The sequence below is a fragment of the Microcaecilia unicolor genome, chromosome 8 (assembly GCF_901765095.1).
Source record: "Microcaecilia unicolor chromosome 8, aMicUni1.1, whole genome shotgun sequence".
Lineage (NCBI taxonomy): Eukaryota > Metazoa > Chordata > Amphibia > Gymnophiona > Siphonopidae > Microcaecilia > Microcaecilia unicolor.
Window position 1 is genome coordinate 165373064 of NC_044038.1, and position 144179 is coordinate 165517242.

Here is a 144179-nt window from a genome sequence, read left to right on the forward strand (position 1 = left end):
TTAAGTGCACTTCAGGCAGGCGGACCCAGGCCCACCCCCGTTTGTGGTGGTAAATGTGAGCCCTCCAAAACCCACCAGAAACCCACTGTACCCACATGTGGGTGCCCTCTTCTCTCATAAGGGCTATGGTAGTGGTGTACAGGTTTGGGGGGGGGGCCTCAGCACACAAGGTAAGGGAGCTATGTAACTGGGAGCATTTTATGAAGTCCACTGTAGTGCCCCCTAGGGTGCCCGGTTGGTGTCCTGGCATGTGAGGGGGATCAGTGAACTATGAATACCGGCTCCTCCCACGACCAAAGGGCTTGGATTTGGTCATTTCTGAGATGGGCGCCCTTGGTTTCCATTATCGCCAAAAATCAGAAACGACCAAGTCTAAGGACAACCATGTCCAAGGATGACCTAAATTTCAAGATTTGGGCGTCCCCGACCATATTATCAAAACAAAAGATGGACGTCCATCTTCTTTCAATAATACAGGTTTCCCCGCCCCTCCAGTGGGACACTTTGTGAGGACATCCTCAGCAAAACCTGGGCGTTCCTTTTGATTATGCCCCTCTTAGTCTTCTAAACAGTAAGAAACATGTCATTAGACATAGGGTTAACATTGTGTAGCACAGCATAGTTACTATTAATGCACTGTGAGCAAAATAATTGGTTTTTTTTTCCTAGTGCACCATGGCAAAATCTTTGATAACTTTTTTTTATAAAATTAGGATTAAAAGCTCTGCCCTCTTTTCTTCCCCTCATTGGTTAAATTCCTAAAAGTAACAAAGAATTCTTCCATTTCTTGCTGAAGCATTTCATTTCTTCTCTCTGCATCCTCCTTTGCTCTTTCAGCATTCCTCATTTTAATCTCCACAATGCCATGCCACTTCTTTTGATGCTCCAAATTGGAGTGCAGGTCTTGAATCTCCAATTCAAGATTATCATTCTGTTGCTCCAAACTGTGGAAAGATTTAGAGATGAACAAAAATCGATATCCCAATCATTCATTTATTTTTCTATCTATATCCCACTGAGGGCAAATATACCAAAAGTGAGGTTACAAATAACAGATATAAAGGCTATAAAAGTTTGGGACAGGTAAATCAGGGCAACTTTTATTTTTGAAAGTTTAGTGTACTATAGGGTCAATAGAATGGGATATGCAATTTTTTCACAGCTTTGATGTTTTTCATGTTCTACAGCCTAAAAACTGCCAGCACCTAGAGTGGAGTATATGATTTTCTGGGGTTAAGTACTTTTTTTTTTATAAACGTTTTTCATTTTTTAAAGACACAAGTAATCCATGGTTCAGGCTGAGATTTTGCAGTTGCTATCCCTCTATCATGTCTTTATAAATAAGTTGCATACCCCATTTTTGGTACTTATTCCTTAGTGGGTCTTGCACATATGATCTAGTATTGCTCCATGCATAAATGTCTGCTGCATCATAATCCTGTTACTGTAATTATTTATTTATTAGGATGTATGCTTTCCTCACACTATGCTACTATTAAACATAATACTTATGGTATTGAGATTAGGGGTTCTCAACTCTGGCCTTAGGACACACCTAGCCAGTCTGGTATTCAGGATACCTGTAATGAATATGCAAGATTTGCATGCAAATCTGTGGTTGGGTGCTTCCAGAGGATTGGGTTAAGAACCCCTGGTATTTATTGTGAAAATCATGAAAACCTGTGTCCCAAGGACTGGGTTGAGAACCCTTGCTTTGAGGTGTCGCTCCTGATCAGTACACATCAGTATCTTGCTCTCTTGCACATAAACCCATGAAGAGGAAACTGCAAATCTGTATCTAGCCCACTAGAGGAAGTTGCAGGGAAGTAAAGAGTTGTGGAATAGAGTTTGGTAGTGTTTTTAGAGAGGGCATAGTAGATTTGGTGATGATATGCTTGGCTTAATTTGGGGGGAAACTGCCTAGAATGCAGCTCAGCTATTACTTTTTAGACTCCTGCAGCAGGGGTGTTCTGTTTCAGTCTCTCCCTTAGCTGTAAATAGTACTAACATCTGCACACTGAAGAATTTCACTAAACTGTTTTATTCCAGCATTTATAAAATAATAGCCTCTATTGTGCTTTTAGAAAGGCTAGTAGTGCAGGATAGAAAGTTGCCTTTGCTAAGGGCCATGTAAAGAAAATAAGTTTTGCAGTCCCACACTCCTACAGGAGTGACTTATTTTGGCATTTGTATAGCATCTTAAACATTACAGCACACTATGCACCTATAATGGGTTCCTGTCCTAAAGAATTCACCATAAGATGCGGGTACCTGAGCCAATTTAAATCAGTAAATAATTATTTAAAGGTTAGTACTATGAACAAGGCTGCGCAAATCAGAACGTCTGCCAGGTGTGGATTTGCAATATTGGTGAATGATTTTTGTCACGTCTTAGCGTCTTCGAAATGTGTATTCATGCATGCAAAAATAAGGAACCTCTTTCATGAGGCCACAACATTTTTAACATGTTTCAAAATGAAGACGCATTAAGAGCTTTTCTAACTTTGTGGGATAAAGCGATGTTGGTCTATTTGGATTTGTAGAAATGTTTATTGAACTAATGCAGCATCCACATTATTACCTCCCCTAAATAAGTCATCAAGTTATGGTGGTTCTCCTCTGCCTATAATTACATTATGTAAATTAGATACATGTGCATTGTATAATATTTTTGTTATATAGTTTTAAAAAAATCACATGACACGAAAGAGAAGTGCTGAATATCAATTACACAATTACCTTTTGATTTTAGCCTCGTAATCTGCCTTTTGCTTTGATATCTGCTGTTTTAGGCCAACAAGGAGAGACTGTGGCGAACGTATGTTGGCAGGAAAGTCAGTGGCGGAGGAAAAAACTTCACTGTTGCTGTTTTTAATGAGGGCACTGTGTCCCAAGTTGTTTTGGATCCCCGTAGTACCATCCAGATCCTCTTCATGGCAGCTGGCCCTAGAGGACTGATGAGATCTTAAGTCGTCTTCCAGCATGGTTTCACAGGAGCAGCTGGACCACGAGATACTATCAACACTGTTCATGTCCTCTGAGATTAGCACTGGGTCAATCTCAGCATTGTCATACATGGGAAGTCTATTCTCACGCGTATATGCTACTGTATTTTCTCCTGGAGTGCTGATCCTCTGTTTCTCGTCACAGCTGCTTGAAGCTTTGGAAATAGTTGGAAAGAGTCCATTTTGTTGAAGAGTAGATCTTATTTCAGCCTTGGATTCTTCTAGATTGAAATGGGGTGACGCCTCAAGCTTGTATGCCAATTCACTGCAATAGTTGTCAGACAGACACTGCCTCACATCCTCTGAGGGCACAGCCTTTCTGTTGGCCTCCTCCTCAGTCCTTTTCTTGCAGTCTGATTCACATCTCGGAACTGGTACGCTTTTATCCAAGTAGGAGTTGTGAGCTGCATTCTTTTCTGAGCCTGTCTGTGCTGCGTTGGTTGTGACTGTCAGTGGCAGGGAGAGAGAGCTGATGTGTGTTTTGCTAAACTGATGCTTCTTGTGTTTCTCTTTGGTCACATTCTGAAAGGAGTATGTTTGAAATTCATTGTGCCCAGCCAGGCTAGAGTGAGAAACACTTGGAAGGGGAAACAGCTTGCCATGCTCACTTATCATTACTGACATCAGCTGCTGCACCCAGATTTCCCCTGAGGAAAGCAGAAGAGAGCAGTTCAAGTGAGCTATCTAATTTCATTTGCTGTATTTGGATAATGGACGCGAAGAAGTCAAAAATACATGATTGCCCGTTTGTAGGTTTCCCAGAGTTTAGGTTGAAAATAAGTCATATGCCAGGGCAAATGAAAATTATATATTCAATCAGATTCAGAGGTCATTGTTCTTTAAAAATTACAGTGCCTGTATATTTTTTTTCAGCACCCTACACAATTTGGGTTTGCTTTGCTCTAAGTAAAGATGTTTGGATGACTGAGTATATTGGTTTAAGCTTTAAGACCTTTCTCTTGCAGTCACTCTGTTGCAGGTCTTGTTGATTTATTTATTGGGATTTATTAACCACCTTTATGAAGAAATTCACCCAAGGCAGTGTACAGTAAGTACAGTTTAGCATAAAACTTTACAATTTTGCTAACAGCATAACAATAGTAAGATAAACAAATACAATAAATGAGGTAAACTTGAAAATAGTAAATTGAAACCTAATAATAGAGCTACCATGAAACACTATCAAAACTATACACATTTAACTGCACTGGAATTCAAATACCAGAGTTATAATACAATGTTAGCATAATACTAATGATACACCTAATATCATGCATTAGATGATTCAACTAATATATGATGCTAATGATTTTATAGAATACAACTTACCATATAGCTAGCTGAGGAACCCGGTGCAGATATATGATGGGTACAGGTTGCGTGGTATAGACTCAGTTGTGATAATTAGGTGATTAGCTAAACTCAAGGCAAGTTCGTTATCTAGTTAAACAAGAGATAAGGAACTGATCTAAAAGTTTGTGTAGCAAGCTAGTCCAGGTGCAGAATGAGTGTATAGTCAGTCACCCTATGTATTAAAGGCTTGGGAGAAGAGCCAGGCTTTTACCTGTTTCCTGAAGTAGAGGTATGATCATAGATAATGATTTTTAGAAAGAAAAGTAAGACTGACAACTGGGTATACCTGGAATTATTATAGTTGTGGGGTGGTTATTGTCGCCAATGAATGTTACATAGGAATAACTGAGTAAAAGCAATGCCATTTCTATGTTACTTGACATTGGTCCCCAAAAAGACAATAGTGATGAAAGAAACAGAGAAGGACAGAGCCACTGGCAATCACTGCAGAGGTAACCAATTGCAGAGACCTGTTGTGAAACTGAGGTTACACTCAAGTAGTATGGATTGTGGCCCTTAGCACTGGTAAACATTACACGCGGGAGGTTAATATAATTTTGTGGTAGAGCCATACACTAAAGCTCAGCACAAAGAAAACATTTTGCTCCCCAAAGCTATAACCATAGTATGCCAATAGTTTGTGCACACTTGAAGCATGCATACAGGAGCCTGTGATGTATTATGATAGAGAAGTTGAATAAGTTAGTTTTCACTTGACAGAAGTTCTTAGGGATAGATGAATATTCTTAACCTTGTTCATGTTCAAATTATTGAAACTTTTTGCTGTTATGTAAATATGTAAGTCCAGTTCAGATCTGGTTATAATTCATCCTCAAGCTCTTCTGTCCAGTTTGGACTACAGTGATCCCTTGGATAAGACAAGTGGGGTACAAGATGGGTAGTTGCCATGAGAAAGCCTGGATTGGAGGGGTTCATTATTAACAGGACCCAGTAGAACAGAAGTGACTAGGGATCGCTTTGACCTCATTTGGGCCAGGATGACCACACACATACAGTTACTGGGTCAGAGATGGGGACCCAAAGGAAGAGGGATTCAATTTCTAAAGTTTTGGATACTTTTTTTGTTTCTGAAATGAAAAGAAAATAAACCTTGCTAAAAAAAACACACACACATTTTTTCATCTCATTTTCTAATTAAACAGACTGGAAGGTTGTGTGTGTTTCATTTTGTTAGAAAATAATGTTCATCCCTACAGTTTTGAGGTCAGGATCCTCTGCATTACAAAAGACTGGCAAAAGTACTTGAGTGCTGGCCCTGGTGCCCAGAACAAGGAAATTAGGAGGAGCTGGTCTGGCTCCTTTTATTACCTGTCATGTTATGCCACATCATGTTGCCTCCTGCACCCAAACTTGAAGCTGCCTAACTTAGAAGGATTTGGGGGGGGGGGGGTCCTTGGGGTTGCACTGGTTGCTGGTCAAGCAGGGACGGTTTACAGTGATTTGGGGAGGCAATTGTACAAAATAAAGGGGTGCAGGAGTCAAATTCTTTCTCTATGTGCATGAAACTCCTGCCTCCCAGTTGCTGTGTTTATACTGTGGTGCCCAGAAGAGAGGGAGGGCAAGAACTTGTCCAAGACTTGTGGGTGCAGGTGTGATAAATGCTGCTGCTACAATTGGAGAGAAGAAGGCTGCTGGTATTCAAGGTGTGGGAAAGAACTGGGAGTTCTAAGGCTTGGGGGAATAGAAAAAGCACATGAGGCTGAGGGAGGAAAGAGAGCGTGAGAATCGCCAAGCATTAGGGGTGGAGGGCAGGAGGATGCTCAAGAGTTGCTGCTTGTAGGTACCGTGTTTCCCCGAAAGTAAGACATCCCCCGAAAATAAGACCTAGTAGAGGTTTTCCTAAATTGGTAGCTATAAGGCCTCCCCCGAAAGTAAGACCTAGCAAATTTTTGTTTGAAAGCAGGGCCACCGAGAGCCGGACAAGGCCACCCCCGGGCCGCCCCCCCCCCCTCCCGAGGTCACTCCCGGAACTAACCTTAAACGCCTCCTTTCACCTTCGCAGCAAGCTGCAGCAGGGCAGACCTCTCCTTCCTTCCGTTCCCCGCCCTCGCGGACGTTACATCAGGCGAGGGCGGGACACGGAAGGAAGGAGTGGCCTGCCCTGCTGCTGCTTGCTGCGAAGGTGAAAGGAGGCATTTAAGGTTAGTTCCGGGAGCGGCGGGGGGGGGGGCAACCCCGATGTTTCCCCGAAAAATAAGACAGCCCCTGAAAATAAGACCTAGCGCATTTTGGGGGGCAAAAATTAATATAAGACAGTGTCTTATTTTTGGGGAAACACGGTAGGTGTACAATGGAGGAAGTGAGACACAAGACTGAAGATTCACCTAGAACAGTGGTTCTCAACCCAGTCCTCAGGACATGCCCAACCAGTTGCATTTTCAGGATATCCATGATTTTGTGTGAGATAGATATGCATACCTAAAAATCCACCTGGCTGTGTGTGCCCTGAGAACTGGGTTGAGAAGCCCTGACTTAGAATGTATCACGTCCTTGCAGTTGCCCTAAGATTGTTTTTGTATACAACATGGCATGTGCATGCAGCCTCATTCCAGCCTGATTCTGTTTCCTACATTTTTCTAAATATAATCAATCACACAAATTGCAATGCCAATTATGGTTAAAACATGCTTCATTGTTTTGACCCCGAGGTTGTTCCTTTACACAGGTCTTCAGTTCTTCAGGGTATGTGTATTGTTCTTTTCTCTTCTAGGCCATCTAATCAGAGACTTCAAAGGCTGACAACTGTGTTGGTAATCATTGGCTTTAGTGCAAGAAAGTGCTATAATAACTCACAGACAGATTATCAAAACCCCACGCTGTTCCAAACAGTGCTCCAAAAATAGCGCTGGAACAGCACGGGGCATTATTAGACCTATGATCAGAGATAATTGCATGCAAATTTAAGCATGCAATTATCTCTGATCATGGGGGAGAATTGTGTCCAAACCTGTCAAACCCAGAGGCTGGAGGTCCATGGGACCACCAGGCCACAACTACCCCTGCCATGAGCAATGGGGGCTGGAGGTCCGGTGGGCCTCCGGTCCCCCCGATGATCCCCCCTCCCAAGTTCAGGGAGGACTGGAGATCCGGTGGGTCTCCAGCCCCCCCTTAACTCCCCCAGCAAAGGGTCCCTGGTGACCAACTAACCCCCCCCCCCCCCAGCGACAGGGGATCTGGAGGTCTGCTGGACCTACAATCCCCCCCAGGTTCAGGGAGGGCTGGAGATCTGGTGGGTCTCCAGCCCCCCCTAGTCCCCCAGCAAGGGGTCCCTGGTGGTCTAGGTGCCTAACCTTGTGTGTTGGAGCAGGGAGGGTAGCCTGCCTCCCTCCTCTTCCTGCAAAATGGCGGTGCCCTGCCCAGTTTATCCTGGGATGCGCTGGGTGGGGCTATATACCGTGTAAGGGAGTTTCTGTCACTGGGAGGGGGGGGGGGTTGGTTGGTCGGTCGGTCACCCACTAGGCCACCAGGGACCTTTTGCTAGGGGAGTTAGGGGGGGAATGGAGGACGGCCGGACCTCCAGCCCCCTGTCGCTGGCAGGTTTGCTGTTGGGGGGAATGGGGGCCTGCCAGCATGCAAATGCATACTGGACAGGGCTCACCATTCCTCCCCAATGATCTGCAAACCCTAATGCCAGCTCGGAGCTGGCGTAGGGTTTGCCGCAGCCAGCGACCCAATCCCTGGTGGACTGGCAGCTGATCATTGGGGATGAATATGTTTAGTCCTGTTTAGCATGCATTTACATGATAGTTGTATTCAGAGCCCTTGAGCGCATTGTTTCACGCGCTCGAGGGCTCTGATCATGGGGCATTAGCAAATGCCGGTGCTAGTATGGCGCTAACAGCCTCAAGCGCCGGCGCTTGCTTCTGATCATCCCCCTGTGAGTGCAGACAGACCATAGATATAGCAATGGCTCCCTCTGCTGTGAGCAACTTCCACAGGAAAATACATGTTCATTCTTTTACACATGTTTACAGAGAAATCGCATATTATAATCATATGACTTTCTAACAATGGCACTCTTTGTGACCTTAGATTAGATTTGAAGGCTGGCTTCCCTGATTCTCAAATCAAAAACCATAGACTGTAGACACTCTCTCCTGATTATTTCAGAGCTGAGAAGAGCCGAAAGGAACTAAGAGGAGGAAAAGACCTCAAACCGACCAGATGCTAGGGCTTACTTCACGCCTAATGTCTTCAAAGCACTCACCGGACCTTTGCTCATCAATGGCCAAAAACCTCCTCGGTACCTTCACTGTTTTTATTAAAGCAATTGCTAATTCAAACCATCTTCAAACAATCCACTTGTACATTTTATAAATGATAATTAAGGTTACTTAACTTCTGGAACTTGTCAGTTTGTTTGTTCAACAGGTATTCAACAGTGGTAAAAAGAACTACACATCTGTTGTCTTCAACCAGTTGTTCACAGGCTTTTCTACCTTTTCATTCATGTTGAACATATGGCCCCAAACGTATTCCTTCAATTTGGAAAAAGATGGAAATCACATTGTGCTAAGTCTGGGTTGTATGGTGGATGGGGTAAGACAGTGTGGCCCATCTTCACAACTGCCTTTGTGGTGGTCTGTGCTTTGTGAGGCCTAGCATTGTCAGGTTGCAACAAAATTTCCTTGTGTTTCCAAGCTCATCTCAACTATTCTTTCAAAGTTTTCAGGGTTGCAATGTAGCTCTTTGAGTGATCCTCTAATTGTCCTTTACAAGTTTGTTAACTTTTCTCATGGGAAGCTTATTCATTGCTGTCAAGGGTCATCCACTTTTGTTCTTGATCACACAAATAAGCTCTTTCCAGTCTACCATCTTTACATTTTTTGGCCCAGCGACACCGAGTACTCACATCAACACAATCATCAGTACAAATAAACTGCATGTGGTAATGAATTTCAATTAGAGGGACACCTTCAACAGTCAGAAGATCATGGCAAGTTGCTTAAATTTCACCGAGTGCTCACTACATGCCTCCATTTCACAAACAATAGCAAAACAGTCTTTTCAATGGTATGGCAGCCATTTTACCACTGCGCTAAAAGTGGCTGCAGCATGCAGAAAACTCACACACTGCCACCAGCATCGGCCATCTTTTAGTGCGGCTTGGTAAAAGGACCCCTTATTGTATTTTGCTCACACCTTTTTTTAGTAGTAGGTCAAGATGTGTTACATTCAGGTACAGTGGGTAGTTTCCTCTCTCTGGTGGGCTCACAGTCTAAGTTTGTACCTAGGGCAATGGAGGGTTAAGTGACTTGCTCAAGATCACGAGAAGCATCAGTGGGATTTGAACCTCACTGCTGCTCTGGATGTCGAGACCAGTGCTCTAACCACTAGGTCACTCCTCCACTCCATGTTTATATTTGGTCATTTTACAATTAATAAGCAGTTAACAAAATTGTAAGTTTTAATATCAAGCTGTACCTGTTATACACTGCCTTGGGTGAATATCTTAATAATGACACTTAATAAATCTCAATAAAGAACAGCAATTTTAGAAAAGGTGCCACTTAAATATGCCACTGTGCACATTGAGCCAGATATTCAAAACTAACCGTCCAGGAACAGTTCCTGGATGGTTAAATAGGGTTTTACCTCTGGATTCTCTATATTGCACCTAGAGATCGGTGCCAAAATCAGCATGGATTCTGTAACAATAAATGCAACTTAATTGGCTTAACAAGCTAATGAGTGCTGGTAACAGCACTTAATAATGAGCACTAATTGGCACTAATTTCACAACTTGCCAAGCATATTCGGTAATGAAATGCGCCAAACTTCTAATGTATCTAGGCAAAAAGGGGTGGGGAAATGGGCATTTCATGGGCATTCTGAAATTTACTAGTATAGAATAAGGCCCAGTGCGTATAAATCTATGCACTAGAATTTACGCCACATTTTCGTTGGTGTAAATGGATGGGCATAGATTTAGGCACATAGATATCAACTAAGCATATTCTGTAATCGGTACCTAAATCTAGTTGCTGATTATAGAATTCACTTAGCAAAGGTATATTTAGTGGTCAGAATAGGCCGCATAAATAGCAAGCTTACCTTTAACCGCTAAGCACTTAACTGGATAGTGCTTAATATTGGCATAATCGGTTACAATGCTGTGATGAAAATGAAGCTGGATATTCAATGCCTGTCGCTGGAAATGGCCTGGCATTGAATGTCTGGATTTAACGCCGGCAATGGACAGCAAAAGTGCTGCCAGCTGAATATCAGGGGGATTGATTTTAAGGAGCCTGGTTTGGTCAGTCCTTCAAAGAATGTGTGCAGAATGACAGTGTGCAAATATCCAGGAAAATTGCTCCGTGGGCAGTTACACCTGCTTCAAGTCACACACTACCAGTGACTAACATCTCATTTCAACCTGGGCTTTGGAGGAGAACTGGAGGAGGAAGTTGTGCTTTATCTCTCAAGTGTTTAGAACCATCTCAGAATGCCAAAAGGTTTGAATTTCAGAGTGCGGCTCCTTAATTAGTTCCTACCGAATTGCAGGTTTACAGAATCTGCCACTTACATGTAACAAAATGAATAGTTATATATGTAGGTGACTCTTCTTTACACATACAAAGCTTTAAGTGATTTTATTTGAACACATTCTTGTGTAAAATGGGCAACTTCTGATGCGTGTCCTGCTAAATATTCCTGCTTGTGCAAAACGTCCAAAGTCGGACTTAGACATCATATCAAAAATGCCTATCCACGTATTTTATAAAATGCTCCACATTCATGAAGAATTTTTTTAAAACACACTGTCCTAAATATCCATTTTATTACCTAAATGTCCCTATAGAAAGTTACCCTTAAAGTAGCTAATACAGGTACCACACATCATCAGCGGCAGAGGGATTTGAGCTTGAGTCCTAGGAGTCACCTAAGTTTTAGATCAGATCTTTGATCACTTTTGTTATCAAAGCCACCTCATGCTTTTTCTTTTAAACTTAGAGGTTTTGCTTCTTACCATTGGTGCTTTTATCATGGTCTTCCACTTTGGGACGTAATATGTTCGGTCCAAAAACTGTCACTAAGTTCTGCACGCCCATTTTATTCAGATTCGAATAAAACTGAACTTCATCTAGAAATCTAAAGGACAAAAATATTTTAAAAGGTTTCAAAGATCGATAAATGAAAAAAAATATTATATTGATACTATTCACTTTTTCTACTTTAGGGAACAGCTTGTATATTTTATTATACTTCATTCTTATCCATGCCTAGGTCATACTGGGCCAGTGTTAGACATGCAGGGGTTCAGGGCAGAAAATGAAGAGGAGGCCCCAAAGCTTACGTTCAAGCTATTTCTCCTTTAGACTGAGGCAGGCTAGGAGCCCACCTGCAGCATCGGTGCCTGGGGCAGTTGCCCTTGTCACCCCCTAAACACCAGCCCTGAGGTCATATCATTGTACCTACAATCTGGCATTTAGTTTCATGAGTACTTGGTCATGCACAATTATATAAACAAAAATGCTTATAACCAGCAGTAAAAATCATTGAATGAGCCGAGGAGTAAAGGAAAATAATCTTGGCTTATGAAAATAAGATGAAGAAGGCTAATGTTCTCTGTCAGGTGGTATTTATTTATTTTTTTATTTGCTACGTTTGTATCCCACATTTTCCCACCTATTTGTAGGCTCAATGTGGCTTACATAGTACCGGAGAGGCCTTTGCAGACTCCGGTGTGAACAAATACAGGGTGATGTTGTGGTAAGATCAAGTTCATGTGGCACAGCCACATTAGGGGATCGGAGAATGGAAGAGTTGTGTTATGTCCATTACGTGCTTTAGTTTGGTTATGTTGCAGAGATTAGGCATTTAAGTTGGATCAGTAGGGTATGCCTTTTTAAACAGGTTGGTTTTTAGTGATTTCCGGAAGTTTAGGTGGTCGTATGTCGTTTTCAAGGCTTTTGGTAATGCGTTCTACTAATCAAGGGTGTTAAGATTTAACATGGGTTTTAGTACATGTTAAGTGCAAATCTAACGTTCTTATGTTTTTGAGGGTATTTTGTGTGCCGGTCATGTGCTAATGCCGTCATTGGGGCCCTTTTATATCGCAGATAGCACACAGGAAAACAGCACTACCACCAGTCACACCCAGGTGCCCTGCAGCAGTTCTGTTTTTGGCTTGCGCCATTTCTCACTCTTGAAAATACATTTTATTTTCCAGTGCAGGGGGTGGGATTAAGCATTCCTGGTGGTAATCAAGCAGCACATAGCCATTGCTGCCTGCTGCTCGATTACTGCAGATGTAGCATGTGAGCCTTTACTGACTCCTAAATAGGTTGTGGTAAGGGCTCAGGCAGTAAGTGGCCATGCACCAAATGGAAGATTAGTGTACAGCCGTTAAGGACCTCAGTTTTAAAATAGGGGTTTTCCCACCATGGTAAAGAGTGGTCTCCGTGCACGATAATCCCACGTGTCCACACTACAGTAGGCTGCTTTTTACCGTAGCTTGGTAAAACGGCTCCATTACCTGCTAGGGATTAACGTGGCTTCACTTAGTGTATCCTAAGTAGGAGGTGCTAAGCAATGATATATTAACTCAGCATTATCCAGTTTTTGCAAGTTACCGCGCTAGCTGGATAAAATTTCCATGCCCCGCCCATGTCACACCTCCCAGAACAATTCCCTAACATGCCAATTACTGTGCTCTAACAGGTATATATACTGGATCTCCTGCCCACCTCTCTTGTTTGGTAATCCCTTAAACACTTTCTTGAACATTATGCTCTCTAAACGATAACAGACTGATTCTCCGTCATCCCTCTCAGGCAAGATGGAAATCAACAAGATCAAATACATTTTATTTCTTGTCCCCAGCACTTTGGAACTCCCTACCCCATCACCTCTGCCTTGAAACTTCCTACATCTCTTTCCGCACCCTTCTAAAAGCATATCTTTTTCAACAGGCTTTTTTAGTATAACTATGGCTGAGCCTGCAATGAGAGATTCAAGAATTGCTAGAATGCTAGATGTAATTATTTGACTGTTTGTCTTCCTAACATCACTTATGTATTTAACTTTGTTAAATCTTTCACGTAGCTAGTGAAGTGAAAGTTTTTTTCAGCCAACTGAAACCGTTGTTGGATTCTCTTCAATGGATTAACTGATGATTAATATACAGACGAGAGATATAATCTCTTGTTGGATGTACAAGATGGCTGGATTGAAGTGACAATATCAACTGGATAGTAGATGATCTTTTAGAGTGGAATAATAAGATAATTTTTGTGTTTCATCAAGATCGGAGTCTTTTCATGAACAGACTAAGAAGTACTGATTACCTGATTTGGACTTTTCAGGTCATCTGAATCAACACAAAGTGTGGTACAAGTTCACTAATTTATATTCAGTTGTTGTAAGATATATGAATTGTCTATGCTGATCTCCTTCTGGAAGTATGGATGTTTAAGTTTGATATCGGCCTGCTTATCTGACATTGCTGCCTGGATGTCCAACCGCCACCTGAAACTGAACATGGCCAAGACCGAGCTTATTGTCTTCCCACCCAAACCCACTTCTCCTCTCTCTCCACTCTCTATCTCAGTGGATAACACCCTCATCGTCCCAGGGGCGTAGCTACCGGTGGGCGTGGGTGGGCCCAGGCCCACCCAATTTCAGCTCTGGCCTGCCTACCCACTTTTCCTTCAGGCCTGCGCCAGCCCCAGCTCCCATTGCCAGCCACTACTGCTTTCCCTGATGAGCAGCAGGGCCGGCGCTACAAAAAGAAGAAGCGCTCAGCTGACTGAGCTGAGCGCCAACGCAAACAATGACTCGACGAGAAAAAATGTTTTTAAAAAAACGCGTCACCGCAGGCAGCCTCGAAGCATTGGCTGCTGGCTCTGCAGGCTCCGCCCATCTCTTACGTCACTGCCCCTGGAGCGAAGCAGGGGCAGTGATGTAAGAGACGGGTGGAGCCTGCAGAGCTAGCAGCCAATGCTTCAAGGCTGCCTGCGGTGCCACGTTTATTTTTAAACATTTTTTCTCATCGAGTCGTCATTTGCATTGGCGCTCAGCTCAGTCAGCTGAGCGCTTCTTCTTTTTGTAGCGCCGGCCCTGCTGCTCATCAGGAAAAGCAGCAGTGGCCGGCAATGGGAGCTGGGGCTGGTGGGCCTGAATTGGGAGAGGGAAAATGGATGGCAGGATGGGGAGAAAGAGGGAAAATGGAAGGATGGGGAGAGAAAGAGGGAAAACAGATGGGAGGATGGCAGAGAAAGAGGGAAAACGGAAGGATGGGGAGAGAAAGAGGGAAAACAGATGAAAGGATGGCAGAGAAAGAGGGAAAATGGAAGGATGGGGAGAGAAAGAGGGAAAACAGATGGAAGGATGGCAGAGAAAGAGGGGAGATGGATGAAAGGATGCAGAGAAAAAGGGGAGAGACTGGAAGGATGTGGAGAGAGAAGGGACACTGAACAGAAAAGGGTAGAGAGATAGACACTGGTTAGAAGGAAGGAGAGAGACAATAGATGGAAGGATCAGGAGAGAGGGTAGATGGGTAGAAGGATGGGGAGAGAAAGAGGGAAGACGCTGGATGGAAGGGTAGGGAGAAAGGTGACACGATGGAAGGATGCAGAAAGAAAGAGGGGAGACTATTGGAAGGATGGGGAGAGAGAGGGGAGACACTGGAAGGATGGGGAGAGAAAGAGGAGAGCTGCTGCATGGAAAGGGGGAGTAGTGAAAGATTGGAGAATAAGAGGAAGGGGCATGGGGAGAACAAGGGTGAGAAAAAGATGAAAAGCCATAAGTAGATGAAGGAAATTAAAGAATGGATAGTAAGAATGAATTAAATCTGGACACAGAGAGAGGCAGAAAAATATTGAAGAAAGGAAAGAAAAAGGAGAGAAAAATGACAAATGGCCAGGAAACCCTGGCAGAAGAGTTAAGCGAAAACGAAGGAAAGCAGAATCTAGAGACTGGGAGCAACACAATGAGAAAAAGTAAATGGCCATACAACAAAGGTAAAGAAAATAATTTTATTTTTAATTTAGGATAAAGTAATATGGTGTTAATAAAGTTTCAGAGACCAATACTTCCTTCCTTAGGTCAGGAAAGGATACCGTAACAGCATTATACTGACCTGAGGCAGGAGGTTTTGGCCTCTGAAAGCTCACTGAAAAGGATTAGGCTATTAAATAAATTGTCTGAAATCGGATGCACTGAAAAGCAGCACTTTACCCTGTGTGACAAATGCATCTGAGTGTGACTAAATTTTGCTGGGGGGGGGGGGGGGGGGAAATTTTGTGCCCACCCACTTTGGGTTCAGGCCCACCCAAAATTGGCAGTCTGGCTACGCCACTGCATCGTCCCCGTCTCATCTGCCCACAACCTCGGAGTCATCTTCGACTCCTCCCTCTCCTTCTCTGCGCATATCCAGCAGATAGCCAAGACCTGTTGCTTCTTCCTCTACAACATCAGCAAAATTCGCCCTTTCCTCTCTGAGCACACCACCCAAACTGTCATCCACTCTCTCATTACCTCTCGCCTTGACTACTGCAACCTACTCCTCACTGGCCTCCCACTCTGCCATCTATCCCCCCTTCAGTCTGTTCAGAACTCGGCTGCACGTCTTATCTTCCGCCTGGACCGATATACTCACACCACCCCTCTCCTCAAATCACTTCACTGGCTTCTGATCAGGTACCGCATACAGTTCAAGCTTCTCCTATAAATGTACTCGATCTGCAACCCCTCCCTACCTCTCTACCCTCATCTCCCCTTACGTTCCTACCCATAATCTCCACTCTCAAGACAAATCCCTCCTTGCAGTACCCTTCTCCACCACCGCCAACTCCAGGCTTCGCCCTTTCTGCCTCGCCTCACCCCATGCTTGGAATAAACTCCCTGAGCCCATATGCCAGGCCCCTGCCCATCTTCAAATCCTTGCTCAAAGCCCACCTTTTCAATGTTGCCTTTGGCACCTAACCACTATACCCCTATTCAAGAATTCTAGACTGCCCCAACTTGACATTTCGTCCTTTAGATTGTAAGCTCCTTTGAGCAGGGACTGTCCTTTTTTGTTTAAACTGTACAGCGCTGCGTAACCCTAGTAGCACTCTAGAAATGTTAAGTAGTAGTAGTATATATAATAAATAGAGCTAAGAGTTCTAAAGTTCACATTGTTTTGTGTATCATATAAGAAGAGAGTAAAAGTTTCAATTTATTGAAGGTCTTATATGTTATTGGTTAATGAATATGCATGAGAGAGATTTGCATATAGTAGAAACAGTAGATATGCAAGAAGGGATATACTGAAAACCTGACCTGTTAGCGGCCTTCGAGGAATGGAAATTGATATTAAAGCCTAAAGTACTTACCATGCATGCTCCTCTCCCCTCTATAAATGCCTTTTATGTGTAATGTAGTATTAAACTGCCCTTTATTCCAAATCTCATGCTTTGCTTTTGAGGAACTTCTGAAATCTTACCTGCACATGTACTGCAGTAGATTGATGTTTGCTGAAGGAAGCTCTGAAAGCTGCTTCTTTAGTTCTTGCATACCCTATTTAGTAGCATGCAGAAGTTGAAATAGTTAAGTGAAACTGTCGTACTTAATTCAGTTATGCGATCTGAGCAGATTACAAATTAACATCCAAAATAATGATTATACATAAAAATAAGACTAAAACAAAACTTAACAAGCTATAATGCTAAAGTAAGAGTAGCCTAATGGTTAGAGCAGTGGGCTGAAAACATGGGAAGCTAGAGTTCAAATCCCATTAACACTCCTTGTGATCTTGGGCAGTCCCTCCATTGCCTCAGGTACAAGCTTAAATTGTAAGCCCTTCAGAGACAGAAATATACATACTGCATGTAATTTACCTAGAAGTTTTGAGAAAGACATGAGCAAAATCTAACTCCTTATTACTAAAGTGTCAAATTGTTTCATGGGTGCACATTTATAGGCTCATAAGATAGGTTTTTTTTTCCCCATAGAACCCCCCCCCCCCCCCCCCCCCCGCTATTCAAAAGCATTTAACTGGCTATACCAACCAACTACTAAGTTCTGCAATCCCTTCCTGTTCCTTAGAGATCCTATGTGCCTATCCCCTACTTTCTTGAATTCATATACAGTCTTCATTTCTACCATCTCCACCAGGAGGTCATTCCATGAATCCACCATCCTTTCTGTAAATAAGTATTTCCTTACATTACTCCTGAGTCTATCACCTTTATCCTATGCCCCCTCATTCCAGATCTTCCTTTCAGGTAAACGAGGCCTGCCTCCTGTGTATTTATGCCATAGAGGTATTTAAACATCTCTATCATATCTGCCCTCTTCCACCTTTCTTCTCAAATATACATATTGAGATATTTGTCTGTCCCCAAATGCCTTATGGTGAAGACCACTGATAACTTTAGTAGCTGCCCTCTGACCTTACTCCATCCCGTTGAAGGTGTGGTCTCCAGAATTGTCACATAGTACTCTAAATGAGGTCTTACCAGAGATTATACAGAGGCATTATTACCTCCTTTTTCCTGTTGGCCATTCTTCTGCCTTTGCACCCATGAATCCTTTCAGCTTTGCTGTTGGCTTTTTTTTACCTGTCTGGCCACCTTAAGATCATCGGGTATGATCACACCAGGTCCCTGTCTGTAGTGCACAGAAGGGTTTTCGCATACCTCCATTTTTGGCATTAAATTTGCCAAATTCTACACCATTCTTTAAGTTTCAGTAAGTCTTTCCTCATATTGTTTGTACCTTCCAGGGTGTCTACCCTACTGCAGATTTTGGTGTCATCCACAAAGAGGCAAACATTATCTGATAGCCCTTCCACAGTATCACTCACCAAAAATCTTAAAAAGAAACAGACCAAGGACTGAACAAAGGACTATTAAAAATTTAGGTTACTAGACAACCTTTTATTCATTCCAAGCTGCCTGCTTGATAAAGATGTTCAGACATTTTTTTGCTTTCTGTTACATTGTAAAACATTTCCAAAACCAAATTAAAACTTATTTGTTTAGGAAATATGTTATTAATTTTAATAATTAGTTTTGGGACATCATATTTATACTTCCTGGTTTTTAAGGGCCCTGTTTACTAAGGCGTGTTAGTTTTTTTAGCGCGTACACAAATAACGCACGTACATGGTTAATACGTGTTAAAAATGCGAATGCGCCTATAACGCGGCTTAGTAAACAGGGCCCTAATTTGTAACTATGTATTAATGAGATGGCTACTTGTTGTATTTCCTGGAAATATCCAGCCTCTTTTAAGATGTGATCCGCATTGAACCAGAAGTTATATGACAGAATATAAATTATATTATTAATGTTAATGTTAACCCTATGGCACACCACAAGTTAGCACTCTTATTCCCTGAATAACATGGAGGAGGTCTCTCTGCAGATACTGTGGGATAGTTTGAAGACAGTTACAAAGAGGATGGAAGCTAATTATGAAGGCCAGAAGGCAGGAAGCCCGAATATGAGAGATTGTTTTTGTGTTTTGTTTTGTTTTTTGATCCTTTAAGCCCTCTACAGGAAAGTTAAGTGCTTTTCTTGTGGGGAGATTTTCACATTTTTCTGCATAAATTAAATACAAACTGGACTTTACAGAATATATGAATATACTATAAAGCTTTCATGAAAAACACCTTGTTTTTGGACAATGTTTTTTGTCAGTTTCCATTAAGTAATTTTATTAGGCCAAGCATGAGTATTTCTCTAGTGTTAAGCCCCACATAAAAGAGAATTTATGTGCTTAAAAAGATAAGGAGAAATATTAACTCATACTGTATAATATTTCATCTCTTATATGACTATTAAATATACCTTTTCTTTATCTTCAGTCAGCATTTTACCACATAGCAGGAACTCTGAATATTTAGAGAAAGGCACAACAGGTTCTGGAAGTTTCCATAAGTAGAGTTTCAGAAGAGAAGCGACTGTATGCACATCTATAGTACTGAAAATAAAGAAAACTATAATAGTTTGTGTGATAATGATTTTTCTAAGTCATTTTGTAATCATCACTTTACTTCTTATAGATTACAGAACATTGCTGTACGATAGACTTTTTAAAAATATATTTATTTTAGATATTTATTCATTTATTTGACAAAATTTATAACCCACACATCATAACATCTGAGCGGGTTACAATTAAACAAACATAATCATGATCACAAACATAGTTAAAACAAATTCTAAAATAATAAAAAGATAACAATTAAAATGTAAGCTAGTTGTACAAATGAAAAATGCAGTCATTGCTGTAACTGCCTTCATGCAGAGGGTAGAATAGGAATACAAAACCTTCCCTGTCTAGGCTGCTGGTTCAAATGTGGCACAGATGGGTAGTACCTAGGTTTGATTACCGTATGAAAGTCATTTGGTAAACAATGTGAAACACACTTATTACCTGACATAAGGAAGGTAAAGTCAATTTTGCCAAAGGACTTTGCATAGTAAACAGAGCCATCTTGCTGTATACTGCAGAGTTTAGCAGTTTCAGTTTTCCATAGAGTTGATTTTGCACAGACTCACATAAACTATCCTCTACTGAGTGAGCGACCCTGAGGCAGACTGGTGGTTCCTGTGGAAACATGGCCCTGTGTCGGGTCTTGTGAATGAGTGGTGCCTAATATAGACTTCCATATACATCTTTGGCTGGAAGTGTCTAATTGGTTCAAATGCAAAGCGGAGATAAGGAGGGCAAAAAAGGACTTTGAGAAGAAATTAGCGTTGGAAGCAAAAATACATAGTAAAAATTTTTTTAGATACATTAAAAGCAGGAAACCGGCCAAAGAGTCGGTTGGGCCGCTGGACGAAAATGGTGTTAAAGGGGCGATCAAGGAGGACAAAGCCGTAGCGGAGAAATTAAATGAATTCTTTGCTTCGGTCTTCACCGAGGAGGATTTGGGGGGGACACCGGTGCCGGAAAGAATATTTGAAGCGGGGGAGTCGGAGAAACTAAACAAATTCTCTGTAACCTTGGAGGATGTAATGGGTCAGTTCAGCAAGCTGAAGAGTAGTAAATCACCGGGACCTGATGGTATTCATCCCAGAGTATTAATAGAACTAAAAAATGAACTTGCGGAGCTACTGTTAGAAATATGCAATCTGTCCCTAAAATCGAGTGTAGTACCGGAAGACTGGAGGGTAGCCAATGTTACTCCGATTTTTAAGAAGGGTTCCAGAGGAGATCCGGGAAATTATAGACCGGTGAGTCTGACGTCGGTGCCGGGCAAGATGGTGGAGGCTATTATTAAGAATAAAATTGCAGAGCATATACAAAAACATGGACTGATGAGACAAAGTCAGCACGGATTTAGTGAAGGGAAGTCTTGCCTCACCAATCTAATGCATTTTTTTGAGGGGGTAAGCAAACATGTGGACAATGGGGAGCCGGTTGATATTGTATATCTGGATTTTCAGAAGGCGTTTGACAAAGTGCCGCACGAAAGACTCCTGAAGAAATTGCAGAGTCATGGAATCGGAGGTAGGGTATTATTATGGATTAAGAACTGGTTGAAAGATAGGAAGCAGAGAGTAGGATTGCGTGGCCAGTATTCTCAGTGGAGGAGGGTAGTTAGTGGGGTCCCGCAGGGGTCTGTGCTGGGTCCGTTGCTTTTTAATGTATTTATAAATGACCTAGAGATGGGAATAACTAGTGAGGTAATTAAATTCGCCGATGACACAAAATTATTCAGGGTCGTCAAGTCGCAGGAGGAATGTGAACGATTACAGGAGGACCTTGCGAGACTGGGAGAATGGGCGTGCAAGTGGCAGATGAAGTTCAATGTTGACAAGTGCAAAGTGATGCATGTGGGTAAGAGGAACCCGAATTATAGCTACGTCTTGCAAGGTTCCGCGTTAGGAGTTACGGATCAAGAAAGGGATCTGGGTGTCGTCGTCGATGATACGCTGAAACCTTCTGCTCAGTGTGCTGCTGCGGCTAGGAAAGCGAATAGAATGTTGGGTGTTATTAGGAAGGGTATGGAGTCCAGGTGTGCGGATGTTATAATGCCGTTGTATCGCTCCATGGTGCGACCGCACCTGGAGTATTGTGTTCAGTACTGGTCTCCGTATCTCAAAAAAGATATAGTAGAATTGGAAAAGGTACAGCGAAGGGCGACGAAAATGATAGTGGGGATGGGACGACTTTCCTACGAAGAGAGGCTGAGAAGGCTAGGGCTTTTCAGCTTGGAGAAGAGACGGCTGAGGGGAGATATGATAGAAGTGTATAAAATAATGAGTGGAATGGATCGGGTGGATGTGAAGCGACTGTTCACGCTATCCAAAAATACTAGGACTAGAGGGCATGAGTTGAAGCTACAGTGTGGTAAATTTAAAACGAATCGGAGAAAATTTTTCTTCACCCAACGTGTAATTAGACTCTGGAATTCGTTGCCGGAGAACGTGGTACGGGCAGTTAGCTTGACGGAGTTTAAAAAGGGGTTAGATAGATTCCTAAAGGACAAGTCCATAGACCGCTATTAAATGGACTTGGAAAAATTCCGCATTTTTAGGTATAACTTGTATGGAATGTTTTTACGTTTGGGGAGCGTGCCAGGTGCCCTTGACCTGGATTGGCCACTGTCGGTGACAGGATGCTGGGCTAGATGGACCTTTGGTCTTTCCCAGTATGGCACTACTTATGTACTTATGTACTTATCCCTACTCCTAGGCTTGTCTGTTTTATACGTAGGGCTTCCTTTTCTATTTTTTTGTTGGCTACATAGATGTCATGTGGTACATCTAGTACCACTGTTCTAGGTTATCCTACAGCAGCAGTATTAGATCTTTTGACATATTGCTTGTTTCTATTGCTTCCCCTTCAGTCCTATACATAAGTCATTTTCCTTTGAGCCTTAATTTATTCATCTTTTTATTATTTAATTCTTTTGTGGAGGGGGCGGGGAGAAGGAGAGAAGATAGATTTTTTAAATTAACTTTCAAATCTGCCAACAGAATAGATGATGAAGTCAAGTATTATTTATCTGATGTAGAAACAAGAAGCAGACATTATTATACCTGTCAAATGAAGGCTTTTCACCAGCATCAAAAGCTTCCTGTAGATCTTTGACCATTCTGGCCTGACCGGGAAGTCTGAAAAGTCCCACCTCTTGTAGACCTTGGTTTCGAATGTAATTCACACACTGTTCCACTATCATGGGAGTTGGTCTTTCACCATAGCGCTTTTCATATTGCAGTGTACTCTCCAGTGTTTGTCCAAAGACCCCTAAAACCAAAGAGATATAAGTAATGATCCCACTCAGTGGTGTCATGATGGTCTGCCATTTTACCTTGTAGCTTTGGTTTAGAAACAAGGATTAAAGTTTTAGAACTCAACATGTTCTGTGTATCTATATTTTGAAATGTTCTTATTGATGAACTCATAATACTATAACGTAAAAAAAATGAAAGGATTTTAGAAAGTCAATTATTTCTAGCCCCTTCTTTTCAAAAGATTCTTTACTGGAAGTGAACCTGTTCTTAATTGAGGATGACCGGACACTAAGTAGTTGGTTCATCATTTCCATGTGGTCTGTGCTAATGATGGGGAACATTTTATTCTTCAGGACCCACAGAGTATCTGATATGTAAATGTATCTGACTAGTGGATCCCAATGTCAGTAAACAATTGTATGTGGAAAGGAAATGATTTTCTGCTAAGCCTCTTGAGTACCAGTAGGATTGAATACCTACTCATATGTTCACCATCATTAATCTACAGAAGCAGCAAATCACACTTGAATTTCATCCTAAATCTAGCACCAAGTGTTAAAGCCCCTAGTATATAAAGAAACCAGTCAGCTATGCAAAGGGGAGAGGCATAGCCATGCTAAGAAAAAAAGTCTGCAGCTTTTTGTCTAGCTCATTATAGATCAGTGGTTCACAAATCTGGTCCTGGAGCCATCCCAGCCAGTCAGGTTTACAGGATACCCATAATGAATACTCATGAGAAAGATTTGCATGCACTACCTCCACGGCATGCAAATCTCTCTTGTGAATATTCATTTTGGGTATCCTGAAAACCTGACTGGCTGGGGTGCCTCCAGGACCAGGTTTGGGAACCACTGTTATAGAAAGGGGTCCTTTTACTAAAACAGATTAAAATCTGCTTAGTTTTTTTCTGACTTGAGCCCCCTGGAATAACAGTCAAGTTGGAACAACAGTGCTAGACAGTTTCGATTAACACAATTTACTTGTACTTTTGTTCTATGAAAATAGAGAGGTGTGGTAGCAGTGTTAGTCCACTCTTAAAGGTTATCAATAGAAATCAAACAAAAAGTTCTATGAAAAGAAAGGCAAGAGAAAAATGGCTTCAAATCAGAAGAGAGCTAAGCAGATTCAGTTTGAAAGATTTATCCTGCTTATGATTTTATGTCCTTTGGAATAGATGTTTGTATGTTTGAACTTCGTGGGTGTGGCTTGGATCTCTTTCAGGGAGAGAAAACTAACAACTTATAGCAGCAGCTTCAGAGAGCATTTTCCATCTCACAGATAAGCTGCAGAGAATACCTTCTCCTGCTTCCACCCACCCTACCCCTCTACCCACCCACCCCTAGAGTGACATGTCTTATATAACCTCCCTATCAACCCACTCATTACTTTACCTCACCCATTTCTATTCTTCTATCACCTTCTCCCACTACTCCAACCAGAGTTACACCTAATCACACTGACCACCCTTCAACATCTTCTGTCCTTCTGTGACTGTTCTCTTGTGCTTGACTGCTTAAATATTTTAAATTTAAATGCTTTACTTTTTGTCTATTAGATTGTAAGCTCTTTGAGCAGGGACTGTCTTTCTTCTGTGTTTGTACAGCGCTGCGTACACTTTGTAGCGCTCTAGAAATGTTAAATAGTAGTAAATAGTAGTAGTAGTATGTGAATCATTGATCTCTTCTGCCCCTGACCACAGCCCTTTGGCTAGAGCAAAACGTGGTCCATGTCTGGCAATTCTTTGTGAGATCACTGTTGCTGAATATAAACTTTAGAATACTGATATGTGTATCTGCTCTTTCGACTGCTCTCTATGCTGTTTGCAGACTACAGACGCCTCTCTTGTGCTCCTTTATCATATCAAGGAAGGTAGTAGTGGTGATGTCTGGAGTTTCAATGTGTAGGGTAATGTGGTAGCCGTGTTAGTCCACTTGTAAAGGTAATCAATAGAAATAAAATAAAACAGAAAAAAGAAAATAAGATGATACCTTCTGTATTGGACTAACAATACATTTTTTGATTAGCTTTCGAAGGTAGCCCTTCTTCGTCAGATCGGAAATAAGCAACTGTTGGATCGGAAATAAGCAACTGTTGGTAGATGACAGTATATATAAGTGAAACATCAAAGCACTTCAGTGACAGTCTAACAGGATGAGGGTGGGTTAGGTGAGAGACAGGGAGAGCCGGGTGGATGAGGGACAGGGAGATATGCATGGAGATAAGAGGGTGACAAAGCAGTAGAATTTTATGGTTTATAATGGACTAGAAAACCCAGATCTTTGTTAAGTCCTGTCTGGTGGGTGTCAAAATAATTAATCATTCTGACTTCAAAGGTCTTACGTTCCTGGATTGTCTTAAAATTTCCTTTTAGTATTCTCACCATAAAGTTGTTGATACAGTGTTCTGGTTTTGTAAAGTGCTGCCCCACAGAGGTGACATCCTGGTTGGCACTGGCATTTTTCATATGATATCTATGTAAATTAAATCTCTTCTTTAGCATCTGACTTGTTTCTCAAATATAGCACCCTTCGTCACACTTTTTACATTGAATGATATATACTACATTGGAAGATAAACATGTGAAAGATTCCTTTATGTTGAATATTTTTCCTTTGTGAATGACTGTGGGATCCTGTGAAATGTTTTGGCATAGTTTGCAGCTGGATATATTGCAAAGATGTGTGCCACTCTCTTCTTGAGTTGTGTGAATTTAAAATCTCCCATAATCAGTAATCTATGGCAGCTCAGGGTTACCTCAGTCATCAAACTCAGCAGTTCTTGCACAGATGATGTGTTGTTGCGAGTTGCATAGTTCAGTCAATAAGACTCCTCTGCTTTCATCCAGCCAAGTCTCAGTTATTCCCAGGATGTCTAGGTGGTACTCACTGATGACATCATAGATCATAGAAAATTATTTGTTGGCTGATCTGGCATTTAATAGGCTCAAGTTTCCAAGTAGTGGTCTGTTAGTTGTAGGGGTTACTTGATGGTAGGGAGGTATTCATGTGGGTATAGTTAGATAGGTGTTTGCCTCTTGAGGTTGAGTCTATTGTTTCTTCTACCCCAAATTACTGAAATGTATGAAGATCTTTGGTTTACTAGTCCAAAACATATTCTTGTTTAAAGATAAAAAATAGATCTGATTCACTGTTAATCTGGTTATGCAACCCAAACACACTGTGAATCTCTCTTTTTTTTGAGATGAGAGGAAAATTCTCACACTACTGCGGCTTAACACGGTTCTCTTGACTGGAAAAAACAAAACGTTTCAAGCCCACAGTGAAAAAGTAATCATTGGCACAAAAACCTCTCATAAACTTCTTCCCTCAATAAGTCAATCAACAACACTTACCTGTTCAATGCTCTGCTGCTCCGTTTGAGTCCTCCGCACAGTGAGGTCCCGACGGACCCGTTTCACTTCAGCTTTTTCAAGGGTCCTCACCATCTGACCTAGAACAGCAACAGAACACGCATAATGAATGCGAGAAGAAGTCCCCACCAAAACACACCACAAAGGGCAAGTGTGCTGAATCCTCCTGTACCCAAAGAGCTACTATCACGTAGCATGCGAAGCCAGCAAGCAGACGCACCCAATGATGCCACAAAATTTATAGCAACGCTGCCAGAAGGGAACACAGGCACAGAACAATGTGTCAAGGCGTCCTCACGTCATGACGCCATGACATCAACAATACTCTGAGCGCTGTCAAAAAACAACAAAAAAATCTTTAAAACAAAATCTTCAAAACGTGGAAAACTCCAAACTCAAGCAAAAAAAAAAAAAAAATTCAGGCAAAAACTCCAACTTCCAAAAGAACATGCTGAAAACAGTCCACAAGTTTTAGCCTATGCCAAAGGATCACGAAATGAAAGCCATCAAGTGAATCAAAGAATTTAACCCCTTAGGCTCCAGGGTATCAAGTCTGAAAATCCAACATTGTTCACATTGCAATAAAGCCTTGCTGCGATCCCCCCCCATTTGTTTGGGGGGGGACGCTATCAATTATCCACCCCTTGAAAGAATCAAAAGAGTGGCCATATTTTTTACAGTGGGCTACCAGCGGTGCTCCAAACCTGTTTTTAGAACACACGATCTGTGTTCACTCAGTCGTACAGAGAATTTTCGCTGGGTTTTCCCCACATACCATTTCAAACAAGGACATTGCAATACATAAACCACATACTCAGACATACAGGATGTCTTGAATCACAACTTGTAAATACTCCAATCCGTTGGGTTGATAAATTCAATGCATTCAATGGACGCGCCACAATACTGGCAGGAACCGCATTTGGAATGGTCTACCGTCTCATCCACTTTATGCTCCACCAGGTCGGCTGGACTGAAGATCTCTTTTAGAGTGCGATCTCATGAAAAGGCTATGCGTAGTCTATGATGCTGAAACAACTTATGTAATTGTATAATGTCCCAGTTCCTACAAATGATATTAGCCACCTCTTCCCCTCCCATCCTTTACAGTCCTATAAAGGTCTCACATAGATCCCCTTGATAAGATGACAGAGCTCTCTAACTATTTAGTACAACAAAAAGCCAGTTTCTCTGTGGCAACAATTAACAGTGGAGTGTTAATTATGCAGACAGTGATTGATGAGAGTCTGACTCCTGTCCCTTTGAATAGTCTGCTTCCTAGGAATTGAGATTCTCCAGGAGATATGTAGTCAGTCAGCCCTGTAGAACTGCTTATTCTATCTATATTTTGTGCTTTAAAATCTTGAAACAAGGTAAAATAGTTTTTAAAAGTCCAGTATCTAATATCTAACAAAGCACTTCTGTTTTCTAGAGATGTAAATCAAATGACTATATTTCACTCCTATGTGAATTTCATTTGGAAGTTTTAATGCAGAGGGAGGTTCATGCATACCCCCACCCTCCCACTCTGTCAGACTGTCAAAGTAATGCTTGGATGTCTCAATTATATATACTATCTGCTACCACATTTGCTTATTTCCGATCTGAGGAAGAAGGGCAACCTTCGAAAGCTAATCAAGAAATGTATTAAGTTATGTCCAATAAAAAAGGTATCATCTTATTTTCTTTTCCATGTTTTATTTTGTTTGATTTCTATTGATAACCTAGCAGGTTATCAGAAATCAAAAGATAAAATAAGTTAGATATGAATTTCGTCACACAGATTGTGTAATTGCTGATCTGATCCTGATGTCCTTTGATGATCCAGTTGATGCAGATCACTGAAGGCTTTTCTTGTTGTTGTTGTTGTTGTTGTTGTTGTTGTTGTTGCAGATCCAGCTCAGATCACAAGCAAAGAGAGAAAGGGTGTTTTGCTTGAAAAGTGCAGGGAGGCAAAAAGTTGCCTTTATCCAAACAAAACAAATGAAATTGACTACATAAAGGAAAGAAAAATCAAAATAAAACTCAGGACTGGTATCCCAACATAGACTGAGCACAACTATGTAAAACTTTGACCAGTAAGGGGTCCTTCTACCAGGGCCGTATCTGGACTCCAGCGGTAGGGGGGGGCCAGAGCCAGAGGGAGGGGGCACATTTTAACCCCCCCCCCCCGCTGCCACCGACCCCCCCCGCCACTGTCAGACCCCCACCGCCACCAACGACTCTCTCCACCCCCCTCCCGCCACCAACCCTCCCCCTCCCCCGCTGCCGTTGCTTACCTTTGCTGGCGGGGGGGGCCCCAACCCCCGCCAGCCGAGGTCCGCTTCCACCTGCCGCTGTCTTAAAAACTATTTCTTCAGCTGGCGGGGAACCCCAACGTGCTGCGACGTCAGACTCCGAATTGGATTCAACAGCTCCTATCAACAACAGCACGGCCACGGAGGCCGAAGATGAACTTTAAACACCTTGGGGCGGCTGGCGGGGGTTGGGGCCCCTTGCCAGCAAAAGTAAGCAACGCCAGCGGGGGAGGGTTGACGGCGGTAGGGGGGTCCAGGGCAAAATCTGCAGGGGCCCAGGCCCCTGAGGCCCCACGCAGATACGTCCCTGCCTTCTACCAAGCTGTGGCATCAGCGTGTGTTTTTGACGTGTGCTGAGGCCCCCTTTTACCGCAGTGGGTAAAAGGCTGTCTTTTTTTTCTTTTTTTAAAGAAATGGCTGTGTGGCAAGTGAACCATTTGCTGTGTGGCCATTTCAGGGGGGGAGCACTTACCGCCACCCATTGAGGTGGCAGTAAGAGCTCCCACGCTAACCCAGTAGTAACTGGACAGCACGCAGCACTGCCCAATCACCACCAGGTAAACACTAGGACTAGGGGGCATGCGATGAAACTACAGTGTAGTAAATTTAAAACAAATAGGATAAAAATGTTTCTTCACCCAACGCATAATTAAACTCTGGAATTGGTTAATGGGTCGGAGAACATAGTGAAGGCGGTTAGCTTGGCAGAGTTTAAAAAGAGGTTGGACGGTTTCCTAAAGGACAAGTCCATAGACCGTTACTAAATGGACTTGGGGAAAAATCCACAATTGCGGGAATAACTTGTATAAAATGTTTGTACATTTGGGTAGCTTGGCAGGTGCCCTTGACCTGGATTGGCCTCTGTCAGGGACAGGATGCTGGGCTCGATGGACCTTTGGTCTTTTCCCAGTATGGCATTACTTATGTACTTATGTACTTACCGGTGCTACAAAAATAAGCATATATTTTTTAGCTCCGGAAGTGGTGCGCACTGGGGGTTGCCTGGCAGTAGTTCCAGGTTAGCGAGCAGTAAACCTGCATTGGGCTTACCGCCACTTCGTAAAAGACCCCTTAAATAAAGTATATTATTTAACCTGAATTGTAGGAGCCTGATGTGAACACAGCCTTCCTTTATGAAATAGTGAACACATGTGTAGATTTTAGTTCCATTCAAACCCCACCTAAACCACACCCCCTTAAAATGTCTATATAGGGTAGATTTCCACATATAAATACCAGCTTTCTGAAAGTGGCTTTTACATGTGAATGTGGTATACATATGTAATTGCTGGTTGCAAATAGGGCTTCTAAATTAACCCTCATGGTGTATGATAATGAAGTTCAGGATGACATCGACACATATAAGTTACAGATAGAATATCATTTATAATCTTTGTTTGCTAGTCACCTGTAAATGGTACCCACATCACCTGCCCAAAGGTTTTCATCCATTTGTCCACTTCTGTGTGCCTGCCTGCTGTGAAAAGGTACGCTTCATGACTCGGTGACAGCTGTGTACAATCTCCACCTGCAGGACAAAAAGCAATTAGTGAGACATACGTATGCCTTGGAGGAATGCCTTTGAACTTGATATTTCAATGGCTTGTAAGAGTGTTGACATTCAAAATGCATTATCTTAGGCCTTTATTCCCCTACTTCTTAGACAGGTAATGAAAATTTACACACCAGAATTGAAAAGTGGGAAAGCTGGAGTAGTTATCCATTGCAAATTATTTATGAAAAGTATGTTCTGATACCTAGCTTTTTTTGCCCAACGCTCACGCAATATAAATGATTGATTCTGCATTATATTTAATGAGATACCAGAATTTCCAGTTTCCCTATTTCTCAGACCTAAATATTACAGGATAGATATTTACCATATTTTAACTAGTCAGGATGCTGTACAAAAAATAGAGCATGTTTAATTTAATATCAGCATTTATATCTGCTAAACTCTCAAGTTCAAAGTGGGTTACATCCAAGATTAACCATATGATTAATACAGTAACCAAGGTTGTCAAATACATGAATTAAAAAAACATCATAAAAACAGCAATCATTAATAGGATAAGTATTTCTTAAACAGCCGTATCTTCACTGCTTTTCCTAAAAGGTGTGATGCCCCTGATATAAGATGGTAGGCCATTCCAAAGTTCAGGGATCTTCCCACACCGTGTTTTTTTTTTTCTACTAAGCAGCCAGGATGACTTAGCTGATGGAAAGGCTAACAAAAGCTCATCTGAAGATGGAAACCATCAGTGAGGCTGATAAATCGATATCACAGGATTCAGACAACCTAGTCTCAACCCATATAATATCTTAAAAATAAAAGTGAATGCTTTGAATTCTATTCTCACTGGCAAACAATGTAATTCAGACAAAAATGGGGTCACACGGTCGAACCTTCGCCCCCCCCCTTTTAAAATTAATTTGGCAGCCATATTTTTAAGGATTGTACTCTGGGCTTTGTTTACTAAGCCACGCTGTAGGCATGCTATCATTTTTAGTGTGCTAGAAACACCCATAGGAATATATGGGTGTCTCTAGCTTTAGCACACCCTAAAAACGATAGCGTGCCTTAGTAAACAGGGCCCTCTGTGCAATTGTTTAGCTGGGAGACCCATCAAGCAAATATTGCAGTAATCCAACGATGAGAGGATCACTGCCTGAATAATAATTTTAAAATGTTGGCAAACCGAAAAATAGTTTAATCAACGTAAAAATTTCAGTTTAAAAGAAGTCTTTTGAACCAAATTTTCAGTATGAGTCTCCATAGTTAAATCTGCATCCACCCAAACCCCAAGTAAATTTATCTCATTTCTTATATTACAATCAATATCAAACAGTCACATTATCCCCACTGATGAATCACCATTGCTAGTTTTTACCCATAAGACATTTATCATATCGGGATTGATTTTCAGAGAATTTTCTGAAAGATTACATTTCAAAAAGAGAAAAAGGAGAAGTGTCATATTAGTCATAATACAAAATGAGAAGGTAAATTGTATAAAGAAAGATACAAACTAGTAGAACACTGTACCCCACTTTACAGGGAGAGAGAGGTATAAATGAAAGAAATTCTTTTAAGAACATACTTGACATAACATGAACACTACTACAATGGATAAACTTTTAACTAATCTCTTACAAAACCTCTGGATACCTTCCTGTCAGCTACTTTTGATTGGATTGGCCACTGTTGGAATGAGGACACTGGGCCTGTGGATCTTTGGCCTGGCCTGGTATGGCATGTTTTTAGGTCAGCACACTCATCTCCATAACTGGTACTATCAGAGCCATGACTCAGTCACATTTTATTGTTTCCAACCCATGAACATTGGAAAGAAATATATCTAAAGGTCAAGAATGTCTGTCTGGAGGCAAAGTAATCTCTGAAAATTTAATGGACCAGGATCAAATTTGACTGGTGAAAAGACAAAATAGGCCAGAGCAAGTTTGGAGTTCCAGATAAATAGACTCCTCCCCCTCCCCAACAAAAAAATAGCCTAATCCATTTGTATTAGAAGCAGAACCAACTTCTACAGCACAGAGACTTATATACATAAAACATACTGGGCCCGATATTCAGACCATGGGAGGTAGCCAGGTTGCCTCCCTCGGTCAGTGCTGAGCCTGGATATTCAACGCCGGGCACTTTCCGGTGACCAGCATTGAATATCTGGTTTATTTTTGGCCACTAAGAACATAGTCAAACCAGTATTCAGCACTGGCTGACTAAGTTCATAGCGGCCAAAGAAAGACCTGCTATTGGCCAGATTTGACCACCAAACTTAGCTGGCGATGTGCTGAAAATCTGTGGATAGTCGGTTATATCACGTGATATAATCGACTATCTGCTAAGCACTAATTGGAGATATTCAGCAGGAGACAGTCGGCTGGTGCCATTCCGGGTGCCGTTCCTAGCCGGTTAAATCGTTTTGGCTGGACCATCTCCACCCCATAAAACTACCCCCAAATTTATCTCCTCACAACTACCTTGCCTCCAACTACCCCACCCCCACAACTAACTCAACTACACTCCATCCCGCAAACTACCCTTAATTATTCCCTCCTCCAAACCTTCCTCCCCAACTACTCCCAAACCAAACTAGACGCTACCCAAGCCTCTTACAATTACTCCCAACCACCTCCACCACTCCCAGCTTCCCTTATGTCCTCCACTCTCTAAAATGACCTCTTACTACCCTTCACTATCCCATCCTAAAGAACACCCCTCTCCTCTCTTCTTAGTCAAAGGCCCAATGCTAAGTCCCACAAGGAGGAATTGGAAAGAATTTTATAAGGCCTGCTCCACATGCTTTTCCCTAGTTCTGAATTGTACCACATAGAACTTGCCTCCATGTTTTTCTTCTTGCACAATCACTTGTTTTAGTTTCCAGACTATTTCTCCTGGAATAAATCTGCCTCCTCTTCTTTTGACTTGTGAAACAGATTTGTTATCTGCCATATGATAGCATTATTCTATAAGAACTACCTGTATTTATTTATTTATTTATTTATTTCCTGCCTTTTTGAAGGAATTCACTCAAGGCGGTATACAGTAAGAATAGATCAAACATGAGCAGTAGGCAATTAGAGCAGTAAAAATATTCAAACAACAAAACAAAGTATGGCATGGTATACTACTTGCAATGCAACACAGTCCTGCTTATAATCGAAATAGAAAAACGCCTATATTGTGACCCAAATCGGGAGATAGACGTTTATCTCACAAAAACGAATAAAGCGGTATAATCGAAAGCCGAATTTGGACGTTTTCAACTGCACTCCGTCACGGATGCGGACAAAGTTGATGGGGGTGTATCGAAGGCGTGGTGAAGCTGGAACTGGGGCGTGGTTATCGGCCGATCAGAGATGGGCGCCTTTCGCCGATAATGGAAAAAAAATATGCGTTTGTAGCGAGAATTTAGGGCACTTTTCCTGGACCCTGTTTTTCCACGAATAAGGCCCCAATAAGTGCCCTAAATGACCAAATGACCACTGGAGGGAATCGGGGATGACCTCCCCTGACTCCCCCAGTGGTCACAAACCCCCTCCCACCACAAAATATGCCGTTTCACAACTTTTTATTTTCACCCTCACATGTCATACCCACCTCCCTGGCAGCAGTATGCAGGTCACTGGAGCAGTTATTAGGGGGTGCAGTGGACTTCAGGCAGGTGGACCCAGGCCCATCCCCCCCCCACCTGTTACACTTGTGCTGGTAAATGGGAGCCCTCCAAACCGCCCCCCCAAACCCACTGTACCCACATGTAGGTGCCCCCCTTCACCCCTTAGGGCTATAGTTATGGTGTAAACTTGTGGGCAGTGGGTTTTGAGGGGGATTTGGGGGGCTCAACACACAAGGGAAGGGTGCTATGCACCTGGGAGCTCTTTTCCCTTTTTTTTTTGTTTTTGTAGAAGTGCCCCCTAGGGTGCCCAGTTGGTGTCCTGGCATGTGAGGGGGACCAGTGCACTACGAATCCTGGCCCCTCCCACGAATAAATGTCTTGGAGTTATTCGTTTTTGAGCTGGGCGCTTTCATTTTCCGTTATCACTGAAAAACAAAAATGCCCACCTCACAAATTGTCGAATAAAACATGGACGTCTATTTTTTGCGAAAATACAGTTCGGTCCGCCCCTTCACGGACCCGTTCTCGGAGATAAACGCCCATGGAGATAGACGTTTCCCTTCGATTATGCCCCTTAGTATATACTAGAACATTATAATTGGTAGTGATGGGTAAGGCAAAGTTGTAACATATAGATGAGTAAGAAAGTAGAAAGAATTAGAAAGTAAGGTGATTGATTTGAAGAATGTTGCATATGAGGTCAGAGAGATGCTTAAATATTATCTCAGCTAGGATAGGAGTGGATAAACATGTCCCGCTCCGAGTCAATCCTTGTGTGTGAGTGAGACTAACAAGTTAGTTACTTCTTCCATTAAAGGCTTGGTTGAAGAGCCAAGCTTTCACTTGCTTCATGAAGTAGAGATAGTCTTGTGTTAAGCGGAGCCTTTCAGGCAATGCATTCCAGAGTGTGGGGGCTACTCCAGAGAAGGCATGCAGGCGTGTAATGTCTTTTGGAGAGGGTGTGGTTAGTGAAAGTCCTTGGGAGAACCTTAGTGTCCTTGGCGGTGTGTGGAGGATCATCCTATTCTTTAGATACTTAGGGCCATTTCCTTTTAGGGCCTTGAAGATCACACATAGAGTTTTAAATTTAGCCCTGTATTGTACTGGTAGCCAATGAAGTTTTTGCAAAAATGGTGTTATGTGGTCACGTTGCTTGCAACCTTCTATGAGTCTTGCTGCTGCATTCTGAATCAACTGGAGCTGGTGCAGGCCCTTTGTAGTCAGACCATTGTATAGTGCATTGCAGTAATCCAGTCTTGATGTTACCATGGCATGCACAACTGGATAAGATTTACCTTCTTGATGTAAGGAGAGAGGCAGCATAGCTGTTGCAAATAGTAGAAGCAGCTCTTGAAGGTTGCTTGGATTTGGGGAATCAGAGTAAGTGTTGAATCTAACTGTGTTCCAAGGTTCCTGACTTGTGATTGTATTGTATTGTATTATGTGATTTCTATTCCACTTTTAAACCTGACAGTACAAAGCGGATTACAAAACTTTAAAAAGAGAATCCCAGTCAGAAGGAATTTACAAAAAATACAGACTTTACAATCCTCATTTTTAATATAGCCAAGCCTGAATGCTAAAAGATCAAGATTGCTGATATAAGAACAAATATGTTTTGAGCACTTTACAGAAGGAAGTATAAGGTTTAATAAGGTGAACTTCAACAGGAATATTATTCCATATCTTAGCTCACTGGAATGTAAATGAGTGTTCCCAAATCAACTCTGAATTCATCTTCTTTACAGAGGGAAATCCAACGATAAATTTTTCCAGCTTCTCAAGTGGCTTCTGTTGTTCACAAATGAAAGAAGCCCGCCTACAGATTCTGGGAAGAAGCCATAAAAGCTTTTATATACTAGACAAGCGACTTTAAAATAGATATGAGACTCTAATTTTAACCAATGTAAGTTATTTAAAAGTGGAGTAGCCCTTTATATGGGTACTGCCTGTCCAAGCCCAACAAATTCATCTGTACCACAAATTTTTAGAGATTTGTAATTGAAACACTGAACTTGCTGAATCAGGAGTTGGAGAGCATTCATTAGCAGTAATGAGCTTACTGGATCATGCATGCAAGAAGAATTAATTTTCTTTCGTCATTTTAATTTTGCTAAAACAGGTTGTCATTGATTTCTAGTCAAGTTCATGAGAAATTAGATGAGTATAGTAGTTTTTTGGCTGAACTTCTCAACATTATTTTATTAAAAAACATAAATTGAAATAAACATAAGATTTATGTAATCATATCTCATCCTGAATGCTTGATTCAGTAATATTAGATTTACAATTTCGTCTGCAAATTTCTCTTTGAATACTTATTTAGAAAACATGCATTTACTTCAAACATTTTTCATACAGTGTAACCTTGACGAAAAGTACATTGCTTTACATATGATATACACATTATACCAGCTGCTTACAAGAGTGTGAAAAGTTGTGTATCCTGTGCCACAGCACCAATTTTATAATATTCACCAAATTGTTAGCTTCTGTTCTGTAAGGCAGTGTTTCTCAACCCAGTCCATAGGGCGACACAGCCAGTGAGATTTTCAGGATTCCTTCCATGAATATGCATGAGATAAATTTGCATGTAGTGCCTCCAATGTATGTAAATCTATTTCATGCATATTCATTATGGATATCCTATAAATCTGATTGGCTGTGCCCGAAGACCTCAGTTGAAAAACACTGATGTAAAGACTAGAAGCTTATCAGATTTTACGAGATGACTGTATTTTGCAATTTGAGTCTTATGTGTGTGCATGTTGTTTCACCCCTTACCCTCCATTAACATAGTAAATGATGACAGACAAAGACTGGCAATGGCCCATGCAGTCTGCCCTTTGTCTTATTTTTTGTTTTGTTACATTTGTACCCCACGCTTTCCCACTCATGGCAGGCTCAATGTGGCAATGGAGGATTAAGTGACTTGCCCAGAGTCACAAGGAGCTGCCTGTGCCTGAAGTGGGAATCAAACTCAGTGTCTCATTTCCCCAGGACCAAAGTCCGCTACCTTAACCACTAGGCCACTAGGTTGTAACTAATGTCAGGTGCAGTCTACTCCCTCTTTGCATTTTTTTAAAATTCTTTAAAGTGTAAACGCTATTTAAGTTTTGCTATGAGTGGAAATTCTCTATCTTCTGTATTTATCCCATGCCTTTTTGAATTTCATCACTGTTTTCGACCTCACCATTTCCTATCACCCTCTCCATGAAAATATATTTCTCATGTCTTCCGGAGTAGACACCATACCATTTTGGTTGCTTTCCTCTGAATGGCTTTGAGTGTTTTTTTTATGTTCTTGACAAGATATGGCCTCCAAAACTGAAGACAGTATTTCAGATACAGTCTAACCAGTTGTGGTATTTTGCTGTTAGTGTATGCTAACTCGCGCATTAACTATTCTTTAAAAATGTTTTTTGGGTGAACTTAGTACAAGAACAGTGCTGGGCAGACTTCTATGGTCTGTGACCTGAGAAAGGCAAGGACAAATCAAACTCGGGTATACATATAAAGTATCTTGTTGGGCAGACTGGATGGGCGGTACAGGTCTTTATCTGTCGTCATTTACTAAGTTACTAAGGAATGGGCAGGGAATTTGCATTAGCATGCACTAACTGGCTAACACTGAGGGCACTTTTACAAAGCGGCAGTAGCCCAATGCGGACTTACTGCATGTTAATCTGGAGATACCGCCGGCCCAACACAAGTGCTAGTGATAGTTCCAGCCCTGGGATCTTTTAGTGTGGTGCTAACCCGGTGGTAATCGGGCAGTGCCGCATGTTACCCAGTTACTGCTGGGTTGGCGTGGGAGCCCTTATTGCCACTTCAATGGCTGACGGCAAATGATCCCCCTCACATGGCCATGCGGTAAGAGCATGGCCATGGCTATTTCCAGCCTTTTTTACCTGCTTCGGTAAAGAGGGCCTCAGCCCACGGCAAAAATAGCCCCCACCACTAGCACAGGGCCTTTTTTTTAAACTGCTGCTTGGTTAAAGGATCCCCAAGTTAGGGGGTGTAAGTGCTCCCGCCTTAACGTTTTATAGGTAACAAGTGTTCTGTCCTCTGACAGCCTCGCACTAGTTTATAATGTGACCCTGAAATGTGTTTAATGTCTTTACTGTTATTCTCACTTCTAAGGACTTTCATCGCTGCAGTTCTCACCGCAAAGATACGTGAGTAATGCATTGTGTGTAATGTTCACAGGCAATGCAGCCACAGTTGTCTGTTTGTACAAGAACTGTTACCGTTGGTTGTGCGGCTGCCCAGACCTCCTCTCTCTCTCAGCCAAGCTTGGCTCCTTTGTCTACCTGCTATCATTTCCTGGCCATTCTTACTATCTGTGTCCTGAGAGGTCAGCCAGCTACGAGCTTTCCCTCCAATCGAGGGCTGCCCTCTAGGATCACCCCTTGCTACCTGATGGCAGGCTCTGTCCCCATTGGTCTCTACCTGCTCCTCCCTGGGCTTGTGCGAACCTTCTTGACCTTCCTGCCCCTCTAGCCATGAGGCATTCACCATCTTGCTATAGACATGAGGCATTCACCATCTTGCTTCAGACAGCACTGTCCTGCTGAAACTCCCTGCAATGAACTTGTTTTTTTTTACCTTGAATATATCTTCCTAACAAGATATTGCACTCTCCAGTCACCCAGCTTTGAGCCATTTCTATCTGCTGAACCATTTTTCATTTCTGCAATAAAGCTACCTCTCTTCAGACCTTCACCTCCAACCACTGAAACAGCTCTCAGGATTATGGAGTCTCTGTGCCCTGGGGCAATACTTCTGAACATCTGACTGTGAGTAAATTACCTGTGTTTATGCAATAAAAGAAACTTCAGAAAATAATAGAGACTTAAGGTGTGTCTGGTGTGCCAAGATTATACTCCAAGATATCAAGACTTTACAGTAACAAGTCTATGAGAGTCTTGAACAACAAGCGCTAATGTGAATATTAGTTCATAACCTGAAAAAAAAATTCAAAAATGCCTTAAATTGTGCTGCATTAAATCTGGGCTTAGTGCATAGAAAAGTCCCGCATTAAGACACGTTAAGCCCAGAGTCTATTGCCATTTAGTAAAAGTGTCCCTAAACTAGTCCAATAAAAAGTATCTCCTAAAACATGTGATTGCTGACATAATTTCCAGTAGCTGCGAAATCACATAAAATCTACAACATGATGAATCTAACATTAAGAAATAAATATTCTTTACAGGCTTCTGGTGCACAGCTGTTTCAATGACTTCCCTCTAAAGTGCATTCCTAACTGTAATTACACCAATAAGAACCTTTTACTAGGTTCCTGTTTGCAGCTGCCCCATGGTGGAAAGTTCATGATAATTATGGTTCTGCTCAGTATATGGCTCCAGAGACCAATCAAACGTATCAGTTCTAGCACAGGTAATCAATAGGTCAAACAACAATTTATGCTCCTTTGTTTCCTAAAAAGCAGCGTCCCATGTATTGCCAGGCTGAATCCTTGTTAAAATAAATGTTTGCAATTGTAGTGTCTTTTAATTTAATTTACAGCAATTGCTTTAGCCTTTACTGCGGAGAGAAGGAAGACTCCTATTGGATTTCTTTCAACAAATGAATTGAGTATAGTCACTGCTCCCTTGCTAAATAAGCAAGTGATCCTACATCCTACTTGTTATATTGGTTGTTCCAATGGTTACTAAACTTGGTCCTGGAGGCACCCCAGCCAGTCAGGTCTTTAGTATATCCATAATGAATATTCATGAGATATATTGGCATATAGTGGATACGCTAAGCGTATCTGTAACGCAGTGCGTCTAACTTCTACTGTGTGCAGGCAAAAAGGGGTGTAATTATGGGCATGTGTTACGTCTGTGCCCATCTCGCCCTCTGGTGGCCAGAATCGGTGGCTGCTGTGGACCGTCACCTGTTCCAGATTTCAGCCCAGTCCGATCCGGATCTTCCAGGCTGCCAGGTTTGCTTGTGCTGTTTGAGCCTGCACAGCACCCGTAGCTGCCTGGTGATTGCAGCAGCTGAGTTCCAACTGCTTCTGGGCTTATCAGCCATCTTGGAACATTTCTACTTGCCTTTGCATTGTGTCTAAGGCCCTGGTATGTTGGGGTGCTGGTGCACTTCTGCTGTTTCCAGTTCTAGCTTTTGCCTGCCTTGATTCTTGTCTGTTCTTGCTAGTCTGTGGATAGTTAGATTAGATTGTTGGTTGTTTGTTTGCTTGTCTCTGATTGGTAGTTTGGTGTTTAGTCCTTGTCTGTTTGTATACTGCTGGCTGCTCTGCAGCTTTTGGTTCTGTGTCTTGTTAGTCAGTGTTTTGTTCCCTGTTTCAGTGGCTGCTTGCAGCTTCCAGTTTCTGTCCCCTAGCTTGTCCTGTCCCTGCCTTGTGTTGTATTGTCTAGCCCAGTTTTCTGCCTTGCTGCCCATGTTCCTTCCTTTCCCCTTTGACACTCAGTCCCTGTGCTGCCTAGCTATTATCCAGCTCCTGCCCTGCAAAGTCCTGTCGGCCACCTGAAGCTGGGAGCTTAACTCCTGGTGGAAAGTGGCCAAGTACAGGTGAAGCCTAACCAGGGCCGTGCCTAGGGTCTCCGGCGCCCCCCTGCAGTTGGCCCCGCCGCCGCGCCCCCCCCCGAAAACGATCGCTACACTATCCGCCCTCTTCTCCCCAGATCCTTTTCCTTTTTGTTTAAATTTACCTCTCCGGCGCGCGGCAGAGTAGCGTTAGTGAGAAGGAGGCAGCGCTCCCCCGCCCTGACGTGTCTTCTTCCCTTCGCTCAGTGTCCCGCCTTCTTCTGATGTCATTTCTGACGTCAGAAGAAGGCGGAACCGAGTGAAGGGAAGAGACTGACACGTCGGGGCAGGGGAGTGCCGCCTCCTCACTAACGCTACGCTGCCACGCGCCGGAGAGGTAAATTTAAACAAAAAAAAAAGGACAAGGATCTGGGGAGAAGAGGGCGAGGTAAGCATGGTGCGGCGGGGCGCCCCCCCAGAGGATGGCGCCCTCCTGCCATGCTTACCTCGCTTACCGTGTCGGCACGGCCCTGAGCCTAACTGTTGTCAGAGTTCTGCCTTGCCCCTGGTGTGGGGTGGTTTTGCCTGCCACTGCCGCTCCTCGGCAGTGGCCCAAGGGCTCACAACCCAGTTTCAGATTTGAAAACGTGACAGCATGGAAGTGGGTGTTCTGAAATTTATGCACGTTGTTATAGAATATGACTCTCTGCGCCTAAATCTATGTGCCGGGATTTATGCCAGGTTTTCATTGGTGTAAATGGATGTGCATAAATTTTAGGCACTGGGATGTCAACTAAGCATGTTCTATATACGGTGCCTAAATCTAGGCACCACTTATAGACCAGGGACGTAGATACAGGGGGCCTGGACCCCTGCAAATTTCATCCGGGCCCCTGGTTTAGCTGGTGGGGGGGGGGGGGGACTCAGCTTCAGCATGCACAGGAGGAGCAAGAAGAAAGAAGAGCAGGGGGCAGGCAGCGAACGCAGCTGCGCCGGAGATCACGTTGAAGAAGGCTTCAGCAACCGGGGGTTGGGGACCCCCGCCAGCAAAGGTATTTGTTTGTAAGGGGGCAAGGCGGTGGGGGGGGGGGCGAGGAGGCGAGGTGGTGGTGGGGTGGGGTGGCGGGGTGGCAACCTTGGGCTTTGGCCCCCTCCTACCATGAGGAATGGCTACGTGCCTGTTATAGACTACACTTAGGCGCCATATATAGACTGTGGCCCAATATTCCTGTGGGCATCTTATCATTTAGCGCACCTGCTAAATTAGCATACCTTAATAAAAGAACCCCTTAATAAAGAAATTATTATCTGCATCTACATCCAGGCTTTCATTTGTGTCTATTAATGTCCTAGGAGGAAGGTGTATAATTAGAGAATTTCATCAGGTATGTATTGAGGGAGTTCTCAATAATCTTTATTGTCAAGCTGAATTGTTTTCTAATAACGTATAAAACTTTTCTTCCTGAGGGAAATCTTCCACAACCCAGTGGCGTTCCTTGCCTGGATGGCACCCGGGGCGGAGCGCCAATGCGCCCCCCCACTAAGTTACACCTCCCCCACCCTCCGGTGAAATGACACCCCCCCCGGGTGCACGCCGCTGGGGGGGGGGGGGGTTGCTGTGGCACGCGCCTGCTCCGAGTTCGCTAAACTTCTTTGCTCGTTCGCTACAACTCCCTCTACCCCGGAACAGGAAGTAACCTGTTCCGGGGCAGAGGGAGCTGCTGCAGCGAACGAGCAAAGAAGTTTAGCGAACTTGGAGCAGGCGTGCGCCGCGGCACCCCCCAGTGGCGTGCAACCGGGGCGGACTGCCCCCACTGCCCCCCCTTGGTATGCCACTGCCGCAACCTAATACAATCAATGGTACTAAACCACGCTGACTATTGCAATGGAATCTACGTGGGATGTAAAGAACAACTCATAAAGAAACTCCAGACAGCCCAAAATACAGCAGCCAGGTTGATATTTGGTAAAACACTGTTCCAAAGTGCCACGCCCCTCTGTGAAAAATTACACTGGCTTCCGATCAAAGAACGTATCACCTTCAAAATTTGCACCCTGGTCCACAAGATCATCTACGGTGTAGTCCCAGGATACATAACTGACTTGATTGATCTTCCAACCAGAAATCGAACCAGTTCCTCTCGGTCTTACCTGAATCTCCACTACCCTACTTGCAAAGGTCTCAAATACAAAACAACCTATGTGTCCAACTTCTCCTATATAAGCACACATCTATGGAACGCACTGCCAATAGCTGTGAAATTAATCTTCAACCATCTAAACTTCAGAAGATCACTAAAGACCTACCTGTTCGGAAAGGCATATCCTACCGATCCAACATAAATGCCTCAACTCTGCAACACATTAAAACCAACAATCTTATCGGTCATGTTTGCTTAATCCTATTATATCATCCATGTTCTCTATGTAACTCCAATTGTTATCTTTTACTCTGGAATAGCGAACGCCATAACGGAACATTGTAAGCCACATTGAGCCTGCAAATAGGTGGGAAAATGTGGGATACAAGTGCAACAAAATAAATAAATAAATACCCCTTCCTATCCCCAACCCGTAATGTGCCAGAACCTTATGTACCCTATTGACCCTGACATCTATTTGTATTTATTCCTTACCGGACTAGCGAATGCCTTTATGGTATTATGTAAGCCACATTGAGCCTGCAAATTGGTGGGAAAATGTGGGATACAAATGTAACAAATAAATAAAATAAATATCAGAACTTATGTTTTTTGTTTTGAGGGACCATGTTGTAGGACTCACTTTTTGCTCCCTTTTCCCTTCCTGCTAAAGTAGACTTCTCTGACATTTCGTCTGAACAAACCAGTCTTTTCTAACAGCTTTTAGGAAAATGGCATCTGCTAGTTGCAGACTTTGTACAGGTTGCTGGCCAGCTAGCAGCTACGCAATGAATCAAAGTCCCACAAGCATGAGGACAGATAATTGGTCCCTATCAGTAAAATAAAAGTAGCTTTGCAGGGAAGGTCCATCCATTAAAGGCTCAGCTGAATAAGCATCACAGAAACAAAGACATTCCTCTAGATAATAAAATGGAAGTTCCCAAATCCTTTCTTGACTTGGCTGCATTTGAATTGCAGAGACATTCCATTAGATGGGTTGTGAAGCCCCATACATGATTGTTTTGTTTAAAAGTAAAGTCACCAGGAGACAATGTTTTACAGTTTTGTATGTGCCAATCATAGATTCTCAGAGATATGACATAAAAGGGATTATTCTCTATAAATTGCCTAAAGTTGTGCGCTAAAGCATGGCTTCTTAAATGGCAATTATTTACACAGTTGCTGTTATAAGATACTAGTATAAATCCGCATTTACCAATTTACTTTAGGTGAGAGCATTTATGCTAGCTCAATGGCTGGTATAAATGTTCACCCTGACTATTCAATAACATGTGCACACGTGCCAGACATGCCCCTGGTCCGCCCATGCCCCTCCCAGGTCTCCCCCTCTCTTGTAGTTGTGCATGATAGATTTTGCACATGCAATTTATAGAATATTGACTAATGGCATTTACATGCAGAACTGCAAATTAGAGCCAATTATAATCTTTCTTACTCAACTATATGTTACAACTTTGCCTTACCCTTCACTACCAATTATAATGTTCTAGTACATGTGGAGGGGCATAATCGAACGCGAATGCCTATCTCCATGGGCATCTATGTCCGAAAACGGGTACGTGAAGAGGCGGGACAGACCGCATTTTTTAAAAAATGGAAGTTTTTGAGCTGGGCGTTTGTTTTTTTTAGTGATAATGGAAAGTAAAAACGCCCAGCTCAAAAACGTCCTAATCCGAGCCATTTGGTCGTTGGAGGGGCCACGATTCGTAGTACATTCGCCCCTCTGACATGCCAGGACACCAACTGGGCACCCTAGAGGTCAGTGCGGTGGACTTCAGACAACGCTCCCACATGCATAGCTCCCTTACCAAGGGTGCTGAGCACCCAACCCCCCTCCCCCAAAACCCACTACCCACAAATGTACAACACTACCATAGCTCTTAGGGGTGAAGGGGGCACCTACATGTGGGTACAGTGGGTTTTGCAGGCCTCCCATTTACCAGCACAAGTGTTACAGGTGGGGGGGGGGGATGTGCCTGGGTCCGCCTGGCTGAAGTGCACTGCAGCACCCACTAAAAGTGCTCCAGGGACCTGCATACATGCAGGCCTCTAGGACTGGTTGCTGCTATATAACATTGGCACACCAGTTGACACCTGAAGACTAATCTCTCCAAAAACGTCCTTTATTGGAATAAGCACGCTTACTCACAGTTACCTGCAGATCAGAGGTTGTGCCCCACTGGCAACGAGTCTCGCTGGTACTGAGATGAGCAGTAGGTCAGAGCTGGCAGAATGCTGTACAATGCTCTCTTTCAGCCACATTCAGGGGAAGAACTAAGTTCTGTAACGTGGCTAACACGTGAAAGGGATCTAAAACTGGCTTACAAAAATGGCCACTACCTCATGCACTACCGGAAACAAAACAGGGCACACTCTGACCCAGTAAGCAGGGGGAAAAGCAACATGGGAGTAGAGCCTACCAACTACCAACATCGTGAGCATTTGCCACAAGCTACTGGAATCACGGAGCCCAATACCCTACACCCACCACAATGCATTGCTGATGTGACTCTGCAGTGCGCATAACAGAAAAGGTGTCACACTCACCCGAGAGCCACATCAGAACCAGGGAAAGGCTGTCACAGGATAGAACACATTCTGCTGTCATAGAGGTGGGTACGGCATTTGAGGCTGGCATAGAGGCTGGAAAAAAAGTTATTAAAGTGGGGTTTTTTTGGTGGGAGGGGGTTAGTGACCACTGAGGGAGTCCGGGGAGGTGATCCCTGATTCCCTCCAGTGGTCATCTGGTCAGTTGGGGCACTTTTATTTGGGACCTGTTTGTGAAAAAAAGGGTCCAAAAAAGTGACCCAAAATCGCGGTAAAAACGCCTTTTTTTTTCGATTATCAGCTAAAGACGCCCATCTCTCCTCGGCCGATAACCACGCCCCAGTTCTGCCTTCACCATGCCTCCAACACGCCCCCATCAACTTTACCCGTTTCCACGACGGATTGCAGTTGGAAACGCCCAAAATCGGCTTTCGATTATACCGATTTGGGCGCCCACGGGAGAAAGACGCCCATCTCCCGATTTGGGTCACAATACAGGCGTTTTTCTCTTTCGATTATAAGCTAGATTGTGTTGTCATTGCAAGCAGTATACCATGCCATACTTTGTATTGTTGTTTGAATATTATTACTGCTGAATTGCCTGTTGCTCATGTTTGATCTATTCTTACTGTACACCGCCTTGAGTGAATTCCTTCAAAAAGGCGGTAAATAAATCCTAATAAATAAATCAATTAAGACCCAGTACAGCCAATAGTCTGCTATTGAGATACACATAGGTAAAGCCACTGCTGGCCCTGGGATTGGTAGCATGGAGTGTTGCTATGCTTTGGGATTCTCAAATGTTGGTATTCTTTGGGATTCTGGAAACTTGCTATTCTTTAGGATTCCGGAATCTTGATACTTTTTTTGGGATTCTGTCAGGTACTTGTGACCTGGATTGGCCACTGTTCAAAACAGGGTACTGGGCTAGACGGATCATTGGTCTGTCTCAGTATGTTAATGCCAATCAGCAATTAAATGTTCTATTCAGTTATGCACATAATTGACACTTCTGTAACTTGCACCTGAAACTTTGCACAATAACACGTAAATTCTATAAACGGTGCTGAAAAATTGGCGCAAAAAAAAAAAAATCAGTGTGGAGCGCTATTCTATAAATAGCAGTCTGGGCTGAGTGTCATGCTCACTTTTGGGTGCCCATGAGGGGCATAATTGAATGGCGCTGGCCAAATCGATGTCAAGCCATCTTTGGGGCCGGCTCCGTGACAGGGCAGAGCCAAGCGTATTTTTGAAATATGCTTGTCGCCGGCCAAATCGCTTGCTGAGTTTAGAACAGGATCGCCAGGTTTATATGAGATGACCAGCTTCGTTTTTCAGCCATAATGGAAACTGGGCCTGGCCATCTCAAACCCAGCGAAATGCAAGGCATTTGGGCGTGGGAGGAGCCAGCATTTGTAGTGCACTGGCCCCCCTCACATGCCAGGACACCAACTGGGCACCTAAATTTAAAAAAAAAAAAACCCCCAAAATAGCTTCCAGGTGCATAGCACCCTTACCTTGGGTGCTGAGCCCCCCAAATCCCCCCCAAAACCCACTCCGCACAACTCTACACTATTACCATAGCCCTAAGGGGTGAAGGGGGGCACCTACATGTGGGTACAGTGGGTTTTGGGGGGGTTTTGGAGGGCTCAACATTAACCACCACAAGTGGAACAGGTAAGGGGGGGATGGGCCTGGGTCCACCTGCCTGAAGTACACTGCACCCACTAAAAACTGCTCCAGGGACCTGCATACTGCTGTCAAGGAGCTGAGTATGACATTTCAGGCTGGCATACAAGTTGGCCAAAAAAGTTTTAGTTTTTTTTTTTTGGGTGGGAGGGGGTTGGTGACCACTGGGGGAGTAAGGGGAGGTGATCCCCGCTTCCCTCCGGTGGTCATCTGGTCAGTTGGGGCACTTTTTTCAGACTTGGTCCTAAAAATAAATGGACCAAGCCCGACCGGAGAAATAATCGTTCGAGCCGGCCAAATAACCCAAATAACCCAACTTAATTCTCGAACTTAACCACACTACCCATACTCCAATCCTCTCCCCCACATCTCTCCCAATTGTCCTACTCCTTACAACTGGATCATCTCTGTTATACTTCGTACCATACTGTGTGTACCTTGTACCTTACTTTGTGTTATCTCTATGATACTATGTACCATATCCTGTAAGCCGCACTGAGCCTGCTACTGAGTGGGAAAGAGCGGGGTATAAATGCCATAAATAAATAAATAAATTTTATTTTCATTATAAGGTGAAGCCGGCCATCCCGTACCCACGCCCCCGTCCTGCCCCCGCCCCCGTCCTGCCTTCGCTACCCTACCAACACGCCCCCTTGAAGGTTGGCTGGTGCTGCAACGAAAAAGCAGTTGGGGCCGGCCAAAATCGGCTTTCAATAATACCGATTTGGCCGGGATCAGGAGATCGCTGGTGATCTCCTGATTTGTGTCAGAAGATCGCCAGCGATCCCTTTCGAAAATGAGCCTGCATATGTACGCCAGCTGAAACCTGGTATAAATGCCAGTGCCCAACTCTTGGCATTTGAGCATATGAATGTCACTATTCTATAACAGTGTATGCAATTTTTTGGAATGCCCCTGCCCCCTCACTGGCCATGCCCTCTTTTGAGTTGTGTACTATGGATTTAAGCACCTAGTGTTAATAGTGTGCAGAAACATTAGTGCAAGATCTGCAAATAAAAGTCCAAAAAACTCAAAAGAGACAGTTAAATCTAGGTTTAGCATACACAAAGGTCCCACATTGGAATCCATTAAGTCCAGATTTCATCACACTTTTGTAAAAGGGCCTCTAAGTTTATACCGGAAGCAATAGAGGGTTAACTGACCTGCCCAGGACCACAAGGAGCCATAGTGAGATTTGAAACCTGTATATACTTGTGAATGATTTAAAAGCCAAAGCCAGCATCTAAAAAACAAAGACCTATGCTGGCCATGGGGTTTAAATATTGACCCCTATATTTTTAATATTCTCCTTGCCACTCTCCCCATATAAGCAGCAATCCATCCTCTTCCCAATCTGAAAACATTGTTGGGAAATCATATATCAAAATATTTTAGATGGCTTGTAATAGGTTTATCCAAAATAAAGAAGCTGCAAAAAATGGACATTTTTACAGCAAAATAACTAGAAAAAGCAAAGCCTTAAGTACCTCCTCTACAGCAAAAATAAAAACTTCAAGAACTAACTTGCCCACCTGTCTGCATGCATAACTTGTTTCAGATAACGTAGTAGATGACGGCAGAAAAAGACCTGCTAAAGACTAAATGCATATGCAGTAAATCAATTTCTCTTACCTTCCTTGGAAAGTGTGCTAGCTGTCCACGATTTGATACAGCTGAGCCCCATTATGTTGTAACACCTCAGAAAACAGCGAGGAGAAGCTCAGGATGAATTATTCCCATTTCTCGGACTCTGTACCACCCACCCTTTTAGGAAAGCAGGCAGTAATTTTCAGCATATCAGTCATATACTACCTCTCGAGTCTCTCCTATGCAGCTCTTTTCTCTCTCATTTTCCCCACAGACAATAGAAATATACTTTGACACCCCACCACGATGCAACTACCTCAACACCATCTTGTCTTCCAATAAATGGGCAATGAGATCTCTAAAACAGTTGACGGAGAAGGTCTGCAGTCTGGATTCTAGAACCAAAATTCCTTCTTTCTGCAATGTTAATTACTGCCCAGTGGTATTTCTTGAAACCAATTTGACTAATGTGATTTTTTCATTAAATTAACTCTGGAGAGAATCCGAAGGTGGCACAGGGAGGGTTAAAACCCTTTCTTTGAATTACAGCATGTTCTGAATTGGCCAGATGTAAGGGCAAATCTGGCTAAAGCACTAAATTACTATTGATTCTTGGCTGTGCTAAATATATGGAGAGCAATTTTTTAAGAATGCAATTCACTGTTGTCAAAGATAAATGAATTGTACATGCATTAATGTCTCCATAGTGCAGTCTGTCATCTTGTTCTTATATTTATAGATGATAAAACACTTCTTCTACAGTATAAATTATAGACTAAAAAACCTCCTTGTTTTGTATAGATAAACCTTTATCAGAGTTAACAGTATATATAATCTCTCCGCCATATGGTATTTTCTCTGATTCCATTTGAGATTTGAAGATCAAAGTTGAATTATAAATATTTCATGGACTATTTACAAATCAACTAAATGATAAAAATAGCATAGCTAATCTTCACAGAATAAAAAGCAGTGACCCATATGTTGCATCTGCCTATGCCAGCAACCAAGTTGAAATAATACAGGAGACAGAACTTTCCGGGTGTTGTTCTTCCTCAGTGGCATAGAATCAGTTTTGCAGCTCATGTTCCACAGTTGTCCAGGATTTTCAGTGGATGTGGTTAAAAAGGGCCCACACTGTTCTCATACTGCAATGTGATTGCTGTATCTTGTATAACGCAGCCTTACACATTGTGACACCCTGAAGAAAGCCAGGGCTGAACTGTTCGTTCCACTTACTCAGACATGGCAAGACCTGGACAGCCACGCTGTTTATGTGAGAATAGATAACCGGCACAATTTCTTTGACAGTTCGAATGTTTGTTGGTTTGGTTTGTCTTACCAATTTTAAGACACAATGGATATCACGCAGACAGATATGCGACTCGAGCAGGCATATTTCCCAATTAGCGTGTGGCTATTAGTGCGGGATACCAAAGAGACTCCTATATAGTAGGCAGTAAGGGCTTCCACGCTAGCCACATGCTAGTGACGCAGCTACGCTAACCAATTAGGACTGAGCATGCCTACCCTCTGCCCCAAACATGCTCCAGTGCTAAAAAAATCTTTTTTTCTTTTGCATTTGCTGAACACAAAGTTACCGTGGGACGTTTGAGCTCATGCTGCAGTAGTAGATTTTAACCTGCAGTAAAGCATGTGTTAGTGCATACTGCAGCTTAGTTAAAGGGCCCCTTAGTGACTTAGGGGCTCATTTTCAAAGCACTTAGATTTTCAATGTTCCATAGGTTACTATGGGGCTCATTTTCAAAAGAGAAAAATGTCTAAAAATTGGCATAAAGCAGCGTTTGGACATTTTTCTCACAAAAAAAGTCCAAATCAGTATTTTTAAAACCTATTTTTTTCAGATGTTTTTCTATACTGTTCATCTGCAGTGCATCCAAATCTCAAGTGGGTGTGTTAAGGGTGGGATTTGGGCATCCCTAAGACTTGGATGTTTTTCAGCCATAATAGAACAAAACAAAACTGTCCAGGACTAAAACTAAGACGTTTTGAGCTAGGCCTGTTTTTATAATGAATAAGGAATGAAAAGGTGACCTAAATGACCAGATTACCACTAGATGGTATTCGGGGTGACCCCCTATCCCCCTCCAGTGGTCACAGACCCCCTCCCACCCACCAAAAATGTGAATAAAAATATGACTTACCAGCCTCTATGACAGCCTTAGATGTTAAAATCAGGTCTATTACAGCAGCATTCAGGTCCCTGAAGTAGTGTAGTGGTCAGTGCAGTGCACTATGGAGTGGAGGACTCAGGTCTCTATCTCCTTCTACCTGTCACACTTGTGGTGGAAACTGTGACCCCTCCTAAAGTCACCAAAACCCTACTGTACCCACATATAGGTGCCCCCTTCACCCACAAGGGCTATTATAGTGGTGTACATTAGGGGGTAGTGGGTTTTGGAGGGCTCTGGGGACAAGATAAGGGAGCAAAGGTGAGATGTGTACCTGGGATTATTTTTATGAAGTGCACAGAAGTTCTCTCTAGGATGCCCCATTGCCCTCCTGGAATGTCTGGGGGACCAGTCTGCTAAAAATCCTGGCTCCTCCTAAATCCCAATGGCATGAATCTTTATGTTTTGCACTTACTTTTTTTTTTCTGAAAATGGTCCAAAAAACAAAATGTCCAAAGCACAGAACCTTATTCAAAACAGTATTTAAAAAAAAAAAAAAAAAGACATTTTTGTTTTTCAGATTTTGGATGTTTTGTGCAAAACGTCCAAAATCAGACTTAGACGTCATATCGAAAATGCCCCTTTATGTAACTTTGTAAGTCTAAGTGCTTTGACAATATGCCTCTGTACCTCCTAAAATCAGCATGGATCAATAACACATATCATTGGATTCGGTTGAGAAATCCAGGAAACCGTTTCCTTGCAGTAACTAAGTGAAAAAAGGATCAGCGAGAAATTGAGCCTGAACTTTTAGTCGTTAGATGACCTATATCAACTTGGATCAAGGAAATGTATTTTCACAGTCTCATCAGCCAACATCTTTGTTATTATTTCCCAATCACTAAAGAAGAAAAGTTCTTCTTTGGCTTCAATGACCTGTTTAGTAATCTTTATATAAATCATGTGAAAATCAGGCTGAATACTTTGAGCAATATATGAGCTGAGGAAAGACTTCTGTTTCAGGTAATTTTTTCATGATATCATTGTGGAATTTATTGTATTTGGGATTAAATTGTGAGCAGAAGAGTCCAGGTGTATTTAAAGGGTAAGAGTCATAGATCTGATAAACTACCTTTAAAATTGATGAAGCGACTGTGAAATAAGATTTAGCTGCAACTATTGATCAAGCAATGTTGAAACAGCACTTTTATTCATGCGGCCTTCAGGTGAAAGTACTTTGCTTAAAATTGTGCAATACGTGGAGGAAATGGAGTTTGAGTAGTTTGGATTTTATTTGCAATAGCAACATGATAAAGAATTGTGGGGGTCTTTTACTAAATCTTAGATTGAGTTAGCCGCAGCAGGAACCACAGGAATAATATACAATGAGTTGGCTTGGATACCATAACCTTTGGTCTTGTCTTACATATGAGTCACAAAAGGAATATCCCATTTTTTGTCACATTTATTAATATAAAAGTGGGTGGCTTTATTTTATAATAGAGACTTTTTTGGATATTTCACTTGTGACCTGTTATAAATTTAGCTCCCACATGCCATCATCATATTAATTAAAATGTACTCTTAATCTCCTTTGTTAGGTAGCATTGGCTCCCATGGCTGTTAAGAGAGGGGATGAATTCTGAAAATTAAAAAAAAAAACATTATATTGATTCACTTAAGCTAGGCTAAACATTACCTGCCCTACTGGGAAAAATAAATAAGCCTTTGACACAATGTTCACCAGTGTGCCAGGCCTGCCTGTGCACAACTCTTCCATTAGCTGCTGAATTGCATTGATTAATAAAAGCTTAAAATATATTTCTAAGTTTCCACCTAAATTTGAAACATTTGCTTTTCTGGCACTAAACTGTGATCTTTAAGGCCCTTAAAGGAAATGGCCCAGAGTACCCGAAGAACAGGATGACCCTCTATACACCTCCAAGGACACTAAGGCCCTCCCAAGGGGTGTCCCTAACCACATCCTCTCCAAAAGACATTACACGATGTGATACCCGCAAGCAAGCCTTCTCCAGAGTAGCCCCCCCCCCCCCCCCCCCCCCCGCACTCTGGAATGAAAGGCTCCACTTAACAAGTGACTATCTCAACTTCAGGGAAGCAGGTGAAAGCTTGGCTCTTCAACCAGGCCTTTAATGAAAGAAGTAACTAACTTCTTAGTCTCTCACACACACACAAGGAGTGACACAGGCTACACATATTGCAGCAGGACATGTTTATCCACTCCTACCATAGATGAGATAACATTTAATCATCTCTCTGACCACATGTACAGCTTTCTTTAAATTAGTCACCTTATTTTCTAACTCATACTCTCTTACCTATCTGTATGTTCCATCTTTGCTTATACCCTACGCTGTCTATTAAAATGTTCTATTATGTACTGTGTTGACTTTGTAAGTAGTAACTATGCCATACTTTGCATTGTTATTTGAATATTTTTACTGCTGTAATTGTCTATTACTTATGGTTGATTTATTCTTACTGTACACCGCCTTGAGTGAATTCTTTCAAAAAGGCGGTAAATAAATCCTAATAAATAAATAAATAAATAAATAAATAAGTGAATTAGTATTTTTCAATTCAAATCTGGTTTTCCCAGAGTAGACCACTCCTCGTTAGCTTGACTAACACAACTTTGGAACAGGGACTCAGACGTTCTTTCTGCAACTGAACAGGAAGGCAGCTTGAGGCATCCTGCCATAATTCCCAAAGGCATACTTCTTTATGCTTCTGCCAGGGCTGGACTACCTCAGGGACAATTTCACTTCCAGCTACAAAGGGCTTAGTGACATTCGGGTTTCATGAGTTTTCAAATATTAGATGATCACAGCCCCCACACCATTGCCTCTCAATCTTTTTGTGGCTGTGACCCCATGATAGAGGCCAAATAAAATTGTGTGACCTCCCCCTCCCCCAAGAAGTGTAGCATAATGAAGCACCTGGAAAGCCACTCAGGTTGTGACCCCTTTTGGGGTGTCAACCCACAGTTTAGGAAGCTCCTCCCTATAAAGTATTTGTGACATTTTTGTTGACAGATCACTGTAGAGGTTTGCCATTGCCTTCTTCATCCCACAGCACTTGGTCTTCCCTGACCCCCCCTCCCCCCACCTGAACTATAAAACTGCTTTTTGGTATAGAATTTGCATTTGGAGCTGTACTTTGGAAAGCAACCCCATATCGGACACTTGAATGCCAATGGGATGCTAAAATGGAAATGTACCAAAAGAAGTAATGTGTATATGGAATAACATTTTCTGATTAAATCAATCATGTTGCACAAATACAGTTTCTTGTTGCAGCTGTTCCTACAGGCATGAACCCATGACAAGGTGTCCAGTTTTGTCTTCAATGGGGTATTGTCATGCTTGAGGTTAAATGTCATCATTTTCCAAGAAATTTGGGTAAAGGGTCGTGGATTTGATATACTGCCTTTCTGTGGTACAACCAAAGCAATTTACATGTATTATATGCAGGTACTTTCCCTGTCCCTAGTGGGCTCACAATGTAAGTTTTTTTTTTGTACCTGGGGCAATGGAGGGTTAAGTGACTTGCCCACAAACACAAGGAACCACAGTGGGAGTCAAACCCAGTTCCCCAGGTTCTCAGCCCCACTACATTAGCCATTAGATTACTCTTTCCATTGAAATCTAGGTGAAACTTGATTTCACATCCATGTACATATAAGTCCCATGAGGAGTCACAGAGGAAAGTGAGGAGTGGGAACAGAATCGGGGTCTTCAAAACAGACCAAAGGCACTCACAATAGATTACTGTTACGTCTGTGCTCACCTCGCCCTCTGGTGGCCAGAACTGGTGGCTGCTGTGGAACATCACCCGTTCCAGATTTCAGTCCAGTCCGGTCTGGATCTTCCAGGCTGCCAGATTTGCTTGTGCTGTTTGAGCCTGCACAGCACCCGTAGCTGCCTGGTGATTGCAGCAGCTGAGTTCCAACTGCTTCTGGGCTTATCAGCCATCTTGGAACATTTCTGCTTTGCCTTTGCATTGCGTCTAAGGTCCCTGGTTTGTTGGTGCTGTGCTGCATTTCTGCCTAGTCTGATTTCCTGATTCTGGCTTTGACTCTGCTTGTCTACTGGACTATTCTTCTGCTTGCCGCCTGCCTAGACACGGATAGTTATTGGACTTTTCTTCTGCCTGCTGCCTGCCTAGACCCGGATTGTTACTGGACTATTCTTGCTGCCCGCCTAAGAGACCTTGCCTGGATTTGCCGGTACGTTTGTTCTGCCTTGCTTCTGGTGTGGGGTGGTTTTGCCTGCCGCTGCTGCCCCAAGGGCTCACTAACTTAGGTTCCAGCTTTGTAAACGTGACAGAATGCAAAGGCCATGAGCTCGGCGAAATCATCCTTCCAGCAGGGCTTCCTGCCCATGACTTTTTCCTCTGTTGGAAATCTGGGTCTCAGCCCGGGTGCCGCTCCTAGTTTGGATTTTGATCTTGACCCAGTTTCTGATCTTAACAGTTTTATCACGCTTCGTGACTATCGGGAACAACTTCTCTTTGATCCAGCCTTAAAGAATACCCCGGAAGCTGCAGCGGAGAGAGAGAGCGTGTCTGGGGGCTTGGGTCCTCTGTAAACCCAGTCTCTGCTATTGATTCTTCTACCCTGCTCTTCGAATACTGCTACGACCTCTTATCGGATCCGGCCCTGCGGGATACTCCTGAAGCCAATGCTGAAAGGAGGCGTTGTAGTAGTCCTGAGTTCCAGGCTTGTTTGCAGATTTCATGGAGCTTTCTGAGGTCCAGGTACGGTTTAGCTCCTGTGCAGAGTTCCAGTGCCAGTCGAGATGCTGAGTCCGCTCCGAGTTTGAGATCCAAAGTGCTTGAGCCTGCTCTGAGTCCCTGCCCAGAGCCTGAGTCTGTTTTGAGTTTCAGCCCAGATAAGCCTGAGTCTGCTCTGAGATCCTGCCAAGCACCGGAGTCTGCTCTGAGTTCCAGTCAAGCTTCTGAGCCTGTCCTGAGTTCCAGCCAAGATGTTCCTGAGTCTGCACTGAGTTCCAGCCAAGTGCCTGAGCCTGCTCTGAGTTCCAGCCAAGTGCCGGAGTCTGCTCCGAGTTCCGGTCAAGCTTCTGAACCTGCCCTGAGTTCCATCCAAGTTTCTGAGCCTGCCCGGAGTTCCAGCCAAGATGTGCCTGAGCATGCTCTGAGTTCCTGCCCGGTGCCTGAGTCTGTTTTGAACTCCAGGCCAGAGGATGCTGAATCCGCGCTGAGTTCCAGTTCCAGCCAAGCTGCTGAGTGCACGCTGAGTTCCTGTTCCAGCCTAGTTGCTGAGTCCATGAGGAGTTCCAGTTCCAGCCCAGAGGCTGAATCCAAGTTGAGTTTCCACTCCAGCCAAGATGCAGAGTCCGAGCCAAGTTCCAGCTCCAGCCGAGATGCGGAGTCTGAGCCGAGTTCCAGCTCCAGCCTAGATGCGGAGGCCGAGCCGAGTTCCAGCTCCAGCCAAGAGGCGAAATCCAGTCCTGATGCCAGTCCGGGTTCCAGCCGTGAGCCTTGTTCAAGCTCCAGCCAAGCTACCCCTGGTCATGTTTCGCGACTCCTCCGTAGATTTCACCATTGCTACCTGTGGAGACCTGAATTCCTGAGTCTGTTTTGCAGCGCTGCGTACGCCTCGCAGCGCTATAGAAATGCTAAATAGTAGTAGTAGTAGTAATTCCCCATGGAAGTCGGGGGGGCCTTGAGGGGGAGATACTGTTATGTCTGTGCTCACCTCGCCCTCTGGTGGCCAGAACTGGTGGCTGCTATGGACTGTCACCCATTCCAGATTTCAGCCCAGTCCGGTCCGGATCTTCCAGGCTGCCAGGTTTGCTTGTGCTGTTTGAGCCTGCACAGCACCCTTAGCTGCCTGGTGATTGCAGCAGCTGAGTTCCAACTGCTTCTGGGCTTATCAGCCATCCTGGAACATTTCTGCTTTGCCTTTGCATTGCGTCTAAGGTCCCTGGTTTGTTGGTGCTGTGCTGCACTTCTGCCTAGTCTGATTTCCTGATTCTGGCTTTGACTCTGCTTGTCTACTGGGCTATTCTTCTGCTTGCCGCTTGCCTAGACCCGGATTGTTATTGGACTTTTCTTCTGCCTGCTGCCTGCCTAGACCCGGATTGTTACTGGACTATTCTTGCTGCCCGCCTAAGAGACCTTGCCTGGATTTGCCGGTACGTTTGTTCTGCCTTGCTTCTGGTGTGGGGTGGTTTTGCCTGCCGCTGCTGCCCCTCAGTAGTGGCCCTAGGGCTCACTAACCTAGGTTCCAGCTTTGTAAACGTGACAATTACAAATTTGATAGAGGATGACTTAGGATGACTAAACATGGTACCGTGTTTCAGCACTGAAAATGCCTACCAGCGGCGTTCAGAAGCAATATTACTCGCAACACCATTCAACGGTCTTTATTTATTTATTATTTATTAGGATTTATTTACTGCCTTTTTGAAGGAATTCACTCAAGGCAGTGTACAGTAAAAATAGATCAAACATGAGCAATAGGCAATTACAGCAGTAAAAATTTTCAAAAACAATACAAAGTATAGCATGGTATACTACTTACAATGTCAACACAATACGTAATAGAACATTTTCATTGATAGTGAAGGGTAAAGCAAAGATGTAGCATATAGATAGGTAAGAAAGTAGGAAGAATTAGAAAGTAAGGTGATTGATTTAAAGGAGGTTGCACATGAGATCAGAGAGATGGTTAAATATTATCTCAGCTAGGGTAGGACCAAACTTTGTTAAGACCACAAAGTTTCATTTTTGAAGACATAACAATTAAGATTGTCAGAAACATGCACCAAGACTCCTGAAGAAGGCACTTTCAGGAATAGGTCGATGTCTTGTAGCCAGCAAGCACCATTTTTGAAGTCTGATGCAGACCAGAGTGCAGTAAAGTGATTTCAGCACTTAGTCCCCGATGAAGCTTGATCAAATAGTGAAACAGAGAGCCCCGTTGGGCACAAGAATTAAGCTAAGTGCCTCTTTGCCTTAAGTTGCAATAGTTTATGAAGAGTTGGAACAGCATTATTTTATATGTACTTGAATTATAAAGTTCAAAGACACAATCTATATATTAAATAAAAAATTACTATTTGGAAGTTTTTTTTTTAGACCAATGAGAAGATTGGAGTCCAGTATGAGCTGGCTGTAAGATATTATACTTGCTGCCTAGCCAGGACGTTTGAGGTCTTTTTCCTCCAATAGTTATGATGTTTAAAAGAATCTGAACAGAACATTGAATTGGATTTAATAATAAGAGGTATACAAATAGAATGAAAACTTCAACTTATAGATTTATTTATTTAGATTTTGCTCACACCTTTTTCAGTAGTAGCTCAAGGTGAGTTACATTCAGGTACACTGAATATTTCTCTGTCTCAGGAGAGCTTACAATCTAATTTTGTACCTGAGGCAATGGAGGGTTAAGTGACCTGCCCAAGATCACAAGGAGCAGCAGTGGGATTCAAACCAGCCACCTCTGGATTGCAAGACAAGTGCTCTAGGCCACTCCTCTACTCGATACGTGGTTTTCACTCAAACAGTGTCTAAATATCAGTTATTAGCATGTGGCCATTTTTAAAAGTTACCATGGGAGCAATTACCACCACCTATTTTGTATGTGGTAAGGACTCCGCGTTATCCATAAGCTAATCAGCATGCGATAATATAGATGCGCTGTTAGCACAGAATTGCCAACTCTCTGCCCCTGACACGCACCCTCAATAAACCCCCCACTGAAAATATTTAGCACGCAGTTAGCTCACACACATGGCAAAGCTGATGTGGATTGCTTTAGTGTATCCCACTTTACGCCATTACTGCTGCGCTAGGCCTGTGTAAGTGCCTAACGCCACTTAGTAAAAGGGACCCATAATTAGCTAATGAGCTGCTCATTGGTGTTAACCAATTATTGGGAAATAATTGGGGTTAATTGGCACTAATTGTCAGTAATTAGCATGCATGTATATCATGGAGCGGAGGAGTATCCTCACGGCTAGTGTAGTGGTCTGAGAACCACAAGGACAGGGTTTGATTCCTACTGCAGCTCCTTGTGACTCTGGGCAAGTCACTTAACCCTCCTCCACTGCCCCAGATACAGATAAGTACCTGTACATACTATGCAAACCGCTTTGAATGTAGTTACAAAAACCACAGAAAGGCAGTATATCAAGTCCCATTTCCTGAGATTCTACATGGACTGTTGCTAGTGAAGGAATAGGCTAGTGGTTAATGCAGCAGACTTTGATCCTGGGGACCTGGGTTTGATGCCCACTGCAGCTCCTTGTGACTCTGGGTAAGTCACTTAACCCTCCATTGCTTTGGGTCCAATATAAGAACTTGTATATGATATGTAAACTGCTTTCATTGTAACCACAGAACAGTGGTATATGAAATCCCCTTTCCCTTAAGTGTCCCTAGGTGGTATTTCTATAACCTACATGGACCTGGGAGGGGTATGCCTAGTATTTATAGACTAGATTCAGTAAATAGCACCCAAATTTGGACACCAAAGTGCTATTGTATAAACAGTGCCCTGATTTGCACACTGTTTATAGAATAATGCTTAGAGCTAATATCTGCGCCAAACGTTGGGCACGAGGATTTACACCACTTGAAACCTGATATAAATCCTGGAGTGTACGTTAGTTGCAGATCCCTGGTATTCAGTAATACGGCATGCTATTTGTAGGCTTGCCCTTTATGCATGCAGGTTATAGAATATTCACACGTATGCCTGAAGTGAAGAGTGCAAATGTAGACATACATTAGTATTCCAGTCACCAGTTTCAGATATCTGGGCATCATTTGGTATTCTTCCTCTTTTTTAAATCTCACATTGCACATTTAGCTTTTTTCACCTTTTGTCAGCTCCAAATTGGGTGTTGCTATTTTAGTCAGAAAGATTTCCACACATTATTGCTTTCTTTTTTTTAACCTCTTGATTGGATTATTTATTTATTTATTATCTCATTTGTACCCCACAGTTTCCCAACAGTGTCAGGCTCAATGTGGCTTACAGCGCACCACAGAGGTAAACGCCAATGCAGTAACTTTATTAAGTAGTTGAGAGAGATGTTGCAATATTGTGTATGCAGGTTTACTCCAGTCTTCACTGAAAAAAATCACAAACACTCCAAAATACTGCAAATTAGGATATTATGCCATGCCCATTTATCAGATCATATTATACCTTTTTTTGAAACAGTATCTTTGGTTACCCATCAAGCAGCACTATGTTTATAAAATAGCTATTCTCATGTTCCATGCCTTTCGCTCTGGTCTTTCTGATTACCTTGCCTGCCTCACGATCCCTTATTTTCCTCCTCATCATCTTCATTCTCTGAATGACCATCGTCTGGTCCTCCCCAGTCCAAAAATCGCCCACTACGAATCCACTAGATGCAGGATGGTGGGAAGGGGAATGTAAGAGGGAAGAAAAAGGGGACAGAGGAAAAGAAATGGAAAACAAGAGAAAATAAATGGAAGGAAAAAAGAGGGAAGGAAGAGGACAGTGGAGGAGAAAAGGGGAGTAGGGTAGAGAGGTGGAAAGGGTAGGAGGGAGAAAAGGGGCAGGTAGAGGGGAAGGAAAAGGGATGGAATGGAAGGAGGAGAGGAAGAAAGGAAGGAAGGAAGGAAGGGGTGATGGTCAGCAAAAAGAGTATTTTAAAAATAATGTCTTTATTTTGGGTTGTGATAAATGTGTAAATTTTAAGGGCCTCGATGTTAGCTTCAGAACTTTTAGTACAAGAAAAGTGCTGGGCAGACTTCTACGGTCTATGCCCTGAGAATGGCAAGGACAAATCAAACTCAGGTATACATATAAAGTATCACATACCATGCAAAATGAGTTTATCTTGTTGGGAGACTGGATGGACCATACAGGTCTTTATCTGCCATCATTTACTATGTTAAGTGCTTTTTTCTTCCTTGCTCCGTATATATGGAATAGGCTCCCCCTCCCTCTTCGTTCTGAAACTTCTCTGCATTGAAGACCTGGCTTTAAACAGGCATTTGAGGGGCCAGACTGACCAGCTGCTTTGAGTCCCCAGCAGGGAGTCCTTTCTATACTCTCCCATTTTTCTTTTCTTTCTTACCGTTTTCTTGGTGTGTCTGTTTTTCTTTCCTGTCTAATACTGGAGTTCATTTCTTTTTCTTTTTAAAATAAGATTTTTAGCCTGTACACCGCTCTGTACTGAACTGTTAGCTAGAGCAGGCTAGCAAGTTTTAATAAACTATATTCCACACATAATTATTGTTTTGAATTCATGCATACAGTGCGGCATCCCGGCGCTCAACTTTGGTAACCTTTAGAGAAGTGGGTATGCTGAAGACTATTACTACTACTACTATTTAGCATTTCTATAGCGCTACAAGGCATACACAGCGCTGCACAAACATAGAAGAAAGACAGTCCCTGCTCAAAGAGCTTACAATCTAATAAACAAAAAAATAAAGTAAGCAAATTAAATCAATTAAAGTGTACAGGAAGGAGGAGAGGAGGGTAGGTGGAGGCGAGTGGTTACAAGTGGTTACGAGTCAAAAGCAATGTTAAAGAGGTGGGCTTTCAGTCTAGATTTAAAGATAGAACTGGCTGTGAAGTTTCTAGGGCAGGTTTACAAAGCCACCTTCTAAGGATTTTCTGAGCATTCCTTGAATTTTTAGTTCAGGCGTGTCACTGTCACCGAAAATTATCAGCATAGAAGACATAGAATTCTATAGACAAAACCTTCTTTGTACTGTAGATGGCGCTCTGTCCTTTCTGCATTCCTGAGTAGGCCCTGCTAAAGCAAACTTCAAATCAGCTGAATGCAAACCAAAAGCTTAGTCTGATAATTGTGAAGTCACTAATAAATAGTCACTTAAGGTGGTCTGCCTAGAGCACAGAGATAGAAAATGAAAACACAAATTTGCTTTGGGCAATAATTGAAAAAATTGGCCACATATGGAGTAAAGCTGGAAATGAAATGCAAATGCAAGTTAATTTCATGGTAGTAACGTAGAAATTGCTAGTTGTGAGAGTGGGCAGTCTGAAAAATTCAAATGCAGAGTCTAATAGTTGTCACTTTGTGCTAAGATGTCATCTTTACCCAGATTAAAAATAGGTTCTATAGTAACATAGTATCATTTTTATTTATTTATTTATTTATAGCCCGCCTTTATCCAAAGTGGGTAACAGGTTAACATATATAAAAGCTTACATGGAGACGTGGACAATCACAAGTTGTCTGTGTACTGCCGGATTGTACCCGGCGGTAATCAGGCAGTACTGCATGCTGTCCGGTTACAGCCGGGTTAGTGCGGGACCCCTTACTGCCACCTCAATGGGTGAAGGTAAGGGGCCCCCCCCCCCCTGAAATGGCCACATGACAAGTGCTTTACTTGCTGCATGGCCATTTCCTGCAGGAAAAATAGACTTCCCTTTTACCTGCTGTGGTAAAAGGGGGCCTCAGTGCACACCCCCCTTTTGCCACAGCTTGGTAAATGGGACCCTAACAAACTAGAATATTTCCATTCAAAGCCAAACTTAAATGACTTTACACCGCATGGGGAGGGGCCTGCATGGAGCAGCAGTTTTAACTCTGAAACAAAAGGGGTGTGTGTGTGTGGGGGGGGGGGGGGGGGGGACGACGACCTGCAAGGAGTGGCAGTTAATTTATTTATTGGGATTTATTAACCACCTTTATGAATTTACCCAAGGCACTGTACAGCAGGTACAGCTTAACGTCAAATTTACAATTTTGTTAACAGCATAACAATAGTAAAATGATCAAATATAAATATATATAAGATGGTTAATTGAATCTTAGTAATAAAAGTATATAATAGAGTATCAGAAATATTCACATGTAACAGCACTGTAAAACAATCATATAACAGAAATATGATAAATGTCAGCAGAATATAAATGATACCATAATAAACATCATGGAAGAACATTCAAATAACATAGATATGGTACAATGTTGGCATAATACCAATGAAACACTGTTCCCGCATTAGAACATTCAAATAACACAGATATGATACTAACGCTGTTTGTACAATACTAAGAAACGTCTTAATATGTAGGAGAGAGGGCAAGTGCAGTTGAGACATGCAGACAAGACTAGATGGTTAAAACTGTCTTCGGGATAAATAGATGGGTGGTTAAACTGAAGGGAAATGATATATACAGTTAAATAAGATACAGGAACTGGTCTGTTACAGGGTGTGCAGAAAGACAGTCCGTGGGCAGAGTGAGTGGATAGTTAGTCACCACATGTATTAAAGGCTTGGGAGAAAAGCCAGACTTTGACCTGCTTCTTGAAATATGTGTTAATGAAACTGGTGATTTTCTGGAGAAAATAAAGAAATACATACAATAAAATAATTAAAGATCATGGCCAAAAAGGTAGATTTTTACCATTTACAGCTGCAATGAGAAAAAAGAAGCAAATTTCAAAGTGTTCCAGGTCAGTGACCCGTCATGACCTGGAAGAAAAAGTGCTAGAGTTAAAGGTATTTTGTATGGATACAATTTTGAATGTACCCATATTCTTCAAGGCCCTGAGTGCACAGAACAGTAATTATCTAGGATGTGACTTTTTACTTCTTCTTCTTTTTTTTTAATATAATGGAAGCTTTCTGCAGCTGTGGCCTGGATCATTAAAGCACCATCTTTAATGGCATGTACAGAAAAAGGACTGTGGTATTGCAAAAAAAAAAGTGCTGTCACAAAGGTACTTTTATGAGAGTAAGTTTCCATAACACATGTAGGACTTCAATTATTAGGAAAGAAGTTATTTAAAAAGCCTTTTAATGAGGACATCTCCATTCCGTTTGAATCATCTCTACTAGCTCCATCTTTGGTCATGTAAGTCAATTAACTTGGTATCTTCCTGGAGAGCCTCCATGTTAACTCCCATTATGTCATTTGCTGTAATCTGTATCTGAAGAGCAATTTCTTATCCTTTCAGCAAGCTGCACAGAGTAATTCATGATATTGTGGTGAAATACTACTTTTAATTTGCTGAGTGCTGTAGTGGCTTCCTAATATTGGCTCATTGTCTCTAGTTCTCATGCAATCACTTCTTTTTAAGGCAGAGACACAGTTACAGTTTGACAGCTGGAAGATTCATAGAGATGTGCAGATAAAGATTATGAGAGCAGAAAAAGACTGCAAAGCAAATCTGCCCTGCCCATTTCTCCTTCCTGTTGCAATACTCCAAACTTGACTTGATTTCTAGCTGTACCTCCATTCCCCATTCAACTAAGGACCCTCTGTGACTGTCTCATGCTTTCTTGAATTCCGATACACTTTTCCCTCCATTGCAGTTACTCGCAGCTGTTCCAGGAATAAACTGTGCATTCTGTGAAGAAATATCCTTTTCCTTTGTTACTCCTGAGTCTACAGTCTTTCAGTTTCATGGAATAACCTGGAGTTCCCTTTGCACTGTAAATACTAAGATATTTCAATGTCTCTTAAATTTGTCCTATTCCATTTTTTTTCTGTAATGTACATATGTTTACATGGTTGCTTAAACATTAGGCAGATCTGGTGGTTGCCCGGGTGGGGGGGGGGGGGGGGGGGGGGGGGGGGGAGAGACTTACAATGCTGATTCAAAGAATCATGAGCATATATTTTAACCTATCAATATTGATATTGATAGGCTTGAGAAATATTTTGATTCTTTTTTTGGCTCTGGTATTTGATTATAGTAATCTCATATATTTTAACCAACAGGGAAGGTGGTCAATTTTCAAATAAGTTATTTATCTGGGTAAATAACTATCTACAGTATAGTCTTGATTATCTGACGTAAATGGGACAGAGCCACTGTCAGATAAGTGAAAAGTCAGATAATACACCCTTTAAAAAATACACAGAAAACATACCTTATGCATAAAGAACAGGTATAGAGTATCTGTATTTAAAATACAGTATTGTTTATTAACACTAACCAGCAGCGTGTGAAGCTGGAAAACAGGAAGAGAACCTGCGCACTTTTTAACGGCAACACGATGATGTGACTGGGGGGGGGGTCTTTTCTTTGGTAAATATCTTTTGGAAATTGTCCGTATAATTACCCTGGCAAACAATTATTACTTCCCTTCTCAATGATCTTCACGCTGCTCAGAATTGAGGTAAGATCTTTATCCTTCTTTCTCTTGACCTTAGTGCCACCTTTGACCTTTTCAAATCGCCCATTTCTTCTCTCCCGTCTCCTGGTATTTCTGGTACTGTTCTTAACTGGTTTACCTTTTTTCTTGCGGACTGTTCCTTTTTTGTCTCTTTACCTAGTTCTATTTCCCACTGTTTTTCTCTCTGCATTGTTGTTCCTCAAGGTTCTCTGCTTTCTCCTATGGATAAAGTTAGGACGGCAAACAGGCTATCTGTCCTGTCTATCATCTGAATATCTACTGGTGCCCAGGTAACTTCTGGATAGCTGCACTGAGGCTGATAATTCAATGCTGGTGCTCAGACATGGCCTGGCATTGAATATCCAGACTTAATTCAGCTTGCCACTGTCTGCAGGCTGAATGTCAGCCTCACTATTATTTTCCGGTGCAGCCCAATGGTGGGGTGAGCTTGAAACTCTATGCTACATATGTATATGTACACATTATACAGCACAGAATAGAAAAAAGATGCAAATTGCCAATGGCAATATTGAGAAAAATAATTTATTCGCCACATTATTTAAAATAGGCCCGACACGGCTGCGTTTCACCCTCCTAAAGGGCTGCATCAGGGGCTAGCATATAATAACTGTAAAAAAACATATACATATGTATATAAATAAATCATACCAGAACAACATACTAAAAGATAAAACATATCATAAAACATATATAAAATCATTTATAAATAAACAAATCACACAAATATATGTGCTGGATTTTGAGAATCGCCTGCCTATTTGTTTTCCTGTACACATTACATGCAGGTACTTTCACTGTCTCTAGAAAGCTCACAATCGAAGTTTTGCACTTGAGCAATGGAGGATTAAGGGGCCCTTTTACAAAGGCACTCTGAAAAATGGCCTGCGGCAGTGTAGATGCATATTTTGGGCAGGCACGGAATCATTTTTCAGCTCCCCTGTAAAAAAGTGCCTTTTCAGAATTTTTGCTGAAAATGGACGTGTGGCAAAATGAAAATTGCCGCATGTCCATTTTGGGTCTGAGACCTAACCGCCAGCCATTGACCTAGAAGTAAGGTCTCACATGGTAACTGGGCAGTAATGGTCTATGCACATAGAATGACAATTACTGCCTGCATGCCAGAACATTTATTTATGTATAACATTTATACCCCGCACTTTCCCACTCATTAGCAGGTTCAATGCGGCTTACATAGTAAATCAGGTTAACAAAGTGATATAGAATAGGTGCAGCTGTAATATAGTAAGTAAAGAGGTGGTCGTTTATGTGTGGATAGGTAAGATGGGCAAAGAAGGAGGATGGAAGAGGTAGGGGAATGGGAGGAGGGTGTGTATTGGATTAACGTGTAGTTTAGTATGGGAAAATGTAAGGGAGGGATAGGAAGAGGGATATATTAGATTGTGTAGGGAGAGGTAGGAAGAGGGATATACTAAAGGATTAACTAGGGGAGCATATTCCAGGTTCTGTTTTCATAGTCTGATCCGGTAGTACACGTGGACTTGTAGTTTAAGTCAGGTTATATAAAAAATATTTTCCGGCACGCCTAGCAGATGCACATCAAAAATGAAATTACTGCAAGGGCCACGTGGTAACTCAAAATTGATGTGTGTTGGGTGCACATAGGTGCCCACACAGCTTTGTATAAGGGCCCCTAACTGACTTCCACATGGAGCTACAGTGAGAATCAAACCCAGGTCACCAGAATCAAAGCACTCAATGCTTTACTTGGCAGAAATTTTCTGCTAGGTCAAACCAGGTCACGAACCTGGACCCTCTTCGAACTTGCTTCCTTTTCCTTTCCTCTGCAGCTCTGGCCTTGACTTGGTCCTGCCGCCCCCCCCCCCCTGCCGCCCCCCCCCCTCCTTTTTTTAAGATTACCATTTTTCTTAATAGTACAGAAGATATGACCTTCTATACTGAATTAAACTAACATATCTTCTAGTGGCTGGAGTTCGGTGACATTCTCTGTTGGGCTAAGTGCACTTCCACAGCTTTCCAAGAAAAGTTGCCAAGACGCTTCTATGGGGGATAAGCATTTATTTAGCAGAAAGGGCTCCTGGATGCTTTTCAAAGCACAAACAGATTGCAAATAGCACATAAAGCATGCAGCAATGTCTGGGTTCATACAATGCACCACTAACTTTCAATAAAAGAACAGAATAGTAGAATATAGAAATGTCATTTATTTATTAATTATTTTATGTATAGGGTCAGGTTCAAGTACAGCTTACTTGATATACCACAGATATTACAGAAAATCTAAGTGGTTTACACAATCCCCAAAAAATTCTATGGGGGACAGAAGAGCAGATAACATTGCTGGAGACACCAAAAAAAAAACCATATTCATGAAATTGACAGAAACACACTGGTGAATAGGGCACATCTGTATAGTAATTACCGTTAAACCCCTAATTTTATATCTAGTGCCCAAAGTTGTTCACCCAACTTTGGACCCACTTCCAAGATTTACACGCGGATAAGTTGGATAATGAGTTCTGAACCATCAATAGCTGGGTGTTAATCAATTATTGGTATTAATTGGCACTCATTAAAATTTGCATGCACATCTGGATGTGCACTGTTCTGTAAGGCACAGTGTCTAACTCCCGTGGCGCATATCTCAAAAGGGGTGTGGCCAGGGCCGCCGAGAGGGGGGACAGGGGGGGACAAAATTCCCCGGGCACGGGCCTCCGGGGGGGCCCAGCGCCGCCGCCGCAGTCTGGCCCGCCCGCCCTCCATCGCTCCCTGGCATTGAATTTAAGTGCCTCACCTTTGAAGGTGCAGCAAGCAGTGGCAGACCACTCCTTCCTTCCGTGTCCCGCCCTCGCCTGACGTAACTTCCGCAAGGGCGGGACACAGAAGGAGGGAGTGATCTGCCGCTGCTTGCTGTGTTTTCGAAGGTGAGGCACTTAAGGTCAGTGCAGAGGGCCCGGGGGTGGAAAGAGGGCCCTCTGGTGGGTGGCAGGGGGGGGGGCACGGCAACCTCGGGTGGGGGAGGGACCAAGGGGCGGCCTTGTCCCAGGCCTGGCCCAGTCTGTCGGTGGACCTGGGTGTGGCCATAGATGTTTTGGGTGCATTCTGAAAAGTTGCATGTGGAATTACAGAATATTGCCTAACTTGGGTGCCAGCATTTACACCGGGTTTCAGTAGGTGAAAATCCAGTGCTGAAAAGTTAGGTGCAGAATCTGCGCTAAATGCTATTCTGTATAAAGCATGCACTCTTTATAAAATAGCACTTAGTGTTGAATTTTTTTGGCACCTATGTTTCAGCATAGTTTATTGAATTCCCTCCTATAGGCATATGTGCTTTTGAATATTGGGCTAATATTACATTTTCTTATATAATGGAACATAAGAATAGCCATACTGTTTCAGGCCAATGGTCCATCTAGTCCAGTATCCTGTTTCCAACAGTGGCCAATCCAGGTCACAAGTATTTGGAAGAAACCCAATTAGTAGCAACATTCCATGATACCAATCCCAGGACAAGCAGTGGACTTCTCCTCCAGGAACTTGTCCAAACCTTTTTTAACCCCAGGTACGCTAACCTCCATTACCACATCCTCTGGCAACGAGTTCCAGAGTTTAACTATTCTTTCAGTGAAAAAATATTTTCTCCTATTTGTTTTAAAAGTATCCATGCAATTTCATGGAGTGTCCCCTGGTCTTTGTACTTTTCAAATGAGTGAAAAATTGATTCACCTCCATCTGTTCTACACCACTCAGGATTTTGTAGACCTCATCTTAATGGGGAGGACATTTTTAAAAGCCATTTCTGCAGGTAAAAATATATGGAACAAGGTGCCGTGAATACTTTTACCCAGAGTGAGCAAAGGAGTTCTCAGAGGTGGGGTTAGGGCAGGGGCTACAACAAAGAGGTCCTTTTACTAAATTGCTGCAAAAATTGGCCTCCACACACCCTTTTCTGCAATTTAAGGCCATTTTTACCGTAACTGTAAAAATGGCTTTTTTGTGTTTTTTGTACCAATAGCCATCTTCTAATGTTCCATTAACACATGGCCATTCAAAAACATTTACCGCATGGGCACTTAGTGCCACCCATTTTGTAGACAGTAAGGACTCACACGGTATTCTTGTGCTAATCAATATTTTTTAGTGTTCGTTTATCAAGTGCAAATTTGCATGGGTAGTGAGTGCAAATTTGGAACTTACCAGGGGATGCTTGAGTGCGCCCTGCGGGAAGACTTTCAAAACTGCGGTAAGCGCGTGTTAGTTCTTACCGCAGCTTAGTAGAACGACATCGAAATCTTGAAGATACCAAATGCCTGGGTTAAACAGGTACCTGATTCTTCTTGCTTTAGTACCATAATTTGTGATCTTGGGGAACAAATCTTCCTTTTCTGCCGCTCTCCTGTCCTGTTTATGGTTCCAATATCTTAAATCTGGCTCTGTTGCCTATCACCCCAAATTACAATTTAGCCAGACCTCAAGTTCTTCAGTGCATTTCCACAGTTCCAATCGTTTTTTTCTCTCTCCACAGTTCATTTCTAGTTTCCCACTCCATTGTAACATCCATTACCTGTAACTTTCAACCTCAGCAGCCACCGCCTGTAGACTACACTCTACTTTCTTTCCCAGAAAAGAGGTAAGACCAGTGGTGTGCTGCAGCAGGCTGACACGGGCTCGCAAGAGCCGTTTGTTAAATTTTTAAGAATTTTGGGAGCCGTTTGTTAAAGTAGGCCCTCTGTGGCTAATTTAACAACTGGCTTCCAAAATGTGGGCTCGGGTCACCTCCTGAATTCTCTTTTACTTTGCTGGTGGGGATGCTGAGCCCTGCCAGCTAAGAGACTGCTGCTGTTCTCCGCTCCTTGTTTCCAGCTCTGAGCAGCAGGCTGGGATTTCTCGTGCATGTGCGAGAAGTCCCAGCATGCTGCTCAGAGCCAGAAACAAGGAGCGGGGAATCCTGGCAGTCCATTTATTGGCTGGTAGGGCTCAGCATCCCTGCCTACAAAGGTATGCCTAGCGTGCTCTCACGAGGGGGGAGGAGAGAGGCATGCATTGCCCCGCCCCTAAATTGTAGGGCTGGCTGTGCCTGGAGAGAGAGCCCATTGTTAAAAATTTACCAGCATGCCCCTGGGTAAGACCCAAATACTCATTTTCTCCTTTACTCCAAAGTCTGTTTCTGGGAAGCAAAACAGGATCAAAAGACCTCTTCCCTTCAAAATCACCAACTATGGTCTTGGTGACCTGTCATTCCTTCCTTTGCCACATTCCATGGGAAGAGCCAGCAGTTAACTCACTCTCCTTTGTTTAATTACATCACACCCCTGTCACCCCTTCTATGCAAACAATCTCCACATATATCCACTAGTGACAGGGAGGGGGGGGGGGGGTCACATGATGATTCATTAACTCTGCTGATTTGGAATTTCTGTCTGATCAGGGGCAGTAGAACACCTTTTCATCCCGGGGGGGGGGGGGGGGGGAACAAATTTACAGCCCTGCCCCAATCTCTCATCGCCAATGCTGTGTTGGCAAAAATATTGGTTAAGCCATGGCCCCAGTTGCCCACCCCATTCTGCTGCCTATGATGGTTATTATGGAAGTTCTATTTGCATTTCATTCATCTCTAAACTGGCATTTAGATGTCCACAGTGTAGGAACGTCCAAGTACCAATTTTACAAGGCAAGGTTAGGGCCGTCCAATCCTGCAGAACATCCATATGGCAAGGGGATATGTTCTGGGTGTGTTTTGGATGGAACTAGGAAGTGGTTGACACTTTAACATCCATGACTCTGCCATTCCTATTTCAAAAGCTATCCATATCCACAACCCAAACATGTTCTTGCTCCCCAGAACATCCAGGTCATGGAAAGGTGCTTGGGTTGAGCAGCACTTCATTGGTGGGAACTGGGGAGGTCACCCCCATAATCCTCACATGGTCACCGTTCTCCCTGAAAATCATACTAAAGAAAAAATGGGGCAATGTCTCAGCTCAATTGGTGTTCATGGTGCTAAAATGACTGACGTGAACATTAATGCCTCGGCTTTTTGTTGCCATCCAACTTCCAATTCTGCTGTTTTCATAATTTGGATATTCCGATTTGTATAATGGCTCTTCATTCTGGACAAACTGAGCCACCGTTGGTGACACACAGAACTGGACATTGCAATTCAGACACAGGCAAACCTTTCTAAAATGCCTTTCTCAGAATGTGCCAATCATTCCGTATTGGTGATAAATCATAACACTGGAATAGGAAATTCTTTCTATAGCATTGATGTGTAATCATGGCAGGATTTGCAAGATGCCTGTTTGTTGTCAGAAAGGAACAGAATGTATAACTGAGATGCAAAGGCCCATAAAAAAAACAAAACCCAAGAGGCTTGTTGTCTGTGAAGAATGTGAACGCACCAGTTATTGTGAAATGTTTATGAAATTGTGACAGCTTCCTCCTCTTCACTTACATCTTGTAATCATAATATTCATTGTGCATTCATTAGCATTAAAAAGAAAGTTTGTATTTTAAGCAGGTGCCTAGAGCATATGGCCTACAGTAGATGTAGTAGGCCGAGCTGGAAAAGACTCTAAACCACCTATCTCACCGGCTTCTCTGTGGATGTGTCATTGTTTTGACCTAACAGTCTTTGACTCTCTTTGTGGGTGATCGATCCCACTCATTAACACATGCTACTGCTGTATATTACATCTCTGGAGGCGTAACTTTTGGATTCCTCATAAAAAATCAGTTCTCACCAGTTCCTTTTGTTCTGCAAACAAAGATGCTGGTACTCACATGCGGAGTCACCTTTGATGGGGAGAGGGCATTAGTGTGACCTTCCAGAGTTCAAAGCTTTGGGAGGCCCCTTCCCTATGTGGTACTCCTGTCCCCTGCAACTAGCCACGGAGAGCTCAGTCATGACATGATCTTCTTTCCTCGCCCCCCCCCCCCATAATGACAGGAAATAAGAGTAAACAACACTGTTACCAGATCCTTATGACTTCTCTAGGGGGGGACGGGAGGGGGGGGGGGAGAGAAAAGGCACTAGTATAGAGGGAAGACACTGGTGCTTATCCTCTTGCATCCTCGCTTGCACTTTTTAGTTCCTTCCCCCAACTGGTGTCTTCCTCCCTCCATTTTCCATGGTGCTGTCTTTCCCCCCCCCCTCTCTCTCTCTCCCTCTCTCTCTCCCCCTCCTTCCCTCCCTCCCCCCTCTCTCTCTCTTTCCCCCTCCCTCCCTCCCTGTGCTGTGGTGCAGAGGCGTACCAAGGGAGGTGGGGGTGGTCCGCCCTGGGTGCACGCCGCTAGAGGAGTGCAGAGAGCAGCTGCGCGCCTGTCAGATCCACTGGTTCCCTGCTCCCTCTGCCCCGGAACAGGTTACTTCCTGTTCCAGGGCAGAGGGAGCAGGGAGCCAGCGGAACCGAGTAAATCTTTTTTGGCACACTAACGCCTGTGTTAGGGCTTAGTGCACCTTAAGAAAAGGATCCCAGAGTTAGGACCATTAAGGGGCTCATTTTATTAAGCTGCGGAAAAAAGGGTCCTGCGCTAGCAGCGGGGGCTGTTTTTGACACGCGTTGAGGTTCTTTTTTCGGCAGTGGGTAAAAAGGCTGAAAAAAGACACAGCCATGCAGCAAAATTTCTCCTAGCACCATTGAAGTGGAGGTAAGGGCTCCCGCGCTAACCCAGTGGTAACTGGATAGCACGTGGCGCTGCCCGATTACTGCTGAGTAACCCCTTCAGGACATAGTTTTTGAATATTTACACTAGCGCTGGAAATGCCACGTGCTGGGGGGCGGGGTGGAACTACCACCTGTGCCCGTGTTGGGCCTGCGGTAGCTACAGATTGGCGCACGGTAAGCCCGCGGTGGGCTTACCACTGCTTAGTAAAAGGGATCCTAAATTCTCTGAATATTGGGCTTTAGTCTGTATCTAGGCATGCTCTTCTACTTTTTTATCTACTTTAAATATTTCTTGTTTCTTAGTGGAGAGAGAATGCTTCTCCGGTTTGCTTTTTCTTTTTAAGGCATGGAAATTAAACCTATGTGCCAATTACTAAAAAAGGAAAACATTCTTTCAATATAGCTTCTGGATTGTGCAGGCCGCCTGATCTATGCTGTGGCTATTTTTCTGTGCTATTTACGAAAAAAAAAAAATAGCATGTCACAGAAGATTCCTGGAATTTAAAAGAGGGTAATTGAAAAACAAAACAAAAAAGCTTACAAGATTAAAAGCAAATTCGGTTTAATCATACTAAATCAAATCAATTCTGACTTTTAATTTTGAACTAAAATTATAAGTGCAGTTCCAGTTCGCATGCAAAGATTTCCCAAGAGTGCCTGCCTCACAATTCCAGGGAAGTGTTTTCTAAGCTCCCGCAGTACCATGCGCAAGGTGACAAGATTTATTACAGCAAGGATGTCTTGTTGCAGCAGCTCTGCAAAGCACAGTAAACAAGCTGAGAAAAGGAGGAGAAAACTGTGCATCATCTTTCATTTGCCTCTTTTGGACAAGACTTCATATCAGCTTAGCCTGCATGACATTCTTATACAGCAGAAATGGCTGCCTCATAATCAGATAAAAAGAATTTATTTTGAGTTGTTTCCAGGGAACTGCGGTTGTTTCATTGAGACACCTGTGGAGAAAGTAAACAAGTACATTTCTAGTTTTTTTAATTATATTTTATTTATTTACTGGGGTTGATATTCAAGCAATTTAACTGGGTAGGAGAAGCTCCTGATTGGTTATTTGGTTTGTGCGTGGCTATCCACTGGTATTCTGTGCCTTGAAAATGGCAAGGACAAATCTAGATCAAGTGTACATATGAAGTATCACATCATACCTTTATCTAGTTGGGCAAACTGGATGGAATGTACAGGTGTTATCTGCCGTCATCTACCATGTTACTACGTTACTATGTGTTGGCCAGCTCAATTCAATGTTGAAGCCCGAACATGGCCGGGCATTGAATTTCCATGTTTAGTGCCAGCAGCATCAGCAAAATACTGATCATTGTTCACTGAATATTGGGCCTGTAACTAGCATGGAATATACACCAGTCATAGACCTGGCATAACTGCGACTGTGTAAACGCAGCAGGGACTCACGTAAATTACGTGCATAACTGGGAGCCCCACCCATGTCCTACCCTTGCCCCACTGATGTATTTATGCAGCTATACTACATATGTGCACCATTACCGAATAGTCCTGCTGGCATGTCCATAGGGGTAAATATTCAAAAGGGTTTAGCCAGGCAGGAAAGGTTCCCACCTGGTTCAACCCTACTGAGTTAGGCAGTCCTGGTTATTCAGCAGCCTTCCCCAAACTGGCTAGGTTAGAGGTGAAGGTACGCTGCTGTTATGATTGGGGTCTGAACCCCTCTCAAACTTACCTCTTTCCTGGGGGTCAGCTTCTTAGCTGGCTTCTGTTTCTTTTCTCTGTCCTTTCTGAGCTGGCTCTGTCTCTCTGTGCTGGCAGCTTCCAGCAGCATGGCTCTAATTGTTTCACTACACTGCACCTGTGGGTATGTTGCCTGAGTTGCTCTAACTCTCTTTGGGTGTACTGGCTTCAAGTGTTTCACGGTTTTGCATTGGTGTGGGTTGGGCCTCTCTGGGTCAGTGTGCTTTTGCCTAGGTCTAGGGAGTGTGACATCATCAGAGAGGGCCTTGATAAGGAAGTGGTCTTGTTTCCTTCAGGGCCTTTGCAACAGTGGTGTTTGCTCTAGGTAGGGTGGTGCAGTGTGCACTTCTGACGTTGTGTCTAGTTTCCCTGCTTGCTTTTGCTAAGGTCCAGGTTAGTGTTAGTGCAGTGTGCACTGGTGTCTATGTGTTTAGCTTTCCTGCTTTTCCCTCTTGGTTTTGGAAGCATTGCTATGTGTAGGGCTTTGGAAGCTCTGTTGCTATTAGAAGTACTGCTGGGTTTGGTGTTGTTAGGAACACTGCAGAGTTTGCTGTTAGAAGTACTTCTGGTGTTTGTGCTATTGGGAGCATTGCAGTCTTTGCTGTTGGTGTTTGGTGATTTAGAATCACTTTTGGCTTATGTGTTAGCTTCACTGCTTTTTCCTTGTGGCTCCCCTGTCTTCCCTTTTAGTGCTAGGAGCTCTTCTGGTTGCTTGCCAGAGTAGTGCTTAGGAAGCACCTTGTTAGTTGTATCTAGCTTGCTAGAGCAGTGCTTAGGTAGCTGGTTAGTTCTGTGTTTAGCTTATTAGTGTAAAGCTCTGCTTGTAGCTTGGTGCTTAGTAGCACCTGTGTTAGCTTTGTGTTTAGTTCCCTGCTCTGTTAGTCTAGGGCTGAGGAAGTCCCTTTCTTGAGCAGGGATTAGGAGCTCCTGGTTAGTATAGGGCTTAGGAAGTCCTTTTGTCAGTTTACGGTTAGGAACACTCCTGCTGGTTTAGGGCTTGGGAGCACGTAGATCAGTTTAGGGTTAGGAGCACTTCTGTTTCCAGTCCTGGTCCCTATGTCATCCGGTATCCAGTAAGTCCTGTCGGCTACTCGAACCCAGGAGCTCAACTCTTGGGGGGCTTAGTAGCTAAGTACAGGTGAAGCTGTTGGACCAGTCCAGTGTGCTCCAGTCCCGTGTTCCGGTCCTGTGTCCTCCAGTCCGGGGGACCAGTCCAGGGTGTTCCAGTCTGGTGTGCTCCAGTCCAGTGTGTTCCGGTCCGGTGTGTGTTCCAGTCCTGTGTCCTCCAGTCCGGGGGATTCCAGTCCATGTGTTCCGGTTCGCTGGGCAGTGCCTGCAGTCCCTGCCGGTGTGCTTACCCAGTGTTGGTTGGTGGGTTTTGCCTGCTGCTGTCGCTCCTCGTCAGCAGCCCAAGGGCTCACGTTTGCTTCAGAGCCCAGCCCCGCGGGCTCTGAACCTGAGAACCTGACAGCTGCCTGGAGGACCGGATACAGGGAGAGTGAAAAGTGCTCGCTACGGACCCTGAGGAAGGATAGATACCCGAAACTCTGGCCACAGTTGGCCATGGTGGTCTGGATAAGATGAAGCGGCATACATAGATAAGTTACATTATTATCATGCTAAGTTAGACAAAAAAGTTAAAACTACAAAGTACAGCAATTGAACTTGAGAATAGCTACTCTATAGGGGACGGAGGTTTAATGCCTATGATGAGACAGTGATACTCCTTTGTACAGACGGCTGTAGTGCCATGCTATACAGGAGTTGTCCCTCGAGGCTTTTCCCTCCTTAGTAACATTATACTTGGTTTTAAAATTTCCAAGTATAAGCAATAGTCATAGTGGGAAGACGATTAGTATGTTTGATTATGATTAGCGTTATCCACTTCAGCCTATATTACCAGTTATAGGTTACAGGTGAGCCAGGGAGGATGTCAACTTACTAGTTAACACGATATTCAGTCCACTAAGGGAGAGAATTCGATAAACAGTGCCAAAAAAATGAAGGGCTAAGCACCCTTTATAGAATAGCATTTGGTGCAGATCCAGCACCTAACTTTTGGATGCTGGACTTGTGTCTGCTGAAAGCAGGTGTAAATGCTGGCACCCAACTTAGGCACACTTCGGGTGAATGTTGTAATTCTGTGTGCAACTTTTTGGAACGCCCCTGGTTATGCCCCCTTTTCAGATACGTGCTATGAGAGTTAGGCGCTGAGCCTTATAGAAGAGCTCGCAGCCAGTTGTATGCGCAAATTCTAATTGGAGCCAATTAACTGAAATAATTGGTTGTTAGAACCCAATTATTGCTAGTTAAGGGCTCATTCATCAATTAAGTTGAATGCACAACTTGGAATGCATGGCCAAATTTCAGTAGGCAACTTTGGGCGCCATACATAGAATCTGGGGGTAACTGGCTAAGTGCATAAAATTAGGACAGCAAAACAGGTCTCTGAATTGTATGCAACAGTCTGAATATCAGCCACTGCCTGCTTAACTTTCAGATATTCAGTACCAGGAGCCATTCATGTCTTTGGCATTGAAAATTTGGGGTTAGGCAAGCCTGCAGCTGAAAGATGTTTGCAAGCCACTTACTGCCACAGGCCAAATATTACCCTCATAAATACTAGTATTCTGCAAATTTATACACATGAGTGCATAAATGTATATGCCTAATTTATAGAATCTAAGAGCTTAAGCATTACTATACTGGGACAGACCAAAGGTCCATCAAGCCCAGTATCCCATTTCCAACAGTGGCCAATCCAGGTCACAAGTACCTGGCAAGATCCTAGAACAGTAAAACAGATTTTATGCTGCTTATCCTAGAAATAAGCAGTGGATTTTTCCCAAGTCCATCCTAATAATGGCTTATGGATTTCTCTTTTAGGAAATTATCCAAACCTTTTTTCAAACCCTGCTAAGCTAATTGCTTTTACCATATTCTCTGGCAGTGAATTCTAGAATTTAATTACACATTAAGTGAAAAAAATATTTTCCTTGCTTTGTTTTAAATTTACTACTTATTAGCTTCATTGCGTGCCCCCTAGTCCTAGTATTTTTGGAAAGAGTAAACAGATGCCCTTTTACTGTATCCCTAGAACGCATATTGGGGGCCTTTTAGGCCCCCATGCTTACATTTTTGCTATTATCTGCAAAATTACTTTAGTTAGAATTTGAAACTCAAGGTATTACTCAAGTATGTCATTGTTGATAATATCCAGTTGTTCATATAATTTTTTTTCATAGGCATTATGGTGTAACAATGCTTGTTTGGTGAAAACTACATCTGTACGAATTGGGGGCCTTTTAGGCCCCCGCTGTTTTTATCATGTTCTCAGAAGTGTTTGGGTCTCAAGTTACTTTATTTGTACTCAGTAATGCTGGTGGAGGGGCCAGGGTGTGGATAATAACATGTGAGGATGTCATGTGATTTTTGGAGGGAGTGATAAGGCCATGACATCACCTCAGGTCCTCTGAACACTGAGGACAGTATACACTGTGAGCTAATTGCTGAAGGACCTGTGATAAGATAAGCTGTTGAGAGGAAATCTGTTTCATTTTCTAACATCTAGTCAGCAATGGCACAGTCTTCCTCCAAGTGTCTGACTGACCAAGAGATTGAAGCGATTATGTTTCAAAGCGATGATGAAAGTGAACTATCTTTGTCTGATGAAGAATATCTGCCACCAGCTAATCAAACATCTTCATCCAGTGATTCTTCTGATGATGAAGAAGTGAATCTAGTGGATCCTCAAGAAGTGATAAGTAGAACATCCAAAACGAATGTTTTTTGGGACAGTAATCCTACATTAGTCGGACGTACTCCAATACACAATATTGTGAGACAGGCTCAAGGAGCTGTGGGAAGTCCCAGTTACTTTACCCCTAAAGATGTATTCTGTACTTATTTTTCTGACAATATTGCAGAAGAGGTCCTATTATGTTCAAACCTAGAAGGAAGATGTATCGCTTCAGCAAAAAATAAGTCCTGGAAAAATATCTCAAAAGAGGAACTTTATGCATATATTGGACTTTTCCTGCTGGCAGGGAGTCAAAAATCGTATGATGTCCCAATACGAGAATTATTTCTGGACCCACTTTCTGATCCACACTATAAGGCGACAATGTCAGTGGGCAGATATGAGGAAATTAGAAGGATCATTCGCTTTGATGATAAGCGAACTCATGCAGCGAGGTTTGAAACAGACAAATTAGCCCCTATCAGTTATATCTGGAACATATTTATCAAAAATTGCACAAAACTTTACAATCCTAGTACTAATGTTACTGTAGATGAGCAACTTGTACCGTTCAGAGGACGCTGCAAATTCATACAATACATGCCCAGCAAGCCAGCCAAGTACGGTATAAAAATCTTCTGGATGTGTGATTCTGCAAATTATTATGGCATAAATGGCGTAATCTACTGTGGCAAAGAGGTTGGTGCACCAGTACAGAAGGATCTGGGGTCTGAAATAGTCAAAACTCTTGCTGTTCCAATATTCAATTCAGGTAGAAACATCACCATGGACAATTATTTCACCAATGTTGAACTAGGCAATTTTCTGCTTGCAAAAGCTATTACACTTGTTGGTACTATAAAGCAAAACAGACGAGAAATTCCAGCAGCACTCAAACACAATCGTCAGCGAGCACTTTATGAGAGTGTCTTTGGATTCAATAACAAAGCGACTTTGGTATCTTACAAGGCAAAGAAGGAGAAATCTGTAATTTTACTCAGTACCATGCATCACGATTGCAGTGTTGACAGCAATAACCAAAAATTGAAACCAGAAATCATCCTGCATTACAATGCAACAAAAGGAGGTGTAGATAAAATGGATGAGATGGTGGGAGAATATTCGTGTAAGAGGCAAACAAAACAATGGCCTGTAGTACTATTTTCAAATATGCTTGATGTAGCAGCCCTAAATTCATTCATTATTTATACAGAAACTCATCCTGAATTTCATGCACAGAGGAAGGACAGGAGACGCTTATTCTTGAAGGACCTTTGTCATGAACTTGTAATACCTCACATGATAGAGCGAAGCGACTTGAAATGCTTGCCAAAGAAAACTAAAGAAGCAATGAAACGGTGTGGCGTACAGTTTCAGATTACTCCAGAGCCAGGAGAAAGAAAACGAAAGCGTTGTTTCATGTGTCCAAGAAACATAGAGAGGAAAACTGAGCGATATTGTTCCACTTGTAAGGAAACTGTTTGCAAAGAACACTCTTCTGAAAAAATAACATGTCAGAATTGTTTGGAAGACTAATATAATAGAAAAGAAAGTTAGAATAAAAATGTAGCTGCAGCTAGTTTGCTATAGATTTCTATGCATTTTTGTGTGTTTTCATGTCTTTGCGTGAAATTTGGGAAAAAAAAGATTTTTTGGTGTTTTCTGTGAAAAATTATAATTAAAATGTTGTCCACTATTCATATTTTATTGAGCAATTTTGAAATAAACTTGTGAAAGTTATTTAAGTGTGTTTTTCTACATTATGTGCATGGGGGCCTAAAAGGCCCCCATGACGTTAATATGTATATTTTTAACGTCATGCGTTCTAGGGGTATAGTAGGTGCTACATGCAGGGATGCTGTGGAAAATTTCAGCTCCCTAGGAGGAGGCGGAGGGAATGAACAGGGCAATGCTGAGGGAGATCAATCCCCTATTGATCTGATCATTAGCAACCCTTCTGTGCCAGTCAAAGCTGCCATGCAAGAGCTGGGCTCCACATGGCCACTGTAATGACTGTGATAGTCTGAGCAGCAGTAGCAGCATTGCAGCCCCTTGGCTTGACACCCCTAGTGACCACCCATCACACCTGTCTCTTGCAATGGTACTGATCACATATGTGCACCATTGATGGACAGCTAACTTTAACAGAGAATGGCAACACTGATTTACAAAGTGCTTGTTTTCAGTCTGTGAGACATGCAAAGGTGCTTCACATTTTTACATTATTGATTGTGCCTAATAGACCGTGTTCATTTCCTCAGGGCACCAAGATGCTTTCATTTGTCTAGCTTCCATAAAAGGCAACTAGGAGATTTTCATCTTCCCTGGTGATGACTCTTAGCATTTAATTAATGTTAGAACTACAGGGCTGATTTTCACTGCAGCAGGAAAAAATATGGAAAGTGGCTGACCTCCACTTGTACTGTGAATGCCCCAGTGCTTGATCATTATACCATTATCATTTATAAACCAGATGTTTCATGAATTTGACTATTGATGAAAAATTAAGTTTCCTCCAAATTCATGGTTAGTTACAGTAATTTTGGGGGCAAAGAGGATCAGGAATTGTCCTGTATTTTCTGCTGTGTTCAAACCCCACCCACCCAATCCTTTCTCCATCCACAACCTCCATGATCCTCTATTGGAACTTATCCTCACTTTCTCTCAAACCCCCCATCCATCTCAGCCACTCAGTCATTTCTCATTCCCCTTTCTCTACATCAGATCCCCGTTATTCTTCTCAGCTCCCTCATCCCTCTCAATCCCTTCAATATGCAAGACTCTTTCGACCCCATCCTCTTCCTTGCAGCTCTCCACCCACCCAATCCTCTTACTCCCCTTCCTGTTTCTCAAACTCCCACTGTTCTTCTGTCAGTCTTGAGCCCCTCAGCTACCCAGCCCTTTTCTCAATACCCAACTTTTCTCTTTCAACATCCCCTCACCTCCTACTTGCCTAATTCTTTCTCTCAAACACTCCCTAACCCAATATTTTGTAACCTCCCATCTGTTCTCTTTCAAACACACCATCCCAACCACAAACCTCCTGGCCTGATCCAAACTCCACCACACCTTTCTACGGGTCTGATTCTATAGTTTCTGCAGATTCCATAACACTCACATGACCCAGCTCTTCAAACTTCATGGGGGAGAAGGAGGCAGATAATGGTAAGCCAGAAGAGAATTGGAGGAGAGGTCTTCATGGGGAGAATGTGTAGGAGGGGTAAGAAATCAAAGCTGGGGAGCAAAGGCTGCTTCACAATAATGACAGGCATGTCTCCATTACCTTGCTTCTTCCCATTGCTAAATGAAACAAGCAGCTCGCACCGCTGCCCCTGACCCAGAATAACATACTGGCACTTTCCGCTGCAGTGGCAGAAAGAGAAACGCCATAAAATACAGACATGTTGCCCACTGTCCTGTTTTACCATAGTGGAAGGTATGCTGGGTGGACTTCTACGGTCTGTGCCCTGATCGTGGCTGAATAGATATGGATGGGCTGGAGTGTAAATTTAAGGGGCTTCGATGTTAGCTTCAGAACTTTTAGTACAAGAAGAGTGCTGGGCAGACTTTTACGGTCTGTGCCCTGAGAATGGCAAGGACAAATCAAACTCGGGTATACATATAAAGTATCACATACCATGTAAAATGATTTTATCTTGTTGGGCAGATTGGATGGACTGTTCAGGTCTTTATCTGCCATTTACTATCTGTCATTTACTATGTGGAATGGGTAGACATGAAGCGTCTGTTTACGCTTTCCAAAAATACTAGGACCAGGAGACATTGGATGAAGCTACAAAGTAGTAAATTTTAAAAGAATCGGAGAAAAAGTTTCTTCACTCAATGTGTAATTCAACTCTGGAATTTGTTGCCAGAAAATGTGGTAAAGGCAGTTAGCTTAGCAGAGTTTCAAAAAGGTTTGGACGGTTTCCTAAAGGAAAAGTCCATAGACCATTATTAAATTGGAGTTGGGGAAAATCCACTATTTCTGGGATAAGCAGCATAAAATGTTTTGTACTTTTTTGGGATCTTGCCAGGTATTTGTGACCTGGATTGGCCACTGTTGGAAACAGGATGCTGGGCTTGATGGACCTTTGGTCTTTCCCAATATGGCAATACTTATGTACTTATGTGCTTATGTTACTATGAAGGTACCAGTATGCTGCTCCAGGCGCTTGGCTAGAAAAAAAGCACTGGTTATTAAAGTCTGACCAGTTTGTTTTTAATGTATAAATTTCTTCAGTTGATAGATGTTTTGGTTGTTTGTAGTTATTTAAATTAAATAACTCCAGATATACTCAATTAGATATTTTATTAAATAATGCTTGCATTTCACTGTTGGCAGTCTTTGCTACTACACAAATAGGAACCACATCACTTATTGTTTGTGACTGTCCCTTGCAAAAGATAGTTGGCATTAATGGTACCATTTTCATGCTAATTACTGTGGACGTGATGCATTTAGAATAGATAACTATGTGCAAGTGACGATTTTTCCAAATTACAACAATGGCTGACATTGAATTTGTAAGAACATTACAAAGCAAAATGAAGTTTCATAGTGATAGGTTTATAGATTGCATATTCTTAAAATAAGATGTCAAATGTAATTTAATACTTTGAAGGCTAAGTTGTGTATTCTTTCATTTTTACTTGTATCGAGACAAGTAAGCTCTTGTTAACCTCTAATGACATTTTTCATTACAATGAAATGGAAACTTGGCCAAATTGCTTGACTATCTTGACTTGTAATATCAATCAGGCAATAAGCTAACAAAAGTTTCAAGATTTTCAAAGAAACTGGGAAATTTGCATATAATTATTAAAGACCAAAATCAATTTCCACTGTAACTTGGGGATAAGTCATCATCTCTAATTAAGATGTAGTGTTGCCATTATAACTCACTGGAAGCATGATAAATCTCTAGCTGTAAGCAATGTGAAATGTTTCAGGTGTTCACGCCCTGATATAGTGTTGATCAAAGTAGCATTGAGGTTGATTATTCAAAAGGATTTATGCAGTTAACTTCAAAGCAGATGACTGTGTAAATCCTTTTTATTTTTCAAAATTCAGTATTGGTCAATACATCATTTTTGACCAGGCATCTCAATGTGCAGCCAAAAGGAGAGGACCAGGAGGCATTTTGTGGAGCAGGGGCCAAACGTTATCCCCCGGTTTAAGAACATAAGAGTAGTAGTACTGGGTCAGACCAATGGTCCATCTAGCCCAGTAACCTGTTTTCCAAACAGTGGCCAAGCCAAATCACAAGTACCTGGGAGAAACCTAAATCATGGCAACATTCCATGTAGAACCCCCAAAAATAGCAGGATTCTGGAATCCTAAAGAGTGACAAGATTCCATGCAGAATCTCAAAGAGTAGCAACATTCCATGTAGAACCCCAAAGAATAGCAAAATTTTGGAATCCTAAAGCGTGACAAGATTCCATTCAGAATCTCAAAGAGTAGCAACATTCCACTTAGAACCCAAAGAATATCAAGATTTTGGAATCCTAAAGAGTGACAAGATTCCATGCAGAATCTCAGAGTAGCAACACTCCTTACTACAAATCCCAGGACAAGCAGTTGCTTCCCATGTCTGTCTGAATAGCAGACTTTGGACATTTCTTCCAGGAATTTGTCTAAACCTTTTTTAAACCCAGATACTCTAACTGCTGTTACCACATCCTCTGGCAAAGAGTTCCAGAGCTTAACTATTCATTGAGTAAAAAATATACAGTATATATTTCTATAAAAGTTGCTCAAATTTGCACTTCCCAAATTGGGTGAGGATTCCAGATTGGCGTCCAACATAATTAGCTAATGGGCTCCAAAGCTTTAATTATTGGAGCTAACAAGCATTTCATTGGCCCTAATTATGGTTTGGACGCTGATTTGGTTACCTGCTATTCTGTAACAATGGGCTTCTAAATTGGATCATTTGCGACTTAAAAGGGGGCGTGGCCATGAGAAGGACATTTGGGGTCAAGGGTATTCACAAAAGCTACATGTGGTGTTACTAAAAAGTGGGGATCCGTGCTCAATTTGGTCTAGATTATGGATGTCGGACATTTCCCATGTAATTGTTTTGTCCAAAACATTCAAAAAATGAAAATGTATTTTTGGAAAGCATGCACACTATTGGGGAAGAGTGTGCACATACACTTGTTACAATATTGCCTCCAGACTGAAAAATAAAAAATTAACAAGCTAAGGAGCCCTTTTACTAAAGAAGCTCAATGTATACCTACGGGCATCTTAGCATTTAGAATGTGCTAATTCCATTAGCACACACTAAGCTTTAGTTAAACAGCCCCTATAATAGGTAAAAGATGAAAGTTCCCATAAACGACATAGGAAACTAAACAAAACAAAATATTTTAGCTGAACACCCCCACTGATTATATGCTGTGCATTCTGTGCAAGTAACTTCATTCTACCAGAACAGAAAACACAAATAAAGTTCATGAAATGAAACGCAGGTTACTTAATCATCCGTTTTGTGGCAGATGGTGCAGAGCACTCTACACCCACCTAATTAGTAAGTGGAAATCAATTCAATAAAATAAAATGCCATTGATTTTGTTCCTTTTTTTCTAAACTAGCAGTCCGATATTATAGACAAAGGTAGAAGCAAAAAGCATTAATTACTATTGATTGAAACAAATGTGTTTACTTTAGCAGATGACAGCTAGAAAGGGCCTGCTGTGCATAACTCTTTCCCCCCCTCATATTTACATTGCATAAAGTGAATGTTTACAATTAATAAACTGGAACTGAAGCTCTGCAGAAAATGATTGGATAAATGAGGCTTCTTTGCATTTTTAACATATATGCTTAATAAAATTGTGAGGGCTCTTAGGGTTAGCTGAATACAACATAGGATTTATTTTATTTTATGTTATGCTATGTTATTTTATTGGTGGTAGATGCTTAAGTGAGTTTTTTTTATGTTTGCAACTCATACAGTGGACCTGGTTTGTAAGCTTGTCCTCAAAGGCACATACTTTAATGAATAAAAAGCCTGTTATGAGAAATGCCCATTTCTTTTTCTTCCACTTTGATGTCCATTGGAGATGACCATCTTAGGCCTTCTCCAAAAAGAACGTTCACCCATTCTGAGGATAGTTCTATAAAGTACCCACTTTTAGGCACCTAGAGGGTATCTACTAGGAGCCTAGTCTACAAAGGAAAGTATACATACAAGTCTCTTCCAATTGAAAGGAAGCTCTGGAATGAGGGGGCATAAAATGAAGATGAAAGAGGACACACTCAGAAGTAACCTGAGGAAATACTTCTTCACGGAAAGGGTGGTGAATGTGGAGGTGATAGAGACAAAAACTGTATCTGAATTCAATAAAACTTCGGACAAGTACACAGGCTCTCTAAGGGAGAGTAGATGACATGGATGGGTAGATCGGATAGGTCAATTTCCCCCCCCAATATTCAGTCAGCAGTGGTGAGCATTTTTTTAAAATGCCTACTGTTGCCAAATAGTTTATCCCCCAATATTCAGTGCCTACCTGACCTCCCTCTTGGTCTAGCGGGGCATCAGGGGCAGGAGCGATTCCCTCCTGATCCTTGCCCTGTCCTGGCAGCTTCTTCAAAATGGTTGCCGCGACCTCTCGCTGCAGCCCCGTGGTACTGCAAGTACTGTGAGTGGTCACGGCAGACATTTTGAAGAAGCTGCAGCTAGAGGCAGGAACAAGGGGGATTTACTCTGGCCCCCAATACCCCATGGACCACCAGGGAGGTCAGCAGGTGAATTTAAGACAGTTCTTGAGCTGTTCTAATTCAACCACTTAACCTATGCAGGCTTCAACTGAATATTGCCAGTGCCCGCATAAGCCCCAGCTCCTCCCCAGTGCAACCCCCTTTGCCCACCCCTGAGTGGCCCACATTTTTGGTGGGGGGGTTGGTCAGAGGCAACATTCATCGGTGCTCCCCAGTGGCGTTCCTAGGGGGGCTGACACCCGGGGCAGATCACCGATGCGCCCCTCCCCCTGGGTGCAGCGACCCCCCAGTGCAGTGCGACCTCCCCCAGCGAAAGGACACCCCCCACCCCGGCGAAAGAACCCCCCCCATGTGCACGCCGCTGGGGGGGGGGGGTGCCGCGCACCGGTCAGCTTCATTCATTTCCATGCTCCCTCTGCCCCGGAACAGGTTACTTCCTGTTTCGGGGCAGAGGGAGCATGGAAACGAACGAAGCTGACCGGCGCGCGGCACCCCCCCAGCGGCGTGCACCCGGGGTGGACCGCCCCCACCGCCCCCCCTTGGTAGGCCACTGGTGCTCCCCACTTTAGTGTGATTGAATATCAGCGGTTGGGCAGCAACAAGCCATTTAAACGGGCAGAAGAGGCTCCTGTTCATTTAATTAATTTTGAATATCGGCCTCATGGTCTTTATCTGCATTAGTTTTTCTCTGTGAGCACTTATACCAGCCATAGCTGATGTACACATTTGTACCTAGATCTGAGAGGTATGCGCACAACTTATAGCATTCTATCAGTTACATAAGTACGTAAGTGTTGCCATACTGGGACAGACCAAAGGTCCATCAAGCCCAGCATCCTGTTTACAACAGTGGCCAATCCAGGTCACAAATACCTGGCAAGATCCCCAAAAAGTACAAAACATTTTATGTTGCTTATCCCAGAAATAAGCAGTGGATTTCCCTCAAGTAAATTTTAATAATGGTCTATGGACTTTTCCTTTAGGAAGTTGTCCAAACCTTTTTTAAACCCCGCTAAGCTAACTGCCTTTGCCACATTCTCTGGCAACAAATTCCAGAGTTTACGTGCTTAAGTGTGTGTTCTGTCCATGTGAGCGGCCCCGCCTGCAAACCGCCCACTACTAAAGACCTGCACATACTTCCAGAATAGCACAGAGCTGGATTCCCGGCACTTACGTGCAGAAGGGCACACAGACACTTGTGTATGCCAGTATTTTGGTCATTGATGCATGCATTTGGGGCTGGATTCAGTAAATGGAGCTTAAAATTTGTCGCCAAAAAAATTGGTGCTGGATGGTATTCTATAAAGGGCATTCCAGGATAGACACCCTGTATAGAATAATGCATAGCACCGGGATCTGCTCTTAACTCTGGGTATGAGGAGTTACAACTACTGAAACTAGGTGTAAATCCTGGCATGCAAGTTGGGTGCGGATCTACATTATTCTAAAAGGAGATGCCCGTGACCTGCCTATGCCCCTCCTATAGCCACACCCCCTTTGCAGATCCATGTGGAAATAGGTGCTATTCTATAAAATGGCACATAAGTGTTTTTTCAAGCAGATCCGCCGTTTCTGCCCCTTTTTGGCACCTTGCATCCATTAGAATGCTCTTCCGTGTTGAAAATTTGGTGCAGAAGTATCACTTAACATTCAGTGTCATATATAGACCTTGCTGTGTAAATGTTAACACCTTCTTTATAAAATTAACCCCAGTCTATGCCTATGGGTAATAAATGTGCATTGAATAAGGTCCATGATGAAACAAGAATTCAATTAAATAAAGCAGAGTGAATCTCTTCCTTAGGCACAGACTGCCCGATGTTCAAAAGTATTAACTGGCCAGGAATGGCACCTAGCTGGTTAAATACCCTCAGGCCGGGTATCCGTCGATATTCAGTGGGAGATAACCAGCTATTTCCCGCTGAATATCCTGGTCAGCGGCTAGCCAAGTCAGCAGCTATGTCACATTGCATAGCCAGTTACTTCATCGGCTGACCAATTAAGTTTATCAGCTTAACCAGCTATGTTTGCAGCGCCAACCCCCCCCCCCCCCCAGAAATAATTCAATGCTGGTGGACAGATACGGCCCCGGAATTGAATTTCCGGGTTCACAGGTGACAGCAGGAGTTATCCTGTCTAACTTTCGCTGTCTCAATATCACGGCCAGTGTTTCTAGTTCTTTTCAACCTTGACCTTCTCAAAATGGCCTCACTCTTATAAGAGCAGTCTCCATTGGTTCAAACGATTGTACAAATCAGCAACAGTAGGGAGCTTTTAAATGGCCCCGTCGTGCCGTGAAAAAAAGGAAAGTCAAAAGCTGCACTGGAAAGTAAATTAGTGATAAATCCTCATTCTAAGTGACATACACTCCCTCCCAGACTACTTACCAGACATTCAGACTGTATATTAGAAAACTATGTAGCCCTAATAATGATATTTCGGCTGCGGCTGGTTTCATGGTGATTGCAGTTGATGGAATGGAAGACTGGGATAACCTGCTTTACAGCCGTGATGTTATAAAGATTACTCAATTTGCTGTCTGTTAAAAGCACAAGTAGCAAAATTACTCACTTTCCAGAGAGCATGAGCCAGGAAGAATTTCTTCTGCTAGAAATTGCTTGTAGTAGTTGCAGCTTTAAACTGCCAGTAATGTTACACTGTGAAATCAGTGCTGATGAGTCTGTATCACTTATGTATGGCAAGAGCAATTCTTTAACAGAGGGCACAGCATTTACACACCACTGTTGTGCATAAAAGTATAGGGTCAGATTACTGTAATATTGTGTATCTTGCCTGTCCCCATTTTCATATAAAGATGTTGCAAACACTCCAAAACACTGCTGTGAGACTTCTCTGACATGCCCGCTGCTCTGATCACATTTCTCCTCTTCTTCAAAGCCATCACTGGCTTCCAGTGGAACAAAATATCATTTATAAAACACCACTACTCACTTTTAAGGTATTTCAGATAGCTTTATTGATCCACTATTCTCCATCTTGTGTACTTCGATCCCTGAATGATCATCGCCTGGTTCTCCCAGGCCCAAAACAAGCTACTCTTGAATCCACCAGGCACAGAACCTTCTTTTTCGCTTCACAATTTTTTTGGAACACAATCAGGGGCATTTTCGAAAGGGAAGGGCACCCATCTTCTGACACAAATTGGGAGATGGGCATCCTTCTTTCAGGGTCGCCCAAATCGGCATAATCGAAAGCCGATTTTGGGTGCTCTCGACTGCACTCTGTCGCGGAGATGACCAAAGTTCCCGGGGGTGTGTTGGCAGCTGTCAGGCTTTCAAGGCAGAAACTGGGTTTGTGAGCCCTTGGGCCACTGCTATGGAGCAGCAGTGGCAGGCAAAACCACCCCACACCAGAGACAAGGCAGAACTCTGACAGAAACAGCTAGACTTCACCTGCGCTTGACCGCCCTTCCCCAGGAGTTGAGCCCCTGGGTGCAGGCAGCCGGCAGGACTTACCGGACAGGGCAGGCACTGGATACCAACTAGGCTGAACAGGGACTGAGGGTCAGAGGGGAAAGGAATATACATGGGCAGCAAGGCAGGAAACTGGGCTAGGACTCACAGACAGACAATACTACACAAAGCAGGGAATGGACAAGCTAAAGGACAGGAACGGAAAGCTGCCACGCAGCCACTGAAACAGGTTACAAATACTGACAGACAAGAGACAGGACTGAAAGCTGCAGAGCAGCCACTAAAACAGGGTACAAATACTGACAGACAAGAGACAGGACTGAAAGCTGCAGAGCAGCCACTAAGCAAGAGACACTGACTAGACGAGGAATACAGACCAGAAACAAGACTAGGGAAGTAAGCAAATAAACCTAAGCTAAACTACACACAGACAAGGAACTAAACAAGAAACCAGACTAGGCAGAAGTGCAACAAAGCACCAACAAACCAGGGACCTTAGACGATACAAAGGCAAACTCAGAAGGTTTCCAGGTGGTTAATAAACCCACATCAGCTGAAACTCAGCTGCAGGAATCATGAGGCAGCTACAGGTGAGGTTAGCTGCCAAACTTCAAACCAAGTCTGGAGGGCTGGAATATCTGGACCAGACCGGACCAGAAAGAAAGTCTGGAAAGTCTATGGCAGCCACTGGTTCTGGCCACCAGAAGGCAAGAGGAACACAAACCAAGACACAGGCAGAAAGCATACTGAAGCACAGAGAGGCTTAACACACACAGGTGCAGTATAGTGGAGTAATCAGAGCCATGCTAGAAGCAGCCAGCACACAGAGACAGAGACAGAACTAACTCAGGAAGAACAGACAGAAGCCAGCTCAGAAGCCGACTGCCGGAAATAAGGTGAGTCTGAGAGGGGTCACGACACAATCATGAGAGCAGCGTACCGAAGGCGGGATTGGGGCGTGCTTAAGAGATTGGCATCCTCGGCCGATAATGGAAAAAAGAAGGGCGTCCCTGATGAGCATTTGGCTGACTTTACTTGGTCCATTTTTTTTCACAATCAAGCCTCAAAAAGGTGCCCAAACTGACCAGATGACCACCGGAGGGAATCGGGGATCACCTCCTCTTACTCCCCCAGTGGTCACCAACCCCCTCCCACCCAAAAAAAATAAAAAATATTTTTTTCCAGCCTCTATGCCAGCCTCAAATGTCATACCCAGCTCCATCACAGCAGTATGCAGGTCCCTGGAGCAGTTTTTAATGGGTGCAGTGCACTTCAGGCAGGCAGACCCAGGCCCATCCCCCCTACCTGTTACACTTGTGGTGGTAAATGTGAACCCTCCAAAACCCACCCGAAACCCACTGTACCCACATGTAGGTGCCCCCCTTCATCCCTAAGGGCTATGGTGCCCCCCTTCATCCCTAAGGGCTATGGTAATGGTGTACAGTTGTGGCTAGTGGGTTTTGGGGGGCTCAGCACCCAAGGTAAGGGAGGAATGCACCTGGGAGCAATTTGTGAAGTCCTCTGCAGTGCCCCCTGGGGTGCCCGGTTGGTGTCCTGGCATGTCAGGGGGACCAGTGCACTATGAATGCTGGCTCCTCCCATGACCAAATGGCTTGGATTTGGTCGTTTTTGAGATGGGCGTCCTTGGTTTCCATTATCGGTGAAAACCGAGGTCGCCCATCTCTTAGGTTGACCTAAATGTGAAGATTTGGGCGTCCCCGACTGTATTATTGAAACGAAAGATAGACGCCCATCTTGTTTCAATAATACGGGTTTCCCCGCCCCTTTGTCGTGACATCCTTAGAGATGGGCACCCTTAGAGATGGTCGTCCCCGTTTGATTAGGCCCCTCCACTTCTCCAGCTATAGGTGCAGAATCATCTCTGAAACAATTTAAGATCACTTTGAAAACCTGGCTTTTTACCCTTGCTTTTGGCTCTGCATAGAGGGGTGTCGTCCATTGGTCAGGGTTTGCTCTTTTTCCCCTTGTTCCCCTTCTTTTCTTTTCCTTCCCCTCTCCATCCATGAGGACCCACTTACCTACCTCCTAATTTTTTTTCTAACTTGACTTTGAGTGCATGAGATTTCTTTCCTATCCAAAATTGTAGCTTCTTTCCTACTATATATTTATAATTTTTATGGTCTATTCACTACCCTGGTCTGCCAGTTAGTAAGGACACTTCTTCCTTTCTCAAAGTAAATTTTAAGGACACAGTTTCTTTAACTTGTAAAGCTGTCACAAGCTGATAGGATAAGAACCCCCTCCCCCGATATTCAAAGCTATTTAACCAGACAGATATAGCAGCTGACTGGTTAAATAGTATATCAGCACCTAACCGCTAATATTCAGCAGCAGATAACCGGTTATCTCTGCTGAATATTGAAGGTTAGCGTGTAGCACATACCCAGCTATATCAGACAACTTATCCAGTTTGGCACCAATATTCAGCACCTAACTGGATAAGTTTAGTCAGGGCCGGTCCAAGTCAATATGCCGCCTGAGGAGCTTGCATGCCCCCCCCCCCCCCCCCGGCCGTTTTACCTTGTCACAGTGACTTTCCAAACCTGGCAGTGATTCCCATACGCTGCCCTGCCGCTGCCAGCACCCACCTGTTCCCTTTATTGTGGCTGCCTGAGCAAAACAGGAAGTTATTTCAGACGGCCGCAGTAAAGGGAAGAGACAGGTGCTGTCGGCGGCAGGGCAGCGTATGGGAATCACTGCCAGGTTTGGAAGTCACCTTGAACAAGTAGAATGCCGCGAAACTCCCCCCTCCCCCCAAGATGCCGCTCCTAAAGAGTGCTGCCTGAGGCCCACGCTGCCCCTGAGTTTAGTGGCCAAATAGGACCATATAAATAGCTGTCCTATCTTTAACCATTAAAAAGTTAACCGGTTAGCGCTGAATATCGGCATAGTGGGTTAACTTTTTAGCGGTTAAAACAAACCCAGATATTCAATGTCCCCCTTTACGAGGGGTAGTGGGTTTGCTGTCTTTAGCAGAGAGACACAAATCCTACCTCCGCTATGATATGTGATAGCATGGATGAGTGTTCAAGCCATGGGCCTCTAGGAGGCCTGTAAACAAACAACTGGGGCAACTTGAAGAACTAGAAAAAAAAAAAACATCTTTATTCAGGACAGTAATGCAGAAAATAAACAGAGAGCCTGTCCTACCTTGTAGGCGAAGTCACTGGCTGAGCAGCAAATGTTCCTTACACATAAGCAGGGAGACACAGAAAGGAGGGCTATTTCTTTCTGTTCTGGGTTTCTCTGCTTTACACTGGAGCTTGAGTTTTAGGCTTCTCCTGAGCCCCACCTTGAATCAGTGGCGAATCTAGGTGGGGCCAAGGGGGCCTGGGCCCCCCAAAATTTGTTCTGGGCCCTGGTTGGCTGGCGGGGTCCCGAACTCCCGCCAGCTGAAGACTTCATCCAGCAGTGATCTGTGGCGGAGCCACTGCATTGCCTGCCCTGCTCTCTCTCCCCCTTACGTTGGGCACGCTCCTTTTAGTGAAATTGAGCATGCTGAGTTTCACTAAAAGGAGCGTGCCGGACGTGAGGGGAAGAGAGAGCAGGGCAGGCAATGTGGCAGTGCCGGAGACCAGCACTGGATGAAGTCTTCAGCTGGCGGGGTTGGGCACCCCCACCAGTCAAGGTATTTGCAGCAGCGGTGCTTCAGCTGGCGGGGGTTGGGTACCCCCGCCAGCCAAGATGTTACAGTGGCGGCAGTGGGCAGCGGAGGGGGTGGTGACCAAAATGTGCCCTCCCACCTTGGGCTCTGGCCCCCTCCCACCTTAAGGTCTGGCTACGCCCCTGCCTTGAATCAGTCCTCTAACTAAATACTTGTTAAGGTGGGCTAGATTTTAAGAAAACCAAAGGATCTTTCCTATATACTCTTATTTCCTTGACTTCCCTTGCATCACAAAATGTTAATATAAATGAACTTCTTTCCAAAGGTTTATGATAGACAAAGATCTCATTTGCACCAGAAAACCCAAATGCAATTCTGACTTTTGACTTCAGTTGACTATGCCTGATATGGAAATAGGCAACAGATATGCAGATTTATGCTAATGTATGTTTTATGTACTAAAATTATACTAAGGTTGCAAAGAGGTGTCGAGTTCTCTGACAGTACACTTTCATCGCCCCTATGACGACAGCGTGAGTGTCAGTGGAGGCGGGGTGGCAAAGGAAGAAGCTATATTTGTCTTAGAGATAAGTGATTTATGTTGCGTGCACAACTATAGCTGCTCTCGTTCTATGGAATAAGAAAGGGTGAACTATATCCCACTTGAATTAACTCCTCCAATCCTTGTCATATTGCATTCACTGGAAGAAAATTATTGACTAGGAAAATGTCCTCTGAGCAGTTCTTGCTTTTGAGAAGAGGAACAAAAAGGATGCTTTATAAGGAACAATTTTCACTCAAGAATAATTATGAATAATAGCATGAAATTTGGAATCATGACTAAGCCTTTAACATGCCACAGAATAAGACAGACTCATTTGCACTATATTTTAATAAGGAATAAGGAGCAATATGTAAGTTATTTCCAGTCACTTTAATTAAATTCAATATTGTGTTTCTATGGGACTTCATTTGACATTTTTTGAAAGGTCAAGAGATGATTTAGATAATGTAATTTTCATCAGGATTTGAAATAGAAATTGATCTGTGTTTATTCATTTTTAGGTCTTAAATGATAACTTCTCGTGTAATTCAGTCAATCAGTATAGGAAAGGATTTTTAATTGAACAGTATGGTAACATCCAGCAGAAATGTATGGCAGACTAACTTATGAAATTCTATGCTCTCCACTGCCCCCTCGCTATCTTTCCCTCTCCCTTCCTGTCTCTCTTGCTTCTTTCCTCTTTCCCTATATTTTCCCTATTTCACTCCTTACTCCTCTTCCCCCTTGCTTCAATCCCTCCCCTCCCACTTCCCCAGTCCTCTCTCTTCTTATGCCATACTCATTCTCCATCTCTCATCTTTCCCACTGAGCACCATTTACTGAATCTAGCCAAAAATGTACCTCATTACATAGATCATGAAGTAGGCTATCCCATAATCACAGGATCCACCACTCAAAACGCCAATGCCTAGATACATTCCAGTCTTGCTTCCCTCCACCCAGGAACCCTCATCAACTTTTTGACTTCTGATCATAAAGCCATCAGCGATATATAAACACTAACCAATCTCTGCACAGAACCATCTGCCACATTAATAATTAATTAATTTATTTTTGGTACATTTATACCCCACATTTTCCCACTAGAGCGAGCTCAATGTGGCTTACAATATTACAAAAGGTTACAATGCAAGAAGGGTAATGACACAAAAGTCAGAAGGACGGGAAAGAACAGAAGAATAGTACACGGATAAACGGGTATAGGCAATGCGAGGAAGGTGGAGACTGAACATTATTTGGGGGGATAAGCTTTCTCGAATAAAAATGTTTTAAAGGATTTCTTGAATAGCTGATGGTCGTCAATCACTTTTAGATGCCTTGGTAGAAACTTAACTCACTTGGCTCTCAATAGAAAGCTAATGAAGTTTTCAAAGGCATGGTGTAATATGTTCATAATAACAGCAGCCAGTAATAAGCCTAGCTGTGGCATTTTGCACTGGATGTAACTAAAGAATAAGGGAGCCTCCAGAACACGGCATTACAATAACGCAGCCTGGATACAATTAGAGCCAGTGCAGAAAGACAGGAAAGCCACTCAACCCTAATCATGCGTATTTGCATAGCTACGAAGATAGATATAATTCCTTTTCTAACATTTATTCTTTTGCTTTCGTCCTAGTACTACTTTGGATGTATGAAATCTGAGTATTTCACATTTCAACATATGAAAACAGTTTTGAACTCCCTAAACATAATGGAATCCATGTATGTAGCTCTTGTTATGTGAAAGCAGTTTTAAAACTAGCAAAGGTGATTATGGCTTCATTTCATGCTATCATCTCTCCTCTCCTATTCCGAGGTGATGAGATTGAAGAGGTGTCACTTACACCTATATTCTCAGCTGAGTTCAGAGAGAAATCAATTTGCAGGTGTGAAAACAAGGAGAAGGTAATGTTTTGATCCCGCTGAGCATCTTATGGGCATCTAGTGAACATGAATCAGGCAGAACTATGTGGCTGCCACTGTCTATTCAACCACATCTGACAAAAGAATCTTGAAGATGAAGTGGCCTCGATGGTGTATATCTGCACGCTCCCTGCATGCTAGGGGTTCTTCATTGTAGCCAGTCTGGCTTTTGGGATATCCATAATGAATATGTAAGAGACAGATCTACATAAAATGGAGGCAGTGACTAAGCAAATATATGTCATCATATTCATTATGGGCATCCTGAAAACCAAACTAATTATATGTGTCCTAAGAACTGGGTTGAGAACCCTACTGTAGACAAAAAGAGTAGCTCTACATTGGCGTTCTTCGATGAAAGGCTTGGGAACCAATGGTGGCTCTTGAGGACCTCTGGGGTGGTCCTCGTCATTATCCTGGCTTTTTTTTTCTGCTACTCTCTGCCTCTCTTCCCAAGCTCATGGCAGAAGGGGGGAAGTGGATGGGAGGAAGGGCTGCACGCTCGAAGGACAAGTCATTTCTCAATAATGGAGACAATGTTTTTGGAAATGCTCTTCTCCTTGAGGATACACACAATAAAATGTTTGAAGGCAGGCTGATGAGTGGATGTTGTTGACGCACACTGATCAGCAGTGTTGAGGTCTCACATAGGAAGATATTTAGTGACTCCCCTTCAGTTCATTTGGATCCAAAGTGGTCCATTCCTCAAAATTAGAGAAGATTACATAATTTCCACAGATCAAAAAACTACACAAGGATGAGCAAGCAAGTTGTATCTTGCCTGATGGCCCCAAGTTATTATGGCTGCCTTCTACAGACCATTAAAAGAGCTGCTAAACAAAATCATTTGCTCTTGTAGTATCTGAACCTCAGATGATTCAGAGCCATAAAGGGCTCTTAAGTGACTAGGGGGCCTTTTACAAAGACGCAGTAGGCTCTACGCACATGCAGCATGAGCCAAAACAAGATCTGCGGTGGTAGCCAGGCTAGCATGCCCCCTGGTGGTAATTTCAGATTTGGCATGTGGCCATAACACCGGGACAAATATTTTTTTATGTCTTACTGCGCATGCCGTTTCTGGCATTAATCAACAGTTGGCACATGCCAACCATTCACCGTGCATAGAAACATATATGACCAGCAGGAAAAAGGAGGTGATAATGCTGTTGTATAAGTCTCTGTTGAGGCCTCATTTGGAGTACTGCGTGCAGTTCTGGAGACCGCACCTACGGAAAGATATAAACAGGATGGAGTCGATCCAGAGGGCGGTTACGAAATTAGTAAGCGGTCTTGAATGCAAAAATTATAGGGACAGGCTTATGAACCTCAACATGTATATGCTGAAAGAGAGGAGGGAGAGAGGAGACAAGATAGAAACGTTTAAATATCTCAAGAGCCTTTTTCAAATGAAGGAGAGCTCTGGAATGAGGGGGCATATGACAAAGTTAAGAGGGAATAGGCTTAGGAGTAAACTAAGGAAGTATTATTTCACAGAAAGGGTGGTGAAGGCGTGGAATGGCCTCCTGGAGGAGGTGGTGGAGTCGAGGACTGTTCCAGAATTTAAAAAGGCATGGGATAAGCATGTGGGATCGCTTAGGAACAGGAAGAATTAGGGGTTACAGAGGATGGGCAGACTGGATGAGTCATATGGCCTTTGTCTGCCGTCATGTTTCTATGTCCTACTGCGCATGCTGTTTCCAGCATTAATCAACAGGTGGCGAGTGCCAACCATTCACCATGCATGTAGCGTGTGAGCCCTTACAACTAGATCAATGAGTGACATTAAGGGCTCAGGCCATAAATAGGTGCACGCTGGTTTCAGTTTTACTGAAAGCCCCTTTCCCAGACGCAATAAAAACTGGCCCAGCGCATGCCAACAACACGCACCCACACTACCGCCATCACTTTTTGCCTTAGTGAAAGGACCCCTAAATTAGCAAAAGACAGCCAATAGCTTGTGCTGGATTAGTGACGTAATTCACAGCTTGGACAGCTGGTGAATATATATATATATACAGTATATATATATATATATATATATATATATATATGAGGTGTGGATTAAGTGACTCATCAGTCTTTTGTGCCACTAACAAGTGGCCCTTGTCACCTTTTCATCTGGGATGATTGATTTTATGGTTGCTACAGTCTGAAAGCAGCCCTGGAGATTTCAGTGAATGAATAGCTGAGCTGAGATGCCTAAGTCCAATCATTATCACTAGATAGGATTAATGCAGGGCTACCCAAACCTGCCCTGATGCTCTCGCTGCCAGCCAGATTTTTAGGTTATCTGCCATGCATATGCATAGGATAAATTTGCATATCCTGATTTTCTAATGTACGCAAATATATCACATAAATATTCATATAACCCAAAATTTACAGGGCAGATTTAGGAAGCCCTGGATTAAATCCTTTCCCCACATCTTTTACTATTGTCCCATTTTATATAACTATGTTTCTCTGTGATACATTGTACCATACTTTGTATTACCTCTGTGATACATTGTAACATACTTTGCACTGTCTCTGTGATACTTTGTAACATACTTTGTAAATTGCACTGAACCTGCTGTCAAGCGGGAAAGAGCGAGGTATAAATGCTACAAATAAATAAATAAATAAATAAATAAATAAATAAATAAATAAATAAAGCAATGTGGTAAAGGGAAGAAAGGTTTAGGTACTTTTCTAGGTTTGTCCTCTCAGGGCCTCCTGGGTTATATAACTTTTTGAACATTCTTTCTTAAATCAATTACAATCTTTCCTGCCCCAGGTCTTGTTCTGTCTCTCTCCATCCTATTGCCTTCCTCTCTGTCATTCTTCTCAGACATGTTGACTGATGGGGGTTTCTTTAAACATTTGCCATGGATGCACTTTTCCATTTCTTTGTAGAGCTGACATCACATCCATTAACAGAAAAGAAACCCAGTGACAGCTGTGCTCCCAGTCATAGGATGCATCACAGAAAGAGAACAAAATAGCATATTAACATAGTAAATGACGGCAGATAAAGACCAGCATGGCACATTCAGTCTGCCCAGAAAGGTAGCCGGGGTTCTACCCGAGACTCTGTGCGAGTTATCCCCATCCTTTTTTTTTTAGGGTTGTAACTGACACCCGGTGCAACCTACCCCCTCTTTGCATTTTTTTTTATCATTGAAATGTGGAAGTTATTACATTTTTACTGTGAATGCAAATGCTCTATACTTTTATTCCACCTTTAGGTCATATAGGGAATCCCTGTGTTGAATTATGTCGCTATTTTGAACCCCACCACATCTTAGCATTCTTCATCCTGTCTGTGAAAAAGTATTCCTTGATGTTACTTTTTAAAAGGTTCTCTCCCTGCAACTTCAATTTCATGTCCTCTAGTTCTATTGCCTCTCCATTTTTGGAAAAGGTTCTTTTGTTCCTCACTCTCTATGTAGAATTTAAATGTCTGTATAGTATCTCCCTGTCCCTCCTCTCTTCCAGGATATTCATTTTCAAGTCTTTTCTCATACATCTTCTGGCACGGATCCCATACCATTTTGGTTATTTTTGTTCTGAATGGCTTTGAGTCTTTTTACGTCCTTGGCAAGATATGAACTCCAAAACTGAACACAGTACTCTAAGGGGCCCTTTTACAAAGCGTTGGTAAGCTTAATGCAGGCTAACTTGGGACAACCGCCAGCCCAGTCACCGGCGGAGGTTCTGGCTTGAGTGTCTGCCATTTTCGGCGTGCCGGAAACATTTCTTTTTATAGTGTGGTGCTAACCTGGTGGTAATCGGGCATCGCTGCATGCTGTCTGGTTACCATCGGGTTCCTGCAGGAACCCTTACTGCCACCTCAATTGCTGTTGGTAAGTGCTTTCCACCGCATGGCCATGCGGGTAAGAGTTATGTTGCCACATGGCCATTTTCTTTAGGGCTTTCACCCGCTGCAGTAAAAGGGCCCTGGCATGCAGGAAAAATAGCCCCCATCAGCTTAGTAAAAGGACCCCTAAATGTGGTCTCACCAATCACTTGTACAGGGGCATTATCTATTGCCTACTTTTTTTTCTACTGGTTATGCTCCTCTCAATGCAGCCAAACATCTTTCTGCCTTTGGCCACTCCTTGAGATCCTTAGACATTTAGCAAGAATTGCTAAAGGATTGAGAAAGCAAAAAGAAAAAAAATCAGATTTTATTGCAAGGCAAAAATTTTGGGGAAAATCAGAATGATAAGTGAAAAATGTAATTCTCAAGACATTTAAAAATAGAAAATGGTATTATCTTTAAAAGAGAAGAATCTATTAACAAATAATCTGCATTGTATAGCATAGAAATTGTATAATTATATACTTAATGAAAAAAAGAATAGAATAGAAAAAAACAGAAGAAGAAACCCCCACAAATCTCAAGTCTGATGAACAAAATGTAGTGGAGGTGACACAAATTTCTTTATTGTAGATTACACTAGACTCGACACAGGCCATGTTTTGACCTATCAGCCTGCTTCAGGAGTCTGCAGTGTGTACATCATTGAACCTATGTAGTATGGAAAAAGAAAACCAACAAGTTAATATACTTAGGGGCTCATTTACAAAGCACTTAGACTTACAAAGTTACATGGAGGGGCATTTTCAATATGATGTCTAAGTCTGATTTTGGACATTTTGCACAAAACGTTCTAAATCTAAATAGGAAAGAAGGTCATTTTTGAAAAAGAAAAACGTTTTTTTTTTTTTGTAAATACTGTTTTGAACAAGGTTTTGTGCTTTGGATGTTTGGTTTTGGGTCCATTAAAAAAATGATTAAGTACAAAATGTAGAGATTCACGCCATTGGGGTGTAGGAGGAGTCTGCATTTTTAGGAGACTGGTACTCAAACATCCCAGGGGAGCAATGGGGCAACCTAGAGGGTACTTCTGTGCAGTTCATAAAAATGACTTGATTTTCTACATTTTTCACTTATACATTTTTTTTAATGGCCCAAAAAGATAAACGCACAAAGCACAAAAAAATGGTATCAATAGTATTAAAAAAAAAAAAAGACGTTTGGGGTTTTTTTTCCCCGAAAATGGCTGTATTTCCTATTCGGATTTTGGACTTTTAGTGCAAAATGCCCAAAGTCCAATTTGGTCGTCATATTAAAAATACCCCTCCATGTTATCCATAAAGCTTGGAATAATTCTTACACATAATGAACAGATTAAAAAAAAAGGAATTTGAATATTTGTAGTTCTGTAGCCATAAGTGCATAAGTACTTTTAAAATACTTTTAAAATATTGTTTTGTTAAATTTTATTGTCTTTGTTATCCAGGTCCTTTTGTCCATGCACAGAGGTTTGGTTTGACAGTGTGTGTCAGGGTACAGCAGGGAAACCTGTCAAATGCCTCATCACTGGGCTCCCTCAGAGGCTGGCAGAGCAGCACTAATGAATGAGTCCAAGTCAAAAGAGATGGGGAAGGAGGGAAGAAGAGATAAAGCTGTGCAAAAATGAATTTGTTTCATTAACTGAACAGCAGCTGTTCAGGCATAGTTTGAAAAACTAAAGGCAGCCGGTTTAGCTGTTTCTTAAAACTCACACATTCCATGGCGTCTAATTGTATTTCTTCCTCTGTGACTCTGAATTGAGGGTTGGCATTAGAGGGGGTGCAAACAGGGGCAATTGCCCTGGGATCCCATGTTGGAGGGAGCCCCAAGCCTCCCTGAAGCTGAAGGAGATACCGTCTGCTGATGGGCTTTTACCCCCCCCCCCTCCATAAATCTGCCCTGGGCTCCCTCATGTTTAATACCAGCCCTGTCTGAAGGTACTTCCGTAGTCTTTCTGAGCTTTGTAAAGTAATGTGGTTGTGTGTTAGTCCACTTTAAATGTTAATACATAGAAATAAAATAAAGGAAGAAAGATGATACATTTTTTTATTGGACTAACTTAATACATGTTGGACTAGCTTTCAAAAGCCAGAATCTTATTCCTCAGACCAGGACAGTATGAGCAAAAGCTTTGGTGGCAGCTAAGCAACCAACTGAAAAGCATCCAGTTTCAGCTTCTGCTACAGGCTTGAGTAAACACTAGACTATTTCAAGAAGGGGCTTTTACTCTCTGGGAATCTGATGAACTAAGCTGAGTAAACTGCATGCCATGCTGGAATACTGTACATCGTAAATCAAGTTCTGTGGATAGAGACTGTAAGTATAGAGGTGTCGGGGGTAGTGATTGGAATGGGGGGATGTAGGGGTTCATCAAGACAAAGTATTGAAAATAAGAACCAGAAGAATAGGGAGGGAAAGGGAAATGGGACTTGAAATGCCACCTTCTTATGGTTTTTGCAACTACATTCAAACTAGTTTACATAGTGTGTACAGGTACTTATTTGTACCTGGGGCAGTGGAAGAGAGTTAAGTGACTTGCCCAGAGTCACAAGGAGCTGCAGTGGGAATTGAACCCAGCTCCCCAGGATCAATGTCCACTGCACTAACCACTAGGCTACTCCTCCACTAGCAACATTCCATGTAGAGGCCTGCCCTTGCAGATCAGCAATGCGGCTGTGCAGGACGTCAGACTCACAGAAACAGAAGCCTGCGCGGCCATGTTGCTGATCTGCAAGGCCAGGCTTCTACATGGAATGTTGCTAGTGGAATAGCAACATTCCATATAGAATCTCAAATAGGGAACGAGAAATGGATTTGATATACCTCCTTTCCTGTGGTTTTTGCAACTAGATTACTTATTTGTACCTGGGGCAATGGAGGGTTAAGTGACTTGCCCAGAATCACAAGAAGCTGCAGTGGGAATTAAACCCAGTTCTCCAGCATCACTGCACTAACCACTAGGCCACTCCTCCACTCTGGGGAGGAGCAGATCCTACCCAAATAACTGCCAGGCTCTGGGCCAGATAATGCCACTGAAAATCCTCACTGACTGCCCCCAGCTCTATCCAAAGTGAAGCTTACTGTAGGGTGACCTAACTTGTCCAGGTAGCTATCAGAGTTCTGGTGTTGCTTATTGGCGGTACCCAGATAACTTCCAGTGCCAGTATCTGGGTATAGACCGGCACTGAATAGCTGCATTTAACTTTAAATATTGTGATTGGTGTTTTAAAGCAATGTTGACTTTGCAATTTAAATATCCAGGTTCAAATCACTTAACCCTGCATTGCTCCAGTACAAACTTAGGGCCCACTTTCATAAGCGGCGGTAAGCCCAATGCGTGCTTACCGCTCACTAAACAGGAAGTACTGCTGGGCTACCGCAGCAGCCCTGCAGTACTTCCCACCCCTAGTGTGCCGTCATATCCTGTGCTACAAAATAGGGGTTTTTTTGTAGCGCTGGAGTGTACCTGGTGGTAACGAGCAAGTGCCGCACAGCTGCCCAGTTACCACTGGGTTAGTGCAGGAGCCCTTACCGGCACCTCAATGGGTGGCAGTAAGGGCTCCCCCCCCCCAAATGGCCACGTGGCAAGTACTTCACTTGCCGCACGACCATTTCCTGCAGGAAAGAGAGAGACTTCCCTTTTACCCGCTGTGGTAAAAGGGGGCCTCGGCATGCATGAAAAACACACGCCGACAGCGGCGCAGGCCTCCTTTTGCCGTAGCTTGGTAAAAGGGGCCTTTAGATTGTGAGCATACTAGGGATGGAGAAAGTACCTGTATGTAAAATGTAAACTGCTTTGGTTGTACCACAGAAAGGCGGTATATCAGAATATAATGAACAGAAACATGAACCTATCTTATCCCTCTAAATCTTTCATGTAGATTACCTTGAGCTGATGTCCTATGTACAGAAAGACTGTTTGATGCTGTGATCGTTTTTTCCAAGCCTCCCAGCCCCATTGCTTCTTGTGTAGGTTAAGCTATCCAATTCCTGCTTTTGCTGATCTCCCAAGGTCCTGAAATGCCCAAATACTAAAACCATTTTTGAGAAGGAATCGGCACCATAAGTGACTGTGAATATAAACCCTGTGACAGAACGCTTCCATGCCCCATTGAATCTCTACTATACATCTTGACGTCATTAATGGCAATACCTTGAAATGGATAGCGGTGTGAAACTGGATACCATTAAAGAAGGGCTTCCCAATCCTATCCTGGGAACCCATTTGCCATTTTGGTTTTCAGGATATCCACAATAAGGACCAACTTCTATAAATAGCACCAAAAAATCAGCGCCAACCCCCCCCCCCCCCCATGTTAAATGCTATTCTATAAATGGTGTTGAAAGTTAGGTGCCGTTTATAAAATATGCTTAGTGCCGAGATTTGTGCCTAACTTTAGATATGAGGATTTACACCAAGTAAACCCTTGTGTAAGTCCTTGTGTCTAATTTAGACGTGGATTCCCCTTATTCTATAACAGCTTGCATAAATTGTAGGAACACCCCTGATCCACCCATGACCCTCCTATGACCATGCTCCCTTTTGGGAGCCATGCGTAAAATTTACACATGGATCCCTGCGACTAAAAATGCATGCATACATTTCAATTAATGCCAATTAGTGCCAATAATTGATTATAAGCACCCAATTATCAGTACTAATTGGCTTGCTATTCAATTAAATTGCGCATGCAAATTGGACACATGCCCAAATTTCTGCATGCAATTCTAAGTGCCATATATAGGATTCAGGGGCAAATGTGCATGAGATAAATTTGTATATGTTGGATCTCAAATGGATGCAGACTTATTTCATTCATGTTCGTTACAAAGGTTTTGAAAACTAGGATGGCTATGGGGTTCCTGGAGAGGTTTGGTAAGCCCCACATTGAGGGCTCCTTTTACCAAGTTGTGGCAAAAGGGGGCTTGCGCTGGTGTCGGCATGTGTTTTTGATATGTGCCAAGGCCCTCTTTTAATGCAGTGGGTAAAAGGTAAGTCTTTCTTTCTTGAGGGAAAAGGCCGTGCGGCAAGTGTACACACTGGCACTACAAAAATATATTATTTTTGTAGCGCTGGATATGACGGCACACTGGGGGTGGGAACTACCACCAGGCTGCTGTGGTAGCCCAGCGGTACTCTTCATTTTAGTGAGCGGTAAGCCCGTGTTGGGCTTACCGCCACTTTGTAAAAGGGCCTCTAAAACATTTATCAATGTTTTGCCTCCAAAGAGCTTCTCTATCCATTTGTGTTTGAGGCCCACTTTTTGGTGCATCTCTGTGAAAAAGGACGAACTCAGTTCATATTTTCATGCAGTACTAATGGCATGCAAGAGAAATAATTCTGATCAGGTAGACAAATTATCTTTATTCTCTATCTAATCCAACTGAAAAATGTTTGGATGATATCTGATAGTAAATGTTTAGGTCAAAAGATTTTTGCTAACGAAAGAGTTGTCTTCTTTGATGATCTATATTATTTCAGAATGACTGCATTTTATTTATTTGTTGCATTTGTATCCCACATTTTCCCACCTATTTGCAGGCTCAATGTGGCTTACATAGTACCGTGATGGCGAACGCCAATTCCGGTATGAGAAATACAGAGTGGTAATTACGTTAAAGTTCATGAGTAACAGAGTGTCTTAGGTAGTTAAGGAGGAAGAATTAATTGTCCTGTTCTGGTACAAGTTTCGTTGTGTTGCAGGGTTCGGGTGATTTAGGTTGGATCGTTTTGGTATGCCTTCTTGAACAGATTGGTTTTTAATGATTTCCAAAAGATTGTTAGGTCATGTATTGTTTTCATGACGTTTGGTAGTGCATTCCATATTTGTGTGCTTATGTAGGAGAAGCTGGATGCATATGTTGATTTATATTTAGTCCTTTGCAGCTTGGGTAGTGGAGATTTAGGTATGTGCGTGCTGACCTTTTTGTATTTCTGGTTGGTAAGTCTATGATGTCTGCCATGTAGATAGGGGCCTCGTCGTGAATAATTTTGTGAACCAGGGTGCAGATTTTGAACGAAATACGTTCTTTGAATGGGAGCCAATGCAGTTTTTCACATAGGGATTTGGTGCTTTCGTATCTCGTTTTTCAAAATATGAGTTTGGCTGTGGTGTTTTGGGCAGTTTGAAGTTTCTTAATAATTTGTTCTTTGCTTCCATAGATTGCATTGTCTAGGTGACTTAGCACCATTGATTGTACGAAGCTGCAGAATATTTCCCTTGGGAAGAAAGGTTTTACTTGTTTGAGTTTCCACATTGAGTGGAACATTTTCTTTGTTGTAATTTTCGCTTGGCTTTCTAGCGTAAGGTTTCGGTCGATGGTGACTCCGAGAATTTTCAGGCTGTCTGAAACAGGAAGAGTGTAATCTGGGGTGTTATACTGGTGGGTTTGTTCGTATTGTGTTGTGATGAGAGGATGAGACAATGTGTTTTTTCTGCGTTGAGTTTAGTTGAAATGCATCCGCCCATGAGTTCATGATTTGCAGGCTGAGTTTGATTTTGTTTGTAATTTCTGTTAGATCGTGTTTAAACGGGATATATATCGTGACATCGTCTGCGTAGATGTAGGGGTTAAGGCCTTGGTTGGATAGGGATTTGGCTAGTGGGGTCATCATTAGGTTAAAGAGGGTCAGCAATAGCGGTGAGCCTTGGGGTACTCCGCATTCTGGTTTCCATGGTGATGATATATTCGAGTTTGATCTTACTTGGTAAGTTCTTGTGGTTAGGAAATCCTTGATCCAGCTGAGTACCCTTCCACCGATCTCGAAATATTCTAGGATGTTTAGTAGTATTATATCAAATGCACTAGACATTTCGAATTGTAGTAGGAGTACACTTTTACCTGTTGCAATTTCTTGCATGACATTTTAAATGCATACAAAGAAATTGGATAAGATGTGACATGTTTGAAATATATCATTCCAATAATTCAAATAGTATAAATGGATACAGCCCAATATTGAAAATGATTTAGATGGGCAGGAGCCTCTCCTACCCACTTAAATTGGATTGGCTGGCCATAGAGCTAAAGCATTATGCGGTAATTTGCCTGTCAGCATACTATTTTTGGGGGGTAGTGTCATGAGTGTGAAATCTAGCTAGTGTTTTTGCATTAGTGTATGTTCACTGGCGAACATGGAGTTAATGTGGGAGCACTTAGCAGCTGCTAACTGGGAGGCGGCAAATACTCCAGCGTTAATATTTTTGCAGGTCTCACAGCTAATGGAAATATTAATATGGAACCTACAAAAACAAAAAGAAAAAAGACCTATTTTAGGGCCACGTTAGAAATGGGATTAGCACACAGGAAAGTCCCACGTTAAAAATGCACTAAGCCCAGTTCTTAGTGCATCTTAGTAAAAGGGCCCTCTAGTAATTAGACTGTAAGCCCTCCGGGGACAGGGAAAATACCTACTGCATCTAAATGTAACTCGCCTTAAGTTGTTACTCAAAAGGTATGAGTTAATCCAAATGTTGATTCGTAGCAGAAGGTTCTTGCTCTCTCTAGTCTCTTCCACAATGAATATGCATGAGAGAAATTTGCATGCAGTGGAGGTACTGCATGCAAATCTCTCATGAATATTCATTGTGGATATCTTGGAAAGCTGACTGGCTTAGGGTCCCAAAGGATAGGTATGAGAGCCATTGTTCTAGCATACAGTGGGGTTAATAGACCTGTATTTATTTATTTCTCAGTGTTTGATTACACTTTGAAGTGAGTTACAATTTAATACAATTTAATATTCCTTTCTCTAGCTATAACGTTTTGCAGGTTTTTCGATGGCGATATTCCTCTGTCCTCCAGTTTTTGGTGAACTCTCTTGAAGAAATTCTTCTGTTCTTTTAAGATCAATTTACTTTGATCTAAATGCAAAGTAAATGATCTGGAAAACAGAACAACGAGTGAGGTGATTAAATTTGCAGATGACACAAAACTATTCAAAGTTGTCAAAACGCATGTGGATTGTGAAAAATTGCAGGAAGACCTAGGAAACTGGGAGACTGAGCATCCAAACTGCAGATGAAATTTAACGTGGACAAAGGCAAAGTGATGCACATTGGGAAGAATAATCTGAATCATAGTTACCTGATGCTAGGGTCCACCTTAGGAGTCAACACTGTACTGACAATACGCAAAATATTCTGATCAGTGTAAGGCAGTAGCCAAAAAATGCAAACATGGTGTACATTAGGAAACAAGCATCACAAGATAGTATGGTGTGGTTGAAGGCATGAAGACTAGCTCATCAAAATCAAACCCTGTCCTCAGCAATGCAGCAGTTTCTCCAATCAGCAGACAGGATGGTAAAGCTCAGTTCAGACAAGTGTTTAGTGTTGATCTTTACTCCCAGTCTCCAAGGGCCACCAACAGGTCAGATTTTCAAGATATCTCTAACAAACATAAGCAAGATAGTTTAACATGCCTACTACCTCCATTGTATGTAGATCTCTCATGCATATCCTGAAAACCTGACTTGTTGGAGTCCCTAGAGAACTGGGAGTGAAAACCACTATGCTAGTGCCTCACACCTACATTTAGGGGAGATACAAAGCAGAAAATGATCCTATTTGACCATTGTGGAAAAAGCTGAGATGAACAATTTATATCCCCAAAGACCACCAAGCATCGATCTATGAATGGATTTTCCTTTTGACATTGCTTCAGCTCTAGACTTTTCTTCTTGTAGTATAATAAATTATTGTAGGAATATTGGTACTTAGGAAACATAGCATCTATTGGGTACATGATTAAAAATCACCTTGGCAACCTAAAGTAAAAATACAGTGTTGTCAAGAAGCGTGATGGAGAAAAATGCTAACTGGACAAAATGTGCTGTTTAAAAAACTGACCTACTGTGACACTGCAGCTCATATTTCATTGTCTTAAATAATCTGGGCCTGCAATTCAGATTTGTACAAGGCTAACAGAACGACATACTTGCACACAGCTTTTACTTCAACTTAAGCTGTCTAAATTTTGCCTTGGTCCATTATGAATATCATTAATCTTTAATCATTATGAGCCGTGCAAAGTGAATATCAGGGTGAGAAGGTCTTCTGGGATCACTTGTCAATCCGGAAAGGAAAGAAAAAGATTGAAAATATAAGAAAGTAAATCCAAAGTGAAGAAAACATCATCTTTGACTGGAAAGAAATCTTCTCCTTTGATTTAAGTAGACTCGGTTGCAGATTCTTAGGAGAAGCAGAGCAGCTGAGGTCAAAGCAAAACACTAAGGGTGTCTTTTACTAAGGCCCGCTAACGTTTTTAGTGCACACTAAAATTGTGGGTGCGCTAAACGTTAGAGACACCCATAGGAATGCATAGGCGTCTCTAACGTTTAACGCACAATTTTAGCTTGTGCCAAAAACATGAACACACCTTAGTAAAAGACCCTCTTCTACCTATATAAGTACATAAGTATTGTCATACTGGGAAAGACCAAAGGTCCATCAAGCCCAGCATCCTGTTTCCAACAGTGGCCAATCCAGGTCACAAATATTACTACTACTACTTAACATTTCTAGAGCGCTACTAGGGTTACACAGCGCTGTACAAATTACGAATAAGGACGGTCCCTGCTCAGAAGAGCTTACAATCTAAAGGACGAAATGTCAAGTTGGGGTAGATGAGATTTCCTGAGAAGAGATGTAGTGATTAGGTGCCAAAGGCGACATTGAAGAGGTGGGTTTTGAGCAAGGATTTGAAGATGGGTAGGGAGGGGGCCCAGCGAATGGGCTCAGGGAGTTTGTTCCAAGCATGGGGTGAGGCGAGGCAGAAAGGGCAAAGCCTAGAGTTGGCGGTGGTGGAGAAGGGTACTGAAAGGAGGGATTTGTCTTGAGAGCAGAGGTTACGGGTAGGGACGTAAGGGGAGATGAGGGTAGAGAGGTAAGGAGGGGCTGCAGATCGAGTGCATTTGTAGGTGAGTAGGAGAAGCTTGAACTGTATTCGGTATCTGATCGGAAGCCAGTGAAGTGACTTGAGGAGAGGGTGATATGAATATATCAGTTAAGGCGGAAGATAAGACGTGCGGCAGAATTCTGAATGGACTGAAGGGGGGATAGATGGCTAAGTGGGAGGCCGGTGAGGAGTAGGTTGCAGTAGTCAAGGCGAGAGGTAATGAGAGAGTGGATGAGAGTTCGGGTGGTGTGCTCAGAGAGGAAGGGGCGAATTTTGCTAATGTTATAGAGGAAGAAGCGACAGGTCTTGGCTGTCTGCTGCATATGCACAGAGAAGGAGAGGGAGGAGTCGAAGATGACACCGAGGTTGCGGGCAGATGAGACGGGTCGATGAGGGTGTTATCAACTGAGATAGAGAGTGAAGGGAGAGGAGAAGTGGGTTTGGGTGGGAAAACAATAAGTTCAGTCTTGGCCATGTTCAGTTTCAGGTGGCGGTTGGACAGCCAGGCAGCAATGTCGGATAAGCAGGCCGATACCTTGGCCTGGGTTTCCGCAGTGATTTCTGGTGTGGAGAGATAAAGCTGGGTGTCGTCAGCATAAAGATGATAGTGGAAACCATGAGAAGAGATCAGGGAGCCTAAGGAAGAGGTGTAGATTGAAAAAAGAAGGGGCCCAAGGACAGATCCCTGAGAAACTCCAACAGAGAGCGGGATAGGGGAGGAGGATGAACCATGAGAGTGTACTCTGAAGGTACGATGGGAGAGATAAGAGGAGAACCAGGAGAGGACAGAGCCCTGGAACCCAAAGGAGGACAGTGTATCAAGAAGTAGGTTGTGATTGACAGTGTCAAAAGTGGCGGATAGGTCGAGGAGGATGAGGATGGACCTTTGGATTTGGTGAGGAACAGGTCATTGCAGACCTTAGATAGTGCCGTTTCTGTCGAGTGTAGGGGGCGAATGCCGGATTGAAGCGGATTGAGGATGGCATGAGTGGAGAGAAAATCAATGCAGCGGCTGTGAATGGCGCGTTCAAGTATCTTGGAGAGGAAGGGTAGGAGGGAAATGGGGCGGTAGTTGGAGGGACAGGTAGGGTCAAGTGATGGTTTTTTGAGGAGTGGTGTGACCACAGCATGCTTGAAGGTGGCCGGGACAGTTGTAGTGGAGAGAGAGAGGTTGAGGATATGACAGATGGTGGGGGTGATGGACCTTTGGTCTTTCCCAGTATGGCAATACTTATGTACTTATATAGATAAATGAATTGAAGAGGGTAGGAGTGATGGTGATAAGTAAGTTGGTGGGGATGGGGTCTGAGGAACAGGTGGTGGATTTCAAGATGGAGAGGAGATGGGCGGTTTCCTCTTCGGTGATAGCAGGAAAAGAGGAGAAGGAGGCCTGGGTAGGTTGGTTGAGAGAGTGGGTTATAGGATGAAGAGGAGGAGAAGGTTTGGTGGTGAATTCGAGGTTGATCTTCTGGACCTTGTCACGGAAGTAGTCGGCCAGAGATTGAGGAGAGAGTGAGGGGGGGGGGAGCGGAGGGCACTTTGAGGAGGGAGTTGAGGGTGGCAAAGAGACGACGTGGGTTAGAGCTGAGGGAATTAGTCAGTTGGGTGTAATAGTCCTGTTTAGCGAGGAATAGGGAGGATTGGAAGGAGGATAGCATGAATTTGAAGTGAATGAAGTCAGTATGGGCGCGAGATTTCCTCCAGAGGCATTCAGCCGAACGGGCGCAGGAGCGAAGGTAACGGGTGCAAGGGGTCAGCCAGGGCTGGGAATTGGTACGCCTTGTGGGACGGGAGATGGACGGTGCAAGGGTGTCTAGAGCAGAGGAGAGAGTGGCATTGTAAGTGGAGACAGCTATGTCAACAGATTTGGAGGACATGATGGAAGGGAGGAAATCAGAGATACTAGAGGATAAGGTGGGGGGGGGGGTGAACAGCCTGGAGATTTCTGGACGTAGTAGTTAGTGTTGGGCGAGATTGAGGGGGAGGGTGCTGAAGTGTGAATGTGATTAGGTGATGGTCAGAGATAGGAAGAGCTGAAACGCAGAAATTGGAGGGTGAGCAAGTAGAAGAGAGGATGAGATCAAGACAGTGACCAGATTTGTGAGTAGGGGTGGTGGGGCTCAGTTGGAGGTTGAAGGAGGAGGTAAGAGTGAGGAACTGAGAAACATATGAGTCGGATGGATTATCAGTGTGAATGTTGAAGTCACCAAGAATGAGGGATGGGGATGAGGGCTCAAGAAAAACGGAGAGCCAGGCATCGAAGTCGGTAAGGAAGGAAGGGAGGGATTTATCAGGGGGGTGGAAGATGACTGCAACTCTGAGTGGCAGTGGGTGGAATAGACGGATGGAGTGAACTTCAAAGGATGAGAAGCAGTGAGACTGAGGTAGGTGGAGAGGTTGAAAACTGCAGGAGGGCGAAAGTAGTAGCCAGACGCCGCCACCGCAGTCAGTTGGGCGGGGTGAATGGGAGAAAAGATAACCTCCGTGGCATAGGGCTGCGATTGAGGCAGAGTCGTCAGGGGTGAGCCAGGTTTCAGTTAGGGCGAGCAGTTGAAGGGAATGGGAGATGAAGAGATCGTGGGTGAAGGGAAGTTTGTTGCAGATCGAGTGGGCGTTCCACAGGGCGCACGAGAAGGGGAGGGAGGAGGGGGGAGGAGGGGAATAGAGATGAGATTGGAGATATTGCGGGGACGTTTGCATAGATGAGATGAGGACGAGGACAGGTGTGGGGGACCTGGCAAGATCCCAAAAAAGTACAAAACATTTTATACTGCTTATCCCAGAAATAGTGGATTTTCCCCAAGTCCATTTAATAATGGTCTATGGACTTTCCCCTTTATCATTTTCGTCGCCCTTCTCTGCACCTTTTCTAATTCCACTATATCTTTATTTATTTATTTGTAACATTTGTAGCCCGCATTTTCCCACATATTAGGAGGCTCAATGTGGCTTACAAAATACAGTAATGATGGACGCCAAGTACGGTAGGTTTTAAACAAATACAATTAGAAAAAGGGTCAGGTAAGGTAGGGGTAAATAGATACAATAAGGGACAAGGAAATAAGAAATAAAATATTCATTGCAATGTATGTATAGATGCATTGTAGAGTTGAGGCATTTAAGTAGAATCAATAGGGTAGGCCTTGCAAAACAGATGGGTCTTTAAAATTTGCTTGAAGTTTTGATGGTCGTGCGTCATTTTCACACTCTTCGGTAATGCATTCCACATTTGCGTACTTAAGTAAGAAAAATTGGATGCATAGGTTGATTTGTATCTGAGTCTAATGCAGCTTGGATAGTGAAGATTCAGATAAGTACATGATGAACTGATTCTGTTTCTGGCTGGAAGATCTATGAAATCAATCATATATCCTGGGGCATCACCGTAGATTATCTTGTGGCCCAGAGAGCAAGTTTTGAAAGTAATGCGGTCCAGTGTAGTTTCAATCGAAGAGGTTTAGCGTTATCAAATTTTTGAGATGCGGTGACCAGAATTGAACACAATATTCGAGGTGCGGTCGCACCATGGAGCGATACAAAGGCATTATAACATCCTCATTTTTGTTTTCCATTCCTTTCCTAATAATACCTAACATTCTATTTGCTTTCTGAGCCGCAGCAGCACACTGAGCAGAAGTTTTCAACGTATCATCAACGACGACACCTAGATCCCTTTCTTGGTCCTTGACTCCTAACGTGGAACCTTACATGATGCAGCTATAATTCGGGTTCCTCTTTCCTACATGCATCACTTTGCACTTGTTCACGTTAAACGTCATCTGCCATTTAGACGCCCAGTCGCCCAGTCTCCCAGTCTCGTAAGGTCCTCTTGTAATTTTTCACAATCCTGGTTATGTAGCCTTTGCAAATTTCCCATATTATGAGGCTGGAGCAGAATGCTGCCACGGATCTAACTGCACAGTTACCGTGGATTGTGCATGCATATTACCAGCTGAGCAATGCAGAGAGGGGTTGAGGGGCCCTTTTACCAAGCTGCGGGAAAAAGGACCCTGCGCTAGCTGCGGGGGCCATTTTTTCTGCAGCCGGTAAAAGACCCCCCCCCCTAAAAAAAATGGCCACGCAGTGAGATAACTCATATCGAGTGGCCATGCAGTGGGGAGCCTTTACCGTCACCCTCTGTGTCATGTATTCCCGCTTGGTCACATTGACGCACATGTGTACGCATACAGAGAGGCGAGTTGACCAGCATGTGGGTGTGCGAGTGCACATCAAAGTGACCACACAGGCACATGCGGAGCTTCACGGGGCCTTTTCCCTACCCGTAGTAGCGACAGAACTTCCTGATGGTTCCCTCTGCTCCAGTTCAGCCCTGATTTGAAAGATTTACCTATATAATTCACTTTGAAAATAGGTAAGCAAACATTACTTTCCTGTCCTTGACTATTGCATTGGATTTTTCCACCCAAAATGGAAGATATTACATTTGTAAGACCCCCCTTTCTTTATAAAGTGATTAAAATATATATATATATCCTTGTACAATCAAAATTAGTATTAAAAATTACATTTGTAAGCCAAAATATTTTTGAGGCCCCCGGAGCTTTCTCGTGTCCACTTTGCGGCCCTTTACATGAAAAAGGTTGGAGACCACTGCCTTATGCAGTTGTGCTGAATATCCTTGTTGGAGATCCTGGCATAGGGTAACCAGCAAATCAGACTATATAAAACACATATATTGGCCCTTAGCCGGATAAGTACCAGCTGTCTGCCCATACTCAGGTATTCAATGCTGGTGCTTGGACAAGTTCTGATGTTGAATATCAGGGGCATAAATCTGGCGGTAGCCAAAAAAAAAAAAAATGCTGATCTATCCCAGCTGAATATTTACCCCTTACCCAAGAGACTTACCCTAGACTTAGCTGGGTTCTGGCTGGGAATCCCCAGGAGTGTTGGGCAGTAATATATTAGTATACAACAGGGGCAGACTGAGAGTACATAAGTAATGCCACACTGGGAAAAGACCAAAGGTCCATTGAGCCCACCATCCTGTCCACGACAGCAGCCAATCCAGGCCAAGGGCACCTGGCGAGCTTCCCAAATGTACAAACATTCTATACATGTTATTCCTGGAATTGTGGATTTTTCCCAAGTCCATTTAGTAATGGTTTATGGACTTGTCCTTTAGGAAACTGTCTAGCCCCTTTTTAAACTCTGCTAAGCTAACCGTCTTCACCACGTTCTCTGGCAAAGAATTCCAGAGTTTAATTATGCGTTGGGTGAAGAAACATTTTCTCCAATTTGTTTTAAATTTACTACACTGTAGTTTCATCGCATGCCCCCTAGTCCTAGTATTTTTTGAAAGCGTGAATAGACGCTTCTCATCCACCTGTTCTACTCCACTCAATATTTTATATACCTCTATCATGTCTACCCTCAGCCGTCTCTTCTCCAAGCTGAAAAGCCCTAGCCTCCTTAGTCTTTCTTCATAGGAAAGTCGTCCCATCCCCGCTATCATTTTAGTCACCCTTCGCTGCACCTTTTCCAATTCTACTATATCTTTCTTGAGATGCGGCGACCAGAATTGAACACAGTACTCAAGGTGCGGTCGCACCATGGAGCGATACAACGGCATTATAACATCCTCATATCTGATACCTTTCCTAATGATACCCAACATTCTATTTGCTTTTCTAGCCGCAGCAGCACACTGAGCAGAAGGTTTCAGTGTATTATCGACGACGACACCCAGATCCCTTTCTTGGTCCATAACTCCTAACGTGGAACCTTGCATGATGTAGCTATAATTCGGGTTCTTTTTTCCCACATGCATCACCTTGCACTTGCTCACATTAAACGTCTTCTGCTATTTAGCCGCCCAGTCTCCCAGTCTCTTGGCCCCCTGCCTGGCCTCTGCCTGACACACTCCCTACCGCCACGCTGCTGCCCTTTACCGCCGCAGCTGATGCCCCTGCTGCCCCAGTCCTACCTGAAGGGCCCTGGTGGTCTGGTGGCTTCTGGGGGGGGGGGGGGAAGCATGCTCTTTCCTGCCAACTGTGCTGCCGCTATTCTCCCACCTGCCAGCGCCGCTGTTTTTTCAAAATGGTAGTCAAGACTTCCCGCATTATTCTTGCGGGTCTCGACAGTCTAGCGAGACTTCCACAGGGAGTCTCGGCCGCCATTTTTAAAGTATGGCAGTGCCGGGCAGGGGGAATAGCAGCAGCACAATGGGCAGGAAAGAAGAGGTCCCCCCCCCCCCCCGCAGAGGCACTAGATCACCAGCAGCATGCCATTAAAGGTAGGACCGGGGAGAGCTGTAGTGTGCAGCGGGCATCCGGGCAGAGCCTTTGGGCCCCCTAGAGCCTCTGGGCCCTCGGGCACTGCCAGGTTGCCCAAATGGTCAGTCCACCCCTGGTACACCACTCCTCAAAAAACCTTCATCGTACCCTACTTGCCCTTCCAACTATCACCCCATCTCCCTCCCCCCTTTCCTATCCAAGATACGTGAATGTGCTGTTCACTGCCTTTGTCTTGACTTTCTTTCCTCTCAAGCTATTCTTGATCCAGGTGTTATGATTGTGGTCATAACCCCTCTTAAACTTACCTTTTTCCTGGTGGTCAGCTTAGCTGGCTTCTGTTTCTTTTGTCTGTCCTTTCTGAGCTGCTGGCTCTCTCTCTCTGTGCTGGCAGCTTCCAGCAGCATGGGGCTAATTGTTTCACTTTACTACAGCTGTGTGTGTGTGGACTGAGTTAGCTCTAACTCTCTTTGGGTGTACTGGCTTCAAGTGCTTCACAGTGCTGCATTGGTGTGGGTTGGGCCTCTATGGGTTTCAGTGTGCTCTTGCCTGGGTCTAGGGAGTGTGACATCATCTGGGAGGGCCTTGATAAGGAAGTGGTGTTCTTTCCTTCAGTGCCTTTGCAATGGTGGTGTTTGCTTTAGGTAGGGTGGTGCAGTGTGCACTTCTGACTTTGTGTCTATTTTCCCTTCTTGCTTTTGCTAAGGTCCGGGTTAGTGTTAGTGCAGTATGCACTGGTGTCTGTGTGTTAAGCTTTCCTGCTTTTCCCTTGTGGTTCCCCTGCTTTTCCCTCTTGGTTTTGGAAGCACCTTGATAGTTTTGTGTCTAGCTTGCTAGGGTAGTGCTTAGGAAGCACCTTGATAGTTTGTGTCTAGCTTGCTAGAGTAGTGCTTAGGAAGCACCTTGTTAGTTTTGTATCTAGCTTGCTAGAGTAGTGCTTAGGAAGCTTGTTAGTTTTGTGTTTAGCTTGTTAGTATAGGGCTTAGGAAGTCCTTTTGTTAATGTAGGCCTAGGAGTGCCCTGGTTAGTCCAGTTCCTTGGAGCACTGCTGTCTCTTCTGTTTCTAGTCCTGGTCCATGTGTCATCCGGTATCCGGTAAGTCCTGCCGGCCACTTGAACCCAAGGGCTCAACCCTTGGGGGGGTAGTGGCCAAGTGCAGGTGAAGCTGTACGGATCAGTCCAGTGTGCTCCAGTCCAGTGTGTTGCGGTCCAGTGTGTGTTCCAGTCTGGTGCGCTCCAGTCCAGTGTGTTCCGGTCTGGTGTGTGTCCAGTACTACTACTACTATTTAGCATTTCTATAGCGCTACAAGGCATACGCAGCGCTGCACAAACATAGAAGAAAGACAGTCCCTGCTCAAAGAGCTTACAATCTAATAGACAAAAAAATAAAAATAAGCAAATCAAATCAATTAATGTGAACGGGAAGGAAGAGAGGAGGGTAGGTGGAGGCGAGTGGTTACAAGTGGTTACGAGTCAAAAGCAATGTTAAAGAGGTGGGCTTTTAGTCTAGATTTAAAGGTGGCCAAGGATGGGGCAAGACGTAGGGGCTCAGGAAGTTTATTCCAGGCGTAGGGTGCAGCGAGACAGAAGGCACGAAGTCTGGAGTTGGCAGTAGTGGAGAAGGGAACAGATAAGAAGGATTTATCCATGGAGCGGAGTGCACGGGAAGGGGTGTAGGGAAGGACGAGTGTGGAGAGATACTGGGGAGCAGCAGAGTGAATACATTTATAGGTTAGTAGAAGAAGTTTGAACAGGATGCGAAAACGGATAGGGAGCCAGTGAAGGGTCTTGAGGAGAGGGTAGTATGAGTAAGCGACCCTGGCGGAAGATGAGACGGGCAGCAGAGTTTTGAACCGACTGGAGAGGGGAGAGGTGACTAAGTGGGAGGCCAGCAAGAAGCAGATTGCAGTAGTCTAAACGAGAGGTGACAAGGGGTGTGGATGAGGGTTTTGGTAGAGTGCTCGGAAAGAAAGGGGCGGATTTTACGGATGTCTGGTGCGCTCCAGTCCAGTGTGTTCCGGTCTGGTGTGTGTTCCAGTCCTGTGTCCTCCAGTCCGGGGGATTGCAGTCCAGTGTTCCAGTCCTGTGTCCTCCAGTCCGGGGGATTCCAGTCCATGTGTTCTGGTTCACTGGGCAGTGCCTGCAGTCCCTGCCGGTGTGCTTGCCCAGTGTTGGTTGGTGGGTTTTGCCTGCTGCTGTCACTCCTTGGCAGCAGCCCAAGGGCTCACGTTTGCTCCAGAGCCTGGCCCCGCGGGCTCTGAACCTGAGAACCTGACACCAGGGAGGCAAGATCAGTGTGATAATTGTCTTTCAGCAAATGATTTCTATATAAAAAACAGCAGCTGTAAAACTACTAACACTACCTATATAACCTTATTTTAAGAAAACTATTTGTTGGCTTGCCACATCATGAAAGACCTTCATGGTCTCATTGTAATGACTGTAGGAATAAAAAAGTGTGAATTTTACTTAGAAAGAGGAGAGTTCCTGACTGGATAACCAGAGTAATAATCTGTTCAACTATACATTTCCACACCCAAGATTAAGCCATCGCTGCCCACGCTCTAAGATGAATTACTTTGAAAATAAATATTGCGTCTAGTGACTCAAAACTTCCCACTCCCTTTTGTCTCTCCTCAAAAAGCATGGTTTGAACCGATTGTATAGCACTTTGGAGGGATCGTAAAGTTCAGAAAGGCAGTCTATAAATTAAGTTGAATTAACTAATTTTGACAAGGTGACTATTTGCTTGACTTAAAGAAGTTAAGGAAGCCTGCTTTATGGTCTCCCCTGAAACCATTTTCAGTGAGTTTAACAGCTGGAAACACAGAGAAATGACATACACGTCCACCCCCAGATTCTGTATAGGTCATCCAAATATGGGTACGGATCCCAGATGTGATATAATGTGACATATTTTTTGTATACCGCCAACTCCCACTTATCGGTAGTTCTAAGGTGTTAACAAAAACAATGCTAAAAAAATCACATACAATTTAAGAAGTAAACCATTTAAAACAAAAAAGTCTTCAAATTCTTCCGAAATAAAAAAAAATAACTAGAAGAACTTTGAAGCTCAATAGGAACTGAAAGCCAAAATTGAGGGGCTTGTTAGCAAAAGGACTTCTCCAAAATCTGTGTATCACTAATGCCAGAAAAAGAAGGGCATTAACAAGTGAAAAGGATCTCTAATTCTTGCCAATCCATGAAAAAATGGAAATGTAACCAGATTGAATATATAATTAGGGAATTAAAAGCTACACAGGTCAGCTTAAATAAAACCCTAAAATGTATTGGGAGCCAATGTAAAAATACAAGCGCTGAGGTTGCACTATCAAATTTTTTAAGGCCCAAAATTAGCATCAATATTCTGCAATAATTGTAGTCTGAGAAATAGTTTCACTGTTAAAGATGAATAAAGAACATTACAATAATCAAGATGACTTAAAATACTTGATTGTACAAGGACAGCAAAATGAGATCTATCAAAATAACACCTAATATGAAGCAATTTTCAAAGCTTGAAAAATGTAAGTTCTGATAAATGATTTACCTGTAACTCCACAGAGAGAGGAGTCCAATATAACACTGAGAACCTTAGAAGATAAATCAACTTTAAGAGATAAATCTTGAGACACTGGAAAAGAATCCGGGATAAAAGTCCCTTTACAGGCTAACCAGATTAACTTAGTTTTCTCACCATCACACATCGCAAAAAAGAAAAGTTGACAAAAGCAGTACAAACAAATTACTCCCCCTCGGAACAACGCATGCTCTGATTTTTTCCAGCTTGCACTTTCGGCTCACATGAAGGAAGGAAGAGGAAATGACTTTTTTTGGGGGGGCTCTAATGGGACCCTATGTCACAAGAACGCCAGCTAGGACCTGGCGTTATTCTGCGGTGCTGTTTTTTGGCATAGCGCCGTTCAACAACTCTGTTCATGAGGTGCTAGTTTTCGATCATCTGGGAGGAATGGAAAATGACCTCATTTACATGAGATTGACTACATTTAAATGTGTTGTGCGCTAGTGCCTGGCACACTTGCAGTTTCCGGCGGTAACCAGGTTGATCATCCCACATTGTTAAAAGCGTGCGCAAAAACAGCGATAATGGGCTTGCGCGCTCGCGTTGACTTTTGATCATGAGCACCTCAGTGTTCAACTTAAAGCCGTCAATAGAGCTGTAATGTGTAATTTTAGTAATATAATTAGCCTGTTGAGGAATAGTATCAATCCAGACCTCATTGACTGGGACAAGAAGCAAAATAGTATATAAGTCAGCTGCTTGAGATTGGAGCCAGCATGAGCAGGAGTGACTGGAGGTTACTCCTGTCCCAACTACACACTAGACCACCAGGGGATGCACACTAGGCTTGAGGGGTCCTATGGGTGGGTCCGGGAGGACGGCTTTTTCTGTGCATGGGGAAAGGAGGGCAGGGAGGGAAAGAAGAGGGCTTGTTTTTTGCATGGGGGAGGGACGGAGTGGTGGGTTGTTTTGTGCAGGTGCTGGGCAGGGCCAGTCAGGGCCCTAGCAGCCAGTTTTGGTTTCAGCTTTGACTTTGGCTGAAACCGAGCAGCAAATTTCAGCTGCAGATTCGGTTTCAGTCCCCCTGTACTCTGCCCTGAGCAGAGAGGGCAATTCCATTGGAGGTGACAAACAGCTACCGGAGAAGAGAGGGACTGATTTGAAGAAGTGATGAGGAGCTAGGAGGTGACCAAGAGCTTGTAGGATGAAAGGGGCTTCATCTGGGGAATGAGAGAGGGAACAGCTGTAGAGAGCCTTTGTGAATTTTGTGTTCGCCATGGAGTACACCTTCCAAATCTTGTTTTGATTCAGCATTGCTCTCTATAGCATCTTTCTCATGATACTCTGAAGAGTGAAATCTTACAGAACACATTACAAAGTGTTACCACCATATCTTGAGATACAGTTATATCTGACACAGAGCAATAATTCATTTTACACAAACATCTACATGATCTGATATTGTACATAGCTTGCCTTGGCACTCTTAAAAGAGTGGGGGAGAGAAGCCTATAAACCAACAATTACCACTGTACTGTATATTTCTGTTGTTCATGACTTTTTCTGCTTAGTTCAGTCATGAAAATTCATTTGCAAGGGCTTTTTGAATACAGTGCATATATAGCAATCACAGTGCAATAGTACCATTATCAAATATATAACATTTAAATCTTGAATTGATAATGAATGTGACTGTTGGGCAGACTGGATGGACCATTCAGGTCGTTATCTGCTGTCACTTACTATCCAGCTTATAATCGAAAGACAAAAACGCCTATATTGCGACCTAAATCGGGAGATAGGCGTTTATCTCCCAAAAACGAATAACGCGGTATAATCGAAAGCCGAACTTGGACGTTTTCAACTGCACTCCATCGCGGAAGCGTACAAAGTTGATGGGGGCATGTCGGAGGCGTGGTGAAGGTGGGACTGGGGCGTGGTTATCACCCGAACAGAGATGGGCGCCTTTCGCCGATAATGGAAAAAAAGTATGCGTTTGTAGCTAGAATTTAGGGCACTTTTCCTGGACCCTGTTTTTTCACGAATAAGGCCCCAAAAAGTGCCCTAAATGACCAGATTACCACCAGAGGGAATCGGGGATGACCTCCCCTGACTCCCCCAGTGGTCACTAACCCCCTCCCACCACAAAAAATGATGTTTCACAACCTTTTATTTTCACCCTCAAATGTCATACCCACCTCCATGGCAGCAGTATGCAGGTCCCTGGAGCAGTTGTTAGGGGGTGCAGTGGACTTCAGGCAGTTGGACCCAGGCCCATCCCCCTCCCTACCTGTTACAATTGTGCTGCTTAATGCTTAGTCGTCCAACCCCCCCCAAACCCACTGTACCCACATGTAGGTGCCCCCCTTCACCCCTTAGGGCTATAGTAATGGTGTAGACTTGTGGGCAGTGGGTTTTGAGGGGGATTTGGGGGGCTCAACACACAAGGGAAGGGTGCTATGCACCTGGGAGCTCTTTTACCTTTTTTTTGTTTTTGTAAAAGTGCCCCCTAGGGTGCCCGGTTGGTGTCCTGGCATGTGAGGGGGACCAGTGCACTATGAATCCTGGCCCCTCCCATGAACAAATGCCTTGGATTTATTCGTTTTTGAGCTGGGCGCTTTCATTTTCCATTATCACTGAAAAACAAAAACGCCCAGCTCACAAATTGTCAAATAAAACATGGACGTCTATTTTTTTTGAAAATACGGTTCGGTCCGCCCCTTCACGGACCCGTTCTCGGAGATAAACGCCCATGGAGATAGACGTTTTCGTTCAATTATGCCCCTCTATGTTACTTTAAATAGGCATATTTTCAAAGCACTTAGCCTTCCAAAGTTCCATAGAAACCTATGGAACTTTGGAAGGCTAAGTGCTTTGAAAATATGTGAACCTTGAACAAGGAAGGGATAAAAGTATAATAGTTAGTGCAGTGCTCCATAAACCTGACTGGAATACAGTGCATGAATAATTTCTTCTAAATGGCCATTAGCTCACTAAGGAGAGCCTGCAACAGTTTTTCATTGAAAATGTGTTGTCCTTGAGGTGTTTGGAAGACATCTTGGTAGAAAATACACAACTTCTCCTGTTCCCTCTCTCCATTCTCCACAAAAATCATTTCAAATTTTAAAGTATCTATTTTCTTTCATGAAAAGAACCATGCATGGGAATTAAAGACCTGCAGTTTAACCTAAAAGCCTGAATGCCCACTATTCCATTTACATTAGCCATCCTTCTGCTTCCTTTCAAAAAGTGTTGCCAGCTGGTTGGTATTCAGCCAGCCTGGCTGCTTTTTATCTGGCCAGGCAAGCTGCCAGCACAAGCTGAAAACTGGCAGTGTAAAAGCTGGTATTGAGCGTCTTCTGTCAATGCTTGCTGGCTGTTTTGAAGAACACAGAACTACAGCAGCTGGGATCTGAGGCAGAGGAAGCAAGAATTGTTCTTCTTTCTGGTGCCCCTCTAGAGTGGGTGAGGGGGTGAATGCAGTGGGTGAATCTTCAAGGAGAGAATGTTATGTCAGAGAGGAAGAGGAGGTGAATGTTGGATATTGAGGGAAATGGTTGAGGATCAAGATAATGGAGATAAAACTACAAGACTCCCTAATCAAATTCAAAACTGATATTAAGATCTTCTTATTCGAAGACACATTTTAATGAGTTAATAAACCCCCTACCGAGTCCAGGGCTGGATTGCAGGTGCAGCGGGATGGCCTGAGAAGTGCCACTCCCAACTCTGTCCTTAGCACTTTCTCTTACTGTCCTATTGGAATTCCTTTCATCATTCCGCTCATACGGATCCCAATAGGCACTGTAACAAATAATAAAGAAACTAGAAACTAGATAAAGGGGCCCTTTTACTAAAGTGTGCAGAAAAATGGCCTGCGGCAGTGTAGATGCGTGTTTTTGGCGTGTGCAGAATAATTTTTCAGCGCACCTGCAAAAAAAGCCTTTTAAAATTTGTGCCAAAAATGGACATGCGGCAAAATGATAATTGCCACGCATCCATTTCGGGTCTGAGACCTTACCACCAGCCATTGACCTAGCGGTAAAGTCTCCCGCGGCAACTGGATGGTAATGACCTATGCGCGCCAAATGCCATTGGCATGTGTAAATACAAACTTGGCCAGAAAATACAAACTATATTTTGGGCGCACCTAGCGGACGCACGTCAAAAATGAAATTACCATAAGGGCCATGTGGTAGCCATGCGGCAACTCCATTTTGACACACGTTGGGCACACGTAGATGCTTACGCGGCTTAGTAAAAGGTTCCCAAAGTGAGAAAGAAGGACATGCAAGTGGAAGGATTCTCCCATCCCGTCAAACTTAACAACTTAACTGCCAAACAAAAGTAGGAGAAAAGCCAACAACTGAGTAGCTGAACAGCCCTTCTCTTCTCTTTTATTTTAACCTTTACAGAGGCAACTAGTATGTGGACTGCTGCAGCTGTAAAGGGAAGAGCCTGTGCTTAATTGTGCTTCAAGATGTTGTGCTGAGCACTAAGGGGCCCTTTTACAAGGGTGGTGTACATTGCCACACTGAAACAGACCAAAGGTCCATTAAGCCCAGTATCTGCTTCCAACAGTGGCCAATCCAGATCACAAATACCTGGCAAGATCCCCAAAAAGCTCAATACATTTTATGCTGCTTATCCCAGAAATAAGCAGTGGATTTTCTGCAAGTCAATTTAATAATGGTCTATGGAGTTTTCCTTTAGGAAGCCGTCCAAACCTTTTTTAAACCCCGCTAAGCTAACCACCTTTACCACATTCTCTGGCAATGAATTCCACATTTTAATTACATGTTGAATACCCACATGTATATTTAGGCATGGATGCCCTTATTCTCTAACTACAAGTGCAACTTAGTGGAATGCCCCTAATCCACCTTTGATCCTTCCATGACCTCCCGTTTCCATATCCCCTTTTTTGACTCGTGCATATATTTCAATTAAATCTAATTGGTGGCCATAATTGCTTGTCAAGAAGCCAATTATTGGTGCTAATTAGCTCATTAGTCAATTAAATTGTGCATGCAAATTGGGCACTTGCCTAAATTTACGCACGAAATTTTTAGTGACTTTTATTAGTATGTGCTAACCCCATTTATTAATGCAGCTTAGTAAAAGGGCCCCTAAGTTTACAAATGATTTAGACTCTAATTTTTATATAAAACATGAGCAGGAGGCAAACAGATCGCCGCCAATAAATTCATTCAGCATCTCTCTGCTTCTGCAGCTTTTTACTATGGATTCCTTTATTCATAAGCAGAAACTGTAAAAAGAGTTAGAGCTCAAGGTCACACTTTTTTATTCCTGAAATCCTATTTTATTGTTCATTGTAAAAGTAAATATATCCACCTTTCACTGAAATGCAGATCTCTCCCTTTTTTAGATGGCATTGTAAATCTCCATTTTAATGCAGTTGTCACGTGATGGTGCTTTCTGCCTCATTGCATGTTTGACATTACAAATGCGTGTGAAATCTAGTAAATGAACCATAACCTAGAAATCAACCATGATACCCTGGAGACAGGATGCGCCACTTTGAGTTTCAGAATATGTGATGTGGCAATGCAGGTTTCCTCAGTCCCTGTGCTCTCTCAATCCGAGGCCAAACTAGAGTAACCTCCATTACGTTTGGCCAAGGACATTCGTTAAGACAGTCAGGAGTGAAGTTAATAAATGATACAGTGCAGTGATTAGGAAGCAGAACTATGAACCAGCAGACCACAGACTGAATCCTCTAGCCATCCTTAACTAGATAACTGTAAGCAAATCAATTGAAACCCATCTCCGAAATTAAGAATTTAGGGGCCCTTTTACTAAGCCGTGTTAAGAAATGGGATTAACGCATTCTTATGCCAGACTTTCCTGTGACCTAAGCCTGTTTTTAACACTGCCATCAAAAAGGGTGGGTTTTATTTTCTAATTGTTGACTATATGGCCATGCGTTAATGTTAGCATTAGCACAAGCCAAACAAAGGAGTAGTGTGACCAGCAGGGTTCTTCCGTAAAGAAGCAGCAGGACAAGGAATATAGGGGTCCTTTTATTAAGGTGCTCCGAAAAGTGGCCTGCGCTGGTGCAGAGGTGTGTATTGGGCGCGCAGAGGTCTATTTTTCAGCGCACCTGCAAAAGAGGTCTTCTTATTTTTTTGAGCTCAAAATGGATGTGCAGCAAAAAGAAAATTGGAGCACGTTCACTTTGGGCCTGAGATCTTACCGCCACCCATTCACTTAGTGGTAAGGTCTCACACGTTAATTGGGCGGTAATCATCAGTGCACGTACAATGCCAATTATCGCCCAGTTAGCGCCGCATGCAGGAAATGTTTGCGGCGTGCCTAAAAAATGAAATTGCCGCCTAGGCCACGTGGTAGCTGGGCGGTAGTTCTGAATTGGAGCGTGTTGGGTGCATGTAGGCACCTAAGTGGCTTAGTAAAAGGGCCCCATCCTATATAATGATTCTCATCTCCAACGTTCGGTCTCTGCCTGGGACCGTGGCTCCCTGGTCTGATTCCGGCAGTAGATCAGTGACATCATCCGCATCACACAGCCTCTTCTATCACTTCTGTTTCTGCTGTTCGTGTGGTCCTGACCTTGAGGGCGGGACCACACAAACAGCTGAAACAGAAGAGAAAGAAGAGGCTGTGTGAAGCGGCGTCCTTACAGTGCAGGAGGTAAAAACGTGCAGGTGAGGAGGGGGGTCCTGAAACAACAGGGGAGGGAAGGGGGGTCATGAACAACATGGGGGGGAAGGGGGTCCTTCTTTCGCTTCTGTTTCGGCTGTTTGTGTAGGGCGGGACCACACGAACAGCTGAAACAGAAGCGAAAGAAGAGGCTGTGTGAAATGTGCGGGAGGTAAACAAGTGCAGGAGGTGGGGAGGAGGGTCCTGAAACGACAGGGGAGGGAAGGGGGGGTCATGACCGACACGGGGGGGAAGGGGGTCCTGAAAATACAGAGGGGGGTCCTGAAACGACACAGGGGGAGGGGATTCCTGGAAATCAACTAGAAGGGTAGGGGCAGGTCCTGGAACTGGAAGGGGAGGGGAGTCCTGGATCAGGGGGTAGTGGGGGGATGGGAAGAAGGGGGAGGGGAAAAAGAGGAGGGGGAGGGGGTCCTGGAACTCGGAGAGGGGGGGAGAGGCGGAGTGGGAATGGGAGGGGGGATGGGAAGAAGTGGCAGGGGGGGGGTCCTGGAACTCACATGTGAAGAAGTGGGAGGGGTTTCAGGAACTCAGACAGGGGTGGAAGGGGGGAGGGGAAGGGGGTTCAGCAAACTCTCAGTCTCGCTGTGTCTCACATATGTACTCGCACATACTGTCATTCTGACACACACACAATCTCTCACAGACACACTCACACCCACTCTCACTCTCTCTCTCTCTGACACACACACACACACACTCGCACAGTCACTCTCTGTGTCTCACACAGTCACTCTCACACACACACTCTCTCAAACATACACACTACGAGGAAAACCTTGTTAGCACCCGTTTCCTTAACAACTGAAACGGGCCTTTTTTACTAGTAATGAATAAATCCTTTATTCTTCAGGTCCCAACACAGCAATGTATTTCGGCATAAAGCCTGTACACAAAATCACTGTCATTGAGTGTTATACGCTGACCCCACACTTTACTCGGATCATGCCTTTTTTAAAGACTGTTCTCCAGTGATTACATTTGTCTATACTCATCAGTGATTTCGTGTACAGATATAGGCTTTATGCTGAAACACAGTACTGTGTTGGGTCCTGAAGAATAAAAGGTTTTATTCATTATTTTTCTTGTCCTGCTGCTTCTTTACGGAAGAGCCCTGCTGGTCACACTAAGCTGAAAGAGAAAAATGAACAGCACAAGAAAGATAATATAGTGATCCAGAAAGAAAGATGAGTTGTGATTCTGTACAAATGTTCTTTTATATTGCATTGAAGTGCAATGCTTTGTTTTAACATTTCTTGATGAGGCAATTGTGGCATTGTTCCCCAAAATAGGTTTAAAATGGTGCAAAATTAAGAAGGAGCTAGCCAAATAAGTTCTGTTTTCTAATATTAATATTTAACCATCTCTTTGACCTCATGTGCAACTTTCTTTAAATTAGTCACCTTACTTTCTAACTCTTCTTACTTTCTTACCTATCTATATGTTCCATCTTTGCTTTACCCTTCACTATCAATTCAAATGTTCTATTACGTATTGTGTTGACATTGTAAGTAGTGTACTATGCCATACTTTGTATTGTTATATGAATATTTTCACTGCTGTAATTGCCTGTTACTCATGCTTGATCTATTCTTACTGTACACTGCCTTGAGTTAATTTCTTCAAAAAGGCGGTAAATAAATCCTAGTGGAACACAATCTTCCACTTTTGCGGTGCTCCAGCATTAGCACAAGGCCATGAAAAAAATTAATGTCGGAGCAATTATCGCCTCCCATTTAGCAGGCCCTAATGGCTCCTGTGTTGTCAGAGTTAGCCAGTTAGCATGCATTATTATGAATGTGCCCCCCCCATAAAAAATGTAAAAAATAAACACCACATGCTTAGCGCACGCAGATGGCAAAACTAACATGGAACGCTTGATCGTGTCCTGCATTAGGCACATATTAGTGCCCTAACACAGCTTAATAAAAGGGCCCCTTAATCTGTATGGCCATTTAAATTTATTTTATAGTTTGGGGAGTTCTGAGGATACTATGGCAAGTATAATAATACTAGCAATTACCATATTTGTTAATAAACATTCCCTCGATATTTAAATACTGTGGTCAGTGTTGACTTCAAACACTGACTATGGTATTTACATTTATACCCAGGTATTCAGCCCTGGATACTTACACTGAATATCCAGGTATAAAACAGTTGCAGGAAATTATCTGGATGGGGCCAAATAATCCACACTGGTAAGCAGTGTAAGGCACTGTAGGGTAACAGAAAATGACTTATTCAGCAATTATTCTGGACTCGTTTGCAAGAACCTAATGTGGCCCTTAGGTTCTTGTTAGGCAGTCTAACAATGGAAGGAATAATGCCAAAGTAGAAGTATATTATTTATTATAGATATAAAAATAACAATATGGCAAAATGCAAAGCAAGTTGCAAAACTCTGTATACTACCCTAAATGCACTGATTATTATACCAACTATAATATCCTGAGAAAAGATTACCAACCACAGCAACCACAGGTCCTGTTGTAACCAATCAGTCACAGGCAGACCAAACTAACTAAATCCTGAGCAGAAGAGGAAAAGTTCCTACAAGCTCACCCTTGCGGTCCGTAGGTCCCCGACTTCAGGTGATGTGAAGAATCGGCTTCTCTTCTAGGCTCCAGCAGAATACCTGCGAGCCCTTGTAGATCAAGAATAGTCCAAGGTCCCTGCTCCGAGCAGATGGTTACGCAGTCTTCGGGGAAGCCACAGAGGTGAGGCTGAACTGGACTTTGTGCAGTGCTCTGCACAAGGAATTACAGTTCACAGGTGTTTAGGCAAATTAGTCTCTCGCTCCTCCAAGAGAGAACTATACACCATGAAATCTTCTCTCTTCTGTGATTTTCCTTCTCTCTCTCACACCCAGCATCAGCACCGCCCTCCGGGTCTAGCAGGTGGCAAACATGGACTGATCACTAACCATCATGACCAGGGGTGTAGCCAGACCTCGGTGGGAGGGGCGTCCAGAGCCCGAGATGGGGAGGGGCACAGTTTAGCCCGCCTCCCCCAGCCACCGATTCCCCCCGCCACTTTCAACCCCCTTCCCACTGCCGACTCTCCCCTGTCACCACCGCTGCCAGGTATCTTTGCTGGCAGGGGTCCCCAACCCCCGCCAGCCAAAGTCTTCTTCAGCGCCGGTCTCCAGCCCCTTTGCAGATCTGTTTCTGTCAGTCCTGACTCCTGACGTCCTGCATGTGTGCACGCATGATGTCAGGAGTCAGGACTGACAGAAACAGATCAGCGAAGGCGCCGGAGACCGGCGCTGAAGAAGACTTCAGCTGGCAGGGGTTGGGGACCCCCACCAGCAAGGGTACCTGGTGGCGGCAGGGGAGGGACGGTGGCAGCGGGAGGGGGGATCGGAAGTGGCGGGGGAGGGTTGGCAGTGGGGGAGGGTCGAAAGTAGAGAGAGCCAGGGCTAAATCTGTGGGGGCCCATGCCCCCGTGGCCCCACCTAGCTCTGCCTCTAGTCATGACAATGGGCAGCGTTGTAGACTTCCAGCTAGAACATGTTATCAGAAGTAGCAAATGCCCCTCCATGGTTCACAAGTGTTACCGGAGACACTGTTCTGGTGCAATACCTTGATAGCAATAAGTGGCAAATAAAGAGGGGCATAATCGAACGTCACCGGTGAAATAGGTCGCTGACGATCTATTTTGGCGGCGGCGCAACAGCTGGCCAGAACCGTATTTTCGAAAAAGATAGCGGCCATCTTTTTTTTTGATAATACAGTTTAGGCCGGCCAAATGCCAGAGTTCGCCGGGTTTCAGATTGCCGGTTTTGTTTTTCAGCGATAATGGAAAAAAATGCCGGCCATCTCAAACCTGGCGAAATCCAAGGCATTTGGTTGTGGGAGGAGCCAGCATTTGTAGTGCACTGGTCCCCCTGACATGCCAGGACACCAACTGGGTACCCTAGGGGGCACTTCTAAAAATTAAAAAAATATATACAAATAGCTCCCAAGTCCATAGCTCCCTTACCTTGGGTGCTGAGCCCCCCAAATCCCCCCCAAACCCACTCCCCACAACTCTACACCATTACCATAGCCCTTATGGGCGAAGGGGGGCACCTACATGTGGGTACAGTGGGTTTTGGGGGGGGTTTGGAGGGCTCAACACTTAGCACCACCAGTGTAACAGGTAGGGGGGGGGGGATGGACCTGGGTCTGCCTGCCTGAAGTGCACTGCACCCATTAAAACCTGCTCCAGGGACCAGCATATTGCTGTCAGGGAGCTGGGATGACATTTGAGGCTGGCATAGAGGCTGGCAAAAAAGTGTTTTATTTTTACTTTTTTTAGTATGGGAAGGGGGTTGGTGACCACTGGGGGACTATGGGGAGGTCATCCCCCATTCCCTCCGGTGGGTCATCTGGTCAATTGGGGCACCTTTTTGAGGCTTGGTCATGAAAATTAAAGGACCAAGTAAACCCGGCGAAATACTGCTTAACGCTGTTTTTTTGTTTTCCATTATCTGCAAAAGCCGGCCATCTGGTAGCCACGCCCATGCCCGCCCATGTTCCGCCTTTGCTTTGCTGCTGACACGCCCCCTTGCACTTTCGCTGGCACGGCGATGGGAAAGCGGCGATGCTGTCCAAAATGCCGCTTTCGATTATACCAATTTCGCTGCTTTTGAGAGATCGCCAGCCATCTCCCGATTTATGTCGGGAAATGGCCAGCGATCACTTTTGAAAATAAGCCTGATAGCCACATTAAATGCAAATCTTAACCCACTTTAGTAAAAGGACCCCTTCATTAACAATATTTCACAATTCTTATTTATCAATCAAGAAAGAAACTATGTGATAAAGAAAGTTTCTATAAAAGACCAGAGTACGGAAAATATTAAAGGGCAAATCAGAAAAGTATCCAGCAACAGATGGTAATTATGGAAATAATGGACAGTAATGACCAACTATTCTGAAATCCTGCCCAAATGTGCTCTATTTTTAGAAGCTATCCAAGGCATTTTGCTCAGTTGAGTTTAAACAAAGTGAAAGGCAGCTGGAAAAACACCAGAGAGTTTTGGCATTAAATATTTCTGGAAGACAAGAAAACCCTCAGGCAAGAGGTCTCTTTAGAGAAAATTAAATTAACTGGCCAGGCTTTTAAGAATAGTGAAATGGCAAGGGGAGGCAGCTTGGGAGAAGAACTGTACAGTTTTCACTCAGCTTCTGTTCTCTAAAGGACCAGTGCAGAAAGGGATCGACAAACACAGAACAAAAGCCCTCCGCGCAGGATATCTACTAACACTACTTAACATTTCTAAAGTGCTACTAGGGTTACGCAGCGCTGTACAGTTTAACAAAGAAGGACAGTCCCTGCTCAAAGGAGCTTACAATCTAATGGACAAAATGTGCAGACAATCAAATTGGGGCAGTCTAGATTTCCTGAATAGCGGTATCATGGTTAGGTGCTGAAGGCGACATTGAAGAGGTGGACTTTGAGCAAGGATTTGAAGGTGGGCAGGGAGGGGGCTTGGCATATGGGCTCAGGAAGTTTATTCCAAGCATAAGGAGAGGCGAGGCAGAAAGGGCGGAGCCTGGAATTGGCGGTGGTGGAGAAGGGTGCAGAGAGGAGGGATTTGTCCTGTGAGCGGAGGTTACGGGTAGGAGCGTAAGGGGAGATAAGGGTAGAGAGGTAATGAGGGGCTGCAGATTGAGTGCATTTGTAGGTTAGTAGGAGAAGCTTGGATGCGGTACCTGATCGGAAGCCAGTGAAGTGACTTGAGGAGAGGGGTAATATGAGCATATTGGTCCAGGCGGAAGATAAGACGTGCAGCAGAGTTCTGAATGGATTGAAGGGGGGATAGATGGCTACGTGGGAGGCCAGTGAGGAGTAGGTTGCAGTAGTCAAGGCGAGGTAATGAGAGAGTGGACGAGAGTTTGGGTGGTGTGTTCAGAGAGGAAAGGGCGAATTTTGCTGATGTTATAGAGAAAGAAGCGACAGGTCTTGGCTATCTGCTGGATATGTGCAGAGGAGAGGGAGGAGTCGAAGATGAATCCGAGGTTGCGGGCAGATGAGACGGGGAGGATGAGGGTGTTATCAACTGAGATAGAGAGTGGAGGGAGAGGAGAAGTGGGTTTGGGTGGAAAGACAATAAGCTCTGTCTTGGCCATGTTCAGTTTCAGGTGGCGGTTGGACATTCAGACAGCAATGTCGGATAAGCAGGCCGATACTTTGGCCTGGGTTTCCGCAGTGATGTCTGGTGTGGAGAGATAAAGCTGGGTGTCCAAGGCAAACAAACACAGCGGAAGTGACACGAAAGATTAAGTACAAACAAAACGTCCAATGGACACATCAGAAGCTTTATTCAAATGTAGGTGCCGATTATAGAATATGCTTAGTTGATTTCTCCGTGCCTAAAACTACATACATCCATTTATACCAGTGTAGCATAAATCCCAGCATAGATTTACGTGCACTGGGCCATATTTTATAACTACAAACGTAAATTTTGGAATGCTCGCGAATCAACAACTTCCTCATCCATAACCATGCCACTTTTTGCCTGTGTGCATTAGAAGTTCGGTGCACTGTGTTACAGAATATGCTTAGCAAGATATGCAGGTAAATCCTAATCAGTGCCAACACATGCAGAAAGCTGTTTGAATTGATGCAAGTTTAAGACTTGTGAGATTTAGGTGTCCTTTTATTTATTTATTTACTAGTAAAAAGGACCCGTTTCTGACACAAATGAAACGGGCGCTAGCAAGGTTTTCCTTGGAGTGTGTATGTTTGAGAGAGAGTGTGTGTGAGAGATGGAGTGTGTGTGTGTCAGAGAGAGAATGAGAGAGAGACAGATAGAGTGTGTGTGTGTGTTTGTGTGAGAGAGTGTGTGTGTGAGAGACAGAGTGTTTGTGTGTGTGAGACTGTGTGTGTGTGACAGAGAGATAGAGTGTGATAGATAGGAAGTGTGTCAAAGAGAGTGTATGTGAGTGACAGTGAGTGAGCGAGTGTGAGCCCCCACCCCCCTCTCGCAGGGCCCCCCTCCCCACCCCCACCTCTCTGGTCTCAGGACCCTCTCCCCAACTCCCTCTCCCCTGCTGTCCAGCGACCCTCCCCTCCCCCTCCAGCTACCCATGTCCAGCGACCCTCCCTTCTCCCCCCTATGTCCAGCGACCCTCCCCTCCCCCCCGAGCGCATCAACCCCCTCACCACCCGCAGCTGCCAGTGGTAACGCTGTCTGTCCGCTGCTGCTTCCCCTGTTGAGCAGCAGCGGCCGCTACAAAAAGAAAAGAAGCGATAAATATTTTTAAACCCAGCCCAAATCATTCGCAACGCAGTCTCTGCAGCCACTCCTTTCGCCTGTCACGTCACTGTGCTCCTCCGGGGTCTTACTCCAGGGGCAGTGACGTGGAGGCGAGAGGAGGAGCGGCTGCAGAGACTGCGTTGTAAGACTCGGGCATTTGCGAATGATTTGGGCTGGGTTTAAAAACATTTATCACTTCTTTTCTTTTTGTAGCGGCCGCTGCTGCTCAACAGGGGAAGCAGCAGCGGCCAGACAGCATTACCACTGGCATCTGCGGGTGGCAATGGGGTTTGATGCGCTGGGGGGGGGGGGGGTGTTGATGTGCTTCGAGTGGGGGGAAGGGGGTTTTTGATGTGCTTGGGGGGAGGGGGTGTTTGATGTGCCGGGGGGGGGGGATTGGGTGATGTGCCGAGGGGCGGGGGTTCTGTGGTGGCACTGACAGCTGATTCCCAGGCAGGGGGAGGAGTAGGGAAACATAGTAACATAGTAGATGACGGCAGAAAAAGACCTGCACGGTCCATCCAGTCCGCCCAACAAGACAAACTCATATGTGCCACGTTTTGTGTATACCTTACCTTGATCTGAACCTGTCTTTCCCAGGGCACAGACCGTACAAGTCTGCCCAGCACTAGCCCCGCCTCCCAACCACCAGCCCCACCTCCCACCACCAGCTCTGGCACAGACCATATAAGTCTGCCCAGCACTATCCCTGCCTCCCACTACACATGGAGTGTGTTTCCCTACTCCTCCCCCTGCCAGGGAATCAGCTGTTAGTGACATCAACCTGGCTGCGGAGCCTAGCTCAGCAACTCCAGGAGCCACGGACACAGGCAGTCCCACATTAGAACATTCGTGGTGAGAATTATTATATAGGATTTGTTACATTTGTACCCCACATTTTCCCACATATTTGCAGGCTCAATGTGGCTTACATAGTACCGTGAAGCGATAGCCACCCATGGTGAAGAAACAAATACAGAGTGATGTTATTGTCAATTATAGCACATTAGGGAATCATAAAGAGTGAAGTTATATAAAAGTTCATGACTAAGGTGCACTGAAAAATGGCCTGCAGTAGTTTAGGCGCATGTTTTGGACGCATGCAGAATCATGTTTCAGCACATCTGTAAAAAATTCCTTTTTGTATTTTGGGCAGAAAATAGACATGCGGCAAAGTGAAAATTGGCACGTGTCCTTTTTGGGTCTGAGACCTTATCGCCAGCCATTGACTTAGCGGTAAGGTCTCACACGTTAACCGGGTGGTAATGGTCAATGTGCGTTCAAATGCTGATTACCACCTGCGTGCCACAAAATAAAAATATTTTCCGGTGCGCATAGTGGACACTTGTAAAAAATGAAATTACTGCCAGGGCCATGCTGTAGGCGGGTGGTAACTCAGAATTGACATGTGTTGGGTGTGTGTAGGGCGCTTATGCTGCTGAGTAAAAAAGCCCCTTAGTGAAATGAACTCCGTTTCTTTGATTCTTCAATTGGAGGTGGAAGTTTTGACTTTTTGGAAGAAGATCAGAGCATACCTGTTTGTGGAGGTACACTTACTGTGGAGGGGAGTGGATGATGAAATGAGAATTCAGGGTGACTTAGATTTGGAAGTGTGTTATCATGGGGTGAAGGAGGACAATTTTTAGGGGACGTTAGTTGGTGGGCTGAATCATTATTGCCACCCATTTTGGGCATTTATGAGGAAGCAAGATATCAAACATATAAATGGCGAGTGACCGACTCACTCGCAAATGCGCAGTAGAGACTTCCCTCTCTGTCTCGCCCCCGCGTCAATACGTGATGATGGGGGGGCGGGACAGAGAGGGAAACTGCGCCGCCGAGGTTGCTACCGCTCCCCCCCCCCACTCGGAGTCGCCGCCGCCACCCCTCCACCCGGCCCGGGCCCTCTCTTCCCTTCTGAACTTACACATCCATTTGCCGAACGCAGCAACGCACATCAGCTGAGCTGCAGTGAGCCCTTCCTTCTTTGCCTGTGGCCCCGCCCTCCTGTGATGTAACGTCAGCGAGGGCGGGACACACACAGGCAGAGAAGGAAGGGGCAGCTCAGCTGATGTGCGTTGCTGCGTTCGGCCAATGGATGTGTAAGTTCAGAAGTGAAGAGAGGGCCCCAGGTAGAGGGGTGGCGGCGGCGACGGCGACTTCGAGGGGGGGGGAGCGGTGGTGACTTCGCGGGGGGGAGGGGAGCGGTGGTGACCGCGGGGGGAGGAAAACCTCAATACCAGCCCGTTTTTACGGGCTCAACGGCTAGTTATTTATAGTATAAACAAATAAAAAAGAACATGTTTTAAGTATGAGTTGAGTGAACACAAGAGTTTCAGCTAAGGTGGTAAAGGTGGTTAGCTTAGCAGAGTTTATAAAAGGTTTGGACAGCTTCCTAAAGGAAAAGTCCATAGACCATTATTAAATTGGGCTTGAGGAAAATCCACTATTTCTGTGATAAGCAGTAGAAAATGTTTAGTACTTTTTTGGGATCTTGCCAGGTATTTGTGGCCTGGATTGGCCACTGTTGGAAACAGGATGCTGGGCTTGATGGACCTTTGGTCTGTCCCAGTATGGCAATACTTATGTAATTATGTACTAAGGAAAGCCTTGGCAATTGACGCTTTTGTTCAAGCTTGTACCAGTTCAACATTTTTCTGCATAAGATGAAAATAAATGCAAAAATCACAATCACAATTTATTTTTGGAAAGCATTTTCTGTGTTCCCTCATTTTACATGACAGTCATGACAATGTGTCTTACTTTTAATGAGGGGGTGCAGCTGGAGAAAGAGAAGGGGCAGGACAGGGTAATGAATGACTACCATTTGGATGTGGAACAGCAGTGACCTCTCTTCAACCAAGTTCCATGAGTCCCATGTCATAGATTCCTAGGACAGAGAACATTTTCATGGAACCAGCTCCATCAGAAAATCAAAGCCCTCATAAATTTATGCCTGAATTTATTGGAAATGCACTGACAAATCTTTTTTGTTTGATGGTGTGAGAGGAAGCTTGTTGCTGCCACTCTGCTCATCTCTTTTTTTATGAGAGGCTGGAGAATTATGATTGACCTATGAAAGCAAAGATCCATTAGCACATACCAGTTGCTATATCAGAACTGGTGTTAAACATTTTGGCATCCAGGGCAGAATGTTAATAGGGGCCCCAATGCTCACCAGCAAGCTGTATCTTCTTCAGCTTCGGGTAAGTTTGGAGCCCCCTGTAATCTGGGGGTCCAGGACAGTTGCCCTGTTTGCATTCCTCTAACACCAGCCCCGTCCTATGTGGAATAGGGAAGAACACACTGTCACAAATTGCTGTTTGTGAAAGGAGCAGTTGTTACCCAAGGGAGGAGAGCTGGGATTGGAAGATGAGATGCATTAGAGAACAAATTTTCTGATTCCCTAGGGCTAAATATTTCTGGTTCAATATTCAGCCATTGCGGTCAGCGTTTTTCTTTTCTTAAGTGATTAGCGCAGAACACGCTCACTCACCGCCCCAGACCCATCTCAGCACTAAAAAAAATAGGTGGGTAGCACATGCACACGCAAAAATGACTGCAGAATGCCTGAGTGCGCCCTGCGGTAAACCCTTTTTCATGTGGTATCAACTTTTCTTCAGTGCTAGAAACCGGCTCTGTCGAGTGTCTCCCCCTCCTCCTCCCCTATGTGATCATGCTGATTCTAATCATAATCATAATTTAAACACATTATTTCTACCATATGCTCTGCTACATCTTAGGGCTGAAGCAGCTGGGGGAGTTGGGGTGGGAGAATAATTGCATCAAGATGCATTTGCTTGAATTTCACACAGGCTTCCATCTAATCAGATCTGTTTCCATTTCCCATGTATATCATAACTTCTTAGACGTGTACCGACAGGATCCTGTAGTAGCTAATGCGTCCACAGAGAGGCCTGGATGCCTCTGTGTGGTAAAAGCAGCAATTTCTTAAGGACTTTTATTTCTTTGAAAAAAAAAGACCTAATGAAAAATACTATGTTAAATACAATAATGGGATGAGAAGGTACTAATGAAAAATTATTATTAAACCCATAGAAACCTTTAATTCAGAGCCATGTGGGGCCCTGTTTACTAAGCCCCGTTATAGACACGTTAGCATTTTTAATCACGTTAACCATGTACGTGTATTAACTGTGTATGCGCCTACAATATCCCTATAGGCGCATACACGGATAGCGCGTGTGCACGCTAACACGCCTTAGTAAACAGGTCCCGAAGTTAGGGACGGTGTTAAGGGTGTGCAAACAAGGCAATTGCCCTGAGTCTCCACACTACAAGGGGCTCCAAGTTTGCTCTATGAAAAGGCTCAGGCTGCTGGCAGGCTTTAGGGCTCACTTCCAATTTTCTGCCCAGGGCCTCAGCATGTCTAACACTGGTCCTGCCTATTTAAAGAGGCTTTAAAAGCTAGAAAGGCTGAACATGGATTGAGCAAATTCAGGTTTCCAGAGCATCATATCCTCAGTCTCCAGTTTGCAATGGCAGCTCTGAGGTGTAATTCTGCATCAAGGATTAGAAAATTGTGCAGCAGGATCAGATTGGTGGCATTTGGCGGTCATTGTTGATCCTCTCTTTACACACAACCTCCTCCCTTCCCACCTGGGGCTGTGCGCTCATGCCTAGTGCCCCTCAGGCTGCATACTTCCAGGGGCGTAGCCAGATCTCGACAGAGAGGGGAGCCAGTCCAAAGTGGGGGGGGGGGGCACATTTTATTCACGCCTCCCCGCCGCTCCCCCGCGCCACCACCACATGATGGTACCTTGGCACATGCTCAGTTTCACTAAAATGAGCGTGCACGGTGCGACTGAGAAGAGCAGGGTAGGCAATGCAGTGAGACCAGCATGGGACAAACGCTTCAGCTGGGGGGTGGTTGGGGGGTTGGAGACCCCTGCCAGCCAAACCAGGGGCCCCAGAGCCAGTTTAGGGGGGCCCAGGCCCCTGTGGCCCCCCATAGCTACACCACTGTGTCCTTCTACTCTGCCACATGGGACATGGCTTGTACTTTGAACTATTCTGGACATCAATCTGTTGTGTGGTTCCAAGTGCCCAAGAGGCCCAGCATGACTGGAGACACTGGCACTCTTTTCTGCTTCTCTGCTAGTTTAGCACTGGAAAGGGCATGGACCTACCCCTCCAGCCCCTGGCCATCTGATATTCCACAGCAACTTCTGAATTCAACATCAAGAGTCAGATTTTGCCTCTCTTGTTGCACAGTCCCGGAAGGTTGACATACTAGGTGTTATGTTAGCAGGTACTTTGGCGACAGTCAGGACTTGCTAAGATATGTATGGTGATCAGTTCTCCAGAGCTACTCATTATTCAGTAACAATGCAGAGTGCTTTGAGCTCAGAACATTGTGTCTAATTAATATCTTTATTTGTTAAAGTCAACACTCTAGCACCAATTATGCAGTCCCTCAGTTGGAAGGGGAGTCCCACAGGTGCTGTGGCTGCCAGGACTAGGGCATCTGCAGTGAGTCTATTTAATTGGTGAAGACTCTTGACTGGTGAGTCCATATACCAATGTCTAGTTATATATCATATTATATATGTATAGTTATATTTAATTATCTGGCTGTAAATTTATTAAATGGGATTTATCAACTGCCTTTATGAAAAGATTCACCCAAGAAGGTATACAGCAGGTTCAGCTGGACATAAAATCTACAATTTTGTTAACAACATAACAATAGTGAGATGATTAAACTTAACTATAAATACAATCAACAAGGTAAACTTAAAGAAACCAAAATGAATCTTAGAAATAGGAGTAACATGATACAGTAGCAAGAAATTTCACAAGAGACATCATTAGGCTGTAGATCTCAACTGGGGGAGTGGATTGCTTCTCAGACTTCCCCACTGTCCCTCGGATCCTTATTTTCCTCACTCCTCCTCCACCTGGCTAAGGCCCCCAGTAAGGCCTTTGGGGAAATTATTTCCTTACTCCAGTACCAATGAATATCCAACCTCAGCCAGACTATGAAGCAAAGGTTGAGTTTGGGGATGTAACCCAGTTAAAACTCATTGAGTACTGGTCTTACCACTAAAAACACACAAGCAAACTCATAAGTAAATAACATGTCCTGCATGACTTACAACAAAAGCCAATTTGTCCTTGGACTGGCTGATAGAAGGATTTTGGGAGAGTACCCAACTGCAGGTGAAGAAGTTTATCATGGCGAGATAGGGAAGACAATAAACTCAGCTGGGAAAAGTCCTCTTTACCGATTTCCTTAGGGGCTCATTTACAAAGCGGCAGCAAGCCCAATGCGTGCACCGGCGGTAGTTTTAACCCTGCCACGCACCACTTCCTGTGTTAGGGAAAATCGTACCATATTTTCTAGCATGGCGCTAACCCAATGATAATTGGGCAGCACCATGCACTAATCAGTTACTTTTGGGTTAGCGTGGGAGCCGTTACTGCCACCTCAATGGGTGGCGGTAAGTGCGCCCCCCGCATGGCCATGCGGTAAGAGCAATCTTACCACATGGTCATAGCTATTTTCAGCCTTTTTTACCCGCTACAGTAAAAAGAGCCACAGAGCACAGCAAAAATGGCCCCGCCGCTAACTGTTTTTACCGCAGCTTGGTAAAAGAATCCCTTAATCTTTTGACAGTGTCTTCTGCAGCTCACAAGTACTGGTTGTCAACTTGTGATCTCCCCTGTTCAAGAAAATCTTTTTTTAGCACATGCTCAAACTCCGTAACAGAAGGATGAGAAGATAGAGCGTGTTCATTGTTCTGTGCATGTATTAACACATTCTAGTTCATTACCATAACATCCACCCACTGGTGCTTGGGAAACATTTTAACATTGTTCAACAGTGACACCTTAAAATGTACCAAAAATGACAAAGAGAAGTCAGGTAATAAAGTACAATAGGGCCCAATACATGAAATAAACCCATATTCTTTACTGATGATTTTACAGTTTTCCTCAGTGGGTTTCACCAGCAAGTAAGTTTGTTCTTTGTTTGAAATAGTAGGAGTTGAAGCACAGAGTAATTGTAAGGTATTGGGAAGCAAGCTCATAGAGGTTTATGCCCCTTGTTTAAAATTCTAACAGCCAATCAGAAATTAGTTTTTTTTTGTACTAAATGCAAAACTGTTGTGGAAAGGTTGTAGAGTGCACCTAAATTCATGAGGCATAGTTTAGCAATAAAAGCACAGAAGGATCACCTCATCGTGGAATGTCAGCAAGCTCTGGTGAATGATAGTAGGGATGAGCTATCATTTAAAATTTTATGGAATGTTGCCACGATTTGGGTTAAACAGACATTATAGATCTCTGTGATACCAGGCACATCTCGTTGCTCTCAAGGATTACGTTTTTCATTACACTCCTGATGAAGCATTCTCCCCTAGTTCTCTATGATCACACATCCTGAGCAATGACCCCTGAGGAAGGCATAACAGCCAAAATGCGGACCGTGTCAGATCCAGGTGACTTATGTGATCTTATAAGGAAACTAAACCTTTCAGAAGATATTGGATTTCTGCCCGTTCTTTGGAACATTCCCCAACTCTGTTTGTTGCTTGGAATCTCGTTCATTACCAGAACTAACCAGACAAATCCCTCCCCCAACTAAGAATGTCCATTGTTGTCCACAGGGGCAGCCCATGACAGTCTGCCCCTATCGGACCGACCGTTCACTTGTCTATTAGATTGTAAGCTCTTTGAGCAGGGACTGTCTCTCTTTGTTAAATTGTACAGCGCTGCGTAACCCTAGTAGCGCTCTAGAAATGCTAAGTAGTAGTAGTAGTAGTAGTACAGTCTGCCACCAAAGGTGAGGGGATGGTCTGTGGCACCCTCTCCCCCACTCCATCCCGGGGCAGCAGCGGTTCCCATATGCTGCCCTGCTGCCAGCCCTGGCCCCTTCTGTCTACTGCAGCCTGCCCCGCCTCTGAGGAAACAGGAAGTTATGTCAGAGAGGTGGGCCATAAGAGAGAAGGAGTTGGCAGCGCGGCAGGGTAGTGTATGGTAACTGCTGCTGCCCTGACTTTTGGAAAGCCAGAAAAGATAAATTCGGGGAAGGAAGGGCGGGGGGGGGGGGGGGGGGGGGGGGGGGGCAATGCCAGAGCACGGCGGGTGTGGGGGGTGGATGCCGCTCCAAAAGAGTGGTCTAATGGTAGGGCTGCTACTGATTGTCCATGCACACCCTTACTTGCCAAACTGAAGGCTAAAAGCCTAGGATTTAATATTCAGCTGGAGCTAATCAGGCAGGCGCAGCTCCTGCCAGGTTAACTCCTGTTGATGACTCCCCACATGATATTCAGCTCAGCAACTGGACAATGCTACTGAGCATTATCCAGAAGTGTAGCCAGGTTGTGACGCCAGGGGGATTGGAGAGGTGCATGTGCGTAGGTGCGACAGACTGCCTGAAAAATAGGCGCCAGCATCGTACGAAGTCTGTTTGGAGGAGCAGTCGCTCCCCTGGCACCCCAGCTAGCTATACCTCTGACATTATCCCCCTAATTCTATAAAGTTAGGTGTCCAACTTTATACTTAGCATGCAAAGTTGAAAGCGCAATTTAGAAGGAGGTCAGTTGCACATGCAACTTAATTTAATAATTGGAGTTAACAGCCAATTATTGGGTCATATTAGTGTTAATTGGCACCAATCAGCAGCTATGCAAGCGTTCAGTTTCCATCATGGAAGTGGAAGGATCATGGGTGGGTCTGGGCATGCTTAGAAGCTAGGCCCACATGTTATAGAATACTAGGGATTAGGTGCTTAACTGCCAACCATTAGGCTCAATCACTTACACCAGCCTTTGTCATGGTGTACGCACCTGAGTGTGCACCATCCCAGCAACTAAAGTTTGGGCTGTTTCTTGAATCTACCCCTAAATATGACCACTGCAGCTCTTTCTAGTTAGTACTAGGGTGGTCTGGGAGCAGAGCAGAGGTGGAACCAAAAGCTATCTGGGCACCATCAGTCCATGCCAAGATAACTATTTTGGCAAGCAGGCCCACATACATAGCAGACTGGACTTTCCTGGATATCTATGCAGAAAGTGGCACTGAAGATCAGTGGAACTTAGATAACTTCTGAAGACATAGATATTCAGTGTCAGTACCCAGACATGGGCTGGCACTGAATATCCAGGTAGTAAACAAGATACTGAATATCCAGGGTAAACTCGGCCCACAGCAGCAGGCATTTAAAAAAATGCTGACCACTGTGGACCAACTACTGACCCCTTAGTCCCGTTAGTCACTTGAGAAGTGTCGTATGATACATTTCTGTGGGTTTCTGATGGTTAAAATGAATTTTTAGAGTCATTTTCCAGGGTTTGGAGTCTATATGCCTGGTTATTGGCCAGCTGGCATGGGCTGTAACTCTCAGCAGTCAGAACCCTGAGTATCATCTAATAAGGATAGCTGACAATGGAGAGTAATGACTTGGAACACAGAACTGTGCACCTGGGTGCTTCAGTTCATTTTCCCTCTTCACCTCATACTGTGAGACCCTGAGCAAATCACTTAACCCTCCGTCCTCAGACAGACTGTAGCTTGTTTGATACAGGGACTTTTGTAACCCTATGATTTATCATGTACAAACCACTAGCATTCTAGAAATCATAACCATTACTTATAAAGCAAAGCACAGTCCTTTGATAATGTCACAGACATTATTTAAAATAAAAGCATGTGGACCTGAGCCAGAAGGAATTCTACAACTTGTAGTTTTAACCAACCAGAATGAGTCCAGCGTACAAGATCCAGTCAAGACTTCCTGTTAGAAGTAAAAGGAGCGTGATTAAGATCAAGGATGTTTATGATTATATGTCACCTACTTTGTGGAATGCTCTTCCCAAAGATCTCAGGATGGAAACCAATTTACAACAATTTAAAAAGAAATTAAAAACCTGGGGCCCGATATTCAAAATTAAGTAAATGTCCAGGAGAAGAGCCTGGCTGTTTAAATCACCTGTCCGGGTCTAAGTGGGCATTTTCAGGGGCACTTAACAGCTCTGCCACCCAATCTCCGCTAAGCTTCTGAGGATCCATTCCTTCTGAACAGGATTCCTTTATGTTTATCCCACGCATTTTTGAATTCTGTTACCGTTTTCATCACCACCTCCCGCGGGAGGGCATTCCAAGTATCCACCACTCTCTCCGTGAAAAAATACTTCCTGACATTTTTCTTGAGTCTGCCCCCCTTCAATCTCATTTCATGTCCTCTAGTTCTACCGCCTTCCCATCTACGGAAAAGGTTTGTTTGCGGATTAATACCTTTCAAATATTTAAACATCTGTATCATATCACCCCTGTTTCTCCTTTCCTCCAGGGTATACATGTTCCGGTCAACAAGTCTCTCCTCATACGTCTTGTAACGCAAATCCCATACCATTTTTGTAGCTTTTCTTTGCACCGCTTCAATTCTTTTTACATCCTTGGCAAGATACGGCCTCCAAAACTGAACACAATACTCCAGGTGGGGCCTCACCAACGACTTATACAGGGGCATCAACACCTCCTTTCTTCTGCTGGTCACACCTCTCTCTATACATCCTAGCAACCTTCTAGCTATGGCCACCGCCTTGTCACACTGTTTCGTCGCCTTCAGATCCTCAGATACTATCATCCCAAGATCCCTCTCCCCGTCTGTACATATCAGACTCTCACTGCCTAACACATACGTCTCCCATGGATTTCTACTCCCTAAGTGCATCACTTTGCATTTCTTCGCATTGAATTTTAATTGCCAAACCTTAGACCATTCTTCTAGCGTCTGCAGATCCTTTTTCATGCTTTCCACTCCCTCCTGGGTGTCCACTCTGTTACAAATCTTAGTATCATCCGCAAAAAGGCAAACTTTACCTTCTAACCCTTCGGCAATGTCACTCGCAAATATATTGAACAGAATCAGCCCCAGCACTGATCCCTGAGGCACTCCACTACTCACCTTTCCCTCATCTGAGCGAATTCCATTAACCACTGCCCTCTGGCGTCTGTCCGTCAACCAGTTCCTAATCCAGTTCACCACGTCGGGTCCTATCTTCAGCCTGTCAAGTTTATTCAAGAGCCTCCTGAGGGGAACCGTGTCAAAAGCTTTGATGAAATCTAAGTAGATTACGTCTATAGCATGTCCATGATTCAATTCTCCTGTCACCCAGACAAAGAATTCAATGAGATACGTTTGGCACGATTTACCTTTGGTAAAACCATGTTGTCTCGGATCTTGCAACTATTGGCTTCCAGGAAATTCACTATCCTTTCCTTCAGCATCCCTTCCATTACTTTTCCAGTAACCAAAGTGAGGCTTACCAGCCTGTAGTTTCCAGCTTCTTCCCTATCACCACCTTTGTGACGAGGGACCACATCCGCTGTTCTCCAATCCCAAGGAACCTCTCCCGTCTCCAAGGATTTATTAAACAAATCTTTAAGAGGACCCACCAGAATCTCTCTGAGCTCCCTCAATATCATGGGGTGGATCCCGTCCGGTCCCATGGCTTTGTCCACCTTTAGATTTTCAAGTTGTTCATACACACTCTCTTCCGTGAACGGTGCTATATTCACTCCATTCTCATATGTATTTTTGCCAGTCAATCGTGGTCCTTCTCCAGGATTTTCTTCTGTGAATACTAGGACTAGGGGGCACACAATGAAGCTAGAAAGTAGTACATTTAAAATGAATCAGAGAAAATATTTCTTCACTCAACGTGTAATTAAACTCTGGAATTCGTTACCAGATAATGTAGTAAAAGCGGTTAGCTTAGCGGGGTTTGAAAAAGGTTTGGATGGTTTCCTAAAAGAAAAGTCCATAGACCATTATTAAAATAGACTTGGGGAAAATCCACTGCTTAATAAGCAGCATAAAATGTATAGTACTGTTTTGGGATCTTACCAGGTACTATGATCTGGATTGGCCACTGTTGGAAGCAGGATGCTAGGCTTGATGGTCCTTCGGTCTGTCCCAGTATGGCAATACTTATGTACTTATAAGCAGTGGATTTCCCCAAATGGGTGGGTCTGGGCCCACCCATGGCTATGCCACTGGGGCAGAATATTGACCCATTAGATTTTTAGGGAGATAAAGTTTATGTGTGTTCCAGGCACATGGCAGCTCTGGCCATTGTAATGTAAAATGAGTATGATCTTTATTTATTGCTTTTTAAAATTTTATTTGTTAACCTTTATTTCTGTAAGGCATTTTAAAATGGTGAGATGAGAAGATTA

The 144179-nt window shown here is 43.6% G+C and overlaps 1 protein-coding gene and 1 long non-coding RNA gene across 2 annotated transcripts; both read right to left on the minus strand.

The window, feature by feature from the left end:
• Positions 1–489: 489 nt before the first annotated feature.
• On the minus strand, positions 490–47940 carry LOC115476850 (rho GTPase-activating protein 24-like). The gene is made up of 9 exons (XM_030213424.1): positions 47889–47940; positions 29634–29753; positions 29418–29420; positions 22364–22571; positions 19160–19292; positions 16810–16883; positions 11368–11471; positions 2740–3670; positions 490–944 (listed from the first exon to the last, which is right to left on the minus strand). The coding sequence occupies exons 1-9, from the start codon at positions 47938–47940 to the stop codon at positions 716–718; spliced, it is 1854 nt and encodes a 617-aa protein (XP_030069284.1). The 3' UTR covers positions 490–715.
• An 11016-nt stretch (positions 47941–58956) lies between these two features.
• Positions 58957–79628, minus strand: LOC115475460. Its single transcript, XR_003943034.1, has 3 exons — positions 79616–79628; positions 75841–75842; positions 58957–59040 (listed from the first exon to the last, which is right to left on the minus strand). It is a non-coding gene; the product is annotated as an uncharacterized LOC115475460 (long non-coding RNA).
• Between the last annotated feature and the right edge of the window lie 64551 nt (positions 79629–144179).

Coding starts and splice junctions, on each gene's coding strand:
- LOC115476850 (XM_030213424.1), bottom strand. CDS start 47,940: ATGGGGCTCAGCTGTATCAAATCGTGGACAGCTAGCACACTTTCCAAG. Junction 16,884..19,159: donor TGACTGAAGATAAAGAAAAG/GTATATTTAATA, acceptor GCTACTAAATAG/GGTATGCAAGAACTAAAGAA. Junction 945..2,739: donor TACGAGGCTAAAATCAAAAG/GTAATTGTGTAA, acceptor ATCTTTCCACAG/TTTGGAGCAACAGAATGATA.